Raw genomic sequence first — 128,386 nt, forward strand, 5'->3', positions numbered from 1 at the left:
AGCAATGAGAGTATTTTCAAAGCCTTTTACATTTAATTCAACTCATGCCATGCCAATTTAGCTTCATGCGACCAGCGGAAACTTTGAAGACAACCAGAAAATGTCAAATCCTCAAATGTTGTTATGCGAAACCACCACCGCTATGTCAACAGAACTCAGTGCTTATTATCAGATGAATTAGTTTACGAAATCCGACTTTTGGGATATAATGGAAATGATATGTTAGAGACCCCACTGATCGATTCAGAACATGAAGAATCTTTTTTGTCTTGGTAAAATGTATTTTATAACACAAGTGAAATGATCACCAAAGCGTGTTTTCACTCACTCTGAGCAGAGTGGGTGGACACCCTACATATACACATAAAGCTTTAGAAGTATAACTGTATACATAAACTGGCCCTCCACTACTAAACAAATACATTGTTCATTTAGCGGAATCTTTAAAAGCTTTTTACTCTCATTCTATTTCATAGCGATAATATTCAAACAAGTGTATTGATCACAGAAAATGTGGACCAAACTTTAAAACATTTCTTCGCTAATAGAAAGGAATACAGTTCCAAGAGACATGCGTTTGTGTGCATCTACCCACACGCATTGCATATCACTACTGTTTATGTCGATAAGAGTAAGTTGTGCTGTTCACAAGCAGTATTAGACTTAAAACAAAAGCCACATGTCAATCCCAGGTTCACCACTGACTGACCAAAGTTCAAATCTATATTACAGAGGTTTATGAATGCATTCACATACGGCTATGAAATCAGTTATCTAAGACATTTACACAGATCTCTACACCCTCACAGTGTAACCCACCATCAAACAGAGAGGATGTCTATTAATATAAGGGGAATACAAAAAACATACAATACATCACACGCTGTATAACAGGCTGGGATCAAAACAATGGTTAGACAATAACACCAATCCCTTCCCAATCGTACAGTAAAACCAGCAGTCAGCTTCACATCTTCTATACCATTCTCCATAGCTCTAAAGATGCCTCGACCTTTAGTTCTAGCCTACAGCGGCACTTACAGGTCCAGCTAATAATCGCACACTTTCTCCAACAGGCTGAGAGAAACATGTTGGGGTTTGTAGAAAATATATATATATATATATATTTTTTTAAATGTAAATGCACACCAAAATGATGGCAATTTGTGCTTTATCTACTCAAATGACTGATCAAAAACTTTAATCTAAAACTATTCATTGGCCATGGACAATGCATCCACATTTGTGAGTGCTGTATATGTATTCTATACGAGAGCTAAATCATGCATCATTTCTTCTTACAGAGACTCATCTTTTGAGTGAAAAGATAGCGTGCGCAGTGGACATTTTGTTCTATGCCGCTGCCTTACATGAGGACGAGATGTCAACCTGTTTCCTAGAATAGACCAGAGATCCCCGTTCAAAAGAGGTGACTCAGTGGATGTCAGAGCTGCTTTCTAAAAGACTTACTGCTTTCTAGTGTTGAAGAGGCAATGTGCACTCTCCTACTGCATCACCACCAGGGAGAGAAAAGATCTGAAGGATGTTTTCTATCTCGCACAATGTTAATCATCGCTGCGATCTGTACATTCAAACTGTTATGATAGTATTGATAGCATGCCTTTCATGGAAGCGATCTAAAGTAGCTCAGTTAGTTAGACAGGGCTGTCTGGGGACTGGAGTTACCAAGTTACACGCTTCACCAAGAAGACTGACATCTTTCAACTACTCTCCTTAACCTGGGGAGGAATCCTAACCTGAAAATCAAAGTGAGGACAACAAATTTTCAGAACATTTTCTCACTGATATCAATGCAGGATTTTGACGTTAGGATTCAGACATTCACAGACAGTTTTTGCTGTTGCTTGTCTAAAAGTCTGTTTATGAAAACAGTATTGTGAGAGTTACCCCACATCAACCAACTGAATCAAGTTGACACAACAGAGGCTAGAGATCTGGGTGACGCGAGCCTGTCTGTTGGATCTCTTCTGGTTTGTTATTCCACTTATACTATGTGACATTCAGGCTCCCAGGTGGGCCTTGGTAAAAGAGAGAGGAAGGAGACGCTCAGCCAGGGTGGTGTAAAAACACAGATCCATTTACCACTGGGCCATAAAGGGAGCAGAATGAGGGAAAAACAAATGAGCAAAAAGACAAGTCAAGCTCAAATCACAAAAATAAAATAAAAAGATATATACATGAAAGAAATGATAGTAAAAAAATCTATACTGTACACAAATTGGAGCAGTTGGAATGACGGCAAATGCATCAGATAGGCAGATAGGCCGTAGAATTCTAAGTGGGAGGACTAAAGGGGGAGATGGGGTAGAGGAGAGGGACCGGCATGGATAGATAGCAGATATACAGGACCGACAGGACCACAGCCCTCTGACGCAGCGGTAGTTAATATGCGGTGGAGGGCGGGAGGGAGCTCTAGTCGGACTTGTCCCCGTCCTCCTCACGGTGGCTGTCAGCTCCCTCGCGAGAAGCCTTCTCCTCCTTTGCCAGCTGGGCCTGCGAGGCCAGGATGGAGGAAAGGGAGAATAGGCCTGAAGAGGAGGTGACGGCCGGCAGGGTTGACTGACTCAGGCCCAGAGGCATAGGGGTCATGGGCAGGGCCAGACCCTGGAGCTGGGACAGCTGGTGAGCCTGGAGCTGCTGCTGTGGACAACACACACACAGCTCAAACACAGGGGAGACACAGAGATGGGTACATATGGCTCTAACACGTGCACACACACATATATTGGCAGCCATGCACTTTTCTTAAAAGAACTACCTATTTCTTTGAAAATAAGTTCAAATTGAATACAACTTTTGGTCTCCAAACGTTATTGGATTTTCAACATCGCAGAACCATACATTATATTGTAAACTGAAGTTGACAATTTGAAATGTAAAAAATTAAAGACAAATGGCATGGATAAACATATTGGCACCATGGAGCTAGTAATTTCACTGCACAGCCTTTGGCCAAGATAACTCCCAACAAATGCTTATTGTAGCCACCAATGAGCTTGCTGCAACTTTAATTGGCAATTTAGCCCACTTTTCTACAGCAAACTTCTCCAACTGCTGTTTCTAGCTCTTGCCATAGGTTATGGATGTGGTTCAGATCTGGACTCTTCACTGGCCACTCCAGAACAGTCCAGAACAGTCCAGGGCTTCTTCTGGAACCATTCCAGGGTGCTTTTGATGTGTGTTTGGGGTCGTTGTCCTGTTGGATGACCAACAACCTTTAACAGTCACAGTTTATAAACACTTTTTTTTTTGACACCCAGTTTTTTTAAACATTGGACTCCAAAAAACCTTGATGATTGACTGATTTCACAAGGTCCTGCACACATTCAGGACCAGGGGCAGCAAAGCAACCCCATGTTTGATTGTAGGGAGTGTTCTTGTCTTTGAATGCTTCATTTGGTCGTTGGTGCCAATCATTTTGTCAATGCCGTTAGTCTTTATTTGCTAAATTACAATTTTCAACTTAAGTTTACAAAAGAAAGTGTACAAACTGTGCACATCCATTCCACAAAATGTACAACTGGGCCTTGACAAATTCCAGACAAAGACCTTTTTATCATCATCATCATCATTCATCATGTAAAGCACCAAACAAAAGCTCCATTAAAACCCAGAGCATCAGATGCATCATCATAATGAAGGATTGATAGCTAGATAGTGATGAGTGTCAAACCCATAGAGGACATCCTGGAGGGAGCAGCCTACCCGGATGATGGAGTTCATCTCTGGAGGGGTGACCTGCTTGGCCCTCTCAATGGCTCCCAGGACCTGCTGCTGGTGCTGGGACACACACACACACACACACATGCGGGTGGGTTGGATGGCTCAATACTACCAACACTGACCCTGTGCTCATCGCCCATTCAATTATTAAGTCACTAACACAAGGCTGGGCTTTGATGGAGAATCAATGATCCACTCCCATGTTGTAATGTGTCATCTCGTCATGGACAGAAATTAGCATATCTTATCTGGATCACAGCAGAGCGCTCTGGACCCTTTCATTACAGGGCTCGCAATGATGAATGGAGATATATATGGGGGAGAGGAGTCAAATAAGAATGATCTCATTCCAGGCTGCAGGGCACCACGTGGGGTTAGGGGTCAGGGGTTAGAGGGTGTTCTTACCTCCTGGGACAGATAGGGGAGGACTTGGGCACAGATCCCGTTCAATCTCTTCACAATCTCAGCCTGAGGAGATAAAACACATCAGCCCTTAGCTTCATTTAACACCACCTCAGTCTCACATTAACATACACCCCACCCTCCCAAAGAGCACTTCACAAGCACACATATACAGTGGGGAGAACAAGTATTTGATACACTGCCGATTTTGCAGGTTTTCCTACTTACAAAGCATGTAGAGGTCTGTAATTTTTATCATAGGTACACTTCAACTGTGAGAGACGGAATTTAAAACAAAAATCCAGAAAATCACATTGTATGATTTTTAAGTAATTAATTCGCATTTTATTGCATGACATAAGTATTTGATCACCTACCAACCAGTAAGAATTCCGGCTCTCACAGACCTGTTAGTTTTTCTTTAAGAAGCCCTCCTGTTCTCCACTCATTACCTGTATTAACTGCACCTGTTTGAACTCGTTACCTGTATAAAAGACACCTGTCCACCCACTCAATCAAACAGACTCCAACCTCTCCACAATGGCCAAGACCAGAGAGCTGTGTAAGGACATCAGGGATAAAATTGTAGACCTGCACAAGGCTGGGATGGGCTACAGGACAATAGGTAAGCAGCTTGGTGAGAAGGCAACAACTGTTGGCGCAATTATTAGAAAATGGAAGAAGTTCAAGATGACGGTCAATCACCCTCGGTCTGGGGCTCCATGCAAGATCTCACCTCGTGGGGCATCAATGATCATGAGGAAGGTGAGGGATCAGCCCAGAACTACACGGCAGGATCTGGTTAATGACCTGAAGAGAGCTGGGACCACAGTCTCAAAGAAAACCATTAGTAACACACTACGCCGTCATGGATTAAAATCCTGCAGCGCACGCAAGGTCCCCCTGCTCAAGCCAGCGCATGTCCAGGCCCGTCTGAAGTTTGCCAATGACCATCTGGATGATCCAGAGGAGGAATTGGAGAAGGTCATGTGGTCTGATGAGACAAAAATAGAGCTTTTTGGTCTAAACTCCACTCGCCGTGTTTGGAGGAAGAAGAAGGATTAGTACAACCCCAAGAACACCATCCTAACCGTGAAGCTTGGAGGTGGAAACATCATTCTTTGGGGATGCTTTTCTGCAAAGGGGACAGGATGACTGCACCGTATTGAGGGGAGGATGGATGGGGCCATGCATCGCGAGATCTTGGCCAACAACCTCCTTCCCTCAGTAAGAGCATTGAAGATAGGTCGTGGCTGGGTCTTCCAGCATGACAACGATCCGAAACACGCAGCCAGGGCAACTAAGGAGTGGCTCCGTAAGAAGCATCTCAAGGTCCTGGAGTGGCCTAGCCAGTCTCCAGACCTGAACCCAATAGAAAATCTTTGGAGGGAGCTGAAAGTCCGTATTGCCCAGCGACAGCCCCGAAACCTGAAGGATCTGGAGAAGGTCTGTATGGAGGAGTGGGCCAAAATCCCTGCTGCAGTGTGTGCAAACCTGGTCAAGAACTACAGGAAACGTATGATCTCTGTAATTGCAAACAAAGGTTTCTGTACCAAATATTAAGTTCTGCTTTTCTGATGTATCAAATACTTATGTCATGCAATAAAATGCGAATTAATTACTTAAAAATCATACAATGTGATTTTCTGGATTTTTGTTTTAAATTCCGTCTCTCACAGTTGAAGTGTACCTATGATAAAAATTACAGACCTCTACATGCTTTGTAAGTAGGAAAACCTGCAAAATCGGCAGTGTATCAAATACTTGTTCTCCCCACTGTATATTACCTTACGTTCCAGCAGTAATTATCATAACAAGCTCCAATATGCAAAGCAGTGTTAATTGTGTTACTTTCTAATTCAGTGTGATATCTGAGAAGACACTCATTTACTACGCACCGCCATTCCAGACGAAACACCACACTTATCACTCCATCATCATGCACACTGACATCTCGCGCTCCTCTTAAAATGCATGTTGTGCCTCTTTCTATATGTGAGGAAGAATATGATGCACACACACACACGAAAGTAAGAGGAAATGCCGAATGTTCTGTCAGGTGGGAGAACAATTCATTCAAGCTAACCAGAGAGGGGGTCTTGCAACTGGCAGGGATGGGATTTTAAGTGGAGGGAGACAAAGAAGAAACAATAACCCCTTTTGAATATATCCCCAGCACAAGCTGACTAAACTGTCTGGAGCTCCTCAGCTGGAGAGAAGAGAAAGCTAGGGAGGAGAAAGAGAGAACGAAAGAAAATGAGAACGAAAGAAAGGGAGAAAGAGAAAAATTAAAAAGAGAAAGAAAAATATAGAAATGGAGAAAGAGAAAAATTGAGAGAAAACAGTGAGAGAGAAAGAGCAGGCTGAACACAAAACACAGAGGTGAATTCTCCCCGACATTCAGTTCTACACATCCCCTTCAATTTCAACCCTCTAATGCTGCCACAGTTCATCTGCACCCAGTCACACACACGCTAACATAATTGGGGATCCACACACAAGCGCACACACAGCGCCCCCCCTGATTTTCTAAATATTTCATCCCCGCCAGATAAAGGAGTAGGGGTGATGAATTGTACTCATGAGGCAGAGCGGGGGGCTGTGTGTGTATGAGCTTGTGTGCTTGTATGTTCTCAAGCGTGTGTGTGCGACTAGATTTTTCACTGCGTGTTCTTTGCTGCCGGTGTGGCTGTCAGGGAGGAGCCGTCAATCTTTTAGCGCGCCAGACAAGGTCACAGATAAGGCCGGGTCCACAGAGGCCCATCGCTCTCCCCCAGTAGCCGGCCCATAAATTACCACCCCACACCCCCCAGCAAAACCCCCCCGATCTGTAGGCACCGGATTAGCCCCTTAGAGTAGCATACTGCTGTCTTCACTGACCATGTAGTAATATACAGAGACTAGAGCTTTACCCTGCGCAGTACTGTACTGCTCCTTCCTTTAGAACAATCCCTCTGAATAGGGATGTTTTCTCAGCGATGCCAGAGAGAGATGTTTCACTGTCTGTCTACAGGGGGCATGATGATAAGAACCGATTCCCATCTCTGACAGCACTGCTGAAGAAGGGTTTCCTATTAACGTAGACAGAGAGAGACTTACCTGCTTGTGCATTTCGATGTTCAGCCCATAGGACATCTCATAGTACTGTAAAGCAGAAGGAAGATGAGGCGTTGTTATACAGTATAATAACAGAAAGAGGGAAACTCCATTATGCCCTGTAAAGTGTAGACAGATTGTCTAGCTATATGCATTCCTTCTGTCCCACAGAGACATCTCCTGGTTGTCATGCATCATGTCATTACTGTTACACCAGGTAAAACCCTTTACACCCACCCACCCTGTTGTCCTCCTGTGTCGCTGTGAGACGGAAAGTGATGGTGTGTGTGTGTGTGTGTGTGTTCGGTGTTAATGAGCAGGCCAGTGGCTCAGCATTAGCCCTGTTAAATCACCAGCTCTGTCTGTGAGGGCACAGGCTCCAGCATTCAAAAACACGCACGCACGACGAGGAGTGCAGGCTGTCCAGCCGAAACTGCACGTCCCTAAAGCAATTATGGTGCTGGGGAAATGGAGGTGCTGGCGATAGCAGCCGGTGAAGCAGGGGAACCCGATAGGCAATTAAGGGAGGGTGGACCAGGCTGGGGCTACACACACACTGATCCGCTGATGGATAGGAGTGCAGCGCTGCACAGATTAGATGAGATTAAGCCAGTCAACGGATCAATTAGAGACAGAATCAGACAGCTACACGGGCCTTGCCGGAGACAATGAGATTAGCTAGAGGTGGAGAGTATGTGTTGGGGGGAAGAGAAGAGAAGAGAGGATGACAACACCAGAGACAAAAGGACCACAGAAGAGACTAGAGGAGGAATCATAAGAGGGAGGAGAGAGACAGAAAGACAGAGAACAATGACATGGAAAAAAGAGAGAGATGGGCACAGGGCTAGAGAGGAAGGGGTGGGAGAGTATAGACAGGAGACAAAGATAAAAGAGCGAGATGGTATTTTCAATATTGCTGTATGTTGTAGTTGCTAGACTGAAATGGTGCCAAATTCAATGACTTGTTGTAAAAAAAATGTCCTAGAATAAAAGGTGAAAATATGTTTTGTTGACATATTGTTGCAGTGTTAAACATCCCCCTGCCTGTAGAGGTGGTGGTAGGTGGTATGAATGCAGTGTTTCCCCTATATTAATTTAGCAGCGGTGCCCCAAATATACACTGAACAAAAATTAAAAACGCAACAGTTCATCAACAGTTCATACAAAGAAATCAGTAGATTGAAATGAAATAGGCCCTAATCATTTCACATGACTAGGAATATAGATATGCATCTGTATTTGGCTCATGCAGCGTGACACATCTCCTTCACATAGAGTTGATCAGACTGTTGATTGTGGCTTGTGGAATGTTGTCCCACTCCTCTTCAATGGCTGTGTGAAGTTGCTGGATATTGGCGGAAACACTGTCGTACGCGTCGATCCAGAGCATCCCAAACATGCTCAATGGGTGACATATCTGGTGAGTATGCAGGTCATGGAAGAACTGGAACATTTTCAGCTTCCAGGAATTGTGTAGAGATCCTTGCAACAGTGGGCCGTGCATTATCATGCTAAAACATGAGGTGATGGCAGCGGATGAATGGCACAACTATTGGCCTCAGTTACTTGTCACGGTAACTGTGCATCCAAATTGCCATTGATAAAATGCAAGTGTGTTCATTGTCCTTAGCTTATGCCTCCCCATAACATAACCCCACCACCACCATGGGGCACTCTGTTCACAACGTTGACATCAGCAAACCGCTTGTCCACATGACGACATACACACCGTCAGCCCAGTACAGTTGAAACCGGGATTCATCCATGAAGAGCACACTTTTCCAGCAGTCTGCAGTCAGGTCAAGACTCTGGTGAGGACGACAAGCACGCGATGAGCTTCCCTGAGACGAAAAAAAAAAACAATTTGCAGAGGGATGCACTTGATTGGCAATGATGTTCAGATATCCTGTGGCTAGGGCTGGGCGATATGGCCAAAATCTCATATCCGACATCGCTCATTTCATATCCCGATAAATAACACGACATACACATTTTCTGTAAATTCAATGAATAAATAATTTATATAAAATGACCACATGTAAAGGCCTATTTCTTATTACATTTTGAATTATACTCAACAAATAAAATGTATTTGCATTTGGTACCTTGGGTCGAGTGTTAGCACCAACTCACGAAACGCCTGTTTCTCGACCGTGTAAATTGGGGCCATGTCTTTGCAGATGTAAGTTGTAACGGCAGCTGTTATCTCCTTCCATCTTCGTGATTCTTTGCCATATGGTGTGCCGCGGGCAAAAGCGTCTGAGTAGGGGGTTTGTTTTGAGCACTCAACTGTACTTTTTGCATCTCATCCGTAGACTCTCTCCGTACTGTTTCACATGATTCTTGCGTAGGTGGTAAAAGAGGTTAGTGGTGTTTGAGCCTGTTGTCGGGACCGGCCTGCGGCATATTTTGCGGAGGACGGTTTTCTGGTCCGTGTCAGACTTTTCATACCCAAACCACGCCCATGCGACCGAAGTAGCCCCTCTTTTAGGTAAGAGCTCCGTGTCTCCGTGGTCTGTGTCACGTTCACTCTCCTCCATGTTTGTTTGTGTTGCAAATTTCCTTCCACAGGTGAAAAACGCAAAGCGACGTCCAATTGACGAAAAATATTGCTGTAAAGAGCGTGATTTGCGACAACAAAATAAACGATAGAGCATAATATGAAACGATAGACGTTTTTCTATCGTCACACGATATATATCGTCATATCGCCCAGCCCTACCTGTGGCATTCAAACACTGCTCAAGGCTCCCAATGAGTGCCATGAAAACACACCCCACAACATAACACCACCAACAGCCTGTAATGTCAACACATGGCATAATGGATGCATGTACAGTACTCATGTGGTTTTCTCCATACCCTAATCCTCCCATCAGCTTGAAAGAGCAGGAACCCGGGACTCATCAGACCAGGCAATGTTTTTCAATTCTCCAGTGTCCAGTGTTTTCGTTCCTTAGCCCACTGGAACCGCAGTTCCTTGTCTTTTTGCTGAAAATAGTTGAACGCTAAGGTCGTCGGCTGCCATACCCCATTTGTGTCAAGGTATGACGAGTTGTGCATTGTTTTATGGGTCTTTGGGCAACAATGTTGTACTGGACTGTCAGTTGACTAACTGTAGCCCATCTGTTGCTCTGCACAATGTGTGTCAGCCTCCGTTGTCCTCTTCCATCAATGATCTGTTTTCGACCACTGGCTGGATGTCCTTTGGAGGGTGGACCATTCTTGATACACACAGGAAACTTTGGAACGTGAAAAACCCAGCAGCGTTGCAGTTCTTCACACACTCAAACCAGTGCGCCCGGCACCTACTACTATACCCCATTCAAAGGCACTTAATTAAACATTTTGTCATGCCCATTCACCATCTGAATGGCACCCATACACACACCTATGTCTCAAGGCTTAACAATCCTTCTTTAACCTGTCTCCTCCCCTTCATCTACACTGATTGAAGTGATATGATGACATCAATAAGGGGTCATAGCTTTCACCTGGTCAGTCTACGTCATGGAAAGAACAGTTCTTAATATTTTGTACTCAGTGTATATCTGTACCAAACAGACCTAGCAGTCGCACACATGAGCGCTTGCTCCTCATCTCCCTACAGTGCATCAGTTATATTTCAGATGGTGTCAACATCATTACATTTTAATGCATTTGAGTAGAAAGTCCTTTTAAAAAGTGACATTGACAGAGCAGGGTCACTCACAGTAGCACTCACACAAAAAAAAACTCACCATGATATAATGACGTTGCATCTCAGACTTCTCACTGGCCAGCTTGTCACACTCCAGCTTCAAACTGCAGAGAAGAAATCAAAATAGAAAATCTTTAGGCTCCAGGAAGCGTCACTCATACCTCTTCAGGAAGACAGGAAATGACTTCATCCTTCCCTCATCGGATCTATCAAGGTGTCAATCCACCAAAAGATAAAAAAAGCCTCCCAAATAAACCCTAATAAAATACCCATATGTATACCCAGAGTGATTTAAATGTCCTGTCTATAAAAAGTGGACGGTTGGTGGATGTGGATGACGTGGATGTGCAGCTCTGCTCTGTGATGCGTCGCAGACAGCCATTAGCTGTAATCATGTCACAGCGCTCGCTGCAAGAGTTACAGGAGGTGACAGGACAAAGGAGGCCAAGTCTCTACTGTCACACCACTTATCACAAGCTTTCATATTGGCATGGCATCAGTGTTGACATCCCCCTCTGTAGAGCGTTCCAGTGCATCAACATTAACCAGGAGGGAGCAGTTCAGACCAGGGTTTATAATGGTGTGTTTACGTTAAGATTGTTTTTGGGATCTAGATCTGTGCCGTCAGCGTCACTGTGAATGAAGACTCAAATTAGGCAGAGCGTTAGCTGTGGCGAATCCTCATCATTGTCCCTAACTGGGAAAATGCTGCTCATAGCCACCGCTGATTCCGTCACTGACATGGAAAAATAGTTGATGCAAATTGGATCATATCAGCGGCACTTAACTCAGCCCAAAGTGAAAAGGTTAAAGGATTCTTTATTTATTTTTTTACAACCAAATCTCAATTTTTGATGTATATGCCATGTTATAGATGGGTCCAGACACCTTTGTGATTTCACTTGTTTTTGATAAACATAAGTTTATACTATAAGGACAAACCCGGTCTGGACTTCTGCATAGGGGACTAGAAGATTAGGGATGAGATTCAGAATGACAATACACAGAGCTTTGCAGTTTTCGAAAAAGGAGGCATTTGTGTTTGTTCATGTTTTTTCAGGGTCCTCATAACTCGAGAATGAGGAAGTGATTCGTTGTTTGGGGTAAGTCTATCAAAAACAAGTGAAATCACCAAAAAAAAACAGGTGTCTGGACCCTTCTATAACATGCCATTTACATCTAAAATTTAGTTATTTTTTACAAACAAATATTTTCCTTTAAAGAATAAACCTCATTACAATTCAACAGCAGTCCTCAGATTCTCTGACCAAACAAGTGCTCAGGGGGGTGCATTTCATTCAGACAGCTCTCCCTCCCTCCATCCATCCGTCTCTACTCCTCTTTCGCCTGCAGCCTTCACTTAGCCAAATCGCTTTTCCCTCCTAAAATAAATAATAATATCTGCAGCAGCGCGTGCGCAAACACAGGGGTTGGTTGTCATGACGACCAGCCTCCCCTGCTGCCACCCTACCTGAGAGCGGATTGTGATTGTCTTTGTGCGCCTGTGATTGGTGGAGGTGGCCCGGGGGCTAGGAGAGACACTCTCAAACGACACTTTGATGGAGTTTTATTGCCGCTCCTTCCGCCTCGAAATCGCTCCTGCTGTCATCTTTATTTTGATTTATGTATTCCCTGATCTATTTATGCATGTGAGGGGGGAGGGGGGGGGCAACAGTTACAATGCTCACTACTATGCTCAGGAGGCCACCTGCAGAACATTTCCCTAAAAGGGCTGAACGCAGCGTTCTACAAAGCCTCGTCTATGGCTCCTCAGCTCAAGTCATTAGGCAGCGTGTATGCAAGCTCTGAATACGGCGTAGAGAAAAGGTATTCTTTCAACTGCTTCTGAAGGGGGTTAAACGGTGGGGCGGTGGGTTATCTAGGGAATTACACACCAAAGCCCAGGCTCTGAGGTGTTCCTACTACACTAGGAATGGACTGATGATCAGAGACAGAAATTTCACACAATGAACAAACATGCAGGCTTTTATCTGCTTCTCCTCTGATGAAGCTCAATAGAACAGGGAGGAAAGAAAACCTCAGCCAATACACTTCCTAGTTCCTATACCACAGGTAAATAGAGGGAGGGAATCAGAGGCAGTTGTAGCCCTGCTGCTTCAAAGGCTAGAAATCCATAAAGCGGAAACCTTCCTCGGGTAACATGAGATCCACAAATTCCACACATTTAGTCATGAATCAAACAGAGCAATACACTGTACTCTCTGGTACATCTCAATCCAGGTCAAATAAATGACCTTGTACCATCTAGCAATTGCCAATTTTGTTAGGTTGTGGTTATAGCAGGACATCAATAACAGTGCTTTCTATTACATGAAAGAGAACAAAGTTCTAGACTAGGGTTCTAAATAGAACTGACACACACATCCATTGGGCTGCTCTTAAAACATATGCCCTATTGTCATGTCTTCTCCTCTGGAGCAACAGCACACTCCTAGAATACGTATTCTTTCACCTGCTTCCATCTGCCTCTGAAGGGGGTTAAACAGTGGGGCGAAATAAAATGTATTAGTCTTGCTGTGATTTATTTGATATTCTAATCATGTAGGTTATTCCAGTGGGCTTTTGCACAGAACCATGTGCAGCAGTGTACTCTAGTACTGCACACGGTATACTTACGCAACATAACTCATAGCAGAATATAATTCAAGTGTTCTAATCTGTACACTCACCTACAAAGATATGGTTATGCTCAGAGTATTTGCAAATAGCAGACAGGTTTAGTATCTTAACCCCTAGTTCCTCAGATAAGCCTTGGTTGAAGGGTTTGTGTGAGAAACAGTGCTAAATGGATACCTGTGGTATTGTGCTTGGAGGAACTGGAACTCGTCCTTGATTCGGTCACACGAATCGGAGGTTGTGAATTTCAGCTGCTGCGATGAAGCCTGCAAGACGGACAGACAGACAAACACCATCAAAACACGTCAGTGAAATAAAACCAGTCTGGCCTGGCTCACACTAGGGTTGTTCCACCTCAAAAAGCACATGGGGATTGACAGAAACCATCTGAGATGATCGTTTCTGTAGTTACTGTTGAAACATTAAGGAGAAATTAAGCCAATTGATTGCACCCAAATGTACCATTTAAAATTATAGGATTCAGATACAGTGCCTTCAGAAAGCATTCACGCCTTGACTTTTTCCACATTTTGTGTTACAGCCAGACTTTAAAATGTATTAAATTGAGATTGTGTCACTTGCCCCATAATGCCATAATGTCAAAGTGGATTTATATAGACATGTTTACCAATTAATAAAAAATGAAAAGCTGATATGTCTTGAGTCAATAAGTATTCAACACATTTGTTATGGCAAGCATAAGTAAAAATGTTGCATGGACTCAGTGTGCAATAATACAGTGCCTTCAGAAAGTATTCACACCCTCAACCGTTTCCCCCAAAAATTGTGTTACAAAGTGGGATTAAAATGTAAATGATTTTAATTAATTGGATTTAAATTGTCAATGACCCTACACAAAATATTTGAACGCCAAAATGGAAGAAACATTGTTTATTTTTTTAATTGATGGAAAATAAAATAAATATATCTTGAATAGATAGGTAGTCAAACCCATGATTCAATACATGTTAGAACCATCTTTGGCAATGATTAGAGCTGTGAGTCTTTCTGGGTAAGTCTAAGAGCTTTGCACACATGGATTTTACAATATTTGCATATTCATTATTTAAAAAAATTCAAGCTCTGTCAAGTTGGTTGTTGACTATTGCTAGACAGCCATAGATTTTCAAGCCAATTTAGGTCAAAACTGTAACTAGGCCACTCAGGAACTCCAGTGTATATTTGGCCTTGTGTAATCGTACTGCTGAAAGGTGAATCTCCCAGTGTCTGTTGGAAAGCAGATAACCAGGTATTCCCTCTAGGATTTTGTGCTTGGCTCTATTGTTTCTTTTAATCCTAATAAACGTCCTAGTGCTTGCCGATGACAAGCATCCCCTTAACATGATGCAGCCACCACCAGGCTTGAAAATATGAATAGTTGTTCTCAGTGATGTGTTGTTGTGTTGTTGGATTTGCCCCAAACATAATGCTTTGTATTCAGGACAAAAAGTTAATTATTTGCATATTCATTATTTAAAAAAATTCAAGCTCTGTCAAGTTGGTTGTTGAATATTGCTAGACAGCCATAGATTTTCAAGCCAATTTAGGTCAAAACTGTAACTAGGCCACTCAGGAACTCCAGTGTATATTTGGCCTTGTGTAATCGTACTGCTGAAAGGTGAATCTCCCAGTGTCTGTTGGAAAGCAGATAACCAGGTATTCCCTCTAGGATTTTGTGCTTGGCTCTATTGTTTCTTTTAATCCTAATAAACGTCCTAGTGCTTGCCGATGACAAGCATCCCCTTAACATGATGCAGCCACCACCAGGCTTGAAAATATGAATAGTTGTTCTCAGTGATGTGTTGTTGTGTTGTGTTGGATTTGCCCCAAACATAATGCTTTGTATTCAGGACAAAAAGTTAATTTCTTTGCCACATTTTTTGCAGTATTACTTTAGTGCCTGATTGCAAACAGGATGTATGTTTAGGAATATTTTATTACAGGCTTAAATTTTCATTCTGTAATTTTTGTGAGTATTGTGGAGTAACTACAATGTTGTTGATCAGTTTTCTCCTATTTATTTATTTAACCTTTATTTTACTAGGCAAGTCAGTTAAGAACAAATTCTTATTTACAATGACAGCCTAGGAACAGTGGGTTAACTGCCTTGGGGCAGACCGACAGATTTTTACCTTGTCAGCTCGGGGATTCGATCTAGCAACCTTTCGGTTACTGGCCCAATGCTCTAACAACGAGGCTAACTGCCGCCCCAATCACAGCCATTAAACTAACTGTTTTAGAAAGTCCCCGTTGGCCTCATGGTGAAATGTGCTTTTATGGAGGACTGGCTTGAATTGTGAGGATGACCACAATTTACTTTCATCATGAGCCAAATCTTAGTTTCCTACTCAAAGTTGCAAAGGAAATGTTGTGATCTAGTTGATAAAAAAACACAAGAGACCAGCGCAATAGTGTGGTGGTAAGTGTGGTGGTATAGCAGGAACAGCGCCATCTAGTGGTCAGAACCTGATACTTTCAAACTACTTTATGGTAAATAATGCAAGAGACATCAATTGCTAATGTCTCTGAACAGGGTATGAAGAAGCAATACTCCAAGCCCCAGCATCATACTACTTGTCAAACAGAGAACTGATACTGTATACTGGTTGTTGGGTGGAATTGGCGTGGGGTCTGTGGGTGGCTAGAGAATTTTGGGGGGGGATCCCTCATCTTACTCATTGGTAGGAAGAAGTTTTGTCCCAATCGGATGTAGGGTACTATATTTATTGAACTTATTTGAATCCTATTAAGTTAAAATGGCCAATTTGGGTGCAGTCAATTAGCTTACATTTTCAGATTTTAAAAGAAGTATACAAAATAATGTCAATCTTACCGGTTTCTAACTACAGAAACAATTTCAGAAAAATCTGCGATGGTGGGTGTCATGGTTTGCTGAAATGACTCAACAGTACGAGTGGGTATTGTATGGTCATTACACTTTACAAGCAGTGGTGGTAGTGGATGTAAAATATAAATGCCACATGTTAAGTGCTGGTCCCATGTTTCATGAGCTGAAATAAAATATCCCAGAAATATTCCAGTCTCAAAAAGCATCTCTAAAATGTGCAGAAATTTGTTTACATCCCTGTTAGTGAGCATTTCTCCTTTGCCAAGATAATCCATCCACCTGACAGGTATGTGATATCAGGAAGCTGATTAAACAACATGATCATTACACAGGTGCACCTTGTGCGGGGGACAATAAAAGGTCACTCTAAAATGTGCAGTTTTGTCACACAACACCACAGATGTCTCAAGTTGAGGGAAAGTCCAATTGGCATGCTGACTGTAGGACTGTTCACCAGAGCTGTTACCACAGAGTTGAGTGTTAATTTCTCTACCAAAAGCTGCCTCCAATGTCGTTTTATAGAATTTGGCAGTACGTCCAACTGGCTTCACAACCACACCAGCCCAGGACCACCACATCCAGCTTTTTCACCTGCGGGATCGTCTGAGACCAGCCACCTGGACAGCTGATGAAACTGGGTTTGGACAAGCGAAGAATTTCTGCATAAACTGTCAGAAATAATCCCAGGGAAGTACATCTGCGTGCTTGTTGTCTTGACCTGACTGCAGTTCGGCGTTCAGTGGGAAAAGTCTCGCCATTGGTGGCCACTGGCACACTGGAGAAGTGTGCTCTTCACGGATGAATCCTGGTTTCAACTGTACTGGGCAGATGTCAGACTGCGTGTATGGCGTCATGTGGGTGAGCGGTTTGCTGATGTCAACGTTGTGAACAGAGTGCACCATGACCGTTGCGAGAACTTCCAGTGCGCGTTTACAGTGACCACTGAGGCTGTACCCCTACAGTTTTAGACAGTAGCCAATAGACTATCAATAGACAGTAGCCAATAGACTATTGTGGCTATCAAGCATAATGTAGGCATACCAACAAAACCAATGGAGCAAATCCCATAACATTTTCACATATATAGCCTACACCTATATGTGGAGTTCAATGCTGGCCTACATTGCATGAGACTTAAAAAGTTTACATTATGAAGGGCTTGAATGTTTTTTTACTTAGGCTGTAACGCCATGGGCCAAATAGGTAACTGTACATTGTATGATGCAAGAAACCACTTCAAAATAAAATGATTTATTATTACCATACAGAGAATTAGACAATGTAGGCTACCCCTCTGCTGATTAATTGGGCTAATTACTCGCTAACTAGCAAAGAATATCAATAAATGTGCACACGCTCTGCTCTGAAACATGCATTAACTCACGGGTGATTGAAAGCCCACTCGTGGGCTACCTGCCAATAGAATTCTACACTGTTGCGCATTGGCTCTGCCTACAACAAAGTCACAGACTGAATTTTGCAAAGTTAGATTTTTTGTTGTTGTATTGAAAAAGGGGCTGCTATGATGTTGATTCGCTCACAGAAAAAAACATCTATATAGTACAAACTAAATGGGGCGAACTCAATGAAGTCTTTCTCTGCGCGGCCTGGCATTTCTTCAGCGTGGCAGTCCTGGAGGTGGTGTGCGGCTTAAGAGGGAACATTGGTTATGGTATGGGAAGGCATAAGCAACAGACAACGAACACAACTGCATTTTATCGATGGTAATTTGAATGTACAGAGATACCGTGACGAGATCCTGAAGCCCATTGTCGTGCCATTCACCCGCCGCCATCACTTCATGTTTCAGCATGATAATGCACGGCCCAATGTTGCAAGGATCTGTACACAATTCCTGGAAGCTGAAAATGGCCTGCATACTCAGACATGTCACCCAATGAGCATGTTTGGGATGCTCTGGATCGACGCGTACAACAACATTTCAGTTCTAGCCAATATCCAGAAACTTTACACAGCCATTGAAGAGGAATGGGGCAACATTCACAGGCCACAATCAACAGCCTGATCAACTATGCGAAGGAGATGTCTCGTGCAGCTTGAGGCAAATGGTGGTCACACCAGATACTGACTGGTTTTCTCCTACCTTTTATTGAAGGCATCTGTGACTAACAGATGCATATCTGTATTCCCAGTCATTTGAAACCATAGATTAGGGCCTAATAAATTAATTTCAATTGACAGATTTCCTTATGTGAACTGTAACTCAGTAAAATCTTTGAAATTGTTGCATGTTGTGTTTTTTTTTTCAGTTTAGTTGCGTCTTTGTGCCAGACTCACTGCAGCTTTAAAGCCAAATAGGAACGTTTTCACTTTTTTTTTTTTTGCAGACTGCATAATGGGTCAAGTGGGAAATCTCTAAAATGTTCCCACTCTAAAGAGTTTCAAAGCAAGGCATAACTGCATATATTATTTTGCAAATCTGCAATAATAACAGCTATACAAAAAAATGACCTGTCACATTCAGAATCCCATTCAACACATTGCAGAATTGAAGTTTGTGATGAATCATAAATGGGCTTCTTCACTAAAAGGAGTCTCACTACATTGGGAGTTTGGACAACAGTTACAACATGTTGAAACACAATTATTTTCCTTATAATTTCAACAATTCAACCAGTTTGGAAATGTGCACCCTCTGTCTTGCTGTAGATAATGTGACGTCAGGAGGTACGCCTAATAGTAGACACCTTTTCCTAAAAAGAACACAACTGGTTCCAGATCTGACAGATTGACTGACTTGAGGTTTTGCCAAACCCGTTTTAACTTTGAAAAGATTTACAGACTTTTGATAGCCAGTATGTTAACAATCCTAAAACAAAGGAAGGCTAAATGCTAAGCCTCATTCCCTACAATCAAAACACTTGGAGAACAAGTGAAAACAGCTACATACAAGTAGGCCTCATCCATTACAATCATAGTTATCACTAAGCAAAATCTCTACACAAACATAGCCTACAGGCTCCAAATTCCAATTGATCTAACCTTTAACATCTATCCAGCCAACCGTTGCAAAGACAAAGCAAACCGTGGCTATAGTCAGCCTGACCCTGCAGGTAGCCCCCAGACAGAGCTAGGACTGGGGAGGGGGAGGGATTCTGGCTTCCTCAGTGTGTAACAGTATGCAAAAACTTAATATACCAAAAGGTTATCGGAGTCAATAGCCTCAGGTAGCGCATTCCGGGGGGGAGGGGGGGCAGTGTTCCTCCCACAGTAGTTTATCAGCCTTGCTTTGAACAAAGCTCCAACCAGGAGTAGGTAGAAGCTACCCCTAACCACTGATACAGGGTCATCTAAATCTAAATGGTAAAGGCTGGGGTTTGAGGTAGGGTATTCTGATCCTAGATCTGTGGCTCGAGCATCCCCCAACCATGTAGGCCCCTTACCCTTAACCTCACCCACATGTGATGTCTGATTTTCCCCCAGAATTTATATACCTTGACATTGCTCATTCTGATATTACTCGTTACGAAATGTCAAACTTTTACTTTTCACTTTTTGGATTATGTGTGGATTGTTATTGTATTGCTAGGTATTACTGAACTGTTGGAACTAAAAACATAAGCATTTCGCTTCACCGGCGATAACATCGGCAAATCTGTGTACGCAACCAATAAACTGATTCGATTTGAGGTACTCTAGGCTATATAAACATGCAGTAGTACTGAGTCTACTGTTGATGGTGCAGTGCTGCAAAGTGACCGAAACAAGAGGCTCTATGGGGCCTTAGAGCACACAACAGATGGATGCACATAATGTTAATGAAATACTGCCGTAATATTGTGACACATGCCATCTGGTGTGACGAAAAAAGGTGCCTGCTCGCTGTGAGAGTGTAAAATGTGTGTGCGTGTGTGTACGTGCATGTGAGAATGTGTATTGTAAGTATGAGTGTGTAAGTGCGCAAATGTGTGTTTTAGTTTGTGAAGTCAGCACGTCTCAATGCAGAGAGAGATAAGCCTCCATAAAGATGCTCTGCTGCTGCCAGTGAAGCCAACACCTAGTCCTTGGAATGAATCATGTACACGCATACATAAATAAATCCAGCCTACTTTTACACTGCCTCTCTCACAAACACACACAAGTACTGTTCACACACAGCTCCAAAATGTAGGACAATCCCTAATTTGATTCTTCCCCACTCCTTTGAGATGAAATTAAAGCATTAAAAAGCTTTGTGCTCTGGTGGGGCAATAGTCTTCACTGACTACATGGGATTCATCATTTCAGGAAATGTGCAGCCCCCACCCATCCCTTTCCTCCTCCCCCACCCAGCCCCACTATTGAAAAAAGAAAATCATATAATCCAAGTGAAATCTACTCCGCACCATAATGTCTATCTTAAACAAGGATTACAAACCCAATCCTGTTTCTGCTCGGCAGATCAGACCACAGGCTATGCTTCATGCATGCGCACACACGCCGACAATAACACAGAGTATCATCAGAAAACATCCTCCTCAATTGTAAATCCTGCCTGAGGGGAACAGCAGTGTGGGGATTGCATTTCCTGGAGCTCCGGCTCCCTGTTTACATCTCCACGGGAAGACTGAGGAGAGAGCGAGAGAGGAGGAGAGGAAGGGGGGGGGGGGTTCTAATCAGTCACCAATGACAGGATATTGCCATGACCAACTTCTGCATCACCACATTCAGGGTGGAACAGAACCAGCAGGGAATATCTCATAGACAGATAATTAGAGGGGGATAAGGGAAATATGATACGCAACGCAAATCTGCTTACTAACGCATATGAACAACACAACCTCAACACAAACCTACCTGAAACACATTGTTTACTGCCTTAGATGGACTCCTATAGCGACAGTAAACAAACATAGCACACAGATGTGCGTAACTTGGGGGACGGGGACATGACGCCCCCCCAATATTAGAAACACGTAAATTTGACCCCATCCCCAATATTATACCATGATCAGTATGATGGATTTGAAAATATTTTCAGACTGTAAAGCACCAGGCAGCTACTGGCTTTATGTGGCTTTAAAACGGACTCAGTTCCTAATTTTCTACAAAACAAAAGTATACTGAACAAAAATGACAACAGCCTTGGTGGACATTCCTGCAGTCAGCATGCCAATTGCACACTCCCTCAAAAATTTAGATATCTGTGGCATTGTGTTGTGTGACAAAACTGCACATTTTAGAGTGGCCTTTTGTTGTCCCCAGCACAAGGTGCACCTGTGTAATGATCATGCTGTTTAATCAGCTTCTTGATATACCACACCGGTCAGGTGGATTATTTATCTTGGCAAAGGAGAAATGTTCACTAACAGGGATGTAAACACATTTGTGCACAACATTTTAGATAAATACATTTTTGTGCATATGGAAAAATTCGGGGATCATTAAATTTCAGCTCATGAAACCAACACTTCACATGTTGCGTTTATATTTTTGTTCAGTATATGATTGGATCCCCAACCACCAAATATGCTTTCGGTTGCGCCCGGTCCCCAGAGGCAGCCGGCTGACATATTGCTTTGATCTGCAGTAACAGTTCAGCGGCACGCACTTGCTCTCTCTCTTTGTTGTGTTCGCTGAGGAGAGGTAGCTACAGGGATCATAATTAAGGGCGTGCCGTAAAAAATATGTCTGGGATGGTTCTGGCACCATAGATCCAAAATCCATACAACCACTGTAGGCTTACATCAAAACATGTTAAAAATGCAAATGAGGTTGATGCCACAGATCAGAACGTTTAGCTTAAAATTATTATAAATGTATTCCTTCACATTATAAGCGCACCAATGCGCACACAGCAGTGTCTGTTGAATAATGAAAGAATGTTGATTTGAAAAGTAATAGAACATGAGAGAAATGCTGGTTACAATGGCATAAGGAAGTGTTTATACTACTTCGAAAGGTAGGCCTAAAACGTGCCTCAGAAAATGACAAAATCTCCAGGTTTTAATACAATTACATTTATGGTTAAATAGTTTCAAAATGCTGACTGCCTCCTCTCAGATTGCAAGGTGGGTGATGGGTGTGGTCGGTGCACAATAGTAACTGGCCTTTCTCCCTGCTCGTGACCATTTAATTCTGAACAAACTGTGCCTCGAGTAGGCCTGGGTCAACAGAATATAGCCTTTAGACGTGAATGTTTATTATCCTACATTACATTTGTCAAACATGACTGGCGTTTAGCCTATATTGATGTAATTAAAAGTCTCATTCAAGTATGGTTACATTTTCTGGCGCCTCCCTCATGTTAACATTGGTGTGGACTTATCATATAGGCTACACTTTGAGATGTAGACAAATTATTTATGTACAGGTAACAGCCAAAATAAAGGAAACACCAACATAAAGTGTCTTAATAGGGCGTTGGGCCACCATGAGCCAGAACAGCTTCAATACACCGTGGCATAGATTCTACAAGTGTCAGGAACTCTATTGGAGGACTGGAACAACATTCTTCAACAAGAAATTCCACACACTTTAAACCCCTATGCTCCTTTGAGAGTGTCTTTCAAAGTCACTGAGATCTCTTCTTCTAGCCATGGTAGCCAAAATAATAGGCAACTGCGCATTTTTATACATCACCCTAAGCATGATGGGATGTTAATTAATTACTTAACCTCACAAACCAGCCGTGTGGAAGCAGCTGCTTTCAATACAGCCTACTTTGTATCCCTCATTTACTCAAGTTCTTTTATTTTGTCTGTTACCTGTCCATTTATGAAACATTTATTTGAATATTATTCCAGTGTTGGCCTTTTTAGAGGCACATTTTTTTTATGTGAATTTCTTGCTCATTTGACAGACCCATTTATTTATTTCAGTAGTACTCTTATTCGCCTTTTAAAAATCACTGAATGACCTAGGTCCATGAGTAAACCCATGTTGGCATTTCAAAACAAAAATAAACAACAAATGTTAATTTGGGATGGTTGAAATTGCACTTCGGGACGATTCTGGGACGATGAAAAAAGTTAGTCGCTAGCCCTGGGCAGCTAAATTCATGAGTGTTCCAATCTATAAATGTTTTGAACATTAAAAATAAGTAAAAGTTCATGAACAGTTCATAAATGTATTCCTATGTTGTGAAACTAGTAAACTATTGGTGATGAGATATTGTGTAAAAAGAGTTGTACCGACTGATGCAATGCTAAGTTGTATATTTTAGTTAGGCTAACGTTAGATGGCTAGCTAGCACAGTATCTGCAGTTTCAAATGAGCAGCACTCAGTGAGTCATTGTTCACTCTAGTGAAAAAGTAGCTAGAGCCCTTAAAAAGAGGTGACAATGTCAAAGAGGATAAAAGTGCAGGACATAATATTTTGGGAGGAGTGCTGAGAACTAACTGAATGAATGGCTACATAGCTAGCTAGCTAACTTCACTGTACAATTCAGAATAGACTGGCACTATGTAGTTAGCTAGCTAGTGTTGTGTCTTTGATATGGATTAAATGATGACATGCTATTTTATAAAATCAATTTTCTAATTAATATTACCTGAATAAACTAATCATGTAAAGGTAATTAACTAGGAAGTCGGGGCACCACAGAATAATGTTTATAGAGCTGTTGTCTTCCGAATAAACTCTTAAAGACCTGGTAATATTTTATATCAATAGCAGTCAATTATTAAATCGTCACCTTATTCAGTCTCATCTGAACATCGTAAATTCTTGGTTATCTCCACGAACCCTGACTAACAAGTTGAATCAGCAATACAATTTATTTATTTACTAAATAAATCACACAGAATTACATATACACAGGAAGGATCATACATTGATTACTAATTATGTCATAAAAGAAAACATCCCTAGCGGACGAAACTGATATGACGGCTGGTTACAAAAAGAAAGGGGGTTGGGTTTGAATGAAAGCGTGGGAAAACAGAAACAAAAAGGATTGGGTCTCTATCGGACCTTATGAAGCTATGCCATCGTAAATACAGAATCGTATGCATTCTAAATAACCGCCCATTCGGAAAAGGAAAATGCAAGAAATATATTTACTCTGAGCTGCGCTTCAATAGATTGGTCGAAGATGGAAGGCTGGGTTGCCCAGCAGAGATCTCCCTTGTCCTTTGAAGAATATTTCTGGGAGGATACGTTGTAGTCTGTCATCTTGTAGTACAACGGATACGTTGTAGTACCCGGTCTTTCCGAAGAGATTGTTCGTCCTTTCCTAGGCCACGCACGTTTACAGCGGCTGCTGATAACTCGACGTCTAGGATGTATCACTTCTTTACTGAATAAGAGTTCAAAGTTCATACCAAGTTGCCCTAATATAAGCTCATGCTATTTTCTGTCTGGTATCGTCAAAATTCATCCTTCCAGCGTTGCAATCGTCACCTCCACGTTGAAATTCGCCCTTCTAAACGTATGGACATCAGTCCTCACGTCGTCGGGAACACAATGTTTATTTCGTTCAACCATTCGCAACCAAAGCTCACGCTGAGGTTGGCTTAGTTCGCAGTCAATTGGGTCACGGGGTCTCTTATAGAAGTGGAGAAAAGGGGTTGGTTCATAATTTCCAACCAATGCCTATTCACGTGGGCGTGGCCACTGATTGAGCATTTTTTTCTTATGAAAACAATTCTCTCGTTTTAAAAACTAAAACTGCATTTAATCTTTTCACAAATAGTTTCATATTTAAACATTTAAGTTGATTCTATATGAATCTGATAACTAGAATGTGTAGACTTTCCAAGATACAGTTTATGTCATCCTATCATCAGTAATAATGTCTCAGACGACAACTGATCTGACATCATATTCTTTAAGTACCAACGGATACTTTCAACTGGTTGGATTACCTAAAGATTGTTCTTTTCCCCAACCTTTTGATGTTACAATACTCTCTCTATGTTAACCTCTCTTGGGTAGGGGGCAGTATTTTCACGTGAGGATGAAAAGTGTGCCCAGAGTAAACTGCCTGCTACTCAGGCCCAGATGCTAGGATGTGCATATTATTAGTAGATTTGGATAGAAAACACTCTGAAGTTTCTAAAACTGGTTGAATGATGTCTGTGAGTATAACAGAACTCATATGGGAGGCAAAAACGTGAGAAAAAAAACAGGAAGTGGGAAATCTGAGGTTTGTAGTTTTTCAACTCTTTGCTTATCCAAGATACAGTGGAAATGGGGTCATATTGCACTTCCTAAAACTTCCACTAGATGTCAACAGTCTTTAGAACCTTGTTTGAGGCTTCTACTGTGAGAGGGGAATGAGTCAGAGGTCTGCCAGAGAGCCACGAGCTGACCAGGCACGTTCACGTGAGAGAGTTAGCTTGCGTTCCATTGCATTTCTGAAGACAAAGGAATTCTCCGGTTGGAACATTATTGAAGATTTATGTTAAAAACATCCTAAAGATAGATTCTATACATCGTTTGACATGTTTCTACGGACTGTAACGGAACTTTTTGACTTTTCGTCTGCACCTAGTGATCGCGCGTCATGAATTTTGATTACTGGGCTAAACACGCTAACAAAAAGGAGGTATTTGGACATAAATGATGGACTTCATCGAACAAAACAAACATTTATTGTGGAACTGGGATTCCTGGGAGTGCATTCTGATGAAGATCAAAGGTAAGTGAATATTTATAATGCTACTCTGACATCTGTAGACTACACAACATGGCGGATATCTGTTTGGGTTGTGTTGGTCTCTGAGCGCTGTACTCAGATTATTGCATGGTGTGCTTTTTCCGTAAAGTTTTTTTGAAATCTGACACAGCGGTTGCATTAACTTCTCTGGGATAGGTGGGACGGTAGCGAAATAGATACAATTATTCACTAACCTTTGATGATCTTCATCAGATGACACTCATAGGATATCATGTTACACAATACATTTATGTTTTGTTCGATAATGTGCATATTTATATCCACAAATCTCGGTTTACATTGGCGCCATGTTCAGAAATGCCTCCAAAATATCCGGAGTAATTGCAGAGAGCCAAATAACAGAAATACTCATCATAAACTTTGATGAAAGATACATGTTTTACACAGAATTAAATATACACTTGTTCTTAATGCAACCGCTGTGTCAGATTTAAAAAAAACTTTACGTAAAAAGCACACCATGCAATAATCTGAGACGCCGCTCAGATTTAACAACATTTCTCCGCCATGTTGGAGTCAACAGAAATACGAAATTACATCATAAATATTCCCTTACCTTTGATTATGTTCATCAGAATGCACTGCCAGGAATCCTAGTTCCACAATAAATCATTGTTTTGTTCGATAATGTCCATTACTTATGTCCAATTAGCTATTTTTGTTAGCATGTGTAGTACCCGTGTCCAAACACTCGCGCAGATGCAGGCAAACGTCGGACGAAAACTTCAAAAAGTTATATTACAAGTCGAATAAACTGGTCAAACTTAGTAGAGAATCAATCTTCAGGATGTTGTTATCATTTATATCCAATAAGGTTTCAACCGGAGAATTCTTTTCAGTCTCTTAGTAATGGCGATATCATGAGGAATGCGCGTGACCAAGAACTGGCAATCTGCCAGACCACTGACTCAAACACCTCCCATCCGGTCCCACATCACAGTATAGGCTTCATTCAGCGTTCTACAGACTGTTGACATCTAGTGGAAGGTGTAGGAAGTGCAAACAGATCCATATATTACAGGGAATTGAATAGGCGATGAGTTTAACAATGACCAGTCTCAGAATTCTCACTTCCTGTTTGGATTTTTTCTCAGGTTTTTGCCTGCCATATGAGTTCTGTTATACTCACAGACATCATTCAAACAGTTTTAGAAACTTCAGAGTGTTTTATATCCATTAGTAATAATAATATGCATATATTAGTATCTGGGACAAAGTAGGAGGCAGTTCACTATGGGCACGCAATTCATCCAAAAGTGAAAATGCTGCCCCCTATATCAAAGAAGTTAAGAAGAAGTGGATCTAAAATTCCATGCATAACAGTTGTATCTTTTAGCAATGTTTATTATGAGTATTTCTGTAAATTGATGTGGCTCTCTGCAAAATCACCGGATGTTTTGGAACTACTGAACATAACGCGCCAATGGAAACTCAGATTTTTGGATATAAATATGAACTTTACCGAACAAAACTTACATGTATTGTGTAACATGAAGTCCTATGAGTGTCATCTGCATAAAGATCAAAGGTTAGTGATTCATTTTATCTCTATTTCTGCTTTTTGTGACTTCTCTCTTTAGCTGGAAAAATGGCTGTGTTTTTCTGTGACTTGGCTCTGACCTAACATAATCGTTTGGTGTGCTTTCGTCGTAAAGCCTTTTTGAAATCGGACACTGTGGCTGGATTTACAACAAGTGTATCTTTAAAATGGAGTAAAATACTTGTATGTTTGAGGAATTTTAATTATGGTATTTCTGTTGTTTTGAATTTGGCGCCCTGCAGTTTTACTGGCTGTTGATGAGGTGAGACGCTACCGTCCCACATAACCTAGAGAGGTTAACAAAGGGCTTTCCAAGAGTCCATTCTGTAGAGTGGAGAGAAAAAGGGGGAAAGGTATTTATGGAGGGGGGGGGGGGGGGAGTCATAAACCACCCCCAACCTGGCAACATCATGACACTAGCTATACCTATTGCCACATAGTAAATAAATAATTTAGCTAATAAAAAATAAAAAATCTGGTTAATAAGCTAACCCAATCATTGTTAAGGCCATCAATTTTTTTTCATATTATAATGGTATTTGGTCATGTGATTATGGCAGGGTTCAAAGATAGGAGAGAGAGAGAGCACCGCTCACGTTGAGGCAGGGAGATGACGAACAGGTCATCAGGTGAGAATGAGTTATAAAAGCACTATCAGTTCAACTCATCTTCACTGACTGTAGCCCAAGTGCTATAACAAATGTTGTTGCCTGCATTTTGATTTCATTTGGTTGTCATGGAGATTGAAGACGTGGCTGCGCTTAACAATGACACAAAGCAGATTGAACTGTTGCCGTCTGTCATATCCACCAGGAGAAGCTGGATACCATAGATAGGAAAACAATATGCCCAAATTTCATTTCTGGCAGTGACCCGCATAAACAGGTATTTGGTGCATTTAAGTGGATTGAGGCTGTAGAGCTGACCCCTCTCTGTACCACTATATGCCCACCTTTGTATAAGGTTGCAACCGGTTATTGACTGTTTTGAATGTGTATGTTTTTTACTTTATGGTGAATGATGAGTTGTTGCTATGTATTTATTATTTTTTTTTTTATCTATTGCTTGAGCATGACGCCATACTGATGTTCATGTTGAAGTCTACTGCTTGATCCATATTGAAGCATTAGGTTTTGACTGTCACTGAATTATTTTATGAATTAATACAGCAATTAAATTATGTAACCAAGTAAGAAGTTTCTGGACTCAGACTGCCTCGACTCCTTTTAAATGAACTAGGTATAATAAATGAGTTATTCAAGACCATATACTATACAAGCGTAGTAAAGGGTGCACAAATAGAATAATGGGTTGACATTTAAATGTCGCTAAAGGGGTGGGGTGGTGACTTTCTGAACTTAAGAGTAAGAACACAGTTTAAAGTAATATAGAAACATTGGTGTGGAGGGGGGCATGCCCTTGGACCACCCTAGAGGGGCGTTGACACTGGAACTCATTGACCCTGACCCCCCCCCAATATCCACCAAAGTTACAGTGTTGCACACAGACCTACATAACAAGGACTACACTACAACGGACGATAAGATCTTCCATCCAAGAAGAGCTCCCACAAACAATTCCATCTAAACGCCCCAGCTTAGAGGTTGTAAAGCCAGTGTACCCAGTAGAGTGAGCTGGCTGGCTCAGGGCTAACCCCTGCATGTTAGGGGCTGAGGAATTGGATTGTGTCTTAAGCGCCGGACTGGGCTTTAGACACAGCAACAGGGAGTCTAATCCGGTTTGGGCCAGGAATTTGATTATTATCGCCATGGACCAGGCTGGGGCTTACCCCCATTCCAGAGACGCAGTTAAGATGCTTTAAAATGTGATTATTTTACTTTTATCACTTCTAGTGAAGTGCACTCGCATACACAGCCCCCACCCCACCGCAAAGCCGGCCAAGCATGGCAGTCCAAACGCACAACGCAATGACATGGAGGGCATACCAGCACACACACACACGCCAGGGCAAGAGCACAGGGGCTGTAACAAGCCGAAGGAGACAGCCACGCAAGTGGAAATTGGTCACGAGCGGGGAAAGCAGTGAGGGCAACAGGGCCGTAGGTTTGGAGACCATGGGCAAGATTAAAAATATCCTGGTGAAGGAGGCTGTGAGATTAGTGTGTGTGTGGTTGTGCCTGTGATTGATGTCTCGTTCTAAAAAGCAAGGTTATTACTTACAAGGGTCCAAAAGGGCAGTACAATGATTACTCCCAGCTTCAGAAACAAATAAAAAAAATGGACAATGAAAGTAGAAGGCTGGAAGACCTGACATGCATCGGACACTAAAATGCTCCCTCTGGACCCTGACTCCTATCTGCTAAACAACGAAGGTAGCTACCTGGATTGTTAGACCTAGCTGGCCCACAGCCTAACCCTGGGCACTACCAGTCCAGTCTGGGAGGGCTTCCTGCCATAGATCTCTGGGGTTTTCAATGAGCTCCAAGATGAGGTGTTTTGTTGCTCAAGTCTTTCTCCTGCCTTGCGTGTATGAAGGGAGAGAGTACAGCTAATTCTCTTGTCTGTCCTCTGCAGTGCCCGTGTTCTGGCAGGTCTGGGGCCTGTGCCGGGGTTGGCCAATCAAAAGCCCCCTCGCCTAGCCGCTTTGTTCCAGTCCAGTGCTCTGCTCAGGGGTGCGGTTACACCCCCCCACCCACACAGCCACTGCTGAATACTGATGGAGGCACTGCTCCACTTCTAACCCCCCCTCCTCACACACTCCCACACATACTGCTTGTACCCTCACTGACACACACATACAAACATCCTCATCATACTCTGCTTTCTCTCTTTCATCATCCTCCACTTTGTCCTTTTCTTTCTCCTCTCTCACACACACACACACACACACACTTTAGCAGGTTCGGGAATAAGGTATGCAGACAACAAAAGGCCAACCCCCACAAACAAAGCATGCAATTATTTATGAACACATAAAACAGAGGCTCATAAAATCTACCTCCACACATACACATCAATCATAGAGAGAGCGGCCAGATGGGCGGTAACAGGTGTCTCTTCATGCAATCTTCAGGTCTCTGAATAATAAGAGAAACAACTCTTTCAGGTAGCACAATATAAATGCTGTGGTTCTTTCACTTCTCGGAGGATTTGAGAAGTAATGAATTCTAACCAGGAGCTCAAAATATATATATATATATTTTTTTTACATACTCACTTGCAGCAATGGCAAAGTCAAATTTTCCACATTATTTAGCGTTAGCATTTCATCTAGTTGGCAATCACTGAAATTGCTTTTAGTGAAATAAATGTTTTTTCAGAACCAGTCTCGTGTGTTAGTCCTCCATAACTGGGATGTATGAACCCAGGATGGGGAGAGGTGTATGGTGTGCATACCCTGCATGTGTTCATGATGGGGAATTGGACTGTCCCAATCCCCCAACCCCATAGTCACTTAAAAACCAGCCAGTGTGGCCCTGCACAAAAATCCATATCACCTGTGACCCGTGGCCTGCACTCAGCCCCTCAATAGCTGTGCCCCCCCGCGGGGTTGGTGGGGCACTGGGCCCTCTGGCATGCTAATGAGCAGCCCTGACATCTGCTGGCTGTGTGTGTCAAACTCCACAGTTAATTTGTTAAAAAAAAACAGAAAGCAGATGAGACCATTGAAGCCACTAAGGATATCTGTGTGTGTGTTTTAAGACCTGTCTGTACCCTTGTTATTGAGGTTGTGTATGGGTGAGTAGGAGAGAGTGAAAGACATGGGAAATCTTTATTTTAAAAATGGGTGTGCAATCATTAGTGCATTGACGAGTGGATGTCAGCTTTGGCTAGAGAAAGGTGAAGATGGCACCCTTATGTGTGTGCGTGAGACAGTGTGTGTGTGTGAGAGAGAGAGAGAGTGAGCGATTGAGCAGGGGTGGGTGGGAGTTTATTTAATGGGCGATACAGGGGACCAGGGATTAAGCTCCCAACCCCGGTTGGAGGCTTTAGAGAAAGTCTGGGGGCTGTACTATTAATTCAAGTGGCCTTAATAATGCCTCTGCATCCTCTGCCCCGACCCTCCCAATACGGCATCAGATCTGGGAACGCATGATAAAGCTAAATGAGCTGGGTGTGTGTGTGTGATCATGCACCTGTGAATCAAGGCCAAACTTCTTGTATTGTCTATAGGTTTGAGATTTTACTCCCATATTGCCAAATTTAGCAGCAGTGGCGACAAGCTGTTCTGTGGGTTCTACTTACAGCAGAAATTGTTTTATCCATCATCTGCCATTTGCTTATCTGTGTTAGTCACTCACAACCAAATGTATGCAAATACACCTGGGTTTAAACACCTGGTGCTGGTCACAGGGGCTTGAAAGATGAGATATCATGCTGTAACTGCTACAGTACCACATGGACTGGAAGCACATTCGCTTTCTTAAACCCCATTTGCACGGGAGTAGTTTTATTGGGGGAGATAATTATGTGCACGAGCACAAATTACCACATCAGTAATTTAAGTCCCATCCAAATCTGCCGAAAATTCCAAGGTCCTCTGATACTCCAAGGTCCTCTGATACTACTAGTCCTGTCCGACTCGACATCCCTGTGTTTTGAGAGACATGTCCAAGGTTGACAGGTGTTACTTGAAGTTTGAGCAAGAAAACAACTGATTCAATAAATGAATGCTTAAAACAAATGTGCTGTGCAAAGCCTATATATGAAGGGCCTACATGTATAAACTTTCACAGTGAATGCGTTTGTTAATATGTTGCGACAATGAATTAATTGAACATCGGCAAATGCACAAGTAAAAAAAAAAGTGTATATTTAATGCAACCCTTGCTGTTAATAGATCGCAAAGCAGCAATTCAACTAAGGTAAACTTTTTGAAATGACAAGTTCACTATCATCCATAACACATGCATCTCAAGTGAAAGTGCACTGTTTAGCACACATCTGAAGGCAGGGGGGATTTTAGGACGTCTTCCACTTTGGATGGCTAAAATATTCGAATGATTATGATCACACTTCCTTCATTCAAATATTATGGCGACGCTACACCAAAGACGGTTTGGTGCGATTTAGAAACTCAGCAATAGAGTGTAGACATTGGTAATGTTGCATATTACTATTGTAGCTGGAAACAGCTGATTTTTTAATGGAATAACTACATAGGACTACAGAGGACCATTATCAGCAACCATCACTTCTGTGTTCCAATGGCATGTTGTGTTAGCTAATCCAAGTTTATCATTCTAAAAGGCTAATTGATCATTAGAAAACCCTTTTGCAATTATGTTAGTACAGCTGAAAACTGTTGTTCTAATTAAAGAAGAAATAAAACTGGCCTCTTTTTTAAAAATGATTTTACTTTAGACTTGTTGAGTATCAGGTGCATCAGCATTTGTGGGTTCGGTTACAGACTCAAAATGGTCAGAAACAAAAAACTTTCTTCTGAAACTCATCAGTCTATTCTTGTTCTGAGAAATGAAGGCTATTCCATGCGAAAAATTGCTAAGAAACTGAAGATCTCGTACATCGCTGGGTACTACTGCCTTCACAGAACAGCGCAAACTGGCACTAACCAGAATAGAAAGAGTGGGAAACACCGGTGCACAACTGAGCAAGAGGACAAGTACATTAGTGTGTCTAGTTTGAGAAACAGATGCCTCACAAGTCCTTAACTGGCAGCTTCATGAAATAGTACCCGCAAAACACCAGTCTCAACGTCAACAGTGAAGAGGTGCCTCCGGGATGCTGGCCTTCTAAGCAGACTTGCAAAGAAAAAGCCATATCTCAGACTGGCCAATAAAAATAAAAAGATTAAGATGGGCAAAAGAACACAGACACTGGACAGAGGAAGATTGGAAAAAAGTGTTATGGTCAGACAAATCTAAGTTTGAGGTGTTTGGATCACAAAGAAGAACATTCGTGAGATGCAGAAAAAATGAAAAGTTGCTGGAGGAGTGCTTGACGTCATCTGTCAAGCATGGTGGAGGCAATGTGATGGTCTGGGGGTGCTTCGTGGTGGTAATGTGGGAGATTTGTACAGGGTAAAAGGGATCTTGTAGAAGGAAGGCTATAATCCATTTTTCAACGCCATACCCTGTGGACGGCGCTTAATTGGAGCCAATTTCCTCCTACAACAGGACAATGACGCAAAGCACAGCTCCAAACTAAGCAATAACTATTTAGGGAAGAAGCAGTCAGCTGGTATTCTGTCTACAATAGAGTGGCCAGCAGAGTCATAGGATCGCTACCCTATTGAGCTGTTGTGGGAGTAGCCCATCAAGCCAATCCAACTTGTGGGAGGTGCTTCAGGAAGCATGGGGTGAAATCTCTTCAGATTAACTCAACAAATTGACAACTAGAATGCCAAAGGCCTGCAAGGCTGCAAATGGAGGATTCTTTGACGAAAGCAAAGTTTGAAGGACACTATTATTTCAATTACAAATCATTATTTATAACCTTGTCAACTTCTTGACTATATTTCCTATTCCTTTTGCAATTAATTTCATGTATGTTTTCATGGAAAACAAGGACATTTCTAAGTGACCCCAAACTTTTGAAAGGTATTGTATCTACAGTGCCTTCAAAAAGTATTCAAACCCCTTGACTTATTACACTTTACTGTGTTAAAACCTGAAATCAAAATGGATTTAAAAAATCTACACACAATACCCCATGACAAAGTGAAAACATATTTGTAGACATTTTCATAAAATGTATTGAAAATTAAAACAGAAATCTCTTATATACAGTTGAAGTCAGAAGTTTACATTAGAGGTCGACCGATTATGATTTTTCAACGCCGATACCGATTATTGGAGGACCAAAAAAAGCTGATTCCGATTTATCGGACGATTTTATATATATTTGTAATAATGACAATTACAACAATACTGAATGAACACTTTTATTTTAAGTTAATATAATACATCAATAAAATCAATTTAGTCTCAAATAAATAACGAAACATGTTCAATTTGGTTTAAATAATGCAAAAACAAAGTGTTGGAGAAGAAAGTAAAAGTGCAATATGTGCCATGTAAAAAAGCTAACGTTTAAGTTCCTTGCTCAGAACATGAGAACATATGAAAGCTGGTGGTTCCTTTTAACACGAGTCTTCAATATTCCCAGGTAAGAAGTTTTAGGTTGTAGTTATTATAGGACTATTTCTCTCTATACCATTTGTATTTCATATACCTTTGACTATTGGATGTTCTAATAGGTACTTTAGTATTGCCAGCCTAATCTCGGGAGTTGATAGGCTTGAAGTCATAAACAGCTCAATGCTTGAAGCATTGCGAAGAGCTGCTGGCAAACGCACGAAAGTGCTTTTTGAATGAATGCTTACGAGCCTGCTGCTGCCTACCACCGCTCAGTCAGACTGCTCTATCAAATCATAGACTTAATTATAATAACACACAGAAATACAAGCCGTAGGTCATTAATATGGTCAAATCCAGAAACTATCATTTCGAAACCAAAACATTTATTAATTCAGTGAAATACGGAACCGTTCCGTATTTTATCTAACGGGTGGCATCCATAAGTCTAAATATTCCTGTTACATTGCACAACCTGCAATGTTTTGTCATAATTACGTAAAATTCTGGCAAATTAGTTCGCAACGAGCCAGGCGGCCCAAACTGTTGCATATACCCTGACTCTACGTGCAATGAACGCAAGAGAAGTGACACAATTTTCCTAGTTTAATATTGCCTGCTAACATGAATTTCTTTTAACTAAATATGCAGGTTAAAAAAAATATATACTTCTGTGTATTGATTTTAAGAAAGGCTTTGATGCTTTTGTTAAATCATCCCCCGTTTGGCGAAGTTGGCTGTCTTTGTTAGGAAGAAATGGTCTTCACACAGCTCGCAACGAGCCAGGTGGCCCAAATTGCTGCACACTAGTTAAAAGAAATTCATGTTAGCAGGCAATATTAACTAAATATGCAAGTTTAAAAATATATACTTGTGTATTGATTTTAAGAAAGGCGTTGATGTTTATGGTTAGGTACACATTGGTGCAACGACAGTGCTTTTTTCGTGAATGCGCTTGTTAAATCACCCGTTGGCGAAGTAGGCTGTGATTCATTGATAAATTAACAGGCACCGCATCGATTATATGCAACGCAGGACAAGCTAGATAAACTAGTAATATCATCAACCATGTGTAGTTAACTAGTGATTATGTTAAGATTGACTGTTTTTTATAAGATACGTTTAATGCTAGCTAGCACCTTACCTTGGCTCCTTGCTGCACTCGCATAACAGGTAGTCAGCCTGCCACGCAGTCTCCTCGTGGAGTGCAATGTAATCGGCCATGATCGGTGTCCAAAAATGCTGATTACTGATTGTTATAAAAACTTGAAATCGGCCCTAATTAATCGGCCATTCCGATTAATTGGTCGACCTCTAATTGTTATGTTTGGAGGAAAATGGGGGGAGGCTTACAAGCTGAAGAACACAATCCCAACCGTGAAGCACGGGGGCGGCAGCATCATGTTGTGGGGGTGCTTCGCTGCAGGAGGGACTGGTGCACTTCACAAAATAGATGGCTTCATGAGAAAGGAAAACTATGTGGATTTATTGAAGCAACATCTCAAGACATCAGTCAGGAAGTTAAAGCTTGGTCGCAAATGGGTCTTCCAAATGAACAATGTCCCCAAGCATAGTTCCAAAGTTGTGGCAAAATGGCTTAAGGACAACAAAGTCAAGGTATTGAAGTGGCCATCACAAAGCCATGACCTCAATCCTATAGAAGATTTGTGGGCTGAACTAAAAAAGCGTGTGCGAGCAAGGAGGCCTACAAACCTGACTCACTTACACCAGCTCTGTCAGGAGGAATGGGACAAAATTCACCCAACTTATTGTAGGAAGCTTGTGGAAGGCTACCCGAAACATTTGACCCAAATGAAAAAATTTAAAGGCAATGCTACCAAATACTAATTGAGTGTATGTAAACTTCTGACCCACTGGGAATGTGATGAACGAAATAAAATCTGAAATAAATCACTATTATTCTGACATTTCACATTCTTAAAATAAAGTGGTGATCCTAACTGACCTAAGAGGGATTTTTTTACTATGATTAAATGTCAGAAATTGTGAAAAACGGAGTTGAAATGTATTTGGCTAAGGTGTATGTGAACTTCCCGACTTCAACTGTAAGTATTCACACCAACATTGCCTATTATTCTTTTCAAAATTCAAAAAAGTCTGGTTGTTGATCATTGCTAGACAACCATTTTCAGGTCTTGCCATAGATTTAAGTAAAAACTGTAACTCGGCCACTCACTGTCTTTTTGGTAAGCAACGCCAGTGTAGATTTGCCCCTGTGTTTCAGGTTATTGTCCTGCTGAAACGTGAATTCATTTCCCAGTGTCTGGGGGTGTAAAGCAGACTGAAGCAGGTTTTCCTCAAGGATTTTGCCTGTGCTTAGCTGCCGTCTTTTTTTCTTAACTCTCCGTTTGTTTATTTTCTATCCTGAAAAATTCCCCAGTCCTTAACGATTACAAGCATACCCATAACATGATGCAGCCACCATTATGCTTGAAGAAAATGGAGAATGGTATTCAGTAATGTGTTGTATTAGGTTTACCTCAAACATAAAACTTTGTATTCATGACAAAGTTAATTTGCTTTGCCACATTTTTTTCAGTATTACTTTAGTGCCTTGTTGCAAACAGGATGACTGTTTTGTAATATTTTGATTCTGTACAAGATTCCTTTTCACTCTCAATTACACTGTTTTTGTTCAAACGCAACAATTTCATTGATTTGACTTAGTTACAGTTCATATGAGGGAATCAGTCAATTTAAATAAATTCATTAGGCCCTAATCTATGGATTTCACATGTCTAGGAATACAGATATGCATCGGTTGGTCATAGATACCTTAAAATAAAAATTATGAGCATGGGCCTCACAATCTCATATTTTTGTGCACTTAAATTGCCATTGATAAAATGCATTTGTGTTAGTTGTCTGTAGCTTATGCCTGCCCATACCATAACCCCACCGCCACCATGGGGCGTGGTTCAATGTTGACATCTTTCTGGAAGATTCACTTGAAGCCAAGTTTCAACCTCTTGGCAGAGGCAACCAGGTTTTTGGCTAAAATGTCCTGGTACTTGCAAAGTTCATGATGCCGTTGACCTTAAAAGGAAACTCTCAAACTATATTTTGGTATTTGTTTCATTAGTGCACTGTTGAAAGAGTACCACAATTTTTTTGCATGTCAGCAAGTTTTCAAGATATAACTTTCAAAATACAAAAAGTGTCTCAGTCAGTTGAAGGGTTCTGTAGAATGGGATGGGGATCCAGTTAGGTCTCTCACACAATTAGGAGCACTTTCCTTCTCCTCTGCACACTGATGAAGTGGTTGGAACCTTTGCAGTCTTCTCAGACACACTGCCTGTCTTAGAACAGAGACGCATCCCGCGGCTGCATGCACAAGGGCACACCATTCATATCATGAGACATCCAGGCTCTAGCCTGAGCAAACAATTCCTCCCCCTTCTACGTTGGCACTGGCAGTGACAAATTGTTGCTATGGAGCAAGCACACCGTGGTAACATAATAGCCTTGTAATAGTTTTTGCCGACATTGTATTCCAAAACTTTCATTTCAGGTTTTATTTGTGCTGTGAACGACAGGGTCTACACAGCACCAACACCGTGCAAATGCAATTGCTTGTTTAGCACATGACAGTGATGTGAACATTTCAAATAGACGTTTACTGAAGTGTTCATTTTTTACTTGAATATGTACACAAATATGAGTTATGTGATCATGGGTTGAGAGTCGTTTTTTTTTTATACCATAGACCACTTTCTATTACCATGGGAAATTGGGATTTGGGAAAAAGATTTGGCCTATTCCAGTCATAAAAAGGCACCCACCAGGGTTAGTTGTTTTCATGCTGGGAAATATGCATTCCAATACACACAATAGCTTGGTTTTAATACAAATGGAGACAGATTTTTTGGGTGAATATTCTAAAATATGCATAAAGAATATTCACATTTTCCCACAAGAGGTGTTTCCATTAAACTGACTTATTGAGGACAAAATGCTGTGTGTGATGACGTAGTGCACAAAAAAAACTTTTGCAAAAACCAAGAAGTTCAATGTGTTTCCATCTACCGATGGCTGCCAAATCTTTTGCGATAAGTCGCAAACTTGCCCAATCTGTTTTTGCCGCATGCTCTCTAGACATTTCTCTGATAAAGTCGACAGGGTAGGTTATAAGATATGGATAAGAGCAATATCATTTTTATTTGATAACTTGCAGCCAAGCATTGATCATCATCTCACCAGCATTCAAATAATACCATCAATATTTATAGGAAATTTGCATCAAGCTCATCATCAAACTCTTTTGGTGGGGGTCGGGGGGGTCCGACGCTAGTTAAGTACTTCTCTCTATGCGTAGTCTGACCTTGATCTTAAGCATGACATTAGCATGCTATTCACCCGCTATTTGTTTTAGGTGGAGATCAAATAAATTAATATGTGTCTACAGATACACCCTATTTGATTTCTAGAATGTTTAATTTATATGCCTGGACTTTTTCACTGTATATATAAAAATAAAAATAAATTAAAGTACAATGTATTGTGTTAAATATTAGCCACTAGCAGTAGCCACCGTCAGTTATACCCGCATGCATTTATAACCTTGTTATTTTCCTTACACTTTGCACCATTATATATTGTTTGTTTACGTTTCCTCTGTCACGTTCGCGTGTCTGTTCCTGAGGATCGCTAGCAATAGTGGTTCATAGTAGGCTAATGTATTACAAGTTGTGAAATACTTTGGGACTTGTAGCCTATTTGAATCATTATGGAATGCAGACCATATGTATCAGTTTAAACCTGGAGCCTGGTGCACGGTTCATGATGTCTGTGTAACAGTATAACTTTAGACCGTCCCCTCGCCCCGACCTCGGGCGCGAACCAGGGACCTTCTGTACACAACAACTGACACCCACGAAGCGTCGTTACCCATCGCTCCACAAAAGCCGCGGCCCTTGCAGAGCAAAGGGAAACACTACTTCTAGGTTTCAGAGCAAGTGACGTAACTGATTGAAACGCTATTAGCGCGTACCCGCTAACTAGCTAGCCATTTCACATCCGTTACATCTGGACCATTGTCACAGTTCCATGATAAGTGAAGAATATTAAGGTAGATTTATAGACTACTGTTCAAACCATATTCTACACTTTTCTCACCTTCCAATATGTCATGGATTGAACAGTTGAATATGGTAATTTTAAGGATGAATCAAACCAGTGTATTTTTGATAAACCAATATATTTTGTGTAAAGGCATCCAAACTTGTTTTTTAATTATTCATAAATACTTTCCTAACCCCAAATAATATACAATAGAGTATTTTGAATGTACCAATTGGTGCTGAAAAGGCAACGAATGTCTGTATTTACATGGCCTTCTCTCCATATGCTCTAATAAGTTTTATTTTTTAAAGATGTCTTTATATAAATGTACTGAAACCCCTATTGAATGACAACTCCATGAGGAAAAAACCCAGCAAGTGGGAGGGTTTTCACCAGGTGAATTACATTTATTCAGTGCGTGCAAGGGAACAACGCCTGCAAAGCCTATTACGCACCGGCATAAGCTAACGCCTTGATCACACCGATAGTGTCATTGTGCAAAATAGTATGCAGGATCATCTGGATGTGTATGGAACAAAAGTTCAACATTCACCTTCTGCTACCATTTCTGTCAAGTCGTCTACGCATACAGTTTGAGCATACATTCGATAAATCCAAAGTATGCACCACACAGAACGCACTGCAACAGCAATGCTACAAGGCAAACGCAGCGTTCCACTGGAAATTAATTACTTCTGGTGTACCAAAATGCAATGATGCTGTCGATCACACGGCCAGCATCATTGCGCAAAATAGAATGCACATGCAACAAAGGTTCAACATTCAACTTCTGCTACCATTTCTGTCAAGCCATCTATGCATAGTTTGACGCATAGGTTCGATAAATCCAATGTATAGACAAGAGTAAACGCACTGCAACTGCGTCTGCAACGCTGCAAGGCAAACGCAGCGTTTCATTGGAAATGAAAGTAATTCTGGTGTACCAAAATGCAATGACACTGCCGGTGTGTTCGAAGCGTAAGCCTGAAAAAGTACTACTGAGAAGTTCGTAGGAAAGGCGTGCCTATAAAAAGCATTCATTTCCTAAGTCTGAATCAGGCCCTTAATGCTTTCCCACGTTGTTGTAGTACAACTTGGCATATCATCCCGTGACTCCAAGTGATGGTTTACGCCATCAATTTTCACACAATTAATTTTACCGACAAAAAAACGAAATTGTACCGACACTTCATGTTTCCATAACACCTGTCGTGTTTTTCATGTTATTTATTAATACGCCATTACTATACTTGCATAACAACTGGATGGAAACGTGTTTATTAAGGCACAACACAGACCTACTACATGGGTTGCAGGCCATGAATCACAAGCCAGTATCAGCTCTACCCCTCAGTATATTCTGGATACTAAGGTAGATACTCAACTTAAGTATTTTATTGTCAAGAGAATCATGTAGAGACAGCCGTACTTATCGTTGTCAAAGAAACTATAAATTCCATTGCCAACAAATCATATCAGAACTGCCTGTCTTTCGAAAGTTAATTATGTTAAATGTTTTAACATTGGACATGAACAAATCTCCCCCCAGTTCCTGTATCATGTCTGCAAAGTCCATCAACTTCTTCAATGTCATCATTTGGGGCTCCCTGTAAGAGTAATCGCTACACTGTATGCATTACGTTGTCGGGCTTGTATACTTGTAGCTACAGTAAAATAGCCACCCGTTCTACATTTCCCATCTGCCTTGCAATCCAAATTCATTAGCAATGCAAATCATGCCGATTCTGTATTGAACAGAACAAATATTGTAATTGTGTCACCGACAGTTTGATGTAAATACTTGGAAATTAGCATGATTCTTTTCCACTTTAACTAATAACCTGTGAAATCGCAGTCAACAAACGGCATACAAATGTATGGGCACAACAAGTAGTTTTAAGCATAATACGGGCCATGGTAGTTAGGCATAAATAGGCCCTAACTTATGTCTGGTTTGGTAATCAAATTGCCCCAGGGGGTCTGCTTAATTCAGATTTGAAACAAAATGTGACGATCATTTTTCTTGATGGAAGTGACATGCTGAAAGCATAAAAACCTTTGATGCAATACAATGTAACGATGTATGCTCATTATATAACTAGATACAATCTAACTGGCACACGCAGACAAACAAGTTTAATACAGAAAATAATCTAGTGATTCTCCGAATATGACATTAAATCCACTTACTGAATGTCTGGATTGTGGAAACATCATGTCAATTCCTTGTTTATTGTTTTCCTTCCCAAATACGATGAATGATGAGTATTCAAAATGCAGCCACAAAAATATTGGCTTGTTGTTCCCCTCTTTGTCCGTATTTGCAAGCTCGAATCTAGCCAATAATCGCACGAGTTGACCAGATCACTAGCGAACGCTAGTTATTGTCCCCAAAATTGGTGATCCAGCTGGCGTTAGCTAGCTAATCAATATCTCTTGTTTGTCCAGGTGTATATCACTCGACAAAAGTAGCCTAGTAGCTACCAGCTGGAATCTCGTTTTCGTTGGTGATGAAATACAAACCTCGACCATTTGAATGTTCCTTTCTTAATTCTTCAAAGGCTGTCGCTCAAAATGATTAATCGCTGTTGCTAACGTTAGTTTTCAGTTTATAGGTAACTTAACTAGTACACTAGCTAGCTAAATATAATATGCATATAACTACAAATGTTATGGATAACGCTAGGTCTTTTCGTGGTTTCTTTTGTTCGGTCTTCTTTCACCGTGTGTTTTCGCCAACGCAACAAAGCCAGCTAAAGATATATGTCCGTTAACACACAACGCTTCAGAGGGAAAACTGTTCGAATTCGCAAAAATAACAAAATGGATCTCCGTATTCGCTTAAATTGAATTCCTCCCGTTTATTAACTAGTGCTGGTAAACAAAGTTGGCGCAAAAAAACGACTTAAGCTTAAATCATTACATTAACAAATCTTATAGTAAACTTTAAAGTATACACTTGCTCAGCCTCTGTCAAATCTGTCCCTAGCCGAAATCCGAATTTGTGGCTGAGGCTGAAGTCGACATTCCATTCCTGAGGCAAGTTGCGACATTACAAAACGCCCCACAAAGATATCCACCGTACAGAACAAATCACATTCTATGCCAATTGGAATAGAACGCAGTGGGTGTTAAAGAAAATGTATTTCTATCTGAAACGTTCTACGTTGCACTTCTAAACATGCCCCAAACGTCATCCCAGAAATGTAATGGCTAAATAACTAGCGCCCCTCGTGGAAGGGAACACAAATCCCACCTTGAATGAGTACACTAGCTGCATTTAATTTTTGTTTTCTATTGTTTCCCACTGTGGTGTCAACCACATAAAATGTATCAAATTTGTCTTCTGGATTATTTTTTTGTTTAAATCATAAAGCCTCATTAAAAGGTGTAGCATAGGCTATGTTTCAAAAGCTAATTGTTCATAAATGAGTTCATAATATACAGACAGAACACCAGCACAGAGTATAGGAACACATTTTATTCCAATTTAAAACATACTTTTTCTTTAAAGGAGAAGGCTATGAAAATCATTTTCATGTTTGAATGAGGTTCAGGCAACAGTGGTTGAAATGAAACATACAAAAGAAAAATACTGAAAATCAATACCCATTAGGTCCCTTTTCTGAAGGGCTTTGCATTAATACAGTTTCTCCCCCTCCCCCCACCCAAACCAACACATGCAATTAAAATGTGATTTCTTTAAAAACAGCAGTTTATCATTAAATACAGAATAAAAGTCACCTTTTTCATTTATTTATTCATCTTAAATCACATACTTAGTGTTTATTTGTTTTAAAAAGTGGACCATGAAATACATAGGTCCTTATTATGATTTTTCACAACATTGGCACTTGTTAAGAGTCTGGCTCTACAAAGAAAGGGGATTGGCACATTCATTATTGTACATAATTTACATTTGGTATACTTAAGAAAAAAATACATTACTTTCAATTTATACACCACTACACAAAGTTTATTTAACCTCTTATTTAAAAATCTATCATATTAAGTGCTCCTAAATACAAGAGTTCAGGTAATGCATCAGCCTTACAAAAGAAACAAAAAGATGCAATGATAGCTTTTAGCATTTCTGTGCATCCATCACATCAGTATGGATCTCAAGAAAAAGCATTAACCATCAAAAGTGTATACACATCTCATAGTACCAACAAAACGTGCTTGAATGAACATGTAAGTTGCATGAATGCAGGAAGTCCCATTGCTGCAGCGCAGGTTCAGTGCATTGACCCGGGAGAAAGAAAGGATTAAAGATCAAGTAAGAGGAGACAACAGCTGATATTCTAAAAAACACCATATTCATTAATTCACCGATGAATCCAACTGCTACAGTATATTACCCCTTCGGTACCTTCACTTGGCAAAGCATTACAATAAATAAAGTTTAACAGGCTTATTTCAAAATGAACTGTATGGAAAAATGGTGGCAACTGTTTGTATATACTGTAGTGCTAGTCAGTCTATGGCATGGACTTGCCTCTAGTAGTGTATCCCTTCCTCAATCCCCACTGTGCTGGTTTTAGTGACGACAGTACTTCTTTCATGTTCTCTTACTAGTTATTGTGATGTTCAATTAGTGTGCTGTAGAGGGTGCACATAACACAGCTACATACACACTGTCCATAGTCCACATGTGGAGAAAACCAATGTACTTGGTTTAAACTGACACTGACTGTATGCCCAGAAAACCCATGGTAGCATTCTCATATCTGCCAACAGCAGGGAGGGAGGCCTGCGCCAGACATTCGTAGAGTGTTTTTTGGAGCGAAGCAACCACACAGCACATCATACACCTCAAAACCACTGGATCACAAGCTGATGCAGATACCTACAGTAAAGAGCGCAAAAGGTGTACAATGTAACTAAATGAATGCAAAACCACTGGGGGGTTACAAGCATGAAGAGAGCCCAGCATGAGTGTCATGTGTAGAACTAAACCCTACTCTACCTAAGCAAGTAAACCACAGGTCAAAGGGAGTGTGCTTCTTGAGGTAACAGAGCAGCAGAGAAGCAGTAACCACTCTAAAACAATTCAAAAACAAGCTGCCTTGTTGGTCGTGATCTGAAGTACCACTGGCAACATCTCAGTCCAGCCTGCCCTGGCAAGAGACCTTCGTACTCCTGAGAGAAATTAAAACTTGCCTACAAGCTCAACAAGTTAAACCAAAAACATCCGTTCAGACATATGCAATCACGAGAAAATTTCAAATTTAGTTGAAAACCTCATCTGCAGTTGCACAGGAAGCATTCATATTTCTGCTTCTTATGTACAGTTCACAAATAATGTGGTATATAAAGTATTAGGTGTGGGACCATTAATTAACAAAGAAAGGCCTTCAAATACAAGTTGTGCAACACCAAACATCCCTGACAACTCGCAAGCTGCCTTCACGACAAGGCCACATCCACCGTGGGTTGGCCAAATGACAAGTTATTACAAAATGTCCAACATGTTTCAACATTTTTAAAACACTGTGGCACTTAAACTAAGTCCAAAAAAAGGTAATACTTTTCCACCTTCAATGAAAGCAACATTTATAGATATTTCCATGAATTGCACAAACCATTTAACAACTGACGTAGAGACAATGTAGAGGAAAGGTAAAAGTTGGACCTTTCAGCCAGGCTAGTATACAGTGGACATTAGTTAAGGGGGACTGAAGAGTATACCCAAGCCAACATTATGGGCAAAACATTCTTAGGTTGCAATTCAATGTAATTGTAAACACACAGCAAGATCTTAAACAGAGCACAAACTTCACTTTGCAGGGTAAGTGCTTGCCATGTACAGTAGAATGTGAAAAATATTTGGGCACCCTGCACTCAGTTTGGCATTATTTTTGGCACCAAAAATACAAGATATGAAAAACAAGTCTGTCATGATAACTCTCTAAAGTGTTAAGTTTCACCTAACCGCTCTCACCCTACGCTCTCTGGAGTGCAAATAGCACTGTGGCAATCATATGTCTTCCAGTCATGGTCTTTCTTAGTATATAAATGTCAAGCATAGAAACATGACTAGTAGGGCACATAAAACACAAACCATCCACAACAATGGACTAAAGCCAAGCTGAAGACATGAATGGCAGGTGGGAACGGAAGAGCACACTAAAGATTGGCTGAGGCAGGCAGCTATGCGATCCCCTTGTGATTTTACTAGGCTCTGCTCGGGCCCAAACGGGCTGGTCAAAGTTCACAGGCAAATAGCCAGCAGAATTCATCCTCCAATGATCACCAACTGGCATCCCTGGACAGTTTGCACTCAACCTGTGGCAATGGCCTTCCCATTGGCATCAACACACCCCAACACTGGCTCCCTGATTCATAACACCCACTTTAATTGCACCTATTGCTCTATATCACCCATAGAGTCCTTTAATTATCTGTCAACTTTGCTAGTAGTAGCCCTTATAATGAAAAGTTATGAAAACTCACCTGAATTACGTTGAAGACAAAATAGCAACCTATCGACATATTGTTAGCTATGGAATCTTAACTATCAAGCAAAAGACAAGATATGGGATTAAAACCAATACCAAACTAAAATCTTAAATTACAAAAATGCAAGCACAGACCAGTTAAATTCAACCACTGATGAGTTTTTTTTTCTATTTGCATAATGCACCAACCCAAAATGGAAAAGAATCTTCCCATTCTCAAGCATTTCAAAATTGAAACAGAACATAACTGCAACTACCAAGTATGATGTCTCTAAAGAAAGGTAGATCACTTGCCAATAAAATCTTCTTTTTTTTTTTACAGCAGTATGGACCCCGTCTCTCCCAGTCTCCCATCTGATGGAGACACTTCTAGATGGAAGCAGGGAGGAAGAGTCAGACGAACAACATCTAGAGCTCTGGTCCATAAATTAGACAAATTTAAAAAAGACTTACTCTTATTTATCACTACCATTTCTCAAAATATTGGCCAAATAGGGATGAAATATCCAATACCTTTAACAAAGAGAAGCTGTACTGACACCGGGTGGAGGACCAACTTGTGACTTAAGTTAACTGGCAGCACTAAAGATTTCTTTATTACAACAAACTATTGCTCCTTTATGTCATCTGCACAAGTACAGCAAGTTGTTTACCTTCATTGGAAGATAACCAAAATGTAAAAAAATTCACAGAAACAGTATCAAACAATTGTAATTAATTAGGCAATTGTCCAAAATAAACTGTATAGTACGGCAAATATAAATTAGTTTGGCCTAAATTAATGTACCAAACTTTTCAATGCAACTATGAGAGAAGACACACATGTAAATATACACATTTCGTTTCAGTCATCTCCATCACCCCATTCCCCAACGAGTTGGTTTTGTTCATCGTATCTGAACAGTCTTGGGGGATGTAACTGATACTGGCAACTTGATTGTATCTACAGCAAACAAAACATAATACATTTGGCAAATGGTACAGCATTTTAAGGAGTAAAAATCATGACAAATTAAATATAAATAGTGCTGCAGTTTATTCATATTGTTGTTTTAGTTTTAGAATGTTACAAGATGCTGCCAATTCAACAAGTGGTTCTGTGAAAAATTTAAATGATTTTTTGTCTAAGGGACACAGGGAGCAGTGGATTGAGGAAACATGTAGGTTACATCCTCTATTGGATAATTGTGACTTTCCTCTTGGAAATGAGAAACACTGCGGTCTTGTTCATCTTTAATTAACATCTTCATCGGGAAAGCGGTAGTAGCAATAGTAATAGTCAATAAACTCACCTAAAATAATTCTTAATATACACAGATCAATTTACTTCATCTCTCCCACCCTTGCTCTGTCTGTGTGAGCATCCACTTGATTGTAACACACACTTTTTACATTCAACAGTGCAAGGTGACTTCTAGCCTAGCGTGAGGTTTGGAAAAAACACACCTCAAAGACCATGTAGAGTTGAGCTTCCTCAGCACCACCCGCACCTGCTCCAACGATATTCTATGCAGTTACCCACAACCCCCTGCAGACTGGTGGGTGCCCAGTCCCCCCCATCCCGCAGACAGACCCTGCTGACTGTGAAGGGGGGACACTGGCATTTTCCTGCTTTCCTACACCTCAGCTCATCTCTCCTTCCTTTAAATCACACCAGCATCCAAGCCACCAAATCAAAACAGACCTCTACCTACCTACCCACCCACCCCCAAGCCCCCCTCCTTTAACAGGGGTGACCCAGAGACGCAAGCCAAACCAGGTGACAAATGAGAGCTGTCAACCACCAAGTCAAGTCAGAGCAGCCTCCGAGTATATATATATATTATATATATATATATATATATATTATATATATATATATATAGGTGTTTGTGTGCGCGGGTGACATTAGGAGGGATGTCAGGCTGCAGTGGGCAGGGAAGAGAGGAGTGGGGGGAATGACTGGAGCTGGAAAAACACATCCAATTAAACCATAGACAAGAAGCAGGATGATGTTGGGACCAGGGGTGAATAGAACCTGGAATATATTACGCATGTGTGATCGAGTGTTTGTGTGTGTGTGTGTGTGTGTGTGTGTGTGTGTGTGTGTGTGTGTGTGTGTGTGTGTAAATGCATGTTGGTGAATGTGTCTGCATGTGTGTGTGTTAGTGCAGGTGTGTGTGTGTTAGTGTGTGTACTGTTTCATTTGTTGGTGTGTGTGTGTGTGTAGATGTGTACTCTGCGTGGGCTGCCGGTTTCTCTCAATTTCTCTCTCTCACACCAGGTTGTACTCCTTCAGGTTGAGCTGCAGGATGGTGTCTTTGACGGCAGCGAACACAAAGCGGATGTTCTCTGTGTCTGTGGCGCAGGTGAAGTGGGAGTAGATGATCTTGTCGCTGTCAGGGTTCAGGTCCACAAACATCTTTAGGATAAACTCCCGGCCCGCCTGAGCGTCTCTCTGGGGCCCTAGGGGTACACACACACACACATTATCCCAAAGCTACAGGCAACAGGACACATCACTGTGTACCTGTGCTACCAACGAACACACAACATTTCAAATTGAAAGGACGACGTTACATGATCTCAAAAGGTAAGCGATTTAAATCCTGAATGGTGTGAATTTGTATTACATTTCAGTTCATTGTCTAGCCACACGGTGTCACTAAATACTAACAAAAATACATTCAGGTCTGTTCATGCCACCTATAGAGTTTGAAATGAATAATGTTCCAATAATAAATAAATATATCATATGCATTATATTTGATAATTTGCCTCAGTAGCTGCCATGGTACTGGACATGGCCACATTAGCCAGTGCAGAGAGGTGCTAGAATAAAGGTAAAGAGTTGTTTACCATCAAACTCGGGGAAGTAGTCGACCAGGTGGGAGTAAGTGATCTTCTCCTCCAATAGGTCCTTCTTGTTGAGGAACAGGATGACGGAGGAGTTCTGGAACCAGGGATATGTGATGATGGTCCGGAACAGAGCCTTGCTCTCCTCCATCCGATTCTGACAGAGAAAGAGGGAGGTAGAGCGATAGGGACAGAAAGGAAAGGATGGTCAGAACTCACTTGGTTCCTTTATTTGATTTATATAGGCTATGCACAAAGTAGTCTATTTTGCATAGATAACAAAATATAATCACAGCGACTGTTAAACAATAAACCAAAGAACTTTGAGGCCTTCAAGTCCACCCAAAAGGTATTTTGTTTAGAAGTAATATCTACGTGATTCCAGGCTATTTTGAAACGGTAAAAACAGCTGCTAGCAATGTGCTTTTTCTCTGAGCAAACATGATAAATGTTCTATTTTTGATGATATGGGAGCGAATACATTCAAGCAGTATATCAAAACTGGAAAAAATGTGTAGGTTGCACTGGCAAGTATAAGAATATTTGCCAGGGTATATTATTTCATTATAAATCTGATTATTTCACATGGGGGAGATGTGAGAAGCTAAAATGCTAGCTTGCTTGCAGTTTTTAGCAAGCTGCTAGCAGAGTAGCCTACAGCCAAATGGCAGGCACAAAATGAGGTAATGTAAAACAAACCTACACTTTTATTACATGTAGCTATTATTCAAATATGCAATTGGTTTTCTTGCTTTGAAATGAGCCAACAGTGGTGATGTTTTTAGCGTGATTATTAGGTTAATGAAAAACAAACATATGTTTTCATTATTCTATGTCATGCAAAAACATTAACAAATATGTTAATTAGTGTTAACATTTTGTTCTGTTCAATTACCTAAAATCAACCAATTTATTGCTTTCAATTCATCTATTGGGCCAAAAAGACTTGACAGTAAATCTTACTTTTCCTATGAAGAAACAACCCCTTCTCTACTAGAGCATACCCATATATTTGGTGGCAGGGAGCCTAGTGGTTAGAGCGTTGAACCAGTAACCGAAAGGTTGCTAGATTAAATCCCCGAGCTGACAAGGTAAAAATCTGTTGTTATGCCCCTGAACAAGGCACTGTTCCCCGGTAGGCCATCATTGTAAATAAGAATTTGTTCTTAACTGACTTGCCTAGTTAAATAATAAAAACTTTGGTCATTCATGAGATCATTTAATCCAAGATACGGCTTGATTTAATAGCAGTTCTAACAAAATAGTGAATCTAGCCTAAAAAAAAAAGAAGAATCTGGTTAGAAAACACATGGCCAATTGCCACTGCATACAACTCAATTCAGTGTAATTTTAAATGCCTGACTGCACTTGATAAAAACAATGAAATTGTCTAGTGAAACAATCATATGGCTTACAAAATATCATTGTAAATTGGTCTCTAGGGTACAAAGACTCCCATGGCATTTATAGGAAATAAAGGTGGGGTAGTGATGAGATGTATTATTCCCATCCTCCAAATAAGTTCACCAATTTTTGGGGGAGGAATCAATAAATATGTAGTTGAAAAATATAATGGATGGAGTAATGCACATGTTAGGGTTAACTTTGCTCTTGTGAGTTTGCTGTGGTCTGCGTTAAGTCTATGTGAGAGCAGATCTTTGGCATTATATAATCCCATTATCCATGCAGAGGCACCCATCCTGTCTGTGTAAGGAGGGCCTGCTCTGCTGCTCCTGTGACATGATGTTTACTGTCAGATCAGGTAGATCCAGTAGCGAGAGCAGTGCAGGAGGATGTGGATGTCTCTACCCTCCCAAATACTCCGCTCTGCTCCGCCTGGCAACGTGGTGCAGTGCTGTATGAAACACTCTGTCATATGACCCATCAGACAGTTTGTTGTTCTAAACCAGCTCTCTCCGATGACTAAACAGCCTGATCATATTATCCTCATTTCATCTGGAGCTGCAGTCAAAGGGACACCAGCAAAATGGAAAACAAAACAAAATACACTCATCCACAAACAAGCAGGATATAAGAAGCTACTATCTACCGAATGACTGTAAATAAGAGACTAATGACAGTGTGCCTGGTGTGTGTGTGTGTGTGTGTGTGTGTGTGTGTGTGTGTGTTCAATCTCACCTCGTTGTCAGACTCCACCAGAACCTGGTCGTACTCGCTGAGGGCAACCAGGAACATGATGGACGTGACGTTCTCAAAGCAGTGGATCCACTTCCTCCTCTCTGACCTCTGACCCCCTACATCCACCATCCTGATTGGACAGGACCAGTATGGAGAGATGAATATAGGAGAGCAGTTTTCAAAATTAGGCTAAATTCAGACATTGATGGCAATTTAAAAAGGGGTTTTATTGTGGTAACTAGGGTATCCAACTAAATCATTTGGTGAAACTTAAACATTTGAGGTTAGTCCCGTTTCAGGATTACCTTTTAGGATTCATAATGCCCAAAATCTAGCAATGAATACGGCTAACTGTCAAACAAAGCAAAAATATAATGGATATCAAGGAATTAAAATGATTGTTACATTGGGAAATTACTGCAGTTTAGTTACAATTGAGAACAACACTTAATGCAATAAGATGTATACCTTTCTGACCTGCTTTTAAAATACATCAGTGCAAAGAAGCACTCAAACACACTTGATTGTGTTCACCATCATATACAACTATTTGGAAAACATGATTATGTGGACATTATGTTCCTTTCTGGTCAGGATTGTCAGTTAGGCAGTTATATGTTAACGTATGAGAATTAAACATTGCATACTGTACATGCGACATGTATTATCCTATCAATAACTTAAATTGATAACAATTAAGTTTGATAACTTATTATGCACTAATGCAACATACAGTAAATCAAAGAAGGTGCAAGGACAGGTTAAACGACCCAAGTTGAACCAAAAAGAAAAGAGAAAAGGTGTGCACTGTGCAGAGCCACATCCCAGCCCATTCCCAGCCAAGTGGATGCAGGTGTGCCAGAGAGCTCAGATCGGGACGGCATTACCCTGCTTGGAAGCAGCATCTAAGTCAGCCAGTGACTTCAGATTCAGAGCACAAGCCCAGCAGCAGTGTGGGGAGGTAGGCCAGTGCAAAAAGGAGAGAGGAAAGGGGGATTAGAGGGGGAGAAGGGGAAGATACACAGGGGGAAGGAAAGAATACAGGGAGAGGGGAAGAATGGGAGAGCAGAGGGCAGCTCCATCACAGATCAAGCAGGGGTACCGAGTGGAGGCAAGGATTTAGGAATACCGCTACATTTGTTTTCCAAACATTATTTTCATGGATTTCATAGAATTTTGCATTCATAGATGATGGATCAGATTAGCCATCATGCAACTCAGAAATTCTCCTATTTTCCAACAGTGGTTTAGTTGATGGGAGAGATCTATTAGTCTATATCCATGTTATCAAAGGAGGATCAGGGTTTCTTTCCTAGCCTAGTGAGCAGCAGCTACCTCTGTCCGTCCCTGGCTGGCTCTTCCGCAAAGTGAGAAGGGGGGGGCGTTGATAAATGGGGTCCTCTAGGACGCCTGCCTAAAATAAAAGCTCCTTCGCATCAGCCGACCTCTTTTCCTGTAGCAGTGATGGGTGACCTACTTAGAAGGATAGGCTCTCCTATGGAGGATGAGCCCAGAGAAATCATGACATTCTCAACCACTTCAAAAAGGCAATTAAGAGAGGGAAGCGCCACGGCCGAACGCAGCAGACATGCATGTTTACTTTGTCCTCATGAAAGCCTGCCTTGTGCAGCTGCTGTGAGTACAACCCGGGCTGGGCTGCACCAGACCCCATCACTCTAACACACATTGGGTTGGGGTGGAGAGGGGGGCTCCTTGCATCACAAGTCTCTCCCTATCTGACTAGCCAAATATTCTCATTGGATTTAAATGCGGATCGTCTGGATTTGCTTCAATCCTGAGGAATATCTCTGTAATATATTATTATATAGGCTACATGTCCTTAAACACTGCTGTAGTGATTCACAGCCTATCCATCCAGTAGCAGTAGAGTGAAGTGATGGAGGGATCCTCGAGTCCAACCTCATTGTGAGCCTGGGAGTTATTTCTAGCGTTGCTGTGCGTAGGAGGGGCTGACATGCTGGCTTCCTATCGATTTGCACTCTTTTGTAATCGCTCTTGTTCGCTGGTTTCATATCCTCATGATTATCCTCTTGGAGGAGGAGGGGGCTGTTCTACACCTTGGTGCCCAGTGATCAGTCTCTTCCGCCTGGCCACTTCCAGGAGGCCTCCCCCTCCCTCAGCTCGACTGGCTTGGCCCAGACGACACTAACAGGCAGCATGCCTGGTTACATCATAATGACACCAGACTGGTTACAGTCCTGGAGTACACGGTTTCTCAACATCCCTGTTATGATGACTAAATCTTCAGATGACTAGCTGATATTTAGCTCATCATTCTACTCCATCCAGTATTGTACCATGCAAAGCAAGGATTCTGAAGTGTTGTTTAGTGTTCATCTCGTGGATTACATAGAGAAAATTAAGACTTGATGGGCCTGAGACAATTATGATGGGTGAGTAAAAACTGGAGATCAAACAACAATGAGGAATAAAATTAAGCAGCAGGTGTTCTATCAGTGATATTCATTGCTCATGTTGATCTTGTGAGGGAGAAAATGATCAATGTTCTCTGATGGTATCACACAACGCACAGTCAACATGAATATTGAAACAATTATTTATTTCAGAGGAAATACAAAACCCTGGGAAGGGAGCAAGTGTGAATGTCTTTCTACCTGAAAATGATGCTTTGCAAGTCGAAAGGGTATTCAATGATCCCTGTGGTGGGGATGCGAACCCTAAGCACATCTTGTTGGGTTGGTAGAAAGTTGGGTTCAGCAATACGATCCAGATCGCTTAGATAGCTAGAGACCGGGAGAGAGAGAGACAGGAACGACAAAGAGAGACAGAGATAGAGAGTGAAGTATGACAGCAGATACCCCCCTCCAAAGCAAGGGGACCAGTCAGTCCCAAACAGGAGAACCCATTCCTGAGAGCTCTGGGGGGTGACCCTTCACCTGCCACCTCTACAACCTACTAAACCCCCCAATCATCTCCGAGAAAGTGAGTACAGTACCTGATCGCAGCTCTCAGAGACTCTGTAAAACCCTGCATTTGTTTTGCTTTTCCCAAAACTTTTCCCATAAAACCTTTATTATATTGGGTTCAAATTGAGGCAGTCCGCAAGTTCAATAAGATCTGGACTAAATACCCTTTTTCGGTTATAGTTAGGAGTAGTGATTTGGCCTCAGACAGACTCAGAGCTGCTGATAGGAAGGAGTCTCAGAGAGCACGCTACCAGGACCCAGGGCTGTGCGGCCAGCAGCAGTAGGGGGGAGGTGGAGCCAGAATAGTGGCGCAGGTATAGGCAGCACTTCACACCAGTACCTGAAGATTACATTCTCCAGGTCAAAAGGGTACTCAATGATGCCAGTAGTGGGCACTCGAACCCGCAGCACATCCTGCTGAGTGGGCACGTACCCCTTGGTCGCTATTCGCTCTAAATCTCTAAGGTAACTGTGGAATGAAGGGGGACACATGACACGTGTGCCCGACGCTGCACAATCACCTGCACACATGCATACAGACAAAAACCAGCCACACACCCTCTCTCTTTCTCATGGAAACAGAAATACATACAGATAATCACATACATTGCACCCCTTGACTTTTTCCACATTTTGTTGTGTAACAGCCTGATTTTGGAAATTGATTTAATTAAGATGTGTAGTCACTGGCCTACACACACACACAGTACCCCATAATGTCAAAGTGGAATTATGTTTTTAAATTTTTACAAATGAATTAAAAATGAAAAGTCAAGTCTTCAGTTCCTTATGGCAAGCCTAAATAAGTTCAGCAGTAGAAAGTTGCTTAATTAACAAGTAAAATAATACGTTTCAGGAACTCGCTCTGTGTGCAATAATAGTGTTTAACATCATTATTTTAATGACTACCTCATCTCTGTACCCCACACATACAGATAATTGTAAAGTCCCTCAGTTGAGCAGTAATTTCAAACAGATTCAACCACAAAGACCAGGGAGGTTTTCGAATGCCTCACAAAGGGCACTTATTGGTTAAAAAAAAACTAAACAGACATTGAATATCCCTTTGAGCATGGTGAAGTTATTAATTACACTTTGGAGAGTGTATCAATAGACCCAGTCACTACAAGGATACAGACGTCCTTCCTAACTCAGTTGCCGGAGAGGAAGGAAACTGTTCAGAGATTGCACCACGAGGCCAATAGTGACTTTAAAACAGACAGAGTTTAATGGCTGTGATAGGAGAAAACTGAGGATTGATCAACATTGTGGTTATTCCACAATACTAACCTAAAATGTCAGAGTGAAAAGAAGGAAGCCTGTATAGAATACAAATATTCCAAAACACGCATCCTGTTTGCAACAAGCCACTAAAGTAATACTGCAAAAAATGTGGCAAAGCAATTAAGTTTTTGTCCTGAATACAAAGTGTTATGTTTGGGGAAAATCCAATACAACACATTACCGAGTACCACTCTTCATATTTTCAAGCATAGTGGTGGCTGCATCATGTTATGGGTATGCTTGTAATTGAGGAGTTACAGGATTTTAAAAAATTAACTGAATGGAGCTAAGTACAGGCAAAATCCTAGAAGAAAACCTGGTTCAGTCTGCTTTCCACCAGATACTGGAAGATGAATTTACCTTTCAGCAGGACTATAACCTAAAACATAAGGCTAAATCTACACTGGAGTTGCTTACCAAGAAGACATTGAATGTTCTTGAGTGGCCTAGTTACAGTTCTGACTTAAAATAGGCATGAAAATCTGTGGCAAGACTTGAAAATGGCTGTCTAGCCATGATCAACAACCAACTTGACAGAAGAATTTAAAAAAAATTGGTGCAAATATTGTACAATCCAGGTGTTCTTAAGAGGCTTACCCAGAAAGACTCACTGCTGCCAAAGGTCATTCTAACAGGTATTGACTCAGGGGTGTGAATACTTATGTAAATTCGATATTTCCGTACTTAAATGTTCAATACATTTGCTAACCTTTCTAAAAGCATGTTTTCACTTTGTCATTATGGGGTATTGTGTGGTGAAAAAAAATTATTGAATCCATTTGGAATTCAAACTGATAAAATGTGGAATAAGTCAAGGGGTATGAATACTTTCTGAAGGCACTGTACATTAATATATTACAGCTGTATCCTGTTACTCCTCACAAACTAACGGTAGGCAGTATCTGTTTGTAACAATTATCACTAACCCTGTTAGGGGGGCTGAATCACAATAGCGCAAGTCTTTAGGGCCAAGTATCATAACATCCTAAAATGGTCCATGTGGACATTTGGGTTCATTTTTACAGTCTTGATAACCTTATCAGTCATAAAAATACAGAGTAGTCTAATCACTACATTGATTCTGAGTCATATTACAACAAAGTGTTTTGTCCCTGGAAAGCTATAAGCACTAGTCATGGTGACAAAGTGCTTACTCTGCATTTTAGGGTTGAACAAATTCAGACCTATAATTCTACATAACAAACATGAAATTCAGGTCTCGTTAGGTTAGTTCAAATAGAACTAAGGTGGAGCAGGATGAGAAACGTTGCCTTCTGTTCTTCCTCTTTCCATCAGTTTTTTTCCTCTTTCTTTTGGTCTCTAAATCCCTTTCACTTTCTCCTACGAAACACTATTTAATAGAGTCAGGGAGAGATGATATTCACTATTATGGTAACTCATTCTCTTCAATTTAAAAATCTCAATCTCTCTCATTCTAACGCTTCTCAATCTCTAACCACTGTAGCTATTGTGTGTGTATGCCAGAAATAGACTTACTATTTGGTTGAGTCCGAGAGCTGATATTCGCGTCTGCGGTCGTAGGCCTCCTGGATGCCAGGGTCTGTCCAAAGCATCTTTATTGCACTGATGTAGGGCTGTTCGAAGGAACACACCTTCTCCACGTCCACTTCTCGCACGAGCAGCGCATTGGACTGGGGGGGAGGAAGAGGACACCAGATATGGGAAACAGTTTGAAAAGAGTAAAAGGTTGGACAGCGTCACTCACATTCACTGTACCAGTGCTCCAGGATTATTTACACATTTCTGCATTCTGATCAAAGTTAAATCAGAACATGTTAGGTCATTTGTACAGATTATTATCGATAGATTTAGGCCTAAAGACAGACTGTCTTGCCATTGATACATCCAGGCCTCTCCTCGGCAGTGACTTAGTGTCTGTACCTGGACAGAGCAGATTGGAGTAGCTGTAGCAGTCCATTACGTTTTATGGCATGGTTTACAGCTACTTTTATGGTCTATTTGAATACGGTTTGCATTTGATGGTGCGGACATATAAAGCTGTGGCTGGACAATTCGATGCGGAGATTGCCAGCCAACAGTTGCCAGTGAGCGGTCCTATGAGTGGATGAGAATTCAGACAATGCCAGAAGGGAATTAGTCCGTAGCTGATTTTATAGTAGTATTCCCCACCTAGGCTATACTATGACTAGGCTATAGAAGTCCTGATGGGTGCGCACCTCCGGTTCACCAGTCCTAATTCAAATACATCAATTTCACTTGCTATGGATATCTGCATGCAATGCCAAGTTACATGCATACAGTTGAAGTCGGAAGTTTACATACACTTAGGTTGGAGTCATTAAAACTCGTTTTTCAACCACTCCAAAAATTTCTTGTTAACAAACTATAGTTTTGGCAAGTCAGTTAGGACATCTACTTTGTGCATGACACAAGTAATATTTCCAACAATTGTTTACAGACAGCTTATTTCACAGTATCACAATTCTAGTGGCAGAAGTTTACATACACTAAGTTGACTGTGCCTTTAAACAGCTTGGAAAATTCCAGAAAATGATGTTATAGCTTTAGAAGCTTCTGATAGGCTAATTGACATCATTTGAGTCAATTGGAGGTGTACCTGTGGATGCATTTCAAGGCCTACCTTCAAACTCAGCGCGTCTTTGCTTGACATCATGGGAAAATCAAAAGAAATCATCAAAGACTGGCCGCTAACCATTTGCTGCTCCCATTAGTGATCCCTAATGTAGCCTATAGATATATAATGAAATACATTGACCAATATGGTCATTGTCCAATGAGTGGACCCCAATCCCCATCCCCTCTCCCTAACCCCAAGTCAGACTCACCTTGTTCTGTTCATACTTGTACTGGATCTTGAGGGTCTCGGAGGCCCGGATCATGGACTGCATGGAGGTGAAGATGTTCTGGTACACCAGCTTGGTGAAGCCTCTTTTGTCCTCGTCAGTGTAGCCCGTCCCATGGATGATGCGCATCTGTTTGATGAATGTGCTCTTGCCACTCTCGCCAGTGCCTGAGTAGACAGACAGGACAATGGAAAGATTAGACCAGGGGCTCCCAAATGGATTCAGTTTGAGAGTGCAGTCCACTATGCAAGACACTGCGGTACTCTTTTATTCACAGAGAAATATGTTGTATCCCTCACAGCGCAGATACAGGCTCCCTATGTTTAAGATCGAATCCATAGCCGGGAAACTGCCATGTCCATTTGCAAAATTACAACGAGGAAGTTACTTGAAATAACAAACACGTTTTCTCCACCCGGACATCATTGCACATGCAGTTGAACAGCAGGGTATGTACGATTATTATTATTTATTTTTTTACCAAGAATGATGGATGCTCCAGTACTCCTTTTATAAACCAAAAAAAAAGATTAAGAAAGGCTCCTAGGCAAGTGGCAGTTTCACCTAATGTGGATTCCTGCTTTAGGGCGAAAATATTTTTATCTCAGATTAAAGTAAAATTAGCAGAGCTCACTCTGGAAATGTGATATACCTGTAGAGTTTGTTTCAAACAATACAGTAGGTCTTAAAATAAACTAAATAGAAAAGGTACACTAGATGTTTAATGTTTAGTACATTTATTTGATATATTTTCTTTATCTAGACATATTCCATATGTAAACATTATAAGAGTATAAGGACACCAATATATTTTCTGTATCATGTACGGTTCACAGATCATAGGGTCTTTCAGGAGGCATGTATAGGTCTAAAAAGTGGGCACTTTAAAATGGCCACTTTCATCAAGATTTTCCCAAAAATTGTTTGTGATACAAATGTAAAAAGCATGTCAAATAAGCTTCATCCCTATTCTGACGTTTGTGTGAGAATTGCCAAAACAATGACACAAAAAATATTTTCTAGCTATCCTGTCTACATATTGCTGGACATATTGTATTTTAGTATATTTATTGTAATTTGTACATTAATTTTGCAGCACATAGTAAAAACAATGGCCCCCTGGGGAAAATAAAGACTTTACATAGACAATTAGTGGGCACACTAACACAGACACACACTCACAGGTGAAACTTGCCCTGGCAACCCAGTTTCCTTTCTACCAAGAGACCTAAAGCTTAGCACATAATGCTACAAGTGTAAAACGCTGCAGGTGCATAATGCTACAAGTGCATGGGGTGGTTGAAGAGATTTGTGCAGAGAAACAGCCTCAGGTGGCCGATAGTGTGTGCAGACATTCCCGATGCCCACACATACTACTACTACAGACCTGAGACTAAATGAATCAGGCACCATAGAATAGCAGAGCTCATCCTGGAGAGTGAAGGAAGTTGTGAAAGACTGTCCCAGTGCAGGTCCCAAACCTTGTGCATCTTTATATAGACATTTCTAACGGTTGTGTCCAACAATGGTAAATTTGAGAATGTTGAGTCTACACATAAAATAGCAGGTGTAAAGAACATTTAAGTATTAGAGCACTACCCCGCCCGCTCTCTTTCCAAGATAATTCGTAAAAATCCAAATAACTTCACAGATCTTTATTGTAAAGGGTATAAACACTGTTTCCCATGCTTGTCCAATGAACCATAAACAATTAATGAACATGCACCTATGGAACGGTCCTTAAGACACTAACAGCTTACAGACGGTAGGCAATTAAGGTCACAGTTATGAAAACTTAGGACACGAAAGAGGCCTTTCTACTGACTCAGAAAAACACCAAAATAAAGATGCCCAGGCTCCCTGCTCATCTGCGTGAACGTGCCTTAGGCATGCTGCAAGGAGGCATGAGGACTGCAGATGCAATGCCCGTACCGTGAGACGCCTAAGACAGCGCTACAGGGAGACAGGACGGACAGCTGATCGTCCTCACAGTGGTAGACCACATGTAACAACACCTGCACAGGATTGGTACATCCGAACATCACACCTGCGGAACAGGTACAGGATGGCAACAACTGAGTTACACCAGGAACGCACAATCCCTCCATCAGTGCTCAGACTGTCCACAATAGGCTGAGAGCGGCTGGACTGAGGGCTTGTAGGCCTGTTGTAAGGCAGGTCCTGACCAGACATCACCGGCAACAACGTCGCCTATGGGCACAAACCCACCGTCGCTGGACCAGACAGGACTGTCAAAAAATGCTCTTCACTGACGAGTCACGGTTTTGTCTCACCAGGGGTGATGGTCGGATTCGCGTTTATCGTCGAAGGAATGAGCATTACACTGAGGCCTGTACTCTGGAGTGGGATCGATTTGGAAGTGGAAGGTCCGTCATGGTCTGGGGCGGTGTCACAGCATCATCGGACTGAGCTTGTTGTCATTGCAGGCAATCTCAACACTGTTCGTTACAGGGAAGACATCGTCCTCCCTCATGTGGTACCCTTCCTGCAGGCTCAACCTGACATGACCCTCTGGCATGACAATTATACACTGCTCGTTCTGTGCGTGATTTCCTGCAAGACAGGAATGTCAGTGTTCTGCCATGGCCAACGAAGAGCCTGGACCTCAATCCCATTGAGCACGTCTAGGACCTGTTCGATTGGAGGGTGAGGGCTAGGGCCATTCCCCCCAGAAATGTCCGGGAACTTGCAGGTGCCTTGGTGGGAGAGTGGGGTAACATCTCACAGCAAGAACTGGCAAATCTGGTGCAATCCATGAGGATGAGATGCACTGCAGTACTTAATGCAGCTGGTGGCCTCAACAGATACTGCCTTACTTTTGAGCCCACCTTTGTTCAGGGACACATTATTCAATTTCTGTTAGTCACATGTCTGTGGAACTTGTTCAGTTTATGTCTCAGTTGTTGAATCTTATGTTCATACAAATATTTACCTTTGCATTGACTTGATCAGGCTGTTGATTGTGGCCTGTGGAATGTTGTCCCACTCCTCTTCAGTGGTTGTGCGAAGTTGCTATATATTGGCGGGAACTGGAACACGTCAATCCAGAGCATCCCAAACTTGCTCAATGGGTGACATGTCTGTTGAGTATGCAGGCCAGGAAAGAACTGGGACATTTTTCAGCTTCCAGGAATTGTGAACAGATCCTTACGGCATGTGGCCGTGCATTATCATGCTAAAACATGAGGTGATGGTGTTGGAAGAATTGCATGACAATGGGTCCCAGGATCTCGTCACGATATCTCTGCATTCAAATTTCCATCGATAAAATGCAATTGTGTTCCTTGTCCGTAGCTTATGCATGCCCATACCATAACCCCGCCACCATGGGGCACTCTGTTCACAACGTTGACATCACCAAACCGCTCATCCACATGACACCATACACGCCGTCTGCCATCTGCCCCGAACAGTTGAAACCCAGATTAATCTGTGAAGAGCACACTTCTCCAGCATGCCAGTGGACATCGAATGTGAGCATTTGCCCACCGAAGTCGGTTACGATGCCAAACTGCAGTCAAGTCAAAACCCTGGTGAGGATGACAACCATGCAGATGAGCTTCCTTGAGACGGTTTCTGACAGTTTGTGCAGAAATTCTTCGGCTGTGCATACTCCGTTTCATCAGCTGTCCAGATTGCTGGTCTCAGATGATCCCACACCTGACCAGCTATCCCAGATGACAGTGTGATTATGCTCTCCTTGGTCAGTGTGATTAAGACCTTTAAAGAGCTTAACATTCACAAGGACAGATGGATTACCAGGAGACATACTCGGCACATGCGCTGACCAGCTGGCAAGTATCTTCACTGACATTTTCAACCTCTCCCTGACCCAGTCTGTAATACCTACATGTTTAAAGCAGAGAACCATATTTCCTGTGCCCAAGAACACTAAGGTAGCCTGTCTAAATGACTATCGCCCCATAGCACTCACATCTCTAACCATGAAATCCTCTGAAAGGCTGGTCATGACTCACATCAACATCATCCCAGAAACCCCGGACCCACTCCAATTCGCATACCGCCCAAACAGATCCACAGGTGACGCAATCTCTATTGCACTCCACACTGCCCTTTTCCACTTGGACAAAAGGAACACCTACGTGAGAATGCTGTTCATTGACTACAGATCTGCATTCAACACCAGAGTGCCCTCCAAGCTCATCACTAAGATAAGGACTCTGGGACTAAACACCTCCCTCTGCAACTGGATCTCCTGACGGGACGCAGGTGAGGGTAGCAACAACAGGGTAGGCAACAACACATTCGCCACGCTGACCCTCAACAAGGGTGCCCTGAAGCAGCTTAGTCCGCTCCTGTACTGTTCACCTACGACTGCGTGGCTGCGAACGACTCCAACACCATGATTACATTTGCTGAAAAATTTGGCATGGGCTCTCAGATCCTCAAAAAGTTCTACAGCTGCACCATTGAGAGCATCTTGACTGGCTCCATCACTGCTTGGTATGACCGCAAGGCGCTACAGAGGGTAGTGCGGACAGTTCAGTACATCACTCAAAGACTTCAGCCACCCAAGTCATAGACTGTTCTCTCTGCTACCGCCATGGCAAGCGGTACCGATGCACCTAGTCAGGAACCAAAAGGACCCTGAACGGTTTCTACCCCCAAGCTATAAGACTGCTAAATCGTTAATTAAATAGTTAACCAAATTGCTACCCGGACTATCTGCAGTGATTTTTGCAATAACTTTTGACTCATCACACATGTTGCTGCTACTGTTTACTATTGGCCACGTGCTGCCATCCTGTAAGAAGGTAACAGATTATTTTATTAGTGGTTAAAATGGATTTTCATTGTGTTCCATGGTGTTTATTGCCCCCTATTGGAGCTTTCTGGTATTTAGAAAGACTGTACGAAAACAACTAGAAGAGAATTCGTTCTGCACGCATAGAAGCAGCTAAAAACAACAACAGGTCTTTCAGTGCAGTTATTTCTTGTCACGCTTCAGCCTCTGAAAATATATATTTGTTTGTAAGTTCGATTCAAGCATATTGCTAGTGATGATAATCTTGTTATTGATAGAATTGCTTACTTATCAATGTTAGTTGGTTGCATTTACTCACACAAATTGCCTTGCCTTTCATGTATGCCGTCAGCTGTATTACTTTGCTCGTGCGTCATGTAAACGAATTGTAAAACATACAATACTGAAGTTTTGTAACTGTTTCTAGTGTAATATGCTTTGTTATTGTACAGAGGTGGTTGCACATTAGAGTAATTAAAAGAGTTAGCCAATTACCAATTGAGTAAAAATTAGTTATATGGTTTGGCATCGTGCCAGATACATGGTACATTAGCACGTGCTTTATATTTATGCAACTTCAACTTGAAATATATAATGTACAGCTACAGTATGTCGATGTGAATTGAATAATAAAGTATATTCTTTTCTGTATTTTGCGGTTTCACAACAAACGTTTTCAATATATTAATTCAATAAAAGTCACGCCATGGGAGTTTTATTGAAGACTTAGTTGTTAGCTATCTGTCTAGTTTTGCATGGGAACGCAATTCAAGTGCAGAATAGGCCTCTATTCCTAGTTACAAGTGCCTTCGGAAAGAATTCAGACCCCTTAACTTTTTACACATTGTTACGTTACAGCATTATTCTAAAACTGATTCAATTGTTTTTTCCCCTCATCTACACACAATAACCCATAATGACAAAGCAAAAATAGGTTAATCACATTTACATAAGTATTCAGACCCTTTACTCAGTACTGTGTTGAAGCACCTTTGGCAGCAATTACAGCATCGAGTCTTCTTGGGTATGATGCTACAAGCTTGGCACACCTGTATTTGGGGAGTTTCTCCCATTATTCTGTGCAGACCCTCTCAAGCTCTGTCTGTTTGGATGGGGAGTGTTACTACACAGCTATTTTCAGGTCTCTCCAGAGATGTTCAATCAGGTTCAAGTCCAGGCTCTGGCTGGGCCACTCAAGGACATTCAGAGAGTAGACCCGAAGTCACTCCTGCATTGTCTTGGCTGTGTGTTCAGGGTCGTTGGAAGGTGAACCGTCGCCCCAGTCTGAGGTACTAAGGACTCTGGAGCAGGTTTTCATCAAGTATCTCTCTGTACTTTGCTCTGTTCATCTTTCCCTTGATCCTGACTAGTCTCCCAGTCCCTGCCGCTGAAAAACATTCCACACAGCATGATGCTGCCATCACCATGAATCATGGTAGGGATGGGTGCCAGGTTTCCTCCAGACATGACGCTTGGCATTCAGGCCAAAGAGTTCAATCTTGGTTTTATCAAACCAGATAATCTTGTTCCTCATGGTCTGAGAGTCTTTAGGTGCCTTTTGGCAAACTCCAAGAGCGCTGTCATGTGCCTTTTGCTGGGGAGTGGCTTTCGTATGGCCACTACCATAAAAGGCCTGATTGATGGAGTGCTGCAGAGATGGTTGTCCTTGTGGATGGTTCTCCCATCTCCACAGAGGAACTCTGGAGCTCTGTCAGAGTGACCATCGGGTTCTTGGTCACCTCCCTGACCAAGGCCCTTCTCCCACAATTGCTCAGTTTGGCCTAGGAAGAGTCTTGGTGGTTCTATACTTCTTCCATTTAAGAATGATTGAGGCCACTGTGTTCTTGTGGACCTTCAACGCTGCAGACATTATTTTGGTACCCTTCCACAGATCTGTGCCTCGACAATCCTGTCTCGGAGCTCTATGGACAATTGCTTTGATCTCACGGCTTGGTTTTTGCTCTGACCATGCACTGTCAACTGTGGGACCTTACATAGGACAGGTGTGTGCCTTTCTAAATCATGTCCAATCAATTGAATTTACCACAAGTGGACTCCAAGGTGTAGAAACTCAAGGATGATCAATAGAAACAGGATGCATCTGAGCACAATTTCGAGTCTCATAGCAAGGGGTCTGAATCCTTTTGTAAATAAGGTTTTTTATTTTAATTTTAAATAGATTTGCAAAAAAAAATGTAAAACCTGTTTTCGCTTTGTCCTCATGGGGTAGTGTGTGTAGATGAGGGAAAAACAATTAATACATTTTAGAATAAGGATGTAAACATAAAATGTGGAAAAAGTGGTCTGAAAACTTCCCGAATGCACTGTAAGCTGAAGCATGGGGTTTGTCCATCTGCATTTACCCCATTGGACACATCCTGATTGTGATTATTAGTAATTTTATTCTAAATATATAAAATGTATGACTGTTATTCACTTGAAAAATTAGATTTTTTTGGTTTCTACTACAATGTATGTCATCGCCCTTTTAAGACACCATTGTGCCCTTTGAGCTCTGTTGGGTAGCGAGGGAGTCTTTTCTGTCAGCCGGATCATTTAGCTTTCAAACAGCTCTTCGTTCAGTCTTGTAACTTGAAAAAATGTGAAAATTTAAAGCCTAAAACATTGCCTACCATTATGTCAGATGGTGAAATGTGAGTTAAGACATTTTTACCTGACAAAATTAGATGACTTGCAAAAAAAAAATGTACGCACTGAAAAAATTTGCGTGGAACAGAATGAGGCTCTCACCTCACTATATTGTTCCTGCACTTAGGAATTACCATATTCAGAGAATGTTTTTACAATTTATCTGCAGATAATCGATGTCTGGAGTAAAAAAAGCTATATTAAAAGTATGCAAATCAGGGAGCCAAATGAACAGCTCTTTCACATATGCTATTCGGTTCCCGACATTCCCCAAAAAGAAACTTAACAACATTTTAAAAGCCTTACATTCATGAACGACCCATCACTATTGTTGTGCAGCTGCTTCTAAACCATGCTTGAAACTCCGATAGTAACTGAATTTGCTACCATTTTATTTATTTACTCCTTCAATTGTGCAACGGGGAAAAAACTGGGAGCCCAATTTTTTAACAAAGTCCAAAAGTCTTTAATAGATTTTCCAAAACTGCTTTAAAAAGTTTAATCCCGCAATTGCATACTGAATTGTTGTGCACGGACTGCTTGTCAGAATACATGTTTCCCTCCCTATTGTAACTTGAATACACCGCAAGAAGAATCTCTCACATAGAACAAACAAGCCGACTAGGTAAACTATTTTACTATGGGGTTGTCTGATTTTGTTTTATACATTACATGGCAAAAACAGTACCACTGAAAAGTTGCATCCTGACTGGAGTGATAAAGTATAAGTTTTTAATTACTTTGCCAGCAGCTACAGTAGGCTTCACACCACTGTTTGAGTTGAGGGCCACTGGGTATTATAGAATTCCCTTCAACTGAACATCAGTGTCAGCAACTATCATGCATGTCAGTTCAGTGGACACAGCTTAAAAGATAAATATTTGGGAATATATTTCCATAAAACAGGCATGCTTCAAACCAGACACCCCCATTCCCCCAGAGATTTAGAATCCATATGACGGAAACCGTCGCACCTCTGTCAGGAAAGCCTCCTCAAATGAAAACGTGTGGTGGGCAGGGTCGGCCCTTCACCCACTCCAACAAGCCATCCTCTCCACTCCCAGTACCCAGGCTGTCTCCACCGCTTCAGCAGCTCTTCTCGATCTCTGTTCTCCTCCTTTCTCCCTCTACGTAGTCTCCTCTTCAATACCCATCCTTTCGTCCACTCTATCCCTCCCACTGTCCTTCTGCCTCTTCAGTGTTGAGTGCTACCCGCTCACCCTGTTTGTTCTGCCATCGTTGCACACATGCCAGGCTGGGGAGCAACATGAAATAGCCCATTAACATCTGTTCTCTTTGTCTCCGTAGACTTGGCTGCATGGCGGCTGCTGCTACTCCTTTCAGACCTCAGAAGCCCGAGCAGCAAGACAAGGCAAGCAGTGGGCTTGCAAACCATTACAGACTACAAAGGGAAGCACAGCCGAGAGCTGACCAGTGACACGAGCCTACCAGACGAGCTAAACTACTTCTATGCTCGCTTCGAGGCAAATAACATTGAAACATGCATGAGAGCACCAGCTGTTCCAGAAGACTGTGTGATCACGCTCTGCTCAGCCGTTGTGAGTAAGACCTTTAAACAGGTCAACATTCACAAGGCCTCAGGGCCAGACGGATTACCAGGACGTGTACTGCGAGCATGCGCTGACCAACTGGCAAGTGTCTTCACTGACATTTCAACCTCTCCCTGTCCGAGTCTGTAATACCAACATGTTTTAAGCAGACCACCATAGTGCCTGTGCCCAAGAACACTAAGGTAACCTGCTTAAATGACTATTGACCTGTAGCACTCACAACTGTAGCCATGAAGTGCTTTGAAAGGGTGGTCATGGCTCACATCAACACCATCATCCCAGAAACTGTAGACCCACTCCAATTTGCATAGCGCCCCAACATATCCAAAGATGATGCAATCTCTATTGTCCTCCACACTGCCCTTTCCCACCTGGACAAAAGGAACACCTATGTGAGAATGCTATTCATTGACTACAGCTCAGCGTTCAACACCATAGTGCCCTCAAAGCTCATCAATAAGCTAAGGACCCTGGGACTAAACACCTTTCTCTGCAACTGGATCCTGGACTTCCTGACGGGCCGCCCCCAGGTGATAAGGGTAGGTAACAACACATCCACCACGCTGATCCTCAACACAGGGTCTCCTCAGGGGTGCATGCTCAGTCCCCTCCTGTACTCCCTGTTCACTCATGACTGCACGGCCAGGCACGACTCCAACACCATCATTAAGTTTTCCAATGACAACAGTGGTAGGCCTAATCACCGACAACAATGAGACACCCTCTAGGGAGGTGGTCCGAGAACTGGCAGTGTGGTGTCAGGACAACAACCTCTCCCTCAACGTGATCAAGACAAAGGAGATGATTGTGGACTACAGGAAAAGGGGGACCGAGCACGCTCCCATTCTCATCGATGGGGCTGTAATGGAGCACGTTGAGAACTTCAAGTTCCTTGGTGTCCACATCACCAACAAACTAACATGGTCCAAGCACACCAAGAAAGTCGTGAAGAGGGCACGACAAAACCTATCCCCCCTCAGGAGACTGAAAAGATTTGGCATAGGTCCTCAGATTCTCAAAAGGTTCTTCAGCTGCACCATCGAGAGCATCCTGATTGGTTGCGTCACTGCCTGATTTGGCAACTGCTCGGCCTACAGAGGGTAGTGTGAACGGCCCATGACATCACTGGGGCCAAGCTTCCTGCCATCCAGGACCTCTATACCAGGCGGTGTCAGAGGAAGGCCCTAAAAATTGTCAAAGTCTCAAGTTCTTCAGATAGTAGCTACCGTTTGAAACGAGGTAATTTCATGCACTGAGAAAAAAATACAAAAAACACATAGGCTAACAAAGGATAGGCCTAGTGTTAGGTGGATGGATTGAGGACATAAGCCTTTTTTTTTAGGACATTGTCCATTTTGACAATGTGCCAACCAGGGCCTATTATATTTAATCTGGAATTATTTTTTACGGCCTCTAATAAAGGAATGATCAGTAGGCGTATAATGTGTGTGTGTGTACACTACATGACAAAAAGTATGTAGACACCTGCTCGTCGAACATCTCATTCCAATATCATGGGCATTAATATGGAGTTGGTCCACCCTTTGCTTCTATAACAGCCTCTTCTCTTCTGGAAAGGCTTTCCACTAGATGTTGGAACATTGCTGCAGGAACTTGCAGCATAGTGAGGTCGGGCGATTAGGCCTGGCTCGCAGTCGGCGTTCCAATTCATCTCAAAGGTGTTGGATTGGGTTAGGGCTCTGTGCAGGCAAGTCAAGTTCTTCTACACTGATCTCGACAAACCATTTCTGCATGAACCTCGCTTTGTGCACGGTGGCATTGTCATGCTGAAACAGGAAAGGGCCATCCCCAAACTGTTGCCACAAAGTTGGAAGCACAGAATCGTCTAGAATGTCATTGTATGCTGTTGGGTTAAGATTTCCCTTCACTGGAACTAAGGTGCCCGAACCATGAAAAAAAACAGCCCCAGACTATTATATATCTCCCTCCACCAAACCTTACAGTGGGCACTATGCATTTGGGCAGGTAGCGTTCTCCTGGCATCCGCCAAACCCAGATTCACCCGTTGGACTGCCAGGTGGTGAAGGGTGATTCATCACACCAGAGAACGAGTTTCCACTGCTCCAGAGTCCAATGGCGGCGAGCTTTACACCACTCTAGCTGACTCTTGGCATTGCACATAGTGATCTTAGGCTTGTGTGCGTGCGGCTGTTCAGCCATGGAAACCCATTTCATGAAGCTCCCAAAGAATAGTTCTAACATTGCTTCCAGAGGCAGTTTGGAACTCTGGAGTGAGTGTTTTTACACGCTTGAGCACTCAGCGGTCCTGTTCTGTGAGCTTGTGTGGCCTACCACTTCACGGCTGAGCAGTTGTTGCTCCTAGACTTTTCTACTTCACAATAACAGCACTTACAGTTGACCAGGGCAGACATTTGACGAACTGAGTTGTTGGAAAGGTGGCATCCTATGACGGTGCCACGTTGAAAGTCACAGCTTTTCAGTAAGGCCATTCTACTGGTAATGTTTGTCTATGGAGATTGCATGGCTGTGTGCTCGATTTTATACACCTGTCAGCAACAGATGTGGCTGAAATAGCCGAATGCACTCATTTGAACGCGTGTTACCATATACTTTTGTATATATAGTGTGTGTGTGTTGTAGTGCTGTACGCTTTACTCTCCTCGCTGTGATAAAGCTGCATTGATGTGTCAAAGCCCTGACTGGAGTTTGTCTTCCTCAGAGAGGAGCTCTGCTAGTCAGTTAACTTGTTTTCAGGCTAGACAGTGTTTCCTACAGACGGTCTGACTTCAATGAGAGGGACACAATTAGTCTCACGTGCACTGTCCTTGAAACCGCTCTCTCTCACTGAATCCTACTGAATGAAGAGGAACCTCAGATAGTCAATGGAACCCTGGAGGCAGCCCAGGGAGACGGGGAGGGAAGTGAAGGGACCTAGTAAAAATGTCCAGATGTCATACCAGGTACTGTGTGAGAGTCAGCGATTAGAAGAACTGGACAAGGCATGAGCAATCAAACGAATCAGGAGGAAGGATTATTGTGTGATGGTAGAGACTGTTGCCGGTTCTAACAATTTCTAACACTTATGAGCACAGAAGTTAACTACGCAGCTGACCAAATTACGCAAGATTTTACTTCTGGGTTAACAGAGATTAGTGAAGCAGAGACGCGTCATGCCTAACCACAGAACCAGGCTTCAACCTCTCTGATAACCATGAGCTCGGAGTGATAAAGAAATCAGTCAAAACAGATACATTTCATTTTGTGGTGGTTGCCGAAGGCAAAGGGATGCTTTTCCGCTCCAAACTAACGGAGGGCAATAACTTGAGGCTGCGGTTGGCTTCCTCACTGAGGAGAAAAAAACTGCAGTAAGTTTGACAGAGTAGAGGAGTAAGGCCCCCTTTTGTAAATTATTCCCATAATGTTCCCCTGCGATGCGATGAGGCAGCCAGTTCAACAGAATGTCATCAGGACACTGGCTGGATACGAGGCCCCAGGCTGTGTTCACAGGGAGGCTTCAATGGGTTTGGCGGTTAGCAGGCCAGGTTTTAAAGGAACTCAAAACCCTAACACTTGGGGACCCACCCGGCCGGGGAGATTTGCATTTAAGATTCCCGTCTTGATGTTGGACAGCTGCTCCAAACAAGTTTTGCAGTACTGATATATACAATTCTTCCTTATTAATTTCCCGTGACCCTGTCACAAGATGATCCCTCCCTCCCCCAGTCCCTCCTACCCCTCTGTCTGTGCTGGTGTATCAGCAGCAGCTTGGTCAAGGCTGCTTCCTGTCCCTGCCTGCGTGGAGCAGACTTGTAGGCACTAGGTAGCCTACATCTCAATAGTCTTCCGTTGTGTCCTCTTCTTGTCTCCTTTCCTCCATATGCACTAAGATCAAAGAACTAGACAGGCGAAACCAATTGGTAGACATCTTCCATATTCACCTAGCCTCTGTTTAAGACTTAAGATGCAGCTCCGGCCTCACCACCCGCTGCCAAGGCACTTCCTCAGGCCTTGGACATGGATCCTACAGGCTGCAGCCTTACGACAAGACCAAATGTCATTTCTCCCGTGCCTCTCACACAATGATAAGCATCAGGAGGGTAGGAGGGAGGGAGTGGGTCGGAGGAGAGAAATCGCCATCCGGGTGGATTCGTCTGTCTTTAGCAGATTCTGTTTGTTCCGCTGACTGAAATCAGATGAGTAATCTGAGTATCCACTGAGTGGGCAGGGCGAGACAGAGAGGGAGAGCGAGAGCATCTCTCTCTGTGGAGAGCAGCTCTATTCCAGTTTGGAGAGCGTTCCCAACAATCTTTTCCTTCTAAAGGACTTAGATGTCAATCTATTTTGCCTATTTTGGTTCCCATTTAAATCAGAACTAGCAGTACTGGAATAGACATATTTCCCACTGGGTAAAGGACTAGTGGGCTTTGCAATCTCTCCTTGGGTTAATCTAAATGCGCTCCGACCGTCTAACTTCTCTTTCTGGAACTCAGAGAAAGCAACACAGGGACTGAGCAAGCGAAGCCCACGCTGGTGACGCCTGACAACGCAGACACACATCAGACACGGTCTTAAAGGTTTAGGCCTTTCTAGGCCACAAGGGGTGGCCTAGCCCCATATCTTACATGTCGTGTAATAGTGTTTTGGTATCATAGCATCATCATAATCCTAATGAATTTAACATTTGGATAGACTCACTCACCTTAGATCCAATAGGGAGGATCAGACAGGGATACACAAGTGTGCAGCAATGCCATGTCTGGGAGTGACATCTGGTTAAGGCTTTCACAAGCTGCCACAGAACTGACAAAACTCGGGGTGTGTCAATATCACTGTTTGCTCAACCAACAGAGCAGTCAAACACAGGTTAGAACTACACTGAACTAAAATATTAACACAACATATAAAGGGTTAGTCCCATGTTTCATGAGCTGAAATAAAATAACCCAGAAATGTTCGTCGGACAAAAATCTTATTTCTCTGTTTGTGCACAAATTTGTTTACATAACTGTTAGTGAGCATTTCTCCTTCGCCAAGATAATCTATCCATTTGACAGGTGTGGCATATCAAGAAGCGGATTAAACAGCATGATCATTACACAGGTGCACCTTGTGCCAGGGACAATAAAAGGCCACTAAAAAGTGCAGTTGTCACAACTAGGGCTGTCCCAGACTACAAAAAAATATTGGTTGACTAAGAGTCGTCTGTTCTTTCAACCAATTGATTGGTCAACATTTAATGTGCATTTTTCCATATATTGACACATCCTATGTGTTTTTAATCAACTATATTCACTGAGCTTGTCTGATGCTTTAAGCACACAGTTTGATTAAATAATTAAGACACACAAATGACTAGAGGGAGTCCGACCAGCAATTGATTTGATTGTGCGGGCTGGGCTCAGACTTGGTGCGCTGTGTCAAAAATTATTATAATATATTTTTTTTAAAGACAGTGAGTGACTGACTAGCACCCATTGTCTTGCTCTGCTCCCTGCTGCAGCAACCACCACATAAGTGTTTATCGTGCTGTCAGTGTTGCTGAAGCTGCAACATAATTACAGCCATTTCTGACTGAAAAGTTGTTACTGAAATCCCTAATTTGTTTAGTTAAAACATTTCATAATCCCTCAACCCTTGCTCTCTTTACCTGACCAATGTATGCATCGAATGCACGTGACCAAAGACCTATTCGCACGGGACTAGTATTACTAGAGAACGTTGGTTGTAATTGTTACTCCAGAATGTCCAGGATACCAGAGAACAATTCGGACTGGATTATTTTTTTCTAAACTGAACCCTGTAATTCTTGATTTTTCCCCCAACAAATTGACAGTTATGATGGAAGCCTGGAGGATTTTAATTCTAGGCATCTAGGCGTGAATATACAGTATTTCAAAATGTCCAGGTGATTCCCAAGTTTGTAAACCATCTTTCCTATAGTGTTGCCATAATACTTGAATTGAGGAAGTGTGATCATAATCATTAGGATATTTTAGCGATCCGCAGTACGTCCTAAAATCCCCCAGGCTTCAGACATGAGCTTAACAGTGCAATTGCACTTTAGATGCATTTTTTTTTTTTAAAGGTCAGTCGTATGCTGCTTTGCAATCTATTAACAGCAAGGGTTGCATTAAATAGGCTCAATATTTTTTTCTGATCAATTCATATGCACAAAACAAACAAAAGCAATCACTGAGAGTTGACACCGTATTTTCTTATTAGTGTTGCACCACTGTTTATGTAAAATAACCATATACAATTTCAACAGCGCGTCAGACTGATGGACTGTGCCATCCCCAGGCCTCCACAATGGCGGGCCACTCAGCGCGAATCAGATGGGTGTCTTATACACCATGATAAAATGTTTTTTTGCTACTTCTCAACTAAAGAAATCTTGGTCAACCAATAGCTTATCAAGCAAACAATCGACTAAATGGGGTCAACCCTACACAAGACAATGCCACAGGGAGCATACAATTGGCATGCTGACTGCAGAAAACATCCACCAGAGTTGTTGCCAGATAACTGAATGTTCATTTCTCTACTTTAAGCCGCCTCCAACGTAATTTTTTAGAATTTGGCAGTACGTCCAACCGGCCTCACAACCCAGACCACGTGTAGCCACGCCAGCCCAGGACCTCCACATCTGGCTTATTCACCTGCGGGATCGTCTGAGACCAGCCACCCAGACAGCTGATGAAACTGAGGAGTATTTCTGTCTGTAATAAAGCCCTTTTGTGGGGAAAAACTCATTCCGATTGGCTGGGCCTGACTCCCTAGTGGGTATGCCTGGCTCAGTGACTGTGCCCCTGCCCAGTCATGTGAAATCCATAGATTAGGGCCTAATTTATTTATTTCAATTGACTGATTTCCTTATATGAACTCAGTAAAATTGTTGAAATTGTTGCATGTTGTTTATATTTTTGTTCAGTAGACAAGTACCAGGCCATAGCCTTTCTTCGCACAGAGTACAGTACTGCCCAGTTATCAATGAGCAATTTTCATACCAAATACACAATCTCATGCGGTCTATTCATTCATTTCAAATCAAATTTATATATAAAGCCCTTTCACATCAGCAGATCTCACAAAGTGCTTATACAGAAACCCAGCCTAAAACCCCAAGAGCAAGCAATGCAGATGTAGAAGCACGGTGTCTAGGAATAACTTCCTAGAACAGGCTGATATATCAGGATGGCCTAGGTGCTCAGTGTCAGTGTGTAAATCACAGCCATGTCTAATGTGACACTTCTAGATTGCTGGGTCTACATCTCATTAGAACAAAATGAAAATAACTCCATTGATGAAGCACTGCAGTCACAGTGGCCCATAAGGTGAGTGAATATATTTTAGGCCTATACTTATGTGGGTGAACCTATAATATGGTTACCATTTACCTTACGATTTTATCAAAAGCGACACTGTACAGTATTTTGAGTAGGAGGCCCAGGCAGGAATTAAACCCACAACCTTGGTGACATGGTGTTGCCACAACTTGCCAGCTGTTGACACCTCACTCCAAGCCAATAAGACATTGGAACGGTCATTACCTCAGCAGCAGCAGAGCAGACCTCACAGCCTCCACCACTAACTGTTCTATGCCGGTCAGTCTCAGCTCTGTCTCGGACGCTAGTGATTATTAGACATGGAAATCCTGTGGCCACTCTACAGTTTGCATGGCGATAAAGCTCCAATGCAAACACCCTCTAGTCTCCAGGGTTTTTCTGGATCAAAAATGTGGTGGGCGTGGCAGGGGGTGCGGTCAGCACAGCTGAATTTTAGAAGTCCCCATCATGGCGGTGTGGAGAAACATTTATATTTCTAAGCCAATATCCTGCAATTCGACTCATTGTGCTATGCAGCTGAGAGATAGGTTGCAGTTTTACAGCACATTTCCTGTGATTCTACATATTTCTGCCATGGAGAAGAGAAAATTGTGCCGTTTTAAAGGTAATTTCCTGCCTTTCTACACATTTTGCCATGGCTAATGCAGTGTTTTTTTGCTCAAACAAAATCTATACTCTTAAAATCATTGCTTTGGGATTTTTCAAATTCTCCTTGACTGTATAGCTTTTATTTTGGTGATCTTTTAAGTTTAAGTAGACAAAGTATTTTCCATCCCGAATATTTGTACACTTTGGACTTACGCGACCCGAATAAAAATGCTTAGCCAGGCCGCCAAAGAATTTCAATGGTACAAAAAACACTGGTCTCATCTCACTGTAGCCACCACCAGTTAACATTAACACAGCGATAATATACCACTTTGGAAAAAAACAATGCCACTGCTTCCCATCTCAAAAGAGAGGCATGCCTCTATCTGCAACAGTTTGAGTTATCCCTCTGTGGAAGACTGAGCTCACCCACTGTGGGCAAAGGTGTACTCTAGATTTAGCCGAGTCATCCCGGGGTCAGGATTAACATGTTGCTAAGATTTCCTACATCCCATTAATAGCTGGAAGGAGATTGTCTTGAACATTGATAGCTTCTGTATAGATAAAATCAGGGGATTCATTTTGATGGCAGCAGCAGTCAGCTCACACATGAAAGACAATTCAGAGCATTCAAGAGAGATGGGGCCATAATTAATAGCAAGTGAGACTACTGGTACACAAAACAAATGCATGTGGTTGGCTGAAGCAGATAGCTGTATTAAATACAAATCTAGGATTCTCTATGTTGTGTGCCATAAACTAGAATGACAGGTCAGGCTGTACAAGCTATTTCATATTTCAAATAAGCTCACGAGTGGGCAGGATTCGACGGAGCGGCATTTCCCGAGCTAAACTGACCAAGACGCACCTCCAACAACACATATAGGCTACCTTACCATTTAGTAGGGCTGGGAATTGCCAGTGAACTCACTATACAATATTATCACGATACGATATGTATTGTGATTCTATACATAATGCGATTTGATACTGTGATTTGATTGCAATTCGATGTTCAAAACATACTGCTCACCATATGTCTGCTGCAGATGGACAAGAGAGCCATGAGAAAACGAGTTTTGATATGTCATGGAAATAAGTGCTGAAAACAAATTGTTTCCCTATTTAAAAAGAAGATGGATAACAAGTTATGAAGTAAAAAGTTATGAAGTAAAAATACTGGAATTTTGGTGCAGGTACAGCAAAGTAGCTGTAACTGCTAAGTAGTATGATTTCAAAGAAATTTCACATGTATATTTGAACTTGAAAACTAAAGCTACGTTCAAAAATAATAATATTGCAATATTGTCCAAACGATACATCTCAAAAATAAATTTCCCGATATGAAACTATCGATTGAGTAAGCAGTAGGTCTACCCACTATCAAAAGCAGGGGCACAAAATATTGTCCATGCTCAGTGTCCCTCTAACAGCATTCTGTTGGAAAGACACACACAGCGCTCCACCAAATGTACAAATCATGTAGCCAATAGCCTACAATAGAAAGACTAACGCTTTCTGTAGCCTACAGGCTGGAGATCAAATTTATGACAATGTCATGAGGGCGGGATTTTTTTTTGTCTCACGTGGGGGCAGCAGAACAGCCAGGACCGGGCCATGTGTTGTGGGCCACTAGCAGCTTTGGATGAGTAAATGAAGCAGTTTAGTGTCAGCCTGGTGCTCAATAGTGGTGTGCCTTAGTCAGTACAGTTGCTGGTAATACATAGTGGGTGTCAAATCAAAGACAATTATTTGGGTGCGCCGAAAAACAAACACTTTGTCTTACCACCCAATCTCCTTTGCATCTCAACAGGTGCTTATGTGCAAATTAAACAGATAACCAGCCATAAAATAACACAGAATTAACATATGCCCTATCAAAGTAAATATGAATAGCTCGTGGGGGGGGGTACAAGCAAATAAGTTAGTCTATTTCCCTGAGCAGAATCACACACCCCTAGAAATGTCTAGGGTAGACCTGACTCACATAAATGCATCAGTGTTCCCCTAAAATGACTCACACAAGACGAGATTCCCAAATTAGCTCAGTTTTCCAACTGTCTAAAATGGATCTGATTGGTCAAAAAGGACAATTAGTGGAGAGAAAAAAAACTGAATTGGGCTGATTGTGTAAACGCAGCCTCTGAGTTGGATCAGTCTGAGCTGACTGTGTTTGTGTAAATGTTGTATGTACTGTACTATGAGTTGAGCCATAAGGGAGACTAGGCATCTACCACCCCACTAACAGATTTGGGGGGGGCAATGTAGCATGTTTTGTCGCCCCCACACACTTTGGTTCTGAAATCACCTTCACCCTACTACCTTGCCAAGTGTTTTACCTACTAATGTATTAATATTGATTGTTTACAAATTAGCTGTGTCATAGACAATGATTAGCTCTCCCCCTCAACGTCAATAAAACAAAGGAGCGGATTATGGACTTCAGGAGACAGCAGAGTCATCAAGCCCACATCAACAGTGGAGAGGGTGAAAAGCTACATGTTCCATTCACACAGACAGTGTGGCGAAGGCACAACAAAGGCTGAAGAAATTCATCTTGGCCCCTAAGAGCCTCACAAATTTGTACAGATGCACCCTTGAGAGCATTCTGTCGGGCTGTACTGCATCACCGCCTGGTACGCCAATTGCACCAACCGCAGGGCTCTCCAGAGGGTGGTCCAGTCAGCACAACACATCACCAGGCCTGCCCTCCAGGACATCTACAACACCCGGTGTCACAAGAAGGCCATAAAGAGCAAAGGGACCTCAGACACCCAAGCCATAGCCTGTTCACCCCACTACCATCTAGAAGGCGGAGACAGTACAAGTGCATCAAAGCTGGGACAGAGACTAAAAAACAGTTTAGATCTCCAGGCCATCAGACTTAAATTGTCACCACTAGCTTGGCTCCGCCCAGTACACTGCTATGCACCTTCAACTTTGTGTGGGGTATGATTGTTGGTGCCAAGCGCGCCGGATACTGTATCTCAGAAACGCCCGCCCTGCTGGACTTTTCACACACGGCAGTGTATAGAGTTTACAGAGAATGATGAGACAAAAAACATCCAGTCAGCGGCAGTCCTGTAGGTAAAAACAGTTCTTTGATGAGAGCGGTTGAAAGAGAATGGCAAGAATTGTGCAAGCTAGCAGTGACCACAGACAAATAACGGGGCAGTACACCAGTGGTGTGCAGAACGGCATCTCGTAACACAGAACTTGTCGATCCTTGTCACAAAAGGGCTATTGCAGCAGACAACCACACCAGGTTCCTCTCGTATCAGCTAAAAACAACAAGCAGCTCCAGTGGGCACGCAATCACCAGCACTGGACAATTGAGGAGTGGAAAACGTTGCCTGGTCTGACAAAATCAAGGTTCCTGTTGTGTCATGCTGATGGCAGAGTCAGGATTTGGCGTAAGCATCATGAGTCCATGGACCCATCCTGCCTGGTATCAACGGTACAGGCTGGTGGTGGTAGTGTACCACTGTCCAACCTGCAGCAACAGTGTGATGCCATCGTGCAGTTGCTGGACCAACATCCCTGTGAAACTTTTCCATACCCTGAAGAATTCAGGCTGTTCTGGATGCTAAGGGGGGGCCGACCTGGTACAAAATGTGTACACGACCAATAACTTTGGATTTAATCCCCCATCTCAAAATCGAATGTTTTTGACCATTTGGAAGTTTTTAGTGGTCTTCTCTTCCCTTGCTTCAGCCATGAAGTACGCCTCACAAAAGCAAATGCTGTAGCATCCTCGCTATGAAATGATTAACTTCACCCTGTATATCTAAAACATGACCATATACAGTGCATTCAGAAAGTATTCAGACCCCTTCACTTTTTCCACAGCGAGATGGAGGTGACCAAGAACTCGATGGTCATTCTGACAGACCTCCAGATTTCCGCTGTTGAGATGGGAGAAGGACAACCATCTCTGCATGATTCCAACAAATCAGGCCTTCATGGTAGAGTGGCCTGACGGAAGCCACTCCTCAGTAAAAGGCACATGACAGCCCTCAGAGTTTGCCAAAAGGCACCTAAAGGACTCTCAGACCATGAGAAAAAAAGATGATCGGGTCTGATGAAACCAAAATGTAACTATTTGGCCTGAATGCCAAGCGTCACGTCTGGAAGAAACCTGGCACCATCCCTACGGTGAAGCATGGTGGTGGCAGCATCATGCTGTGGGGGTGTTTTTCAGCGGCAGGGACTGGGAGACTAGTCAGGATCGAGGCAAAGATGAACGGAGCAAAGTACAGAGAGATACTTGATGAAAACCTGCTCCAGTGCGTTCAGGACCTCAGACTGGGGCAAAGGGTTCACCTTCCAACAGGCCAATGACCCCTAGCACACAGCCAAGACAATGCTGGAGTGGCTTCGGGACAAGTCTCAATGTCCTTGAGTGGCCCACCCAGAGCCCGGACTTGAAACCGATCGAATATCTCCGGAGAGACCTGAAAACGGCTGTGCAGCAACGCTCCCCATCCAACCTGACAGAGGTTGAGAGGATCTACAGAGAAGAATACAGGTGTGCCAAGCCTGTAGCGTCATACCCAAGAAGACTCAAGGCTGTAATTGCTGCCAAAGGTGCTTCAACAAAGTACTGAGTAAAGGTTCTGAATACTTATGTAAAATGTAATCAGTTTTTGAAAAATTTGTAATAAATGTTAAAATAAATGTATTGCTTCGTCATTATGGGGTAGCGTGTGTAGATTGATGAGGGATTGATGAGGGAAATAAACAATTTAATCAATTTTAGAATAAGGCTGTAACGTGGAAAAGGGCAAGTGGTCTGAATACGTTCTGATTCTTTAAAGCAAAATTACCAAAACTATTGGTGATGGTGAACATGAACAAATGGTCAACATGAACATCTACTGTAAGCGCTGTTCAGCAGGTATAGCCAGATGAGCTCTCTCCGGTAGCTTACAATTTTCAACAGTTGCAAGAAAAAGTATGTGAACCCTTTGGAATTAACCTGGATTTCTAAATAAATTTGTCAAAAAATGTGATCTGATCTTCCTCTGTCACAACAATAGACAGTGTGCTTAAACTACTAACACACAAATTATTGTTTTTTTCTTGACTATATTGAATACATAATTTAAACATTCACAGTGTATGTTGGAAAAAGTATGTGAACCCCTAGGCTAATGAATTCTCCAAAAGGAGTCAGCTAATCTGGAGTCCAATCAATGAGACGAGATTGGAGATGTTGGTTAGAGCTGCCCTGCAATATAAAAAAAAACTCACAAAATGTGAGTTTGCTATTCACATGAAGCATTGCCTGATGTGAACCATGCCTCGAACAAAATCTCAGAAGACCTAAGATTAAGAATTAGGGATGCACGATATATCGGTGAACATATTGGAAATCGGCCAATATTAGCAAAAAATGCCAACATCGGTATCTGCCCGATGTCTAGTTTAACGCCGATGTGAAAAACGATGTCAAATCTGACGTGCATACCTACATAACATAGGTACATCACATAATGACGCCACATAAAATGTTGCACTACACGTGCAACACAGCATTCCTGACCTAGCCCACAATGTCTTCTGTGTGGATCGAGCAGTCAACAAGTCGAGATGTCATTTGAAAGAGTAAAAACATTTCAGCGAGACAATTCAAGGCAAAATCCATTAACGGCAAGATAACGGAATTCATTGCCCTTGACAATCAACCGTTCTGTCGTGGGTGATGCTGGCTTTCGTGACTGGTCGAGCACCGGTACACACCAACATTACCAAGTGCGCCATTGTTCAGATGTTGCCCTACCGGAGTTAGACAGTAATAGCGTCACTGCTATTAGCTTCACGACATACTATGGAACGCCGTTTGGGTCTTTGCGTGTCAAAATTGATATACGTCAAATAACACCATTTGACGCATTAAATAAGCTTTTTAAATTTGACACGTCAAATAACACCGTTCTATTATAGAATGTTGTGTGTTCTGAATTTGCACGTGCAAGCCAAGCACCACCACTGCTATCAGTACCACTGTCAAAGCTGTACAAAAAAAGTCTGCAAACAACCAAACACCGGCCACGAACGATGGGTTTACAATACCGTGTTGGCAATAAAGCATTATTTGTCCACCGCAACTTCTGGGGTAGCTAGCTAGCTTTAGCTTGGTACCTAGCTAGCGCCAATACAACCAGCCTGTAAACAATGTCCAGTAGAAACTGCAGTCATTTTCACTATTCTTAGGTCACAATGATTCTTAAATCATTGCTAAGTATTAGCTAGGTAGCCACTTGTTGTTCGCCTATTGAAATTGAACTTCAGTTCATAAAAATAAATGGCTAGCCAGCTACTTAACCCTGTTGCCCAAAGCTAACGTTATAAGCAGCCAGCTAGCTTCATCTGGCTAGTGAGGCTCGACCTGACCGGGTTGTGAAGCTAGCCACAATAAGGATTAGCCACAATCGTGGAATTTGCGGTTTTCATTCAAAATAAAAGTACCTCTTTGAAAATGATGCAGAAGGTTACAATTGACATTCATATTGCACTGTACAGCTTTGCCTAAGGATTGGGGAACAATGAAATGGGGTATCAGTCTACTCAATACCCAATATATTTTTTCCCTAACGTCCTCCTCAGAGTTATCAGACTCCAAAACAACCATGCAGTATTATTTTTCCTCGGGAATAGTGTTATCAATACACATAGGTTGACAATAAATGTGTCTCAATTCACAGTCCTGCAATAAGAGCTACAATGCTAATGTTCTCTGGGTGTCACGGAGTAGACTGAAACCCCATGTCATTGAGCCACAATCCATAGGTAAGGCTGTACAGTGAAATACGTATGAAATAAGTAACATTCCAACCTCGTTTAGCATGATCTATTCAATTAAGGCATAATTCTACTATTTGTATTCATTTGCATCACTGTCAATTACATACTTTTATTTTGAAGGCTAACCGCAAAGTCCACTATTGTGGCTAATCCTTATTGTGGCTAGCTTCACATAGATGAGGCCGACCATTAATCAAATAAGAACGTCTTATAAATTAAGGTTCTTTTAGATGACACCTAGCTATATAGTTAGCTAGCTAAAACAGACTGAACCATCAGGCTAATTGGTTAAGGCTTCCATGTTGGCCTTGCTTCGTCCATACTCCATTGAGTATGAAATGGAATCTTATATAGTTAGCTAGCTAACTATATAGCTACTGAAAAGGATGTCGTTTTGCTATGTTTTTGGGGAAGACATTGTTTGCATCCATGAACTAGCTAGCTTAAGAAATTAAAATATGACCAGCACTGTAGGTGCGCGAGACAACTTTACCAGCATCATAGCATCCGTATTAGAGCTCGACCGATTAATCGAAATGGCCGATTAATTAGGGCCGATATCAAGTTTTCATAACAATCGGAAATCTGTATTTTTACACCTTTATTTAACAAGGCAAGTCAGTTAAGAACACATTCTTATTTTCAATGACGGCCTAGGAACGGTGGGTTAACTGCCTTGTTCAGGGGCAGAACGACAGATTTTTACCTTGTCAGCTCGGAGATTCAATCTTGCAACCTTACGACTAACTAGTCCAACGCTCTGACCACCTGCCTCTCATTGCACTCCACGATGAGCCTGCCTGTTACGTGAATGCAGTAAGAAGCCAAGGTAAGTTGCTAGCTAGCATTAAACTTATAAAAAACAATCAATCATAATCACTAGTTAACTACACATGGTTGATGATATTACTAGTTTATCTAGCGTGTCCTGTGTTGCGTATAATCGATGCGGTGCGCATTCGCGAAAAGGGTACCTAAACATAAACATCAATGCCTTTCTTAAAATCAATACACAAGTTTATATTTTTAAACATGCATATTTAGTTAATATTGCCTGCTAACATGAATTTCTTTGTGTCACTTCTCTTGCAACAGAGTCAGGGTATATGCAGCAGTTTGGGCTGCCTGGCTCGTTGCGAACTGTGTGAAGACCATTTATTCCTAACAAAGACAGCCAACTTCGCCAAACAGGGGATGATTTAACAAAAGCGCATTTGCGAAAAAAGCACAATCGTTGCACCTAACCATAAACATCAATGCCTTTCTTAAAATCAATACACAGAAGTATATATTTTTAAACCTGCATATTTAGCTAAAAGAAATCCAGGTTAGCAGGCAATATTAACCAGGTGAAATTGTGTCACTTCTCTTGCGTTCATTGCACGCAGAGTCAGGGTATATGCAACAGTTTGGGCTGCCTGGCTCGTTGCGAACTAATTTGCCAGAATCTTACGTAATTATGACATAACATTGAAGGTTGTGCAATGTAACAGGAATATTTAGACTTATGGATGCCACCCGTTAGATAAAATACGGAACAGTTCCGTATTTCACTGAAATAATAAATGTTTTGTTTTCGAGATGATAGTTTCCGGATTCGACCATATTAATGACCTAAGGCTCGTATTTGTGTGTGTTATTATGTTATAATTAAGTCTATGATTTGATAGAGCAGTCTGACTGAGCGATGGTAGGCACCAGCAGGCTCGTAAGCATTCATTCAAACAGCACTTTCGTGTGTTTTGCCAGCAGCTCTGCTGTTTATGAATTCAAGCCTATCAACTCCCGAGATTAGGCTCGTGTAACCGATGTGAAATGGCTAGCGTTTCAAACGTCACTCGCTCTGAGACTTGGAGTAGTTGTTCCCCTTGCTATGCATGGGTAACGCTGCTTCGAGGGTGGCTGTTGTCGATGTGTTCCTCGTTCGAGCCCAGGTAGGAGCGAGGAGAGGGACGGAAGCTATACTGTTACACTGGCAATACTAAAGTGTCTATAAGAATATCCAATAGTCAAAGGTATATGAAATACAAAATGGTATAGAGAGAAAGAGTCCTATAATTCCTATAATAACTACAACCTAAAACTTCTTACCTGGGAATATTGAAGACTCATGTTAAAAGGAACCACCAGCTTTCTCATGTTCTGAGCAAGGAACTTAAACGTTAGCATTCTTACATGTCACATATTGCACTTTTACTTTCTTCTCCAACACTTTGTTTTTGCATTATTTAAACCAAATTGAACATGTTTTTTATGTATTTGAGGCTAAATTGATTTTACTGATGTATTATATTAAGTTAAAATAAGTGTTCATTCAGTATTGTTGTAATTGTCATTATTACAAATAATTTATTTATTTATTTTATTTTAAATCGGGTCGATTAAATCGGCATCGGCTTTTTTTGGTCCTCCAATAATTGGAGGACCAAATTGGTTAAAATCATAACCGGGGCCTCCCGGGTGGCGCAGTGGTCTAGGGCACTGCATCGCAGCGCTAGCTGTGCCACCAGAGTCTCTGGGTTTGCGCCCAGGCTCTGTCGCAGCCGGCCGCGACCGGGAGGTCCGTGGGGCGACGCACAATTGGCCTAGCGTCGTCCGGGTTAGGGAGGGTTTGGCCGGTAGGGATATCCTTGTCTCATCGCGCTCCAGCGACTCCTGTGGCGGGCCGGGCGCAGTGCGCGCTAACCGAGGGGGCCAGGTGCGCACGGTGTTTCCTCCGACACATTGGTGTGGCTGGCTTCCGGGTTGGAGGCGCGCTGTGTTAAGAAGCAGTGCGGCTTGGTTGGGTTGTGTTTCGGAGGACGCATGGCTTTCGACCTTCGTCTCTCCCGAGCCCGTACGGGAGTTGTAGCGATGAGACAAGATAGTAATTACTAGCGATTGGATACCACGAAAATTGGGGAGAAAAGGGGGTAAAATTTATAGAAGGAGGAAGAAAAATAAATAAATAAATAAAATCATAATTGGTCGACCTCTAATACGTATCGATGAATCGTTGTGGCATATGAAATACGAGTGATTGTAATCAATGTGCAATAATTACGTAAAAAATTATGAACGAGTTAAATGACTGCACGTCACATAATAATTTTCAGGTCCTGATTGGTCAACAAGCTTATCTGACATGTCAAACAGTGTTATTTGACGTGTATTTTTTTTTACATGCAAAGACCCAAATGGTGTTCCATAAAAATCCAGGTTGAGAATGAAACGACTGAACAACGAAACAGCAAGTAAGTGAAAGAAATGGGTTTTGATTATGTTTTACTGGTAATGGGGACATACGTAAATGCCAACAAAATAACTTTTTGGTCAGTGTGGTGCGTAACCTTTATTTAACTAGGCAAGTCAGTTAAGAACAAATTCTTATTTACAATGACGGCCTACCCCGGCCAAACACGGACGACGCTGGGCCAATTTTGCGCCTCCCTATGGGACTCCCAATCACGGCTGGATGTGATACAGCCTGGATTCAAACCAGGGACTGTAGTGATGCCTCTTGCACTGAGATGAGGTGCCTTAATACACACGGACGCAGTGGTCTAACTATTTAACTGTAATAGAATGCTAAAAAAGGCCTCAAATTTTCAATATCGGTATCGTTTTTTGGGGGGCAAGGAAAATATTGGATATCAGTATCGGCAAAAATGTCATAGTTGCATCACTATTAAGAATTATTGACTTGCATAAAGCTGGAAACGGTTACAAAAGGATCTCTAAAAGCCTTGATGTTCATCAGTCCACGGTGAGTCGAACTGTCTATAAATTGAGAAAGTTCAGCACTGTTGCTACTCTCCCTAGGAGTGGCCGTCCTGCAAAGATTACTGCAAGAACACAGCGCAGAATGCTCAATGAGGTTAAGAAGAATCCTAAAGTGTCAGCTAAAGACTTACAGAAATCTCTGGAACATGCTAACATCTCTGTTGACGAGTCTACGATACGTAAAACACTAATGAAGAATGGTGTTCATGGGAGGACACCATGGAAGAAGCCACTGCTGTCAAAAAAAAACATTGCGGCACGTCTGAAATTCGCAAAAGAGCACCTGGATGTTCCAAAATATTCTGTGGACAGACGAGACTCAAGTTGAGTCGTATGGAAGGAACACACAAACCTGTGTGTGGAGAAAAAAATGGCACAGCACACCATCATCAAAACCTCATCCCAACTGTTAACTTCTTATGGCTGGGGGCAGTATTGAGTAGCTTGGATGAATAAGGTGCCCAGAGTAAACTGCCTGCTACTCAGGCCTAGAAGCTAAGATATGCATATTATTAGTAGATTTGGATAAAAACACTCAAGATTCTAAAACTGTTTGAATGATGTCTGAGTATAACAGAACTCATATGGCAGGCAAAGACCTGAGAAATAATCCAACCAGGAAGTGGGAAATCTGAGGTTTGTAGGTTTGCCTACCAAAATATACAGTATCTATGGGGTCATAATGCACTTCCTAAGGCTTCCACTAGATGTCAATAGTCTTTAGAACCTTGTTTCAGGCTTCTACTGTGAAGGATGGGGGAATAAGAGCTGATTGAGTAAGGGGTCTGGCAGAGTGCCACGAGCTCACTCAGGCGCGCCCCCGTGAGAGGTAGCTGCGTTCCTTTTCGTTTCTAAAGACAAAGGAATTCTCTGGTTAAAACATTGAAGATTTATGTTAAGAACATCCTAAAGATTGATTCTATACATCGTTTGACATGTTTCTACGAACTGTAAAGGAATTTGACTTTTCGTCTGGCCTGCGCGTCATGAATTTGGATTTTTGAACTAAACGCTCGAACAAAAATGAGGTATTTGGACATAAATTATGGACTTTATCGAACAAAACAAACATTTATTGTGGTACTGCGATTCCTGTGAGTGCATTCTGATGAAGACCATCAAAGGTAAGTGAATACTTATAATGCTATTTCTGACTTCTGTTGACTCCACAACATGGCGGGTACCTGTATGGCTTCTTTTTGTGTCTGAGCGCCGTACTCAGATTATTGCATGGTGTGCTTTTTCCATAAAGTTTTTTTGAAATCGGACACAGCGGTTGCATTAAGGAGAAGTTTATCTAAAGTTCCATGTGAAACACTTGTATCTTTTATCAATGTTTATTATGAGTATTTCTGTAAATTGATGTGGCTCTCTGCAAAATCACTGGATGTTTTGGAGGCAAAACATTACTGAACATAACGTGCCAATGTAAAATAAGATTTTTGGATATAAATATGAACTTTATCGAACAAAAGACACATGTATTGTGTAACATGAAGTCCTATGAGTGTCATCTGATGATCATCAAAGGTTAGTGATGAATTTTCTCTCTATTTCTGCTTTTTGTGACTCCTCTCTTTGGCTGGAAAAATGGCTGTGTTTTTCTGTGACTAGGTACTGACCTAACATAATCAGATGGTGTGCTTTCGTCGTAAAGGCTTTTTGAAATCGGACACTGTGGTGGGATTAACAAGTTTATCTTTAAAATGGTGTAAAATACTTGTGTTTGAGGAATCTTTAATTATGAGATTTCTGTTATTTGAATTTGGCGCCCTGCACTTTCACTGGCTGTTGTCAAGTCGATCCCGTTAACGGGATCTCAGCCATAAGAAGTTCTTAAGTATGGTGGAGGGAGCATCATGATTAGGGCTGCTTTGCTGCCTCAGGGCATGGACAACTTGCAATCATCGATAGAAATTAATTCCCACGTTTATCAAGACATTTTGCAGGAGAATTTAAGGCCAATTGAAGCTCAACAGAAGTTGGGTGATGCAACAGGACAACGACCCAAAACACAGAAGTAAATCAACAGAATGGCTTCAACAGAAGAAAATACATCTTCTGGAGTGACCAAGTCAGAACCATGACCTCAACCCGATTGAGATGCTGTGGCCTGACCTCAAGAGAGCAGTTCACACCAGACATTCCAATAATATTGCTGAACTAAACAGTTTTGTAAAAAGGAATGGTCTAAAATTCCTCCTGACTGTTGTGAAGGTCTGACCCGCAACTACATACAACTTTTGGTTGAGGTTATTGCTGCCAAAGGAGGGTCAACCAATTATTAAATCCAAGGGTTCACATACTTTTCCCACCCTGCACTGTGAGTTCAATAAAGACATGAAAACATATAATTGTTTGTGTTTTATTAGATTAAGCAGACTGTTTGTCTATTGCTGTGACTTAGATGAAGATCATATCAAATTTTATGACCAATTTATGCAGAAATCCAGATAATTCCAAAGGGTTCACATACTTTTTCATGCCACTGTAGATAACCTAGCAAATTACATAGGTTTCTCAACTAATAAAGCCCAAAATCACATAAGCCATTTTAGCTGAAAGTACCATGCAGATCAGGAACAGGCAACCTACCTCACATTGGTCAGCTCCTGAAGCTGAGTACAGTGCGCAGTTTGACTAGCCTACTGATATTGCCTGGGACTGTTCGACATACAAAATGACTTGTAGATCAATGACTCAACACAATTACACGCAGTTTGACACTGAAGGAGAGCGGAAAGGACGCATCAGTTGTCACAAAATATTAGGTATTTTGGAAAGGTACAATGAAATCGCTTTTCTGACAGATGCATGCTACATTTGAATTGGTTTGGGGTCTGCAGACTGATGCACTGGATCTTAAAAAAAAATCTAAATCGGGGACCAATACATATCGGCGAATCTCTACATCCCTACTCTGCAGTCGATGTGTCAGCTGAAAACACAGAGCAGAGAGATGAGAACACGCACACTTCTGAGTCCTGGCACTCAGCTCTCCCTCTCACACACACACATATCTTGGAGGGTTTCAGCACAGGGACTAAGTGTGTCAGTGGATGTGCTGCCTGGCACAGTGGCGGTGGAGGGAGGTAGAGGTGGGCCACCCAGTGGGAGGCAGAGGGGGCTGGGGACACAAATCCACTCACAGCAGAGCAGCCTCTCATTAGCCAGAAGAGAGCTCGTCTTGGACATCAACAAGTTGAGCTGCCTGGGATCTGAGTCTGGAGCTCAGCAGCCTAAATACACTTCCTTCTGTTCCAGAGAGCAGAGTCTTTCAAAACACCAAAAATGTAGGACTGGGGGGGTTGGGTGGCTAGGCAACCATCTGTCTTGACCTATAATTACAGCTACCTAACTAAAAGGCATGTGTACAAGAACATTACATGCACTCCAACACACACACACACACACACACACACACACACACACACACACACACACACACACACACACACACACAGAGTCTGGCATGAATGAAAGTGTAACAGAGTAAACCTCATACACGGCTGTTGCTGCTGCAGCTCTCCAGCTCAGTTCTGTACACATTTATTCACTTGTGACTTTCATTTGCTACAACGAGGAGTGCACCTCCTAAGCCGGCCTGCCAGCTCCTCTAAACAGCTAACACAATCAGCCACACCCCTGAGAAGAGCACAAATCACAACAGCACATTTATTTTGTTCTGAAACAGAACACCACCACCACTAGATCGGCGTTCTTAAATGGAGGCCACAGATGCTCAAATCCAAGTTCATTAACCCTTTAAAAATAATTTATGAAAGTGAAATGACTAATCATTTTGCTCACAATGTAATTTCCCTGAGTAACAAAGACTGTCAACCTGTGTGTACTGAACACTATTCAGACAAATTATCAACGTAATTCTCAAATGTGACTGTGATTAGCTAAAAACAAATATATAGTAATATAGACCCCTCCCCTGATAACAGTTTGCTACTGGAGGGAATCCTCAAGGTCCTTGTTCATCTTTGCAATTAGTGATTTTCAAGGCAGTAACACCAATGAAAAGGGCTCAACATTCCAGGCTGCCCGCTGGCCCAGGGAAGATTTAGAAATGTTTCGGGCCAGTCAATTATCCCAGTCAGTAAAAAAAAAATATATATATATATATATCTAGGCTATATAAATGATTAGAAAAATATGAATTTCCAAAGCTGTTAATTCATTATTTCGACTGTTTATTACACGTGCGCAACACACATACCTCGTTTGAGATAATCGGTAGGGCAGAGAGAGACTCTCAAAAACAACCCAATTTGCTTGCACTAATAAGTACCTTAAAATAATGTAAAAAATGTGCAGTATAAAGGAATTGCATTGTTTAATCACCGTTCAAACCGTTCAATATAAACAAAAACACATGCCGTGTTTTTAATGGTTGCAAAGGCGGGTGACAAATGCCACCTTAATACAAGAACGACCAAGCACAATGCACTACAGAATCAACAGTAGTGAATATGGATCCTAAATTAAGTGAGAATGAATTAGATAGAACTCAAGTTCAATCGAGTTCAGGCTTAAATGAACGAACAAAGACGCAATACAATATGACATTATTTAAATAGTTTGGGCCTCGAGGGGGAAAGGAGTTCCAATGACAGGCCTTGAGGTTATAGCTGCTGGTGGTTGGGAGGTGGATGGTTTTCGAAAACTGTTGTTGAAAATCACCTTATGAGAGAACGAGGGTAATTTGACATAAATACATCAAGATTTACGCACATTGGATGAGAGACAAAGGTGATGATTGCAAAAGCCCATAGGTTAAACAGCTAGCATGAGGGATGTGCATTATTATGCCGTGCTTAGAGGCTATAAGGTAAATAATGTGCACATGGATAACAGGAAAGAGAAAAAAACAAGAAGCTCTGCTGATCTGTTTGTATTCATTCCCACTATGCCCGTAGAAAAGGAAACAACGTGAATTATGTTATGCTTACTGGATGAAGTTAAATGAGCATTCAGACCAGCCTTAAAGATTGAACTTCCGTAACCTACATTTGATGCCATACTGCTTCACACCGTCATTCTTTGAATACTAATAACATAATTTGACATCCTTTTCCATCCCCTAACTGAAAGATTACAGCAATTTAGAGTTGATCTTTCAACATTTTAATTTGACCATCTCATTATTTATTTGGGAGGAAAAGCGGGGCAATATTTCCCCCTCTACTTTGATATTTTTAGTCAATGTTTAACAATAGCCTTGCCAATTCAGATGCCTGCTTGCACACTGCCACTGAACTGGGGAGTTGTTGGAGCCTTACTCTTAACAGAGCTGCTAAAACCGTTCACACTTCTGGCAAGATTATACCTTGGCCTACCTTATGTCTTTCCTTGCTCCTTCTACATCTGTATTAACCAGTGGGAAGGGCCAGGAATCAGCTATGCAGCCTGTAGCTTTCCTAAACGAGTCACATGATCAAGAAAAACTCCAATGAGGTTTGTTGAAATTCCCCATCACATTTCAACCGACAAGAAACCTGACTTTATGGTCTTATAGAAGGGCCAGTGAAGTCTAATCTTGATTACTTTCCTCCTTTTCTGCAGAGACCTCACCAAGGCCAACTGTGCTGAGGAAGGCCAGGCTTGTTTTCTCTGAGGAGAGATATTGTATGAAGCAGTGTTCATGACTGGGGCCATACACTTAAAGCCAGCTGCTAACTAGCATGACTGACTAATCTAGTCATGACAAGAACTTATGTGAACTACAGACAGAAGAACTGTGACATGGTGGTCATTTCTTCCATGAAGCCATAAGGTAAACGTTCAGAAACATACACTGAACAAAAAAACACACCATGTTAAGTGTTGGTCCCATGTTTCATGAGCTGAAGTAAAAGATCCCCGAAATGTTCCATACACACAAAAAGCTTATTTCTCTCAACATTGTGCACAAATTTGTTTACATGGGGCGGCAGTTAGCCTAGCGGCTAGAGCGTTGGGCCAGTAACCGAAAGGTTGCTAGATCTAATCCCCGAGCTGACAAGGTAAAAATCTGTCATTCTGCCCCTGAACAAGGCAGTTGGCCTACCGGGGAACAGCAGGTTGTCATTGTAAATAAGAATTTGGTATTAACTGACTTGCCTAGGTAAATAAAGGTTAAATAAAAACAATTATACATTATCGTTCAAAAGTTTGGGGTCACTTAGAAATGTCCTTGTTTTTGAAAGAAATTCATTAAATGGTACCCGCAAAACACCAGTCTCAATGTCAACAGGCGACTCCGGGATGCTGGCCTTCTAAGCAGAGTTGCAAAGAAAAATCCTCAGACTGGCCAATAAAAATGAAAGATTAAGATGGGCAAAAGAACACAGACACTGGACAGAGGAATCTGCCTAGAAGGCCAGCATCCCAGAGTTGCCTCTTCACTGTTGACGTTGAGACTGGTGTTTTGCGGGTACTATTTAATTAAGCTGTCAGTTGAGGACTTGTGAGGCGTCGGTTTCTCAATCTAGACACTAATGTACTTGTCCTCTTGCGCAGTTGTGCACCAGGGCCTCCCACTCCTTCTATTCTGGTCAGAGTAGCACAAACTGGCTCTAAAGGGAGTAGTACACATCTTTGTACGAGATCTTCAGTTTCTTGGCAATTTCTCACATGGAATAGCCTTCATTTCTCAGAACCCACAAATGCTGATGCTCCAGATACTCAACTAGTCTAAAGGCCAGTTTTATTGCTTCTAATCAGCACAACAATTTTCAGCTGTGCTAACATAATTGCAAAAGGGTTTTCTAAATGATCAATTACCATTTTAAAAAATTATAAACTTGGATTACCTAACAACGTGCCATTGGAACACAGGAGTGGTGGTTGCTGATAAATGGGCCCCTGTACGCCTATGTAGATATTCCATAAAAAAAATATAAGTCAGCCGTTTCCACCTACAATAATAATTTGCGACATCAATGTCTACACTGCATTTCTGATCAATGATGTTATTTTAAGACATTTTTTTTTTTATTTTCTTTCAAGAACAAGGACATTTCTAAGTGACCAAACTTTTGAATGGTAGTGTATATTTAAATTTACATCCGTTAGCGAGCATTTCTCCTTTGCCAAGATAATCCATCCACTTGACAGGTGTGGCATATCAAGAAGTTGATTAAAACAGCATGCTCATTACCCAGGTGCACCTTGTGCTGGGGACAATTGTCACAACACAATGCCACAGATGTCTCAAGTTGAGGGAGCGTGCAATTGACATGAATGTCCACCAAAGCTGTTGCAAGTTAACTGAATTAATTTCTCTACCATTAGCTGCCTCCAACGTCACTTTAGAGAATGTCCAACCGTCCTCACAACCGCAGACCACGTGTATGGTGTTGTGTGGGTGAGCGGTTTGCGGATGTCAACATTGTGAACAGAGTGCCCCATGGTGGTGGTGGGGTTATTGTATTGGCAGGTATAAGCTATGGACAATGAACACAATTGCATTTTTCCGATGGCAATTTTAATGCACAGAGATACTGTGACGAGATCCTGAGGCCCATTGTCATGCCTTTCATCCGACCCCATCACCTTATGTTTCAGCAGGATAATGCACAACCCTATGTCGCAAGGATCTGTACACAATTGCTGGAAGCTGAAAATGTTCCACTCACCCATTGAGCATGTTTCGGATGCTCTGGATCGACAACTTGTTCCAGTTCCCGCCAAAATATCCAGCTACTTCGCACAGCCTTTGAAGAATGGAACATTCCACAGGCGACAATCAACAGCCTGATCAACTCTATGCGAAGGAGGTGTCGTGCTGCATGAGGCAAATGGTGGCCACACCAGATACTGACTGGTTTTCTGATCCACGCCCCTATTTTTTTTTTTTTTAAAGGTATCTGCGACCAACAGATGCATATCTGAATTCCCAGTAATGTGAAATTCATATATTAGGGCCTAATGAATTTGTAAATTCACCAATTTCCTTATTTGAACTTTAACTCAGTAAAATAGCCGAATTGTAGCATGTTGCTTTTATATTTTTGTTGAGTATATTTCAACCTGTGTGTCTCAAAACCTTATCTGACAAGACAATCAGTCCACTGCTTGCCAGTCTAAAGCCTTATTTAAGTTACCCTTGTATGATAGAAAATTTTACCAGCAGTATGGCACAGTCAGGAGGAGAAGCTACATTTCCAAAAGTTCCAAGCGGTAAAAACTATTTGTTTTTGAGACAGGGGTTTCACCAAAACGATGTTGTATTCATTAGGTATGTCATAGCTAATTTTGAAAAGGTGCATTATGATATATTACAAGCTCAAAACATGTTTCAGCAAAAATGACTAACTGTGGGCATTTGTATGACAATTAAGCCTAGCCCTATTAGATCCCAAGACACTATTAGATTCCAAGACACTATTAGATCCCAAGACACTATTAGATCCCAAGACTTACTTGGGATCTAATAGTGATTGACCACCTCCACTGATGGACATGGATGTTTTAAATCTGTGTTGTAGCAATTTCTAGATGTGTTAGCCGATCACAACATAGATGCATTTGTAGAGATCTGCCAACCCTGTCCAATTTTTTTGAGTGCCAGACGCACGAGGCAAATTGGAGATGTAGCACGCACCGAATTGGGGTTTACCTTTCCACGGAGTGGAAAAGGGATTTGTCCATGTGTTTACGTACAGCTGACAGTCGGCAAACTCAGCATCACAACAAACAGTAGGAGGGGCAGACACTGGGTGGTTATGTCGAATAATTATGTATTAATCTCCATTTCCGTTGACACAAACTCCATACATGTCTGTGTGTTGCAGCTCGAGAATCGGGATGTTAGATTTACTCAGTGGATAATTTTTTTTACTAAAAAGCGAAATAAATAAAAATCAGGCCCTATTCATTTCTGCGTACTTTTAACTCAGATCTCGTACATGGACAGAGAATTGGGTAGTTGGTACGCAAAATGAGTGCATGTTGGCAGGTCTGTGTATATTTGAGATGGGATACATTTGCAGAACAAAGCCCATGAATGGATTGTCATCTGAATGGTTTAATGTAATTGGATTTCAGAAGTTATTTTTAATGTCAGGTGTAGACTCAGCCTAAGGCCATTCATTAAAATGTGTACAATTTGCCCAACTTTCTCCAAATCCCTGGAAACCCATTTGTTCCCAAAAGCCACCCTTAATCCAGATATAGGCCAAACACTATATTCTCTCCTGAATTAACCTGAAACATAAAAACACAAAAGATTTGACAGTCGCTAGAATCTCCCAGATTGCCCAGGTTTCCTGGCCTCGGTTCACACACTGCTAGTGTAGCAGCTAGGCCTTGTTCTTCGCATTTCCTTTCATAAAAGGCCATCATGCCTTAGTTGGCTTATGAATTGGCAATAACTGTTCCAGAATTAATAAGGCAGTGGTCAAAAAATAAATCAACGGCTGGCTATATTAAACTATTAGTATGCTTAACCAATGCCCCTTGACAGAGATGAGCTTGTACAAAGACCTTGATGATCCAGGGTTTCCGGATTAAAGCCTATGGTTTTAAACACACTAAGAAATAGGCTTCCAAACAAATCTCATTAACACTGAGAAGAACCAATTAAGACGTGCAATTATGAGCAGCAAATAGAGGGAAACTGGCAGTTCCAAGTGTGTGTAGAGACATGGACAGAGTTTCTGAACAAGTTTAACACATTCTAGAGGGGAAATCTACCTGATAATGTAGCAAAACATAGCCTATTTGTCTAACATTTCAGTAACACCTTCAAAATACTGTACATTTCCCAGTATAAAATAGTCACCTACAATAAGCCTAATACTTAATTCTTGAGCACCAAAAACATGACCTGGTAAAGTACAAAAGACTGATTTTCAAATTCACATTACGTACACTAGTGTTGTCGAAATATCAGAATTTTGACGTCGATACCAGGTTCAGTATCACGATTAGGTTTGCACATTTTGGGGGAATATTCAGAGGTGGAAACTTTCCGTGGGAATTAAAGGGAATATGGGAATTAACGGAAATATATGCAAATTAATATTTAAAAAATGGAGATGTTTTTTGTATTGGATATATTTACCATATAACATAAGTTGAAATAATTGAAATTACTAAATCCTTCCAATAGAAAAACAAATAAAATGTAGTTTCAAATTGAACTTTAATGAAATGGGATGATTTCACTGAACAACAGAAGGGAATACTGAATGATCTCCCACAAACGTTTTCAACATACATCTGTAAAATGATAGTCTAGAAACAAAAGCTTTGGTTGTCTTCCTCTCAGGCTTCCATGTCTTCTCCCTGGACCTCCTCAATGTCCACCGAGAACATCAGACTGAGGAATCATCTTCACTGACACATTCCAACATTGTTGAGAATGGCTTGTTGTTAGGCTCAAAAATCCTCAAATTTGGCACGGTGGAAAATTTGGCCTCATCCAGGCCAAGGTGGTAAGATACGGTAGTGATGACACCATAGGCCTTGTTGATCTCTGCACCAGACAGGATGCTCTTGCCAGCATACTTGGGGTCCAACATGTACACTGCGGCGTGTTTGGGCTTCAGGCAGAAGTCTTCACACTTTTTGATGTATTTCAGAACTGCAGTTTCCTCTGCCTGGTGCAACAGTGAAGTGGGCAGGGCGGTACGGATTTCTTCTCTTACATCTGCAAGCCGAGTCTGAACATCAGACAGGATGGCATTGTCTCCCTCAATCCATGCAATGGCAACTGCTATAGGTTTCAGGAGTTTCAGGCTGCTTACCACTCTATCCCAAAATACATCATCCAGGAGGATCCTCTTGATGGGGCTGTCCATATCGGCAGACTGCGATATGGCCATTTCTTGGAGACTCCTTCCCCTCCAGGAGACTGTCAAACATGATAACAACACCACCCCAACGGGTGTTGCTGGGCAGCTTCAATGTGGTGCTCTTATTCTTCTCACTTTGCTTGGTGAGATAGATTGCTGCAATAGCTTGATGACCCTTCACATACCTAACCATTTCTTTGGCTCTCTTGTAGAGTGTATCCATTGTTTTCAGTGCCATGATGTCCTTGAGGAGCAGATTCAATGCATGAACAGCACAGCCAATCGGTGTGAAGTGAGGGTACACATGGTTGATGATATTACTAGTTTAACTAGCTTGTTGTGCGTTGCAAATAATCAATTTATCATCGAATCACAGCCTACTTCGCCAAACGGGTGATGATTTAACAAGCGCATTCGTGAAAAAAGCACTGTCGTTGCACCAATGTACCTAACCATAAACATCAATGCCTTTCTAAAAATCAATACACAAGTATATTTTTTAAATCTGCATATTTAGTTAAGAAATTCATGTTAGCAGGCAATATTAACTAGGGAAATTGTGTCACTTCTCTTGTGTTCAGCGCAAGCAGAGTCAAGGGTATATGCAGCAGTTCGGGGAGCCTGGCTCGTTGCGAACTGTGTGAAGACCATTTCTTCCTAACAAAGACCGTAATTATTTTACATAATTATGACATAACATTGAAGGTTGTGCAATGTAATAGAAATATTTAGACTTATGGATGCCACCCATTCGATAAAATACGTAACGGTTCCGTATTTCACTGAAAGAATAAACGTTTTGTTTTCTAAATGATATGGTCAAATCCGGAAACTATTAATGACCTAAGGCTCGTATTTCTGTGTGTTTATTATATTATAATTAAGTCTATGATTTGATAGAGCAGTCTGACTGAGCAGTGGTAGGCAGCAGCATGCTCGTAAGCATTCATTCAAACAGCACTTTACTGCGTTTGCCAGCAGCTCTTCGCAATGCTTGAATACAGCAATGTTTATTACTTCAAGCCTATCAACTCCCGAGATTAGGCTGGCAATACTATAGTGCCTATAAGAACATCCAATAGCCAAAGGTATATGAAATAGTCCTATAATACCTACAACCTAAAACTTCTTACCTGGGAATATTGAAGACTCATGTTAAAAGGAACCACCAGCTTTCATTAGTTCTCATGTTCTGAGCAAGGAACTTAAACGTTAGCTTTTTTACATGGCAAATATCGCACTTTTACTTTCTTCAGTGTTTTTCATTATTTAAACCAAATTGAACATGTTTCATTATTTATTTGAGACTTTTTTTTTTTAATGTATTATATTAAGTTAAAATAAGTGGTCAGTATTGTTGTAATTGTCATTATTACAAATATATATATATCATACATTGTATGATAAACATTAAATATGATGACCATGCATCAATTTTGCAAAAACTACCTTGCTTTTTAACTGTCAATTAATTTGTGGCTGCTAGCCAAACAGGGTTGCATTTCTGTCATCATCTTCTGAAAATTAAGCTATTTTCTGCCTAATGTGTTGCACTAATGTATTTTCTGTAAAGGAAAACTATATTTGCACGCTCCTGATCACTATATTGAACCAAAAAAAGACCTTCAAATGCAGGTGAAATAGTTTGAAAAGTTAATTTGATGTCTGCGTTTTGAAAATGCTGATATCTGAACTCTAACTGAAGCCCTTTGCGATACCACAACAACAACAAAAAATAAAGTTTATTAGCCAAAGTCATAGAATGGCACTTGATCCAGACAGAAACTCAGCAACTGCTCTGTTCAATCGTTGGGCATCTTGAGTTCCACACCATTACACTTGAAAAATTGTATGTCCATTTTTTTGAGACCGCACATGTATGCATTAATGAATCAATTTGACTTTGTTTTTTACAAATCTAACTACAAAACAATGGTAAATCTCTATTCATAAACTGTGTAAATCAAGATGTAGCCTAGGTCTATTCACAATACAGGTGAATGCTTATTACTCAATAGGAGTGTGTGCCTGCAGAGTTATTGAGCTTGTATTAGGTGATTTCATTGGGCTAGAGACAATCCCTTCCATTTAGGACTTATTTTATAGGCAACTGATATAACATTTTATTGTACTGATCAACAACATTTGCATCAAAAAGCTCTTTTATAAAATTGTGCGCTGTCTCTTTAAGAAAGTAATGATGTCATTTCCAAGGCAGAATGTGGCTATGGAATCTAGTGGAAACCAGACAGGAGGAGAGGGAGACAGAGACGAAGACATGAATGAGTTTGTTGAGAGAGACTAAGTGAATTAATACTTTTTTGGTGACAATCTTAGAAATCTGAATATTTTGCATTACGGTTTAAATATGATCACAAACAAAGTACTAGGGTAATGAATTCATCTGTAAACTAGCATGGAAAGTTAGCCTACAATTAAAGCTGGAAGCTACTGGTATCTCTTGAATTGTAAAAAAAAAAAAATAATAATAATAATAAAAGTGTTCTAGCCTGTATGGACATTGTTTCGAAAACAGTAATGAACAGTTTTAACATCTCTACATGCCGTGTTGCATTTATTGAAGTGTGTTAACTTCTGTACAGCATGAGTGGGGAGCTAACAATGCAGCCCAGACAGCTCTAGCAATGAATGAGTAAGTAGAGTAGACACTTTGCACTATAAAAGGGGCTGCACAGATTGAGAGGATCAAGTCTGTCTATCACGTGAGCCACATTTGACTGAAGTACCGAACGTAACAAATTCTACTACCAAACCATTTATTGAAAAAGTACCAGTTTCGGTATAAGCGCAACACTAATGTCCACTCCACCAGCATTTGTGCTGATCCAAGCTGTAGTGCTGTGTAAAAGTAAACTATGTCCATGCTGGTATTCATACTGTACATTGGTCACTCCTTATAGAGGTCAGTTGCTACTATTACAGAAACCATCAGGATCAAACCAGCCATTACTAGGGCCATTAGTTTTTCCTAACCTCACCAAGAAAACCTGATCATTTATAACTAGAAACCAGAGTTTATGTCGTCAGGTAAAACTTATGGCCCTACTTACCATCACCAATGGGTTAAATTATGGCACTTCGCTCCCTACTAAACTCCTCTGCGTGTAAGAGAAAAGTATGAACAAGGTGAAGTCAGTTGTGCGATGCCTCTATGTTGTCCAAGAAGCCTCTATGTTGTATTTTTTACAACCATGTCATCAACCTGACAGTCACTGTGATACAGCTCAGTTATGTCAGCCCTAGAGGCACAGCGGCACAAGTCCCACCACGAGGATGTCTGATTTTGTGACCCAAGCTCCAGATTATGTCTCTGATCTAATTATTTTCTTAATTGCTGCTCCTTTTCCCCCAACTATAAAAACACAAAAACGATCTGAAGAGACATTAGCTCTGACTACAGAACCCATGAGACTTAACCCACTGTAGCTTACTTACTGAACAGCGTAAACTAGCCTATACTCTAGTAATGCATGCAAAGTTGATTTCAGTTTGCCATTCAAACTATAGACATCTATGATAACATAATTAATCTTTGATAAAAACAGAGGACAAATCTAGAGTGAACTAAGGTCAACTGAGCCAGTGTTTGTTGTTCAGTGGTGTCGTTGAGGCTATACGCAGGTATACCCACTTTTTCTTCCAGTGGGCACTTTTTCACTTCTTAATCCCAAAGTAGTGTAGTGGAGGTATACGCCGTATTAAAAATGTAGTACAAGAGAGAAATCATGCACAAAGTTGCCTACACAAACCAACGTGAAATATACATTCACATGCGCACCGTTTCAGTGGAATAGACTAGCATCTAGACAGCAAGAGCGCACAGCTCTCAACTGGTTATTGCATGGAGCAGCTCGGAGAAGAACGACATCGGTAGCCGGTAGGGTTGGTAAGAAAATAATTTGAACTTATGATATCTACCAGTAAATGGTAACTCAGGATATGCTAACCAGGTATTGAATAAGTTTGGTCCGAAGCCTTGGTTGAATCTTTGCCATGCGTAATTCAGTCATCATCCTCTGTTTGAATAAAAATGTCTTAAGGCTTTCCCAAAATAACCTTCCAATTAAAATGTTGACTGCATTATATCATTGGTAGAATGATATAATGATGATTTGTATCAATCGGGATGGCATTTGATTTGCAAACTCTGCCATCACATACGGCGGCAGGTAGCCTAGTGGTTAGACCAGTAACCGAAAGGTTTCTGGATCAAATCCCAGAGCTGACAAGGTAAAAATCTGTCGTTCTGCCCCTGAAAAAGGCAGTTAAGAACAAATTCTTTTGAACAGTGGGTTAACTGACTTGCCTAGTTAAATAAAGGTTTTTTTTTTTTTTTTTTTTTTTTTTTATATATGACAACAATACAGTAACAACAACAACAAAAACATCAAATTTTTCCCAGACCTCAAAAATGGTCTCCTGATGATAAGCATTGTTGAGGACTTACATCACGTGTCCTTTTTCTATACAACAAAAATGTGATTGAGAGTGAAAACCTGAAAGATCAGAAAAAAATGAAACTATAGGAAAACATTTTGGCAAAATTACAGTATAGCCACTTCTCCAGGCACCACTACATCACTGGTGTTGTTGAATGTACAGCTTTGACAGATGGGCCATTTCAATGTTACCATAATTTGTGTAGAATCATGGGTGTTGGGCCTATGTAGTAGCAGGATTTCGAGTACTGTGTTCTTCTCAATGCCATTCAAATTATAAAGTGAAATCGTTTTTATATAAATCGGATAACGTTATCAACATATGGAAACTGTGGTTTACTTCAGCAGTCCTGTTATGTAATTGGGGGCAACTTGCTTTGCATACTATAAATATTTATACAGCAAATACACTGTCATATCATTAGACATAGCAACAGCATAATTTATGCCCTGATGAATGGTATCACTTCAGCAATGATGCCTTATTGACTCCGACATTTAGAGCAATCACATACGAATTCAAGCAATTGAAGAATTCAGGCATCTTTCTGCGTAATTCAATTATGGGTTTGGGGTGTGTATGGAGGAAGAATGGTTTAATGTTACTGTACCCAATAAAAGCAGTTTGAGTTCCCTCCTCGCGTCTCGCTTGTCTCGGCGAAGCTGCTTATCGATCTCGGCGTTGATTCGTTTGGACTCCTTCGCCTCCTCGCTCAGGCAACAAGCCATCATGGATTCTAAAGTCATCACCGCAGTATTTAAAAGCCCGACTTGAATGGGGCGCCCACGCCTCACACTTAGTAGCAAATAATTGTTCTGATCCCTTTTGTAAATCAGAATGGACAGTCCTGTGGTAAAAACAAATGAGTGTTGTGGATGCAACAAATGTAGTCAGTTACCTACGATTAAGTTTGCCCTCCTTCGAAGACGCCTGTGTGCGAGCTACTGTAGCATTGGCAGCAGCTACACCGAATATTTCACAGCCTGCAAGTCTCGTGCAACTGTCAAGTTTGAGTTAATATAGTTGAAGTAGACACAAATATAGATAATAGGGCCCAGTTAGCTCTGCTAAACTCGACAGCAACTAGCCAGCGACGACAGCTGAATTTGCTAGCTTAACACTTGACAGTCATCTGGATAACTAACTTAGCTAGCTATTTTCCGTTTCTCTCCAAAAACGAACAATACATTTCTTGCCAAATGTTGTAGTTGGCTGTAGCATCAACTCCAACGCATCTAAATTGCCGTGTGCTTACCAACCCAGGTCCCGGAGACAAGGGGACAAACTTGGCTGCCACATCTGTACAGTCTCCTGCTTCGCCTAGCCGCCCCAGAACCAATAACGTTACCTTAAAACGCCCGAGAAGTGACAAAGAACGTCTGTGAAACTGTCCATCAGCTAACTAAAGGAGTAACTAGTTGTCAAAAGGCAAACCACAACAGGGATTTAAGAAAAAGATAAAAAGCCGCAAAATAATCCTTAAATCTTTTTATTATTTAGCTAGGATAGCAAGCTAGCTATCTCGTGTGTTGCTTTTGCAAGCTAGCTAAATATGGCTTACCCGCTAGCGGTAACGTTAGCTAGCTGGCTAAAATGGATAGCTAGCCATTTATATTACATTTAGCCCAGCTAAAACGCCAAATTTGGCTAGCTAACGTTCTTCATTGTGGTAACATTTTCCAAAAACGTAGCTAGCTAGGTAGACTCAAACTAGCTATCAAAAATGTATAAAAACCTAACTGACAGCAAAAGTGACCTTATCTGTTTTTCGCCCCCCTTTGAATTTTTTTCCTTCATCCCTCGGTGTGATGTACACACTACTTTGTTGCTGGCGACACTTCGGGAAAAAGTGACTGACAGAGCGAAAGCAAATCAAAACGGAGAATGGGGGTGGTTAATCATAAGTGAATGGGTGGGGTTTACGCTGTCTACGGGCAGGTTTCAAAAGTTTGTTAGAGAAACCTACAAACTCTTTCCTTTGGTTGTCACTAGTTACCCCAGCCACAAAGTCGAAATTGGCTCGTACAAATTCATTAAATCAGAAATGTACTTTTTGGTCATTATATAAAGGTTAGCAGTGGTTATAGTTAGGTTTGAAATCACAGTTTAAGACGGTAATTTGTAGAAATTGGCGTGGTTTAGATATAATTATGACAACTAGTGACGAACTATATTCTTTCGAGGAACGTCAACCACCGTTCCAGATATGACTGGATGGACAACGCCCATCCCCTGTCAAACGTCGTTAGTCACTGCCGCGTTTTTTTTTTTTTACCAGGTAAGTTAGTTGAGTACAAATTCTTATTTACAATAACGTCCTACCGGGAAACAGTGGGTTAACGGCATTGTTCAGGGATAGAACGACAGATTTTTACCTTCTCAGCTCAGGGATTTATTCCAGCAACCTTTCGGTTACAGGCCTAACGCTCTAACCACTAGGCTACCTGCCGCCCATGTTCATATACTCATCGAAGTTACTATTTCCTAGTTGTGATGTCAGGAATACAACATTGTTTAATAAAAGATTGTCTATTATATATACAGGACCAGCCAAAAGTTTGGACACACCTCTCATTCAAGGGTTTTCCTGATTTTTACTAGTTTGTATTAGAATAGTGAATAAATCAAAACTATGAAATAACAAATATGGAATCATGTAGTAACCAAAAGAAGTGTTAATCAAATAAAAATATATTTTATATTTGAGATTCTTCAACGTAGCCACTAATTGCCTTGATGACAGCTTGCACACTCTTGACATTCTCACAACCTTCTCCATTAGGTATTCATCTGGAATGCAATTCAATTAACAGATGTGCCTTGTTAAAAGTTAATTTGTGGAATTTCTTTCCTTCTTAATGCGTTTGAGCCAATCAGTTGTGTTGTGATAAAGTAGGGTTGATATACAGAAGATATGCCTATTTGGTAAAAGACCAAGTCCATATTATGGCAAGAACAGCTCAAATAAGCAAAGAGAAATGACAGTCCATCATTACTTTAAGACATGAAGGTCAGTCAATCAGGAACATTTCAAGAACTAGAAATTTTCTTCAAGTGCAGTCGCAAAAACCATCAAGCGCTATGATGAAACTGGCTCTCATGAGGACCGCCACAGGAAAGGAAGACCCAGAGTTACCTCTGCTGCAGAGGACAAGTTCTTTAGAGTTATCAGCCTCAGAAACAAATGCTTCACGGAGTTCAAGTAACAGACACATCTCAACATCAACTGTTCAGAGGAGACTGCATGAATCAGGTTTTCATGGTTGAATTGCTGCAAAAAAACCACTACTAAAGGACACCAATAAGAAGAAGAGACTTGCTTAGGCCAAGAAACACGAGCAATGGACATAAGACCGGTGGAAATCTGTACTTTGGTCTGATGAGTCCAAATTAGATTTTTTGGGTTCCAACCTCTGTCTCTTTGTGAGCTGCCGAGTAGGTGAACGGATTATCTCCGCATGTGTGGTTCCCACCGTGAAGCATGGAGGAGGAGGAGTGATGGTGCTTTGCTGGTGACACTGTCTGTGATTTATTTAGAATTCAAGGCACACTTAACCAGCATAGCTACCACAACATTCTACGGTGATACGCCATCCCATCTGGTTTGGGCTTAGTGGGACTATAATTTGTTTTTCAACAGGACAATGACCCAAAACACACCTCCAGGCTGTGTAAGTGCTATTTGACCTAGAAGGAGAGTGATGGAGTGCTGCATCAGATGACCTGGCCTCCACAATCACCCGACCTCAACCCAATTGAGATGGTTTGGGATGAGTTGGACCATAGAGTGAAGGAAAAGCAGCCAAGTGCTCAGCATATGTGGGAACACCTTCAAGACTGTTGCAAAAGTATTCCAGGTGACTACCTCATCAAGCTGGTTGAGAGAATGCCAAGATTGTGCAAAGCTGTCATCAAGGCAAAGGGTGGCTACTTTGAACTTTTTTGGTTACTACATAATCCCATGTGTGTTATTTCATAGTTTTGATGTCTTCACTATTATTCTACAATATAGAAAATAGTAAAAATAAAGAAAAACCTTTGAATGGTACTGTATATCTGCCTAGGTGATGAAACCCCCTTCCGTAGTGGAATTTAACTTCCTTATGGTATAAAATCAGTTTTGGCAAGATAAATATGAGTATTAAGGTTCTGAATCATTCAGTGGGGTCTTTCTCTAACATATTAACATTATATCCAAAAAGTGTTTTTAGGCAATTACGTAACCTAATACATCCGAAAATAAGCATGGAGCTCTGTTGACGGTAGCGGTGCAGGTTTCTAGTAACAGCTTTTGAGGATTTTACACTTTTTGGTCGTTGTCTTCAAAGTTGTTTCTGCGGGTCGCAAAAAGCAAAATTAGCATGACAGGAGCTGAATTAAATGTAAAAGGCTTTGAAAATAAAAAGCTTGATATGCTCAGTGCTCCGTTGACATTTCACTGAGATACACTTGTTTTTGTGAGAAATCTTCTAAAATGAACAGGAATTTTGAATTAATAGGACAAGCGTTTACTAAAACATGAAAATACTATGTCATGTCTGAAAATCGATATCCATCTTACCTCTATATTGTTTTGCATTCTGCAGATTCGTAAAGTAAGATGATGAGTTCATTAGGAAAGTGGGCGTGTCAGGTAGCCATTAGCCTTAATTCTTGCACAGAATCCATTCTAGCTGACGCGATGCAATTTTCCTGATTTCATTCTGGCCTCAATTGATTTAATCACCCTAATTCTAGCTATCCTACAAGCGTTAAAACTCCAATGACTTTTGAACGGATTATGGTAAAGACATGCGGTTCAGACCTTTGTTTTCCCTAGAGGAGTATCTACACAATTAACATTTTGTTACCCATTTGTCAAAAAAAGCATTTTTGATTGGACACCCTATAAGATATTAGAGTTACCGCTCTAACAATGGAAATAAGACACCATACAAGGTGAAGGAGCATGGCGGAAGTGGATGTCCAAAGTGAAACAACAACCTCCCAAGCCCCCCAACCCATTAAACTTAATCTATATCATGCTGAAACAATTAGGATTATTCAGCATGTCTACAACCTTTTCAAAAGTAACATCTGTTACCCCCAGTGACTCTTTTGCCGTATCCACAATAACCTTCAACCTGGCATTTCTGCTTTCCACAACCCAAGTCGTGTTGATAACCTTACCAATGAAAGCTATGAAGTTAACTTTATTCACTATCAAAGTGTCCTTTGACACAGCACATTAATGAGTGCAAGATTTGCTGAAAAGGTCTCGAAACCATGCCAGGACCAGCAGATTCACCAGCACGACATTTGGTCCACTTAGTACAGGAGCAGCCATGGAAGCTCCATCATTCCGCACTGTAGTTCCACCTATCTATCTTACAGACTCTGCATACAATACATAATGACTGATTCTATATCTGTGAGCCTCTCTAGCCTCTCTCTGCGCCTGGCATCCACCAAATGCTGCACTATGTTCCCCTTAACAATTACAACACATAACCTTCACATTGCTCCCATATTCACCGTAATCATGTCCCCCTCCACACTTGGCACATATTTCCTTTCCTTTACACTGAACAACTATATGTCCCATTATTTGGCATTTAAAACACCGCAATGGGGATTGGACAAATTCTCAGGAATTGAAATTAAGATAAATACAGTGGGGCAAAAAGTCTTTAGTCAGCCACCAATTGTGCAAGTTCTCCCACTTAAAAAGATGAGAGAGGTCTGTAATGTTCATCATAGGTACACTTCAACTATGACAGACAAAATGAGAAAAAAAAATCCAGAAAATCACATTGTAAGATTTTTAATGAATTTATTTGCAAATTATGGTGGAAAATAAGTATTTGGTCAATAACAAAAGTGTATCTCAATACTTTGTTATATACCCTTTGTTGGCAATGACAGAGGTCAACCGTTTTCTGTAAATCTTCACAAGGTTTTCACACACTGTTGCTGGTATTTTGGCCAATTCCTCCATGCAGATCTCCTCTAGAGCAGTGATGTTTTGGGGCTGTTGCTGGGCAACACGGACTTTCAACTCCCTCCAAAGATTTTCTATGGGGTTGAGATCTGTAGACTGGCTAGGCCACTCCAGGACCTTGAAATGCTTCTTACGAAGCCACTCCTTCGTTGCCCGGGCGGTGTGTTTGGGATCATTGTCATGCTGAAAGACCCAGCCATGTTTCATCTTCAATGCCCTTGCTGATGGAAGGAGGTTTTCACTCAAAATCTCACGATACATGGCCCCATTCATTCTGTCCTTTACACGGATCAGTCGTCCTGGTCCCTTTGCAGAAAAACAGCCCCAAAGCATGATGTTTCCACCCCCATGCTTCACTGTAGGTATGGTGTTCTTTGGATGTAACTCAGCATTCTTTGTCCTCCAAACACGACGAGTTGAGTTTTTACCAAAAAGTTATATTTTGGTTTCATCTGACCATATGACATTCTCCCAATCTTCTTCTGGATCATCCAAATTCTCTCTAGCAAACTTCAGACGGGCCTGGACATGTACTGGCTTAAGCAGGGGGACACGTCTGGCACTGCAGGATTTGAGTCCCTGGTGGCGTAGTGTGTTACTGATGGTAGGCTTTGTTACTTTGGTCCCAGCTCTCTGCAGGTCATTCACTAGGTCCCCCCGTGTGGTTCTGGGATTTTTGCTCACCGTTCTTGTGATCATTTTGACCCCACGGGGTGAGATCTTGCGTGGAGCCCCAGATCGAGGGAGATTATCAGTGGTCTTGTATGTCTTCCATTTCCTAATAATTGCTCCCACAGTTGATTTCTTCAAACCAAGCTGCTTACCTATTGCAGATTCAGTCTTTCCAGCCTGGTGCAGGTCTACAATTTTGTTTCTGGTGTCCTTTGACATCTCTTTGGTCTTGGCCATAGTGGAGTTTGGAATGTGACTGTTTTAGGTTGTGGACAGGTGTATTTTATACTGATAACAAGTTCAAGCAGGTGCCATTAATACAGGTAACGAGTGGAGGACAGAGGAGCCTCTTAAAGAAGAAGTTACAGGTCTGTGAGAGCCAGAAATCTTGCTTGTTTGTAGGTGACCAAATACTTATTTTCCAACATAATTTGCAAATAAATTTATAAAAAATCCTACAATGTGATTTTCTGGAGAAAAAAAATTCTCATTTTGTCTGTCATAGTTGAAGTGTACCTATGATGAAAATTACAGGCCTCTCTAATTTTTTTAAGTGGGAGAACTTGCGCTATTGGTGGCTGACTAAATACTTTTTTGCCCCACTGTATGTCTGTACTTTTCCAGGCAAAACCTACTCAAACTTCAGCAGCACTGATAAGCTTTCACTTCTTTGAACCTCCTTTCCTACTGATCAACCTTTTAACCTCAATAACTCTGCCTCAATTCACATTTTCTTTAATATTATCTATGGAAATAGATATTGGGACCCCAGTGATGACTCCACTAGTATAAGAGAACATTACTTTTAATCTTCTTCCCTTTAAGCTTTTCCATTTGCAGAATCTTCCCTTGCTGAGCCAGGCTAACACAACATATTAACAATCTACCATTTCCAATGAACTAATTTGACTTCACCTATCTCTTTCTCTACAGCGTTGGTTAGTCGGATAGGGTGTAAATGAGGCCCTGTGGTCTTATCAAACACCATCACCACTTTCCACTCCAAAACATTATTACTCTTGCTTCCTACCTTGGCTTTCTTTATACTTTCTTTACTATGCGCACCACTGCTTTCTGTATCATGATATCTCTTCTTCCTATGTCTTTCCATTACAGACCATTCTGGTCCTTGACCCTCATCCTCCCCTTCCATATCATCAAAACTGACACCCATACGGTTCACATTCCAGCACAGCTGTTGATTCTCCAACCTTCTCCATTTCCTCCATTTCGTCCGCACTACTCGCCGCCATTTCGGCTATCAGACTTCGAGACGTGAGTTGAGTGGAGTTGTAGAAGAAGAATGGAGAACAGTAGTATCAAATAATGGAATGATAAAGAAGAAAGTGTTGAAAACTGAAGGGGATGATAAGTATATGTCAGACAAGGATTTGTTTCTTGTTGGGACGCAATTTTTGATAAGGATGGTATCTCGAAGAAGGTGAATCTTGTGCGGGGAAAAGTAGGATCAATCAGTGACCAGGTCCTGATTAATTGTGTGTCTGAGGAACAAAGGAAGAATGCAGTGGGCATCATGAATAATAATAATAGTAAAAAAAAATAATAATAATACAAAATTGTAACACAAGAGTAAATACATAATGAGCAATGATAGCTTGGGTTTATACATGTGGTAGCAGTACGAGGAAATTGAGATAATCAAGTAGCTACCCAGACTAACTATTTAGCAGTCCTTTGGCTTGGGGGTAAAAGCTGTTCAGGAACCTTTTGGTCCCAGACTTAGTGCTCCAGTACCGTTTGTTATGCGGTGGCAGAGAGAATAGCCCTCCGCTTACTGTAGTCCACAATAAGCTCCTTTGTCTTGTCCATGATGAGTGAGAGGTTGTTGTCCTGGCAACAGACTGCCAGGTCTCCGACATCCTCCCTATAGGCTGTCTCAGCGTCTTTGGTGATCAGGTCCACCACTGTCGTGTCATCGGCAAACTTTTTTTTTAAATAAAAGTTTTTTATTGAATATCCGAAATATACAATATACTAGCAGTGAAGCCGCTCAACAACTACACGATACTAGTCATCCAACAGACTCCCATTCAGAGCGACACACAGAAGCATCCAGGGTCAATGCCCTGCTCAAGGGCACATTGACAGATTTCCCACCAGGCCAAAAAACGTGAACCCGAACCCTCCAAGATCCCCCCCACAGTTCCCCAACAGCTGTCCCTCAATCATTCAAGACCCGTCCCACAGTCCCCCCCCGAAGAAGAAAAATAAAATACAATTCATTCCATTTCCCACCCGCAAGAACCCCCCAATGCACCAACAACCAAGAGAATGAACTAAAGAGAAAAAAGAAGAAAAAAAGGGAAAAAAAGAAAACAGCAAACAATAATGCAAAAAAATAAAAAAATAAAAAGGACAACTAAAATCATAACAGCAATGCCATCTATACAGTTGAAGTCGGAAGTTTACATACACCTTAGCCAAAAACATTTAAACTCAGTTTTTTACAATTCCTGATGTTTAATCCTAGTAAAAATTCCCTGTCTTAGGTCAGTTAGGATCACCACTTTAATTTAAGAATGTGAAATGTCAGAATAATAGGAGAGATAATTATTTATTTCATATTTTATTTCGCTCATCATATTTCCAGTGGGTCAGAAGTTTACATACATTCAATTAGTATTTGGTAGCATTGCCTTTAAATTGTTTAACTTTGGTTAAATGTTTCGGGTAGCCTTCCACAAGCTTCCCACAATAAGTTGGGTGAATTTTGGCCCATTCCTCCTGACAGAGCTGGTGTAACTGAGTCAGGTTTGTAGGATTCCTTGCTCGCACACGCTTTTTCAGTTCAGCCCACAAATGTTCTATAGGATTGAGGTCAGGGCTTTGTGATGGCCATACTAATACCTTGACTTTGTTGTCCTTAAGCCATTTTGCCACAACTTTGGAAGTATGCTTGGGGTCATTTTTCATTTGGAAGACCCATTTGCGACCAAGCTTGAACTTCCTGACTGATGTCTTGAGAGGTTACTTTAATATATCCACAGAATTTTCCATCCTCATGAAGACATTTATTTTGTGAAGTGCACCAGTCCCTCCTGCAGCAAAGCACCCCCACAACATGATGCTGCCACCCCCGTGCTTCACGGTTGGGATGGTGTTCTTCGGCTTGCAAGCTTCCCCCTTTTTTCTCCAAACATAACGCTGGTCATTATGGCCAAACAGTTCTATTTTTGTTTCATCAGACCAGAGGACATTTCTCCAAAAAAGTCCGATCTTTGTCCCCATGTGCAGTTTCAAACCGTAGTCTGGCTTTTTTTATGGCGGTTTTGGAGCAGTGGCTTCTTCCTTTCTGAGCGGACTTTCAGGTTATGTCGATATAGGACTCGTTTAACTGTGGATATAGATACTTTTGTACCTGTTTCCTCCAGCATCTTCACAAGGTCCTTTGCTGTTGTTCTGGGATTGATTTGCAGTTTTCGCACCAAAGTACGTTCATCTCTAGGAGACAGAACGCGTCTCCTTCCTGAGCGGTATGACGGCTGCGTGGTCCCATGGTGTTTATACTTGCATACTATTGTTTGTATAGATGAACGTGGTACCTTCAGGCGTTTGGAAATTCCTACCAAGTGTAACAGTTTAACTTTACGTCCGTCCCCTCGCGCGAACCAGGGACCCTCTGCACACATCAACAACAGTCACCCACGAAGCGTCGTTACCCATCGCTCCACAAAGGCCGCGGCCCTTGCATAGCAAGGGGAACCACTACTTCAAGGTCTCAGAGCAAGTGACGTCACCGACTGAAAGGCTATTAGCGCGCACCACCGCTAACTAGATTGCCATTTCACATCCGTTACACAAGGATGAACCAGACTTGTGCAAGTCTACAATTTTCTTTCTGAGGTCTTGGCTGATTTCTTTAGATTTTCCCATGATGTCAAGCAAAGAGGCACTGAGTTTTAAGGTAGGCCTGAAATACATCCAGAGGTACACCTCCAATTAACTCAAATTATGTCAATTAGCCTATCAGAAGCTTCTAAAGCTATGACATCATTTTCTTGAATTTTCCAAGCTGTTTAAAGGCACAGTCAACTTAGTGTATGTAAACTTCTGACCCACTGGGATTGTGATACAGTGAAATAATCTGTCTGTAAACAATTGTTGGAAAAATTACTTGTGTCATGCACAAAGTAGATGTCCTAACCGACTTGCCAAAACTATAGTTTGTTAACAAGACATTTGTGGAGTGGTTGAAAAACAAGTTTTAATGACTCCACCTTAAGTGTATGTAAACTTTCGACTTCAACTGTATGTTTGTGTGCATGTCTGGCACTATTACATGTATGTGTGTGTTCTTGTATGCGCTTATTTGAACAAGAGTGTGCGTATATGCATGTGTACAAACACCTGCACGGCATCAGCCTCAGGCAAACTGGCATTAGCTGTAAAATCAGTGTCATTCAAACATACTTTTTTATTATGTTTTATTTTTACTTTATTTTTTACTTTTGTCTTTGACCATCATTCTATCTCCCGCACAGAAACTCCACTCCCACTTGTCTCCAATTCCACATCCCAACCCTCAGCTTCCCTCAGCCCATCCCACCTATCTCTGCTGGCCACCCTCTTCAGATTTCTACGCAACATATATCTTTCAACTATGCTGTGATGTTTAATGTACAATTTCAATCTATCTAATCGAATGGAATCAACAGATTGCAAGTTGAAGATAAATACTTTTACCAGGAGTATTAGTATATTAGTAGTTGACTGACCCGGTCTCTCCAGATCTCCGAACAGTACTATTTCTAGGGTCAATTTTAGATCAATGCTATGCATTTTCAGTCATTCCTGAACCTGAGACCAGAAACAGGCTACCTAAGGGCAATACCAAAATAAATGGTCTATTGATTCTGTATCTTCACAACAAAATCGTCAGAGCTTCGATGATTTTATGCCCCAAATATTCAATATTTTGTTGGTGGCAAGAATTCTATATAATAATTTTAGCTGAAAAGCACGAAGTCTTGAATCTTGCGTTGTTTTATATATCAACTTATACACCCTGTACCATGGAATCGGTACATCAAAAATCTCTTCCCAACTATTTTGCAATCTGTATGGCACAGTTGTCAACATCCTGGTCCTCAAATGAAACTGGTATACTTTCCTATTTATGCTATTTTTATTCCATCGCCAGTTTTGATCCTTTATATTGGGCAGACAGACCAGTTCCCTACCTCCTCCCGCTGCCACCTGCCTCCTCCATTTTTGGGGTAATGCTCTAATCAATTGGTTGTTTACAGCAGACCTTCCCGTACAATTCTGATAACTCCATGAACGACAAAACTCTACCATTCCAATTTACAATATCATTTAAGAACAAAATACCCTTTTCAAACATCTTTCCCATAAATACAGGTATTTTATTAACCAGCACATTTGATTTCAGCCATAATATTTGTTGTAATATTTATTCTATCTTTTCAGGGGAATGAAATTGAAATTGTAGCCAGCTCTGCAATGCTTGTTAGAAAAAGAGAGATATTTTGAAAAAACTATAATTTTCAATTAATCGAAGGCAAAAAGGCAATTTTTATCAATGGATGAGCTTTTCTTAGTAATCTACTTGAAAACCATTTAGGGTTCAAGTAAAACTTTTGAATAAGTGAAACTTTAAAAGAGGGGTTTAGTGCTTTTATATTTAATAATCTCAATCCATCCATATTCATTTTATAGATAGGCACGCTTTATTTTGTCTGGTTTAGCTTCCAAGATAAAGCAAAATATTATTTGCTCATCTGATTTGAAAAAATGAATCATCAGGAGTAGGCAGCGCAATAAATAACTGAGTAAACTGAGATATGACTAAGGAGTTAACCAGGGCAATTTTTCCATAAATAGACAGGTATTTACCTCTCCATGGTTGCAGGATATTTTTTACAGGGTTTCTATTGAAATTCATTGTGGAGAGCTTATTTATATATTTTGTGATATGAATACCAAGTATGTCTACTTCACCACCAGCCCATTTTATAGGTAAACTGCAGGGTAATGTAAAAGTTATATTTTATAAAGATCCAATACGTAATATTGTACACTTATCATAATTCGGTTTTAGTCCAGAGAGTACAGACAAGTTATCTAGATCTTCAATGAGACATTGCAGAGATCTAGCTTGTGGACTTAATATAAAACTTGAGTCATCGGCATACACGGACACCTTTGTTTTTAAGCCTTGGATTTCTAATCCTGTAATGTCGTTATTGGATCAGATTTTAATAGCTAGCATTTCGATGGCCATAACGAATAGATATGGTGACAGCGGACACCCTTGTTTAACTCCTCTTGACAATTCAAAACTCTCGGAGAAGTAGCCGTTATTTACTATTTTACACCTGGGGTTGCTATACGTTATTTTTACCCATTTTATAAGAGAATCATCGAAATTGAAAAAATCCAGGCATTTATAAATAAAATCCAGTCTTACTTTATCAAATGCCTTTTCAAAATCCTCTATAAATACCAGGCCTGGCTTCTTAGATGTTTTATGATGTTCTATTATTTCTAGTAGTTGTCGTATATTATCTCCAATATATTGTCCATGTAAAAAACCTGTCTGGTCAGGATGAACAATACCTGGTAAAACCTTTTTAATTCTGAAAGCTATGCATTTTGCTAGTATTTTTGCATCACATCATTGAAGTCTAAGGGGTCTCCAGTTTTTTAGATAGACTGGGTCTTTATATTTGCCATCTGGATCTCGTTTTTATAATAGAGAAATCAAACCTTCCTGCTGAGTACCTGATAGACTACCATTTCTATAGGAGTAGTTTAAACAATTGAACAATGTATATCAAAAAAGGCTTGATATACCTCTACCGGTATGCCATCAAGCCCTGGGGTTTTTCCAGACTGAAATGATTTAATAGCCTCAAAAAGTTATTCCTCTGTAATTTGGCCATCACACTGATCTTTCTGTACATTTGTTAATTTTCCATTTTTATATTATTTGGAAAGAATTCCTTACTGTAATCTTCATTTAGTGGGAGGGGATGAGATGGAAAAGAGAACATCTGCCTAAAATAATTAGCTTCTTCTTTTAAAATATAATTAGGAGAATCATAGACGACTCCGTCTTCAGCAACGAGTTTCTGCAAATTCTTTTTCTTAGCGTTCCTGTATTGGAGATTCAGGAAGAATTATGTGCATTTTTCTCCATATTCCATCCAGTTTGCTTTAATTTTGTAATAGATTACATTAGATCTTTCTTGAATAAGTTCCTCAAGTTCTTTTTGTTTTTCTTTTGTATCTCTGTAGTATCATTTTTATTGCTATCTACCTGTACTATTAGTTCATGGATTTCCTTTGTTAGTCTTGTCTCTTTAGCTAGAAACTGCTTTTTTATTATTGATGAATATTGAATTGAATGACCTCTGGAGGTACATTTTAAAGGTATCCCAAACAATAAGGGGATTTGCTGAACCTATATTATACTGTATAAATTCAGTTATAAATTATTTTGTCTTAGTTAAAAATAAGTTGTCCTCCAGTAAACTTTAATTACATTTCCAATATCCCTGTCCACGTGGAAAATCAATAAGAATTATGTGAATGCCAATTAGATGATGATCCGATTGCATTCTGTCTCCTATTAAAACTTTTTTAACCTTTGATGCAAGAGAGAAAGAGACAAGAAAATAGTCAAGACGACTAGCTTGATTAAGTCTCCTCCATGTATATCTCACTAGGTCAGGGTTTTTTAGTCTCCAAATATCAACTATTTCTAATGTGTCCATAATATTTGTGATTTCCTTAAGGGCACGGTGATGATAGTTTCTAGGGTGATTACCTTTACGGTCCATTGAAGTACATAACACTGTGTTATAATCTCCTACCATAATGATATGATCATTTGTATATTGGTATAAATGTTTTCGAAGAAGTAAGGATCATCCTGATTTGTACCATATAGACTAATGAGCCAAATCTCTTTTTCATCCACTTTCATATTCAAAAAGATCCACCTTTCTTGCGAATCATTCCTGACTATTTGCACATTCAGATCAACATTTTTGTTAATTAATATCATCACACCCTTTGAGTTCCTTTGTCCATGACAGAAAATGATTTCAACACCCCATTCCTTTTCCCACGCAACTTCATCTAAGGATGTAGAGTGAGTTTCCTGTAAACAATAGATGTTATATTCCTTTTCTTTTAGCCACGTAAAGACTGATCTTCTTTCTTTTAATAATCTGCTAAACCATTACAGTTATAACTGGCTATACTTATTTCACCCCTTACCATAAGTAAATACTATTCTCAGTCTAAATTGACCATAATTAGTGCTTGTAAAGTTACTGCCATCAGAGGTGTTATGACGGTCAAAATTAGAGCTTTCAAATGTCTGATATTTAGAAATCAAGAAATAGGTTCTAGCAATATTTGTTTTATTCCCTTGCCTGTTTGTTTGCCTGTGAGCCAATGCCACAGATGTTGGAAAAGTGAGACAAGATATTATGTGTGTAGTAAATCTGAATAGGTTGATGTGTATGATATTGGATGTGATTTAGTGAGTGTGTACGATGTAAGACTATAATGTGAGTAAGAGTAAGACTATAATGTGTGCTGTCCAAATAAATAATAACTCTGCCAATTTGCATGGTTGAGTGTCTGTGTGTATCATGAAGTGAGTATAGCCTTAATATTCATGATGATAATTGTAATCCATATCGTATCACCGTCATAAATTTAGTTGCATCATAATTCAATAATTGAATAATCATTGAAAAACACATCCCATTTCCATAGCAACTGACGTTTTACATGATCATGAAAGAGACCTTGCATTACTCGGCAAACTTGATGATGGTGTTGGAGTCGTGAGTGACCACGCAGTTGTGGGTGAACAGGGAGTACAGGAGGGGACTAAGCACGTACCGCTGAGGGGCCCCTGTGTTGAGGGTCAGCGTGGCGGATGTGTTGTTACTTATCCTCACCACCTGCTGGCGGCCCGTCAGGAAGTCCAGGATCCAGTTGCAGAGGGAGGTGTTCAGTCCTAGGAACCTTAGCTTAGTGATGAGCTTGGAGGGCACTATGGTGTTGAACGCTGATGTACATAGGTGTTCCTTTTGTCTCACGTAGGTGTTCCTTTTGTCCAGGTGGGAAAGGGCAATGTGGAGTGCAATAGAGATTGTGTCATCTGTGGATCTGGTTGGGCAGTATGCAAATTGGAGTGGGTCTAGGGATTCTGGGATGATGGTGTTAATGTCAGCCATGACCAGCCTTTCAAAGCATTTCATGGTTACAAATGTGACTGCTACGGGTCGGTAGTCATTTAGACAGGTTACCTTGGCGTTCTTGGGCACAGGGACTATGGTGATCTGCTTGAAACATGTAGGTATTACAGACTGGTTCAGGGAGAAGTTGAAAATGTCAGTGAAGACATGGGCCGGGTACGCGTCCTGGTAATCCGTTTGGCCCTGCGGCCTTGTGAATGTTAACCTGTTTAAAGGTCTTACTCACATCGGCTATGAAGAGCGTGATCACACAGTCGTTTGGAACAGCTAGGACTCTCAAGCATGGTTCAATGATGCTTCACTCGATGTGAGCAAAGAAGGCATTTAGCTCTTCTTGTAAGCTCGCGTCACTGGGAAGCTCTCGGCTGGATTTCCCTTTGTAATCCTTGATAGTTTGCAAGCCCTGCCTCATCCGATGAGCGTCAGAGCCGGTGTCGTAGGATTCAATCTTAGTCCTGTATTGACACTTTGCCTGTTTGATGGTTCATCGGAGGGCATTATAGGATTTCTTATAATTGTCAAGATTATTGGCCTTCTCCTTGAAAGCAGCATCTCTAGCCTTTAGCTCAGTGCAGTTGTTGCCTATAATCTATGGCTTCTGGTTGGGATATGTTCGTACTGTTACTGTGGATACGACATTGTCAATGCACTTATTATGGAAGACTGTGACTGATGTGGTAAACTCCTCAATGCCATCGGATGAATACCGGAACATATTCCAGTCTGTGCTAGCGAAACTGTCCTGTAAATTAGCATCCACGTCATCGGACCACTTCTGTATTGAGCGCGCCACTGGTACTTCCTGTTTGAGTTTTTGCTTTGTCATGGAAATTCTTACACAGGGACACCCAAAGTCAATCTTAAATTAATCATTGTTTATTATCAGTTAACTGGAGAGGTTCCAACAAACTTGATACACCATAGTGAACGTCTGTCAGGAGCTCTAACGGGTCCCTTATATTCTGGTTACAGACACGTTACATAGACATAGTTTATAGGGTTGGTTCCGGCATGTCTCTGGCACCGTCTCCTATCTTAACTTAAAGAACATATTCTGGGCATTCTGCCAAATACTCTAAATGAGGAGGTCATGACGCCCCCCCCTCATATCTTTACCAGGCACAGGCAAGAACCAATTATTGTTTATGACAACAAAGCCAAGATGCACAAAGTAAAATTTCCTTCACAGCTTGTAAACAGGAATCAGTATAGAGTTATGGTCAGATGTGCCAAATGGAGGGTGAGGGAAAATTTTGTATGCATCTCTGTCTGTGGAGTAAAGGTGATTTAGAGTTTTTTTCCTCTAGTTGCACAGGTGACATGAAGGTAGAAATGAGGTAAAACCGATTTCAGTTTTCCTGCATTAAAATCACCAGTCACTACGAGCGCCGCCTATTTTCATCCCACACAGTAGGCGGCGGCAATATAACTTTTTGGATGTAGTCTGCCGTAAAACCCCAACAAAGTAGAAGAAAAACGGTAACACAGGTCCTCAAAGATGGAAGGCAGGTGGGAGGAGGCGAGATCAGATGGGACCATTCTAGCCGATGAGAAGGCAGATACGTATGTGATCAACAGGCCATAGAAATAGAGGCCAGCGCCATTGAGGCTATCTCCATTTTAAAGTAGTACATTTTCTTCTTCTTCCTTGGCTGATTGCTCCCAACTCATAGGAATCCCCACACAGTTAACTAGTTTAAAATGGTGAAAGCTCTCAATGGCAATGTTCACACTAAAACGGCTTATATCCATGATGAGCATCTATCTCTATGACAACAGGCACAACTCCAATATAAAATAGTTTTTTTCAAAGTTGCCGAGATGTCATGTGCTCAAACTTATGTCAGTGCATTCAGAAGAACCTAACCATTACGAAACTTCTAGTTGATCAAATAAGCCTTGCGTAGCAAATTAGCAATTACATTTTTGGTTGACCAAATCCGACACTTTCATTGACCTCCAAACAAAATTCCTCACTTCGTGGGCTTATTATCACGGACAGATTTTGGGTGGAGTAACGCCTTAATCACACCGGCAGCGTCATTGTGTTTTAGTACACCAATGGAACGCTGCGTTTGCCTTGCAGCATTGCAGATGCACTTGCAGTGCATTCTGTGTGGTGCATGCGTTGGATTTATCGAACGTATGCATCAAATTGTATGCACACACGGATTGACAGAAATGGTAGCAGTAGGTGAATGTTGAACTTTTGTTGCACACATATCCAGATGATGCTGCGTACCATTTTGTGCAATGAAGCTGTCAGTGTGATCGAGGCGTAAAAATCACTTCGCCTCTTTCTCTCTGGTTGCATTCATGTGCTTTTTGGTAGGAATAATTCTTCAACCAATAAGATTATAGCTTGATAAGCTTGTTAACAATGGGCTTGTTTGAGTGGTAAGGCAAAAGGAACCGACTGTAGACAAAAATCTAGGAGTGAAGTTGGGGGAGGTGCATCTGTGACAGCCGAAAGTCGGAAGGACACTGTAGTGGATCTCCAACAGCAAGGCTCAGCTCAACATGGCAGTGTCAACATCAGTAGAGGCTGCTCAGGGGAGGACGGCTCATAATAATGGCTGGAAAGGAGCAAATGGAATGGCATCAAACACATGGAACCCATGTGTTGGATGTATTTGATAACATTCCACTGATTCCACTCCTGCCATTACCATAAGCTTGTCCTCCCCAATTCAGGTACCACCAACCCCCTGTGGTCAACATAGCTGTTATTGTTTATAAAGGTTTGTCTATATAATGTCAAAATAAACTTTTCTCCACCCCCATATCACACACTCACAAACTGGAAAAACTATTTGTGTACAATTAATTTGTTAGAGAGAGGTCTCAAATATCACTTTTCATTTGTATCCCCTGTAGCTTTAGAATCATGCAAAGTTGGTTTCTTTTTTCATCACATATTTGGCTGCATTTGTTGGAGACTGTGAAGAGACCCCTGGTGGCATGTTTTGTGGGGTATGCTTGGGTGTCTGAGCTGTGTGCTAGATGTTTGAACAGACAGCTTGGTGCTTTCAACATGTCAATACCTCTCATAAAGAGAAGTAGTGATGCAATTAATCTCTGCAATCAATCGCTCCTCTACTTTGAGCCATGAGAAATTGACATGTCATTGATGTTAGCTCTCCGTGTACATTTTAGGGACAGCCATGCTGCTCTGTTCTGTGACTGGGCAGTAGTCCAGGTGTGACAAAACTAGTGCCTGGAGGACTCGTTTTGTTGACAGCAATGTCAAGAAAGCAGAGCAGCGCTGTTACGGACAGACCTCTCCCCATTGTAGCTATTGTTTCATCAATGTTTTGACCATGACAGTTTACAATCCAGGGTTACACCAAGCAGTTTAGTCTCAACGTGCTTAATTTCCACATTTTTCATTAAAAGATTTAGTTGAGGTTTAGGATAGACCGCTGCTCTGAGTCATGGCATGTTATGTGATGCTCCCACTACAACTCGTCTGGAAACCATGCAGTTTATTAGGCTACAGATTAAATGAACTTCACAGGGTGGTGAAGTTGCATGACCTTGATTATAATTTCCAATAGATATCGAGGGTCTTATTCTGGTGACATGAGCATCGATGCGTGCTTGGCTGCAATTATTTTGTCCACAATAATCTCATCATGTAGGCTATAGTCCTACCCACACTATCTGCGAGCTGTTCATGTAAGGAGTGCGCTGAGAGTCGGGAAGCAAGTTCAGGGAGTGAGTGTTTCAATAAATAAAATGCAACTAAATACAAAACAAGAAACACAAACAACACACCGACATGACACTGGAACAGAAACAATAACGCCTGGGGAAGGAACCAAAGGGAGTGACATATATAGGGAAGGTAATCAGGGAGGTGATTAAGTCCAGGTGAGTCTGAAGACGTGCAGGTGCGCATAACGATGGTGACAGGTGTGCGCCATAACGAGCAGCCTGGTGACCTGGAGGCTGGAGAGGGACCCGCTCCCCGACGCGCGGCTCCAGCTGCAGGACGCCGACCAAAATGACGATCCTGGAGATCAGCAGCGGACCAGTCACCTCCGCTGAGGCGCGGGAAACCTGTCAATCTGGCTGAGACGCGGTAGCATGGCGACCTAGCGCGCCGGAGAGAGAGCATACGTGACGGTACCCCCTTCCCGGCGCGTTCAGCTCCAGCTTCAGGACGCCAACCAAAGGGACGATCCCGGGGATCAGGAGCGGACCGGTCACTCCTGCTGATGCGCGGGAACCTGACAGACCGGCTGAGGCAGGGGAGCCTGGCGATCCGGCAAAAGCATGAGAGCCTGACGAGCCGGTGGAAGCAGGGGAGCCTGGCGATCCGGCAAAGGTGCGCGTAACGGTGGTGACAGGTGTGCGCCATAATGAGCAGCCTGGTGACCTAGAGGCCGGAGAGGGAGCACACGTGACAGTTGACTAGAGTGCATACTCGCTATTAGGGTTGCACATTTTGGGGAATATTCAGAGGTGGAAACTTTCAGTGGGAATTAAAGGGGAATTTATGGGAATTAACGTAAATAATTCATATTAATACCATTTAAATGTATATGTTTTTTGCATTTGATATATTTATCATATAATATGGAGACAGAAACATAAACCTTTTACCTTATCATAAGTAAACATAATTGCAAATGATTAAATCCTTCCCATAGAAATAAAAAAACTTTAATTAAATGTGTTGACTCTTCACATGGGATGATTTCACTAAACAACAAAAGAAAGGGAATATTGAATGATCCCCAATGATCCATCGCATATCAACATATATCTGTAAAATGATAGACTAGAAACTAAAGCTTTGGTTGTCTTCCTCTCAGGCTTCCATGTCTTCTCCCTGGACCTCCGCAATGTATACCTGTTGAACATCAGACTGAGGCCTCATCTTCACTGTCACTTTCCAACCTTGTTGAGGATGGCTCATTGTTAGGCTCAAAATGCCTCAAATTTGGCATGTGGAAAATTTGGCCTCATCCAGGCCAAGGTGGTAAGACACGGTAGTGATGACACCATAGGCCTTGTTGATCTCTGCACCAGACAGGATGCTCTTGCCAGCATATTTGGGGTCCAACATGTACGCTGCGGCGTGTTTGGGCTTCAGGCAGAAGTCTTCACACTTTTTGATGTATTTCAGAACTGCAGTTTCCTCTGCCTGGTGCAACAGTGAAGTGGGCAGGGCGGTACGTATTTCTTCTCTTACATCTTCAAGCCGAGTCTGAACATCAGACAGGATGGCATTGTCTCCCTCAATCCATGCAATGGCAACTGCTATAGGTTTCAGGAGTTTCAGGCTGCTTACCACTCTCTCCCAAAATACATTATCCAGGAGGATCCTCTTGATGGGGCTGTCCATATCGTCAGACTGAGATATGGCCATTTCTTGGAGAGACTCCTTCCCCTCCAGGAGACTGTCAAACATGATGACGACACCAGCTTCAATGTGGTGCTCTTATTCTTCTCACTTTGCTTGGTGAGGTAGATTGCTGCAATAACTTGATGACCCTTCACATACCTAACCATTTCTTTGGCTCTCTTGTAGAGTGTATCCATTGTTTTCAGTGTCATGATGTCCTTGAGGAGCAGATTCAATGCATGAGCAGCACAGCCAATGGGTGTGAAGTGAGGGTAGGACTCCTCCACTTTAGACCAATCAGCCTTCATGTTCGCAGCATTGTCTGTCACCAGTGCAAATACCTTCTGTGGTCCAAGGTCATTGACTACTGCCTTCAGCTCATCTGCAATGTAGAGACCGGTGTGTCTGTTGTCCCTTGTGTCTGTGCTCTTGTAGAATACTGATGAGGGGTGGAGATGATGTAGTTAATTATTCCTTGCCCACGAACATTTGACCACCCATCAGAGATGATTGCAATACAGTCTCCTTTCTCTATGATTTGCTTGACCTTTACTTGAACTCTGCTGAACTCTACATCCAGCAAATTAGTAGATAAAGCATGTCTGGTTGGAGGGGTGTATGCTGGGCGAAGAACATTCAGAAATCTCTTCCAATACACATTGCCTGTGAGCATCAGAGGTGAACCAGTTGCATACACAGCTCGAGCATGACATTCATCAGCATTTCTCTGACTACGTTCCTCCATTGAGTCAAAAACAACTTCTGATTCCAGGAGGACCATGAGCTGTTGTTATCGATAAGGTGTCTGATTCATCATTTTCACCTTGAATAGAAGTAGAGGGACTTTTGTCAGAGGTTGCTTGTTGTGAATGCTGAGGGAACTTTATGCACTTGGCATGATGATTCTGCATTTTTGTTGCATTCTTCACATATGATTTGGCACAGTATTTGTAAATGTACACAGCTTTTCCTTCTACATGAGCTCCAGTGAAATGTCTCCACACATCAGATAGTGCCTGTGGCATTTACCTGTAAAGATTAGAAATAAATGAGTAAAAAAACAAAATACAATTCCATTTACAGATAAATAGTAAAGCAATTAGATTAAACAACTCCTTTGTAACATAAATGTTTTAAAATGAAACCTGTATGGAAACAGGTGAATTAACACTCCTCAGTTAGCAGGCTCAAGCAAGCTAAAACCCACATTGTAGCAAAAACTAACTAGCCGAAATTGTTAACAAGTTAGAAATGATTTAAACACACTTTGCTGTAGGCTACTATTTACCAGTTAACAAAAGAATCATGTATGTCATATAAAATATATTCACCCCACCCAGTATTGCAATCAAAACTTACGAGAAAGTATGTAGTCCTTGGCTCAGACACTGTAGTAGTGTGGGCTCAATAGCATCTCATTGGTATGCAAGATCTTGAGAATCAGCTGTACATGTGATGGAAGAGTGTACTGCACATGTAATGGAAGAATGAACTGTGCATGCAGAGGGTTGCAATTCCATTGATTTGGGAAAAGTTTAACCAAAATATGCCACAAGACCTAGAATTGCCTTATGTGTATCCCACAAAAAAGGTTCACTGTTATATGCTAACTTTTTTTGATAAATTGAAGCAAAAGTCCCCAAATTCTGGGGCTTAACTTCCCATGGAATATTTCCAGACAATTCCGGGGATGAGGTAGTTGGGTGGGCTATTTACAGATGGGCTATGTACAGGTGCAATGATCGGTAAGCTGCTCTGACAGCTGATGCTTAAAGTTAGTGAGGGAGATATAAGTCTCCAGCTTCAGTGATTTTTGCAATTCGTTCCAGTCATTGGCAGCAGAGAACTGGAAGGAAAGGCGGCCAAACGAGGAGTTGGCTTTGGGGGTGAAGAGTGAAATATACCTGCTGCAGCGTGTGCTACGGGTGGGTGCTGCTATGGTGACCAGTGAGCTGAGATAAGGAAGGGCTTTACCTAGCAAAGACTTATAGATGACCTGGAGCCATTGGGTTTGGCGACGAATATGAAGCGAGGGCCAGGTATCGAGAGCATACAGGTCGCAGCGGTGGGTAGTATATGGGGCTTTGGTGACAAAACGGATAGCACTGTGATAGACTACATCCAATTTGCTGAGTAGAGGGTTGAAGGCTAATTTGAAAATGACATCGTCGAGGATCGGTCGAATAGTCAGTTTTACGAGGGTATGTTTGGCAGCATGATTGAAGGATGCTTTGTTGCGAAATAGGAAGCCGATTCTAGATTTAATTTTGGATTGGAGATGCTTAATGTGAGTCTGGAAGGAGAGTTTACAGTCTAAACAGACACCTAGGTATTTGTAGTTGTCCACATATTCTAAGTCAGAACCGTCCAGTGGTGATGCTAGACGTGCGGGCAGCAATCGGTTGAAGAGCATGCGTTTAGTTTTGCCTGCATTTAAGAGCAGTTGGAGGCCACGGAAGGAGTGTTGCAGGACATTGAAGCTTGCTTAGAGGTTTGCTAACACAGTGTCCAAAGAAGGGCCAGAAGTATACAGAATGGTGTCGTCTGCGTAGAGGTGGATCAGAGAATCACCAGCAGCAAGAGCGACATCATTGATGTATATAGAGAAAAGAGTCGGCCCGAGAATTTAACCCTGTGGCACCCCCATAGAGACTGCCAGAGGTCCGGACAACAGGCCCTCCGATTTGACACACTGAACTCTATCAGAGAAGAAGTTGGTGAACCAGGCGAGGCAGTCATTAGAGAAACCAAGGCTGTTGAGTCTGCCGATAAGAATGCAGTGATTGACAGAGTCGAAAGCCTTGGCCAGGTCGATGAATACGGCTGCACAGTATTGTCTTTTATCGATGGCGGTTATGATATTGTTTAGGACCTTGAGCATGGCTGAGGTGCACCCATGACCAGCCCGGAAACCAGATTGCATAGCGGAGGAGGTACGGTGGGATTCGAAATGGTCGGTGATCTGTTTTTTAACTTGTCTTTCGAAGACTTTAGAAAGGCCAGGGTAGGATAGATATAGGTCTGTAGCAGTTTGGGTCTAGAGTGTCACCCCCTTTGAAAAGGGGGATGACCGCGGCAGTTTTCCAATCTTTGGGAATCTCAGCTGATATGAAAGAGAGGTTGAACAGGCTAGTAATAGGGGTTGCAACAATGGCGGCAGATAATTTAAGAGAGGGTCCAGATTGTCTAGCCCAGCTGATTTGTAGGGGTCCAGATTTTGCAGCTCTTTCAGAAAATCAGCTATCTGGATTTGGGTGAAGGAGAAATGGGGGAGGCTTGGGCAAGTTGCTGTTGGGGGTGCAAAGCTGTTGACCGGGGTAGGGGTAGCCAGGTGGAATGCATGGCCAACCGTAGAAAAATGCTAATTGAAATGATTGATTTTCATAGATTTATCGTTGGTGACAGCGTTTCCTAGCCTCAGTGCAGTGGGCAGCTGGGAGGAGGTGCTCTTATTCTACATGGACTTTACAGTGTCCCAGAACGTTTTGGAGTTTGTGCTACAGGATGCAAATTTCTGTGTATATTGGTTCCAAACTTTCCTGAAAAGTTGCATATCGCTGGGGCTATTTGATGAAAATGCAGTACGCCACAGGATGTTTTTGTGCTGGTCAATGGCAGGCAGGTCTGGAGTGAACCAAGGGCTATATCTGTTCTAAGTAGTACATTTTTTGAATGGGACATGCTTATTTAAGATGGTGAAGAAAGCACTTTTAAAGAATAACCAGGCATCCTCTAATGATGGAATGAGGTCAATTACCTTCCAGGATACCCAGACCAGGTCGATTAGAAAGGCCTGCTCGCTGAAGCGTTTTAGGGAGCGTTTGACAGTGATGAGGGGTGGTCGTTTGACCGCGGACCTGTTAGGAACGCAGGCAATGAGGCGGTACAAACTCTAAAGATAGATGGGGGACAATTAATTCACATATGGTGTCCAGGGCACAGCTGGGGGCTGAGGGGGGTCTATAACAAGCGGCAACAGTGAGAGACTTATTTCTGGAAAGGTGGATTTTAAAAGTAGAAGCTTGAACTGTTTTGGCACAGACCTGGATAGCATGACAGGCCTCTGCAGGCTATCTCTGCAGTAGATTGCAACTCCACCCCTTTGGCAGTTCTATCTTGGCGGAAAATGTTGTAGTTGGGGATGGAAATTTCAGAATTTTTGGTGGCCTTAAGCTAGGATTCAGACACGGCTAGGACATCAGGGTTGGCGGAGTGTGCTAAAGCAGTGAATAAAACAAAACTTAGGGAGGAGGCTTCTGATGTTAAAATGCATGAAACCATGGCTTTTACGGGGGCTACAGGGCCTGGGTTAACCTCTACATCACCAGAGGAACAGAGGAGGAGTAGGATAAAGGTACGGCTAAAGGCTATAAGAACTGGTTGTCTAGTGCGTTGGGGACAGAGAATACATTTCTGGGCATGGTAGAATAGATTCAAGGCATAATGTACAGACAAGGGTATGATAGGATGTGAGTACAGTGGAGGTAAACCTAGGCGTTTAGTGACGATGAGAGAGATTTTGTCTCTGGAGGGACAAGTTAAGACAGGCGAGGTCTCTGCATATGTGGGGTGGGACGAAAGAGCTATCTAAGGCGTTTTGAGCGGCACTGAAGGCTCTACAGTGAAATAAAATAGTAAAAACTAGCCAAGACAGCAGTAGACAAGGCATATTGACATTAGAGAGAGGGATAAAGCAATCACAGTTGTTGATCAGGAGAGCTAAGACAACAACGGGTAAATGGCGATGAATGGGCAGAGCGGGTTTGTTAGGTACATACAGAACCTGAGTTTGAGGCTGGGGACGACAGGTAAACAAAATGAGGTACCGTGTTATTCAAACAGTCCAGGGGGCATCAGCTGTGTAGCCGAGTGATCACAGAGTCAAAAAAGCAGCAATAGGTGAGTTAGGGTGCTGTTCGGTAGTCACTACTATGCTAGGCAAGCAGGGGACACAGCGTTCAGAAAAGCTAGCGGGCCGGGGCTAGTAGATGGTTCTTTGGCGACATCGTAACAGAATAGCCTGTTGAGACCACATCGGGTGATCACGTCAGCAGTCCAGTCGTGATGGATCGGCGGGGATCCGTGTCGACAATAAAGGGTCCAGGCTAATTGGCAAAGGAGGAATTGTAGCACTAGAATTAGCTGGTGTATGGGCCTAGCTCTAGGCTAGCTCAAGCTGGTGTTTGCTTCGGGACAGAGGTGTTAGCTAACAGTAGCCACTCGTTTGCAGCTAGCTAGCTGCAATGATCCGGAGTAATGATCCAGAGCGGCAGGAATCCGGTGATATGGTAGTGAGAAGCAGTCCAATATGCTCTGTCTTGATATCGCGCTGTGCAGACTGGCAGGTGTTGCCCGAGCTAAGGCTGGCTGATGACGGAAGAAAAGGCGAGGACTGCAAGCCGTGGCTAACAAAGACTAGTAGCTAGTTAGCTGGCAAGCTCCTGATGGAAGTTCCAGTTATAAGGAATAAAAATAGCAGATCTGTACCACATTGAGTGAGGCGGGTTGCGGATAAGTATATTTAGTTCATAGATAGCAAGTGAGATTAAGATATATACGAAAAAGACTGGCTATTTACACGGGATAAGACAAAGACAGATACACACGTCCTACTGCAGCGCCATCTTGGATTAGTATTTGTATGATCTCTTATACATTATTTTAGGCCCAGCTGTTGGATGACCACCAGGGTCAAATAATAATAATAATCACAGTGGTTGTAGAGGGTGCAACAGGTCAGCACCTCAGGAGTAAATGTCAGTTGGCTTTTCATAGCCGAGCAGTCAGAATTAGAGACAGCAGGTGCGGTAGAGAGAGAGAGAGAGAGTTGAAAACAGCAGGTCCGGGACAAGGTAGCACGTCCGGTGAACAGGTCAGGGTTCCATAGCCGCAGTCAGAACAGTTGAAACTGGAGCAGCAGCACGACCAGGGGGACTGGGGACAGCGAGGAGTCACCAAGCTAGGTAGCCCTGAGGCATGGTCCCAGGGTTCAGGTCCTCCCGGAGGGGAGGGAGAGGTAGAGAGAGAGAATTAGAGGGAGCATACTTAAATTCACACAGGACAACGAATAAGACAGGAGAAATACTCCAGACATAACAGACTGACCCTAGCCCCCGACACAAACTATTGCAGC

General features: G+C 41.7%; 2 protein-coding genes across 6 annotated transcripts; both read right to left on the minus strand.

Moving 5' to 3' along the window:
- Positions 1-2,077: 2,077 nt before the first annotated feature.
- Positions 2,078-42,461, minus strand: LOC139578355 (TLE family member 5-like). Of its 2 annotated transcripts, none has more exons than XM_071405827.1 (7): positions 41,921-42,461; positions 13,757-13,845; positions 10,983-11,046; positions 7,246-7,290; positions 4,150-4,212; positions 3,727-3,801; positions 2,078-2,661 (listed from the first exon to the last, which is right to left on the minus strand). In XM_071405827.1, exons 1-7 carry the CDS (start codon positions 41,945-41,947, stop codon positions 2,434-2,436), a joined length of 591 nt encoding a protein of 196 aa, XP_071261928.1. In that variant the 5' UTR covers positions 41,948-42,461; the 3' UTR covers positions 2,078-2,433. The 2 variants fall into 2 exon arrangements, with proteins under 2 accessions (XP_071261928.1, XP_071261929.1); XM_071405828.1 differs by having other exon boundaries at positions 2,084-2,658; positions 41,921-42,090.
- Positions 42,462-43,191: 730 nt separating this feature from the next.
- Positions 43,192-102,893, minus strand: LOC139578379 (guanine nucleotide-binding protein subunit alpha-11-like). 4 transcript variants are annotated; one of them, XM_071405872.1, is made up of 9 exons: positions 102,241-102,893; positions 101,596-101,832; positions 58,226-58,410; positions 56,895-57,049; positions 54,454-54,582; positions 53,802-53,930; positions 51,166-51,295; positions 49,030-49,183; positions 43,192-48,636 (listed from the first exon to the last, which is right to left on the minus strand). In XM_071405872.1, the coding sequence occupies exons 2-9, from the start codon at positions 101,729-101,731 to the stop codon at positions 48,446-48,448; spliced, it is 1,209 nt and encodes a 402-aa protein (XP_071261973.1). In that variant the 5' UTR covers positions 101,732-101,832; positions 102,241-102,893; the 3' UTR covers positions 43,192-48,445. The 4 variants fall into 4 exon arrangements, with proteins under 4 accessions (XP_071261973.1, XP_071261974.1, XP_071261975.1 ...); XM_071405873.1 differs by having other exon boundaries at positions 101,596-101,721; positions 101,888-102,893; XM_071405874.1 differs by having other exon boundaries at positions 101,596-101,721; positions 101,884-102,893.
- Positions 102,894-128,386: the final 25,493 nt, after the last annotated feature.

The sequence above is a fragment of the Salvelinus alpinus genome, chromosome 6 (genome assembly GCF_045679555.1).
Source record: "Salvelinus alpinus chromosome 6, SLU_Salpinus.1, whole genome shotgun sequence".
Lineage (NCBI taxonomy): Eukaryota > Metazoa > Chordata > Actinopteri > Salmoniformes > Salmonidae > Salvelinus > Salvelinus alpinus.

Coding starts and splice junctions, on each gene's coding strand:
- LOC139578355 (XM_071405827.1), bottom strand. CDS start 41,947: ATGATGTTTCCACAATCCAGACATTCA. Junction 13,846..41,920: donor TTCCACAATCCAGACATTCA/GTAAGTGGATTT, acceptor TCCGTCTTGCAG/GCTTCATCGCAGCAGCTGAA. Junction 11,047..13,756: donor CTCCAAGCACAATACCACAG/GTATCCATTTAG, acceptor TCTTCTCTGCAG/TTTGAAGCTGGAGTGTGACA.
- LOC139578379 (XM_071405872.1), bottom strand. CDS start 101,731: ATGACTTTAGAATCCATGATGGCTTGTTGCCTGAGCGAGGAGGCGAAG. Junction 53,931..54,453: donor CTGGAGAATGTAATCTTCAG/GTACTGGTGTGA, acceptor CCCGGTCTCTAG/CTATCTAAGCGATCTGGATC. Junction 49,184..51,165: donor TGGTGGAGTCTGACAACGAG/GTGAGATTGAAC, acceptor TTTCTCTGTCAG/AATCGGATGGAGGAGAGCAA.